The sequence below is a fragment of the Balaenoptera borealis genome (assembly GCF_965194805.1).
Source record: "Balaenoptera borealis genome assembly, contig: HAP1_SCAFFOLD_332, whole genome shotgun sequence".
Taxonomy (NCBI): domain Eukaryota; kingdom Metazoa; phylum Chordata; class Mammalia; order Artiodactyla; family Balaenopteridae; genus Balaenoptera; species Balaenoptera borealis.
In genome coordinates, this window is record NW_028123860.1 from 71,328 (window position 1) to 215,506 (window position 144,179).

The following is a 144,179-nucleotide window of genomic DNA, read 5'->3' on the forward strand; positions in this document are numbered from 1 at the left end:
GCCAGTTGCAGCAACTCAGGGGGACTTATGTATGGTCATTGAGAGTGAAATAAGTTAGACAGCAAGAGAAACTTATCATAAGATATCACTTATAAAGGGAATCTAAAAATCGCCAACCGTGAACTGAATTACAAACAGAACACCATCACACATTTACAAAACACACTTACGGCTGCTTAAGGGGAAAAGTGCGGTGCGGTGATGCATAAACCAGGAGGTTGAAATTGGCACAGATACCGTTCCATACGCCAATAATGTAATCGCCAAGACATACTCATGGTTCAAGGAACTGGACTCAGCACACTCTATTCACAGAAAAAACATATATCTGACTACTAGAAACTAGAAAAGAATTTACTGATGTCTCTCTGTAAGTGACTTAGGTGGATGTACAGCACCAAGAAACACAACATTGCAAATCAGCTACACCCCATTATAAAAATTAATTATCAAAAAAGAAAGACAGTGAGAGAGAGAGGAATTCTTACAAAATTCAATCAGGGGCTGTGATGCAACTGGACTGACCACATCTACACTCACAGCTGAATGGGACATAAGGCTGGACACCCTAACCCTAAACCCTAACCCTAACCCTAACCCTAACCCAACCCTAGCCCAACCTTAACCCTACCATAACCCTAACCCTAACCCAAAACTAACCCTAACCCTAACCTTAAACCCTAACCCTAACCCCTATCCCTAACCCAACCCTAAGCCTAACCCTAACCCCTAGCCCTAGCCCTAGCCCTAACCCTGACCCTAACCCCTAACCCTTAACCCCTAACCCCTAACCCTAACCAAGTTCACAAGTAAACTTCTCGCCCACCTGGAGAGAGCAATTTAATTTGAAAGAGTAAAGACACAATCAGCTCAGTAATTGGCCACGGGGGCTGGAGGGGCCAAGGCTAACCTGAGCTGGAGGAACGTGGGTGCCTGCCTGGATGCTCAGAGGCCAAGGGCTGTCCTGAGACCTGCTTGGACACCCGTGCAGATGGAACAAAGGATCCGTCCAGTCCCAAGAGGGCCCCACCAGCCCTCACGAACGCAACACCAGACTTCCCTGGTGGCGCAGTGGTTAAGAATCCACCTGCCAATGCAGGGGACACGGGTTTGAGCCCTGGTCCGGGAAGATCCCACATGCTGTGGAGCAACTAAGCCCGTGCACCACAACTACTGAGCCTGCGCTCTAGAACCCGCGAGCCCCAACTGTTGAAGCCCACGCGCTTAGAGCCTGTGCTCTGCAACAAGAGAAGCCACCGCAATGAGAAGCCCCCACTCGCCGCAACTAGAGAAAGCCTCCGGGCAGCAATGCAGACCCAACACAGCCCAAAATTAATTAATTAATTAATTGAGAAAAAAAAAAAAAGGCAGCACCTGGGGGCTGGCAGACTGATGCACCAAGTCTTACATCACGTCTACTTAGTATCCTGCATGTCAGGGCCATGCTGGACCTGGGGCTGCCCAGACAGAGTGGGGCCTGCATCACCCTTCCCAGGAGGGAGGGTGGAGGGAAACCCTGCATGACCTCTGAGGCCCTAAGAACCCTTGACTAAGGCTGAGCTCAATTTGAAACAGTGGGTGACCAGAGCAGACATTTCATTCGTCTATCAATGAGAATCCAGCACTGGAGGAGCAGAAAACAATGGCCTCGCTCAACCTTGACGCTAATCCTGACATGGGCCCTAACCCTAAACTCTGATCCTGACCCTAAGCCCTGACCTAACCTTAGCCTAACCCGTACCCTAAACCTGTACCTTACCCTAACCCATGCTCTACCCGTATCCTACCTGTACCCCAATTCTAACCCATACACTAACATCCACTCTAACACAGAACCCTAACACCCTGAGACCAAAACCATAAACCTTAACCAATAAGCAAAACCATAACCATAACCATACCAGAAAATATATTCATTAACCATACCCATAAATAACTCATTAACCATAAAACTTAAACCATAACAGCAACCATAAACCGTACACAGCCCCAACCCTCACACCAGCCCCAGCCCTAATGCTAACCCTCCAAACCACTTACACCAAGCCAAGTCTAATCAGATTATACAAATACATCTTGAAAAAGAAAACTGGGGAATACTCTGGTGGCCCAGTGGTTAGGACTCTGTGCTTTCACTGCCAAGGGCTCGGGTTCCATCCCTGACTGGGGAACTAAGATCCCACAAGCCATGGGATATGGCCAAAATAAATAAATAATTAAAATGAAATAAAACCACTATTTTAAAAAAGATTTTAAAAATAAAGGAAAAAAACAAGAAAACTACCCCAGTACAACTTATAAATAGGAATGTAAAAATCTATCACACAATAATAGCAACATGAAACCAACAGAACTTTAAATGGATAATGCCATAAGCAAGTATCTCTACACCAGAAATTTCAGGTTGCTCAACATATTAAAAGTAAGCAATGTATTCAACCACAATAATGGTGTGAAGTAAAAACACATAATCATATCAATTAATGCAAAAAATCTACAATGAAAATCCAGGGTTATTTCATGAAAAACACTCAAGAAAGCAGGAATAAAAGGAAATTTGCTCAATATGGAAAAGAGTAGTACAAAAAGCCACAGCAAACATCATGCTCAACGTTAAAGACTGAAAGATTTACTCCTGAAATCAGGAACAGGGCCAGGAAGCTGGCCTTCATCACCGTTACTCAGTAGTGTACTGGAAGTTCTACCCAGAATCTTGAGGAAAGAAAGAAAAGGCATCCATGGGTGAATGGAAAAATTAAAACCGGGTCTCTTCACAGAACATAGGTCACATCATCTTATATATAAAACTACCTATAATCAACAAAGAAATTATTTGAGCTAATCGACTCATTAATAAGCAAAGTTATAGAACAAAATATCAATTCATGAAAATCTATCTTATATGCATACGCTGGCAAAAAATAATCTGAAAAAGAATTTATGAGAACAATTCCATTTTTAAGAATGTCAACATCAATAGTTAGGAGTATATTTAATCAAGGTACAAGACTTGTTTTTATGTATGTAAAGTTGTATGTTTGAAATTACTGGAAAGTCAATTACTTTTCAAAACATCATGTATGTCAACAGCATGCCAGAAAAGCAGAGAAAACATCAAACTTCCATATAGAAGCCAAGCCTTACCCAGATCCAGTTCACCCAAAGTCCACATGTCATTTAGAGGCACTGTGGGAAGGTTATATTAGGAGCCGCTGTCCTCCGTGTTGTGGATGACCTGGATATGGTAGAAACAGTGGGATTTTTGAATTCCAATTTTCCACTTCATTCTACAAAAAAACTATTAGAACTAATAAATCAATTCAGTAAAGTTGCAAAATCAATACACAGAAATCAGTTGCCTTTCTAAACACTAATAATGAACCATCAGAAAGAGAAAGAAAGCAACCCTATTTACAACTGCATTCAAAAAGAACAAAATACCTGGGAATAAAGTCAACCAAGGAGGTGAAAGACCTGCACACTGAAAACTTGAAGACATTGATGAAGACATTGCAAAACACACCAAGAAATGGAAAGATATCCTGTTCTCATGGAATGGAACAATTAATATTGTTAAAATATCCATGCTACCCAAAGCAGTGGACACAGTGAATGCAATCCCTCCCAAAATTCCATGGTATTTTCCCCCAAAATAGAGCAAATCCTCCTAATATCTGTGGGGAACCACAAAGGACCCCAAATAGCCAAAGAAACCCTGAAAAAAGAGAACGGGCTGGAGGCATCTCCCTCCCTGACGTCACACTCTGCTGAGAAGCTACAGGCACCAAAACAGTGTGGAACTGGCTCAAAACGGGCACAGGGACCAGAGGAACAGGACAGAGAGACCAGAATTCAACCCACACGGACGGGGTCGGTGAATTTATGACACAGGGACCAAGGACACACCAAGGAGCACGACACTCCCCACGATAAATGGTGCTGGGAAAACTGGACGCCCCGTAACTCACGCTGGCTACCCTGCACACAAACCTGACCAAACACCCAGCTTTCCACGCCAAGCCCTCCCTCGCTCACACAAAGACGGACCCCCTCAACGGTCAGTCGCCCACAGGAAGCTTCTCCCCACTTTTCCTCATCGTCTCTTCACCTTTTCCTCAGGCATCACCTGGGTCCTCAGGAAACCTAGTTCCCTAGTCAGCGTGGAGGCAGCCCCACTTTGTCCTGAAGCCGAAACCCCACCGAGTCCTGAGGAGATGGAGACCGAGCTCCTCTCAGCCGAGACGCTGAGCCGGGCGTCCTACCCGAAGGCCCCCGCCCCCGCCCCCGCCCCCGCGCCTGAGGAGGCTCAACTCCTCTCAGCTGCCCTCACAATCGAGTTCGCAGGGAACGAGCATGCGCTGTGGGTCAGAGAGGTGAACTCGGCGCCACCCTGTGGTCAGTGCAGGAAGTGCAGGCCTCGCCTCCCTCACACGTCACTGGAGGCAGCGTGCCCTACTGACAGGACTGCTGAATCCATTAAACTGGAAATTCAAACGAAAATGGAGTCTCTATCCCAAAAGTCTTCTAAAATTAGTTAAGGAACAATTAATCGGAAACCATTTGGAATGAAGTGAATGTAGATGCAAACTTTACAACTTATACCAAATTCACTCAAAGTTATTCAGAGGCAAATTTTATTTTAGTTTATAATTTATGTTTGGCTGCGTTGGGTCTTCGTTGCTGCATGTGGGCTTTCTCTAGTTGTGCCGAGCGGGGCTACTCTTCGTTGCGGTGCACGGGCTTCTCATTGCGGTGGCTTCTCTTGTGGGCGAGCACGGGCTCTAGGCGCGCAGGCTTCAGTAGTTGTGCCGCGCAGGCTTGGTTGCTCTGCGGCATGTGGGAGCTTCCCGGACCAGGGCTCGAGCCCGTGTCCCCTGCATTGGCAGGCGGACTCTTAACCACTGCGTCACCAGGGAAGTCCCCACAGACAAACTTTAAATACAAAACTATTCAAGGGGCTTCCCTGGTGGCGCAGTGGTTGAGAATCTGCCTGCTAATGCAGGGGACACGGGTTCGAGCCCTGGTCTGGGAAGATCCCACATGCCGCGGAGCAACTAGGCCCGTGAGCCACAACTCCTGAGCCTGCGCGTCTGGAGCCTGTGCTCCGCAACAAGAGAGGCCGCGATAGTGAGAGGCCCGCGCACCGCGATGAAGAGTGGCCCCCGCTTGCCCCAACTAGAGAAAGCCTTCGCACAGAAACGAAGACCCAACACAGCCAAAAATAAATTAATTAATTCATCAATTAAAAAAACAAAAAGCTGTCTCTCAAATTTAACTTCCAGAATATATGCAGGAAAAACGCATACGCCCTTTTTGGCCAACCAAAGAAGCTGGCAATGCAAATCAACACTACAAAGAGGTATCACTTCGAATCAGAAAAAAGGACCATCCTGACAAAGGGTAAAAACCAGATATGCAGGACAAGGAGAGGAGAAAAGGGAGCCTTGTTACTCTGAAGGGGGGAATGTAAATAGCCAACGGCCACTCTGGAGAAGTGTGCTGTGCTTCCTAAAACATCTAAAAAACAGAGCTGCAAAGCATAGGGCGCTTCCACTCATGGGCCTATATGTTGGCAAAACCAAAAATCCACAGGACGCAGGCACCCCGTTTACTGCTGCTATGTTTACAACAGCCTCGACTTGGGTACAACTTCATAGTCCTTGGAAGGAAAAAACGGTGAAAGAAAATTTGGTACTTAAGCACAACGGAATATTACTCAGCCCTGAAATCAATGAAATGAGGCCAGTTGCAGCAACTCAGGGGGACTTATGTATGGTCATTGAGAGTGAAATAAGTTAGACAGCAAGAGAAACTTATCATAAGATATCACTTATAAAGGGAATCTAAAAATCGCCAACCGTGAACTGAATTACAAACAGAACACCATCACACATTTACAAAACACACTTACGGCTGCTTAAGGGGAAAAGTGCGGTGCGGTGATGCATAAACCAGGAGGTTGAAATTGGCACAGATACCGTTCCATACGCCAATAATGTAATCGCCAAGACATACTCATGGTTCAAGGAACTGGACTCAGCACACTCTATTCACAGAAAAAACATATATCTGACTACTAGAAACTAGAAAAGAATTTACTGATGTCTCTCTGTAAGTGACTTAGGTGGATGTACAGCACCAAGAAACACAACATTGCAAATCAGCTACACCCCATTATAAAAATTAATTATCAAAAAAGAAAGACAGTGAGAGAGAGAGGAATTCTTACAAAATTCAATCAGGGGCTGTGATGCAACTGGACTGACCACATCTACACTCACAGCTGAATGGGACATAAGGCTGGACACCCTAACCCTAAACCCTAACCCTAACCCTAACCCTAACCCAACCCTAGCCCAACCTTAACCCTACCATAACCCTAACCCTAACCCAAAACTAACCCTAACCCTAACCTTAAACCCTAACCCTAACCCCTATCCCTAACCCAACCCTAAGCCTAACCCTAACCCCTAGCCCTAGCCCTAGCCCTAACCCTGACCCTAACCCCTAACCCTTAACCCCTAACCCCTAACCCTAACCAAGTTCACAAGTAAACTTCTCGCCCACCTGGAGAGAGCAATTTAATTTGAAAGAGTAAAGACACAATCAGCTCAGTAATTGGCCACGGGGGCTGGAGGGGCCAAGGCTAACCTGAGCTGGAGGAACGTGGGTGCCTGCCTGGATGCTCAGAGGCCAAGGGCTGTCCTGAGACCTGCTTGGACACCCGTGCAGATGGAACAAAGGATCCGTCCAGTCCCAAGAGGGCCCCACCAGCCCTCACGAACGCAACACCAGACTTCCCTGGTGGCGCAGTGGTTAAGAATCCACCTGCCAATGCAGGGGACACGGGTTTGAGCCCTGGTCCGGGAAGATCCCACATGCTGTGGAGCAACTAAGCCCGTGCACCACAACTACTGAGCCTGCGCTCTAGAACCCGCGAGCCCCAACTGTTGAAGCCCACGCGCTTAGAGCCTGTGCTCTGCAACAAGAGAAGCCACCGCAATGAGAAGCCCCCACTCGCCGCAACTAGAGAAAGCCTCCGGGCAGCAATGCAGACCCAACACAGCCCAAAATTAATTAATTAATTAATTGAGAAAAAAAAAAAAAGGCAGCACCTGGGGGCTGGCAGACTGATGCACCAAGTCTTACATCACGTCTACTTAGTATCCTGCATGTCAGGGCCATGCTGGACCTGGGGCTGCCCAGACAGAGTGGGGCCTGCATCACCCTTCCCAGGAGGGAGGGTGGAGGGAAACCCTGCATGACCTCTGAGGCCCTAAGAACCCTTGACTAAGGCTGAGCTCAATTTGAAACAGTGGGTGACCAGAGCAGACATTTCATTCGTCTATCAATGAGAATCCAGCACTGGAGGAGCAGAAAACAATGGCCTCGCTCAACCTTGACGCTAATCCTGACATGGGCCCTAACCCTAAACTCTGATCCTGACCCTAAGCCCTGACCTAACCTTAGCCTAACCCGTACCCTAAACCTGTACCTTACCCTAACCCATGCTCTACCCGTATCCTACCTGTACCCCAATTCTAACCCATACACTAACATCCACTCTAACACAGAACCCTAACACCCTGAGACCAAAACCATAAACCTTAACCAATAAGCAAAACCATAACCATAACCATACCAGAAAATATATTCATTAACCATACCCATAAATAACTCATTAACCATAAAACTTAAACCATAACAGCAACCGTAAACCGTACACAGCCCCAACCCTCACACCAGCCCCAGCCCTAATGCTAACCCTCCAAACCACTTACACCAAGCCAAGTCTAATCAGATTATACAAATACATCTTGAAAAAGAAAACTGGGGAATACTCTGGTGGCCCAGTGGTTAGGACTCTGTGCTTTCACTGCCAAGGGCTCGGGTTCCATCCCTGACTGGGGAACTAAGATCCCACAAGCCATGGGACGTGGCCAAAATAAATAAATAAGTAAAATGAAATAAAACCACTATTTTAAAAAAGATTTTAAAAATAAAGGAAAAAAACAAGAAAACTACCCCAGTACAACTTATAAATAGGAATGTAAAAATCTATCACACAATAATAGCAACATGAAACCAACAGAACTTTAAATGGATAATGCCATAAGCAAGTATCTCTACACCAGAAATTTCAGGTTGCTCAACATATTAAAAGTAAGCAATGTATTCAACCACAATAATGGTGTGAAGTAAAAACACATAATCATATCAATTAATGCAAAAAATCTACAATGAAAATCCAGGGTTATTTCATGAAAAACACTCAAGAAAGCAGGAATAAAAGGAAATTTGCTCAATATGGAAAAGAGTAGTACAAAAAGCCACAGCAAACATCATGCTCAACGTTAAAGACTGAAAGATTTACTCCTGAAATCAGGAACAGGGCCAGGAAGCTGGCCTTCATCACCGTTACTCAGTAGTGTACTGGAAGTTCTACCCAGAATCTTGAGGAAAGAAAGAAAAGGCATCCATGGGTGAATGGAAAAATTAAAACCAGGTCTCTTCACAGAACATAGGTCACATCATCTTATATATAAAACTACCTATAATCAACAAAGAAATTATTTGAGCTAATCGACTCATTAATAAGCAAAGTTATAGAACAAAATATCAATTCATGAAAATCTATCTTATATGCATACGCTGGCAAAAAATAATCTGAAAAAGAATTTATGAGAACAATTCCATTTTTAAGAATGTCAACATCAATAGTTAGGAGTATATTTAATCAAGGTACAAGACTTGTTTTTATGTATGTAAAGTTGTATGTTTGAAATTACTGGAAAGTCAATTACTTTTCAAAACATCATGTATGTCAACAGCATGCCAGAAAAGCAGAGAAAACATCAAACTTCCATATAGAAGCCAAGCCTTACCCAGATCCAGTTCACCCAAAGTCCACATGTCATTTAGAGGCACTGTGGGAAGGTTATATTAGGAGCCGCTGTCCTCCGTGTTGTGGATGACCTGGATATGGTAGAAACAGTGGGATTTTTGAATTCCAATTTTCCACTTCATTCTACAAAAAAACTATTAGAACTAATAAATCAATTCAGTAAAGTTGCAAAATCAATACACAGAAATCAGTTGCCTTTCTAAACACTAATAATGAACCATCAGAAAGAGAAAGAAAGCAACCCTATTTACAACTGCATTCAAAAAGAACAAAATACCTGGGAATAAAGTCAACCAAGGAGGTGAAAGACCTGCACACTGAAAACTTGAAGACATTGATGAAGACATTGCAAAACACACCAAGAAATGGAAAGATATCCTGTTCTCATGGAATGGAACAATTAATATTGTTAAAATATCCATGCTACCCAAAGCAGTGGACACAGTGAATGCAATCCCTCCCAAAATTCCATGGTATTTTCCCCCAAAATAGAGCAAATCCTCCTAATATCTGTGGGGAACCACAAAGGACCCCAAATAGCCAAAGAAACCCTGAAAAAAGAGAACGGGCTGGAGGCATCTCCCTCCCTGACGTCACACTCTGCTGAGAAGCTACAGGCACCAAAACAGTGTGGAACTGGCTCAAAACGGGCACAGGGACCAGAGGAACAGGACAGAGAGACCAGAATTCAACCCACACGGACGGGGTCGGTGAATTTATGACACAGGGACCAAGGACACACCAAGGAGCACGACACTCCCCACGATAAATGGTGCTGGGAAAACTGGACGCCCCGTAACTCACGCTGGCTACCCTGCACACAAACCTGACCAAACACCCAGCTTTCCACGCCAAGCCCTCCCTCGCTCACACGAAGACGGACCCCCTCAACGGTCAGTCGCCCACAGGAAGCTTCTCCCCACTTTTCCTCATCGTCTCTTCACCTTTTCCTCAGGCATCACCTGGGTCCTCAGGAAACCTAGTTCCCTAGTCAGCGTGGAGGCAGCCCCACTTTGTCCTGAAGCCGAAACCCCACCGAGTCCTGAGGAGATGGAGACCGAGCTCCTCTCAGCCGAGACGCTGAGCCGGGCGTCCTACCCGAAGGCCCCCGCCCCCGCCCCCGCCCCCGCGCCTGAGGAGGCTCAACTCCTCTCAGCTGCCCTCACAATCGAGTTCGCAGGGAACGAGCATGCGCTGTGGGTCAGAGAGGTGAACTCGGCGCCACCCTGTGGTCAGTGCAGGAAGTGCAGGCCTCGCCTCCCTCACACGTCACTGGAGGCAGCGTGCCCTACTGACAGGACTGCTGAATCCATTAAACTGGAAATTCAAACGAAAATGGAGTCTCTATCCCAAAAGTCTTCTAAAATTAGTTAAGGAACAATTAATTGGAAACCATTTGGAATGAAGTGAATGTAGATGCAAACTTTACAACTTATACCAAATTCACTCAAAGTTATTCAGAGGCAAATTTTATTTTAGTTTATAATTTATGTTTGGCTGCGTTGGGTCTTCGTTGCTGCATGTGGGCTTTCTCTAGTTGTGCCGAGCGGGGCTACTCTTCGTTGCGGTGCACGGGCTTCTCATTGCGGTGGCTTCTCTTGTGGGCGAGCACGGGCTCTAGGCGCGCAGGCTTCAGTAGTTGTGCCGCGCAGGCTTGGTTGCTCTGCGGCATGTGGGAGCTTCCCGGACCAGGGCTCGAGCCCGTGTCCCCTGCATTGGCAGGCGGACTCTTAACCACTGCGTCACCAGGGAAGTCCCCACAGACAAACTTTAAATACAAAACTATTCAAGGGGCTTCCCTGGTGGCGCAGTGGTTGAGAATCTGCCTGCTAATGCAGGGGACACGGGTTCGAGCCCTGGTCTGGGAAGATCCCACATGCCGCGGAGCAACTAGGCCCGTGAGCCACAACTCCTGAGCCTGCGCGTCTGGAGCCTGTGCTCCGCAACAAGAGAGGCCGCGATAGTGAGAGGCCCGCGCACCGCGATGAAGAGTGGCCCCCGCTTGCCCCAACTAGAGAAAGCCTTCGCACAGAAACGAAGACCCAACACAGCCAAAAATAAATTAATTCATCAATTAAAAAAACAAAAAGCTGTCTCTCAAATTTAACTTCCAGAATATATGCAGGAAAAACGCATACGCCCTTTTTGGCCAACCAAAGAAGCTGGCAATGCAAATCAACACTACAAAGAGGTATCACTTCGAATCAGAAAAAAGGACCATCCTGACAAAGGGTAAAAACCAGATATGCAGGACAAGGAGAGGAGAAAAGGGAGCCTTGTTACTCTGAAGGGGGGAATGTAAATAGCCAACGGCCACTCTGGAGAAGTGTGCTGTGCTTCCTAAAACATCTAAAAAACAGAGCTACAAAGCATAGGGCGCTTCCACTCATGGGCCTATATGTCGGCAAAACCAAAAATCCACAGGACGCAGGCACCCCGTTTACTGCTGCTATGTTTACAACAGCCTCGACTTGGGTACAACTTAATAGTCCTTGGAAGGAAAAAATGGTGAAAGAAAATTTGGTACTTAAGCACAACGGAATATTACTCAGCCCTGAAATCAATGAAATGAGGCCAGTTGCAGCAACTCAGGGGGACTTATGTATGGTCATTGAGAGTGAAATAAGTTAGACAGCAAGAGAAACTTATCATAAGATATCACTTATAAAGGGAATCTAAAAATCGCCAACCGTGAACTGAATTACAAACAGAACACCATCACACATTTACAAAACACACTTACGGCTGCTTAAGGGGAAAAGTGTGGTGCGTTGATGCATAAACCAGGAGGTTGAAATTGGCACAGATACCGTTCCATACGCCAATAATGTAATCGCCAAGACATACTCATTGTTCAAGGAACTGGACTCAGCACACTCTATTCACAGAAAAAACATATATCTGACTACTAGAAACTAGAAAAGAATTTACTGATGTCTCTCTGTAAGTGACTCAAGTGGATGTACAGCACCAAGAAACACAACATTGCAAATCAGCTACACCCCATTATAAAAATTAATTATTAAAAAAAATGACAGTGAGAGAGACAGGAATATTTACAAAATTCAATCAGGGGCTATGATGCAACTGGACTGACCACATCTACACTCACAGCTGAATGGGACGTAAGGGTGGACACCCTAACCCTACACCCTAAACCCTAACCCTAACCCTAACCCCAGCTCTCTCGCTATTACAGGTATGTGACAGCCAGTAGGTGTGTCCGCATTCCAGGTATGTGACAGGCGCCAGTTCTCTCCCAATCACAGGTGTTTGACAGTCCCCATCTCTCTCCCCATCACAGGTGTGTGAAAGCCCCCAAGTCTCTCTCCATCACAAGTAAGTGACAGCCCCCAGCTGTCTCCCCATCACAGGTATGTGACAGCCCCCAGCTCTCTCCCCATCTCAGGTATGTGACAGCCCCCAGGTGTCTCCGCATCACAGGTGCCTGACAGCCCCCAACTCTCTCCCCATCACAGGTGAGTGACAGCCCCAAGCTCTCTCCACATCACATTTGTGTGAGAGCCCTCAGCACTCTCCCCATCACAGGTGTGTGACAGCCCCCAGCTCTCTCCCCATCACAGGTGAGTGACAGCCCCCAGCTCTCTCCCCATCTCAGGTATGTGACAGCCCCCAGCTGTCTCCGCATCACAGGTGCCTGACAGACCCCAACTCTCTCCCCATCACAGGTACGTGACAGCCCCCAGCTGTCTCGCTGTCACAGGTATGTGACAGCCACTAGCTGTCTGCGCATCCCAGGTATGTGACAGCCCACAGCTCTCTCCCCATCACAGGTGTTTGAAAGTCCCCATCTCTCTTCCAAACACAGGTGTGTGACAGCTCCCAGCTCTCACCCCATCACAGGTGTGTGACAGCCCCCAGCTCTCTCCCCATCACAAGTAAGTGACAGCCCCCAGCTCTCTACCCATCACAGGTGTGTGAAGCCCCCAGCTCTCTCCCCATCACAGGTGAGTGACAGCCCCCAACTCTCTCCCCATCTCAGGTATGTGACAGCCCCCAGCTCTATCCCCATCACAGGTGTGTGAGAGCCCCTAGCTGTCTCAGCATTAGAGGTATGTGACAGTCCCCATCTCTCTCCCCTTCACAGTTGTGTGACAGCCCCCAGCTTTCTCCCCATCACAGGTATGTGACAGCCCACACCTGTCTCTGCATCACAGGTGCCTGACAGCCCCCAACTCTATCCCCATCACAGGTGCCTGACAGCCCCCAACTCTATCCCCATCACAGGTATGTGACAGCCCCCAACTCTCTCCCCATCACAGGTATGTGACAGCCCCCAACTCTCTCCACATCACAGGTATGCAACAGCCACCAGTAGTGTCTGCATCACAGGTATGTGTGAGCCCCCAGCTCTCTCCCCATCACAGGTGTTTGAGAGTCCGCATCTCTCTCCCCATCACAGGTGTGTGACAGCCCCCATCTCTCTCCCCATCACAGGTATGTGACAGACCCCATCTCTCTTCCCATCACAGTTGAGTAACTAATAAATTGTTGATGAAAATAAACAATAAACAATCTACAATAGGACCAGAGAAGCATCTTATTTGAGCCAAACTGTGGACTATAGCCTGGAAGACAACCCCTCAGATAGCTCTGAGGAACTGTCCCATGGAAGCATGGTTTTCACTACAGTTTTATATATTGTCAGAGCAAAGAACATTAAACAAGTCAGGGATACATTCCTTTAAGGCTTCAGGGGAGAAAACAAAAGCAAAAAGAAAACAAACAAACAAAACACAGATCAGCGCATACACAGCAAGTCAGCATGGCTTTGGCACCTGGGAAGTGAGGCTTATTATTGAAGGAGCTTCAGCATTGGCGTCCCAGGAAGGGAGGCATTTCATCTTTATTTTTAACATGCACATTCTTTACTTCTGGTCAATGCACTCTTTTCTTTAATAATTAAAGCAGAAGCACAATGTATGTTTGATAGGCCACACACAGGTTGTTCTAGTATGCGTAACATTCAAGTTAACTCATGTATAAGCCAGACGACTTCCCCATATCTCAATATGTGAAAATATCTTTTATCAAAATCCTGGGTCTGGGTGGGGGGTTCAGCTTTTTCTGCTTTCTTTCTACCCGGAAGCTCCTCTGCTGGCTTCGATGGTGACTAGCAATTACTACCCTCTCACCTGTGAGAGTTTGCACACCTGGACCATCAGCTATTTCAGACACTATGGGTGCTCCACCTAGCCCGTGGAGGGGTCCTTGTTACTGCCTAAATGCGGAGCAGTCTAGCTCCCAAATACTTCTTGTCATTGCTTTCCCCCCGTCACAAGTCAGTTTCTCTGGAAGGGAATGTTAAGATCGATTTTGGCAAGCAGGGTGCAAGTTAGGTGTCAACCTCTGTGACAGGGCAAAGAGGGATCAGGTATGGGCAGATGACATAGTTTCAGGTGTCCAGCCCTGAGGAAGCCTTGGCTCAACCCATTCGGGCTCTGAAGCATATGTGGCCATCACAGGTGTTGTAAGTGCCCCTCTGCACTTGACCATTGGGCGTGGCAGCCCTGAGAGGGACCCATGCATGGGTGAGGCTGCCTGAGGGGATCTTGGCTGGAAGATACCTGTTGATGGCACTCCAGCAGTTGAGTAGTGAGTGTTTTCTGGGCCAGAGGTGTGGGTGGCACATCCGTGTGCACCCTGAGTGGTGCCCCATATTTTAGAGATGAGTAAGTGGGGAACATGTTAGAGATATTTGGCTTGTCATCTTCACCTTGCTGCACCACCTAACATGCTACACTACCTGATTCTGGTGGTAAACAGTCATGATGATTAAGTTTCTTTAACTGCATTTTGAATTATTCCTGTAAAATACGTTGTTTCCTAACATTTACTACATATTCTGGAGCAAAGTCTCACTATTATCAATAAAATTAGTTTAGGTTCATTGTGAGTTGTTACCTTGAGGGCTATTGAAATAATGAGGATTCTGTTTTCTCACATTGTATAATCTAAGTAGATACACGCTGTTGATGCAGGCACACAGAGGGGCAGATCTGGGGTAATATATTAAACAAACGTAGCATTAAACACACTTTAGGTAAAGGCATCTTGGGGCCTTGGGCCAAATACCACTAAGGAATGGAGGACTTCCAGTCCGATCTGCACAGAAGGATCCAAAAATAGCCTGAAGCTACTACACAATGAAAGCCTATTCTTTAGTTTGTCATAATTCCATCACTGGGCAAGTCTTGGTGAGTCATTTGTTGTTGTTGTTTTTGTAGCTGTTGTTTTGGTTCTCCTTGCAATCTACTGGTGCCACTTGAGAAAAAATTTTCAGCTGGGGCAATTTTTCCCCAATCCCCCATCCCCAGAGGACAAGTGGCTACATCCGGGGACACTTTGGGTTGTCACGCCTGAGGATATGCTAGTGGGTAGAGGCCAGGGGTGCTGCTCAACGTCCCAGAACTCACAGGACAGCTCCCACAGCAAAAAGTCATCCAGCTCAGAATGTCTGTAATCCCCAGGTTGAGAAATCTTGCCCTAGAGCAAGAACAAAGGGCTTAAACATCACACAATGTGCATTCTGCACTTTTTGAGCAGAGTATTGGACTAAAACCTTTATACAAAAAGTGAATAAGCTTGTTGAGGTTAGTGGCACTGTGACAACTCTTGTTGAAAGTCACCCCCACGTGATACTGTACCTCTCATGAGCTTTCAGTGTAGTTGAGCTTTAACAGCCTGACACAAGACTGGAACAACTTTGGTCCTTCCCACTCGGTCTGTGCAAACCTCTAGGAGGAGAAGCTAAAAGGATCATATTATCAGGGGGGAAAGAACACGCAGATGAAACAAGCTGTGAGAGCTTTAGCACCCATCACAGGCAGTGAGGTCTCTGGAGCTCAGCTGCAGTCACAAGCTGTGTGAATCAGCTTAGGAGTAGAAGCTTGTGTAGCTTAGCCTCCTTGTCCCCAATAAATGTTCATGCACTGCCTGCTACATGCTAGACACAGAAATGTCACAGCCCAGTCTCAAGCAGAGCCACTGTAAGCCTGGACACTCAGGACGTGGTATAGGTGCTGTGATAGACACCAGAAGAAACCTCAGTTGAGGAGAGCACAGAGCACAGACTAGTGACTGCAGAGGCTCTAATTTGTAAACCTTGCAGCTACAAGGGTCCTGCTCACGTGTGAAGCCAAAGAAGTGCCTGATGAATGGCTGATATCATGACACTGAGTTTACCAAGAAAAGCTGCCCGTCTAGGGGGCTCAGAGACCAGCCCCATGGAGAACGTGGTAGAGCTGCCGCCACAGCTGCCTGCATAAGGTCTCAACTTCCTGGTCTTACCACCCACACTGGGCCAGCTTCCTCACCTCACCTCTCACTGTCATCTTTTTGACTGAACGAAAACACATCTATATTTGACTTTTCTCTGGCATTTCTCATTTGTCTGGATGGTTAAACAATAACATTGTAAAAGTAGTCGGACAATTTTGACCATGTTAGGTATTTTGCAGGTGTTTCTACCTTTAGTCCCTGTTTACTCTGCCATCTGGAAAACAATGACAGCTAATAAATTTCCCAGTGACCAATCTTTACAAATCTGAGTAGAAGTTAGAAACCTCTAAAGCTGTAATAAATTGAGTGTATGAGAATAGGCTCAATGAAGTTCTGAATATATTTAGTCATGCCAATCTTATCAGGGGAGATTTTTTCTTATTGCATTTTTGGGTTATGTCTTAAACCAACGCACAGCCTGTGCTTAGGTGGCAAGCCTTAGCAACCTCCAGTCGGTGCTAGCATGCACACCCGGGGAAAGTCAGAGGGGTCTTTAGTTGTCCTGCACATCCGAGCACCTGGCGGGGGGAGACTAACAGCAGGGAAAGTCTCCAGTGACAGCAGGTACCCAGTTATCCCAGCTCTGAAAGGAGGAAGATGGGGCAAGGACAGCACGCTGGCTGCAATGAAGGGCCCCAGCCTGGCTAATAGCAGGCCTGAGAGGCTCAAGGAAGGGAAAGAAAACAGAGACGGGAGGGAGGAGAACAGTGGCGGAGGGGTAAATTCACCTCCATGTGGCAAAACACAAGTGTCACAGCAGAGACTGGGGAGGAGAGTGGGTCCGGTGGAAGGAGCCGGAGAAGAAATGCCTGGAGGACACTTCCTCCCCACCCCCACTCCAGACGGGGTGCACGGGGCAGGAAAAGGTGTTTGCATCCACTCCCCTCACTAAGAGTGTGCGCTTCAAGCTGGTCTTGAGAACACACCTCATTCTTCACTGTGACTGCAGGTTGGGTCTTCTCTGCCTGCCTCCCCCTCACATTTCACTTTGCCCTGAAGTCTTCATTTTTTCAGGCACACGGTGTGGCTCAGTGGGCAGAGTTGAGCACCCAGGTGGTAAATCCCGACTCGCAGGTGTAATATATATTCATATTAATAGTTTATTTATATTTATTAATTTAATTTATTATAATAAAAGAATACTACATAAATATATGTACATATAATGTAAATAAAATGTTAAATATTATATACTAATATTATTTTGATATAATAATATTGATTAATATATCAATAATATATGTTCATATTAATCATACATAGGCTGATTTAGTTAGTGACATCCTTGGCAAGAAGAAAAGCGAAGATTATACAAATCAGAAGAACTGAGAACTTAGAAGATCTTTGAGAGAACTCATGCCCACGATGTAAATGGAGAGAAGTACATGAAGGGATCCTGGCCAGGGCTGCTCACAGAGCTTTTCTAGGCCTCCTGTTTACTGGGTCAAGAGTGAATCAGGGCGCCCCAGATGTCTGGATAAAAGCAGGAGCCTAGGGGCCAGGGCCCAGCTCCCCTGGACAATGCCTGCCCTTCTTTCACCACATTACAGTGGCCCAGCCCGCCCGCACATCACCTCCTCACTTACACTCCTGTGAACAAACGTTACCACTTCTCCTACACAATGAAGTGTGCATGTTACAGAAGCATTGGCACGTACCAAATAGTGACAAACATCTTAAAACTATGGAGAGAGGGAGAAGGAGAGATAGATGGACAAATAGTTAAGCATGCCACAGTTTTAGACTATAATGTAAAAATTATGAAAATAGAAAGTAATGTTAAAACTGTTCAACTCTCAGCTTTTATTTTTACCAATGGTTTCATTAAACAATTTATCAGTCATCTAAGTACAGTAGATTCTAAATCATAAAATAGGATTTTAATTCTGAAGTACTTTAGTTTTCTACATTTCCAAAATGTACCTTCAAATCATCCAATGTCTTCTTAACCAAAGCACACATTTGTTGCATATTCAAAGACCCTGTCAGAATGTTTCCAGGAGGTTAGGGAGGAGTTTCCTGGAACATCGTCTGCCCTTCCCCTGTTGCCAGAAGTGTTTATAAATGGATGTTAGTTTTGAGAGAGCTTGGTGAACTGGTTCAGCTCCTACACATGCAGAAACTGTTTGTTGACCAACATTCTCCAGTAGGTTCATCCTCCGCTTGAATGTGCCCTAAATCCCGAGCCACCAAGCAGGCCAAGAGCCTCGCTGTCTCATTACACCCTCTGCTTCCACCCACCAGGGTCATGGGCCCACAGGATGCAGAATGGACTGGACTCTCTAGGCCACTCGTCCGCTCCTACCCTTCCCCACTCACAGGCCCAGAGAAACCAAGCTCCTTGCCCTGATATAAGGAGGAAGGAGATCCAGCAACAGTGCCAGAAGAGGTACATGGGAGGGGCCCCTGCACTCCCAGCAGACCGTGGACTCATCATGTAGCGTTGGGTGGAACATGGTGGCTGGAAGAGACTCAGGACCTGACATCTATGGGACCTCGCCTGCTGAACAGACTCAGAAACCGTCTGTGGGCTGTGCGAGCTGAGGAACAGGGGACGACTTGGATGGACTGGAGGTAGAGGGGAGGGGTTTCCCTGTTGCAAAGCACAGGCTGTGGTCTTTCTGGGCTGGAAATATTGACAGCTCAGCATCTAATGGAGGGTGTTGGTTGGAGGTGTCCTGGTAGTTGACTTTCTTAGGGAGGTGAGAGGAGATTCTGGGAGGATGCAAAACACCTCCGAGAGCCTTGGACCACACACCCAGCCTTCTGACCCCAGCGGTAGAAGGTAGCAGTTTCTTATATTTAAAGCTGTCCCAGGTCAGGACAGCCGATTTCCCAGGGCCTGAACAGTGAGGAATACAGGTGGGTGTTGCTAAAGATGAGCAGTGTCCCTGAGCAGAGGACAGACGAGGGATTCCCGAGCAGCCAGAACACAGGCTATTGAGTCAGCAAGACAGTCATGAAGAGGGTGAGGCAGACATCATGCTGGAACTCACAGCAATCTTTGCCCTTGCATAAGCCCCCACAGGGGAGTGAAGTGTTGGAAGAGAGAAGGGAAGATGGAGGACTGTGCGGGGCAGGCACACAGGTGAGCGCGCATGGAACACGTAGCACGTCTTAGTTCCTCAGAGGGTTTTTATGGAGAAAATAAGGACAGGTCCATGAGGCAGCCCTGAAATACGGATGGTCTAGAGAGTCATTTAGTTTTTTCTTGTCAAGCCTTACCTCTTCCGGGTGGAAAGAGAAAAAGAGAAAGAAAGGAAGGAAGGGAGAAAAGAATGACAAGAGATGTCCCCAAATGTTCACTGGTTCTCCTCCATAGGGGCCTGGCGGGGACCTCAGCATAATACGCCCTCAGGAGACCAGCACTGTACCTAATTGGGCCCCTGGGTGACTGCAGGTCCCAGGGCACTGCTTCCTTGTCCCAAGCACAACAACTTGCCTGGGGGCAGCTGCCCTCTTCACTAGAGTCTCTCCGTGTCTGGAGTTCTCTTTGCTACAATGAGGGACACTAATAGTGGGGTCATGGTCAGTTTGGATGACATTGGGAGTTCCAAGGAAGGGCAGCATGGCTGGGATTGTGTCCTCTGGGCCTACTGACAGCTCCAGGTGAGTGGGGTAAGTTGGGGTCAGGCAGGGAAGTGGTACTTAATGTTAGTCAACTGTAGGCTTTAAATGGTTAAAATCGAAAATATATTTTTTAGAAAAACAAATCCAGGTGGCATGTGAATGTACGTAAAATCTTATCACTTAAAAAGAAAAATTCTTAGGCCAAACGAAGGAGTACATTACTGATACATTCTAAAACATGAGCCTCAAAAGCATGATATTCAGTATAAGAAGCCAGACATAAAGGGCACATATTTTATGATTCGAGTCACATGAAATATTGAGAATAGGCATATCCGTAGAGACAGAAAGCAGATTTGTGGTAGCCACGGCCTGAGCATAGGTGGAATAGAATGGGCTAATGGGGATGGGGTTTCTTTTTGAGGTGATGAAATGTTCTGGTATTAGTGCCGATGGTTGCACAACTTTGTGAATAGATTATAAATCACTAAATGCTACACTTTTCAAAGGGTGAATTTTATGGTACGTGAATTGTGTCTCAACTTAAAAAATAGTGATTAATAAATGTGATTTTTAAAATAACATGGGGAACATTATCATGAGTTTTATTTGCTTCCTGCCCTACTAAGCTCTGGGATATGAAAAAAGAAACACACAGCGCCGCCCCCCCCCCCCAAAATGAGAACAATCACTATTTACTCAGAACTTGTCTATAGAGCACGGGAGTCAGCCAACACCCCTCACATCAGGCTGAGACTCAGGCACACATAAGAGTGGGGACACTTTCTGGTGGCAAAAAAAAGGAAGGCATGTCCTGCCCAGAGCTTGTGATGGGGGAGGCTGGAGACAAGCTGATAGGAAGAGGGGCGTCCTAAGTGATTACTTAGGGGAACATATTTGGCTTTCCCCGCATTTGGTTCTACATGGAAAAGACTGAAAATGACGAAGCTGTGAGTCACTGACCAAGTCTTAACCCTTGGGGCCTATTGTTGCAGAGGTTGAAGTCTGGTTTTCCAGATTGGTTGTTGCAGGGTGTGGGGCAGGGCCTTGTGGCTGGAGGGAGACGTTGCCAGACTTCCAGGTGGATTTAGAAAATTCTGCATCCCAAAACCCTCCTTCACCATCTTCAATCAATCAGATCCTCTGTGGATAGATAAACTTGAATCAATGTTTTTAAAATTAACTGCAAACAGAATTAGAAATGACTAATGTACAATATAATGACATATTAAAAGGCAAATATCAATAGAAGAATCTAACGGAATTTTATAAATTCCTTCCAAGCAATGAATATGCTCAATTAAAATCATATGCTCATGAACTGCAGTATTTGGTAGTATATATATGTGTGAAAAGAATTTTCAAATATGAAATATGTAAACCATGCAAAATCTCCTTATAAGTCAGGATTAACAACTTAAATTTTGATGATAGGAATCTCTAATAAGCTAAATGGCATCCCCCTTGCAAAAGAATTCCAGTTTTCTCATTAGCAGACTTGTATCACAAAAAATTGTACTAAATATATTTTAAATTTCATAAATCAACATTTTGTGAAAAAATTGCAAATGATAGTAGTTATTACAGTAATGTCGATTTACTGTAAACATCAGGATTTCTCATTTCACTAATGTTCACATTGTAGTGAATCTCACAACAAAAAAAATTTAATTCATTAAATTTTCCTCTTACCCCGATACCGAAATCCGGCCATCTGGTCGACCTTGCGCTGCAGACGCCAAGTTACGTGTAACTGGTGTGAACCTCAACAGGAAGGATCCAGATCGCACACCGGCGAAGGCGCACCGCCACGCCCCTGACACCCGTCCTCGACCCATGCCACCATCGGTCCCATTTCTCGCCCTGGGGGATCCTCCCGTCCGCCCGTGCATCTGTACGCCTTTCCCTGTCTGCAGAGCTTCTTCAGAGAAGCTACCGACAACCACGCCCACCCAGGACCGCGGCCAGGCTCGTGTCTGCTCACGACCATCACCGGATGCCCCGGGCGGTCCCTGTTTCCCAAAGAGAAACGACTACGACCTACGACCACCGAAGCCTAGGAGGGACTGCCGGCCCTCCACGAGCACCCTTCCCGCTTGCCCACGACAGTCCGCGGTGAGGAGACCTGCACAAACGCAAGCGCCATGCTGACGAGGTGACCAAGGAGTGGGGACGGGAGCTCCCCGCGTAGACGCCGGTTCAATCTGCCGGGTGGATCACGTCTCTTGACAAGCATCCCGTGCCCCTGCCTCGGGGCAAGATTCGCCCCCGTGACCGCCTCGCGTGCAACACGGAGAAACTGAAGTGGCCCACGGCGAGCAGCCCCACCGCCTCGACTGCACCGGGATGGGCCCGGGTCCCCAAGCCGGCGAGGACGCACCGACGGATCGTGACACACGGAGGACGACGTCGTGCACGGACATCCTCTCCTGGTCACGCATAGCAGGACGGGAAGTCTCAGCGGGCCAAGGGGCACCAGGGAGTGCTGGTCGACCGGCGCAGACCTCCCCACAACCGTCCGAGGGAGCTCAGCGCCGGCCCCACAGCACACTTCTCGCCACATTCAATCTCCGGTGAGAGCAGGACGCGCTCACCACTCCGCATCACCGGGATGGTCGCCGCCAACGTCAGCGGCCTCCCGGAACTCTGCCCCGCGCCTGGCGGGCGAGTCACATCCCTCGCGAAGGTCACCAAAGCTCAGGAGGGAAGGGACAATATAAAAGCGGCCGCCAGGTGGCTCCCGACAACGGGCTCGAACGTCAGCGGGATGCATTCTGATCGCTGGGCGGCGAGGGATCAGCTCCGACCGCCCAAACGCTCGAGTTCGTCTCGGGGCGTCCGCCTCGTAGCTACCTGCCGGTTCGGCTCGGCACGGCACGACGGGACCCCAGCAGCCGACAAGGCTGGGAAGATTTGGGCAGGAGGCTGCCGCGAAGGAGACGTGCTCCTCACGCTAATGTGGAGAATTCTGCAGTCGGAACCCTGACTCTGCAGACCTGGGTTCCCTTAGTGCCCAGCCTCTTACCTCCTTATCAGGAGACCTTAGCAATTCACTTGCTTGCTCCAATTATCTCTGCCCACCCTACACGTGTGCCGCTCTTCTCTCCATGAGCCTAGAGCTGCTTTCCCAAGGAAAAGACATCCCCATGCCATTGCAGGTAGGAGCCAAGGAGACAGCTGAACATTTGCATCTGGACCTATTAGAGAAATTTTATGTATCCAACGCAGGAAGATACAAGACTGAGAGGGTCTTATAACTTTAGCACCACATGGCCATGGCTTTCATGAAACACTGATGCACACTCGGCAAGTCCAGGGGTGCCAGGAGAAGAAAGACACACACACAGCACATACACACACATCCCCCGGGTCTAATAAGAACACTTATTAGTGCCAGGGCTGGCAATGGTGGGATCAGAAAGCCCATTATTGCCACTTCTGGGGTTCCCTGGGCTAGAACCCCAGCTCATTCAGGCAGATCCTGGTTGTTTTATTCATGTCACTCTGGCGGAGTGAGGTCTTGGAGCTTCCCAGACTGTCATTTGCTGTCCAGTGCTCTACATTTTGTTCTCTGTACTGTGCCCCTTCTCCTCCATACACAGTCCAAATTAAGAAAATAAGAATCTGCAGACATTGCATTCAACTTTCTAATTTGAATGAAGGTTAAGAACACAAAGGAAAAGGGTTATGTGAACAACTTTGTTAAGGAACTTACGTTTATCTTTTTGAAGCTATCAAAATGTTTATGAGTACTCTGTAGAAAGTTAATCTTTTTAAAATTAGGAAAAATAAATGATTCTTTATTGCTATCTCTCACCAAACCCCCACTCACACCAGCACCTATGACACAGGACTCACCTGATGAAACGCCTGCTCCCCACTGGCCTAGAGATTTCTGCTCTGAGTCATTCTCTAGCCCCTGTGTTCACCGCATTCCTAAGTCCACTGCAGCCAGTAACATGATGAAGGAGGTCGCTGTGCCCAAGGGATGACCTTTAAAAAAAGAGAAGGAAGAAACCTCTCCCGTCTTCTGTGAGGTCACAGCTTAATGGAGGCTGGAACAAGTGAAAGTAAATGTTGGGAAAGAGAGTATTTCTTCATTGGTCCCTGACCTGCCGTATCCCTAACAGGGTGGTGAACATAACTGGCGTTAATATTTCCTGGGTGCACTTAGAAAATCCGGACCCAAAGTAGAAACCTGACCATTTGGCAAAAGATGGATCAATTCAGGAATCAAAGTAAGTTTGTTTTCTCACCTGTTGTTTCATTATCAGGAACTCTGCCACCACCTGCCCTCCTCTGCACCCTTATGCAGGGACAATCCAAAAATCAAGCAGATAAATCTGAGGAAAAAGAAAGCAGCCTTCAGAACCCAGCCTTTCAAAGTATTGTTAGATACACCAGGCATGAATCCCCAACCATTCAGCTGGGAGTGACCCCTCCCACCTAACCCACAGGCATGCGCAGACAGTAGGAACGCTTTTTCCTCCCGTGGTCAAAAACAAGCCTGCATTGGCTACTCGGCACGTAAGGAGGATGTAATCTCCCCATTGTGCAGAAAACAATGCAAATCATGGGGAGTTATACTTCGACTTGACTTACTGTTCAGAGTTATTATTTTATTAATATTCAGTTCCTAGGATTAACACTAATTCCCAGGTAACCCTTACCATGGTCTCCTGGAGAGTCTTGTCTCCACAGCAAGGACACCTCTCGCAAAAGTCTCATTTAATAATACTTGGTGAAAGGCACCAACATTTGTTCTCCAACACCCATTCCAGGCCTTTAGCACCCCACCTTCCCTGTTGCACCCCCTGTCCCACCAGATGCCCTTGCCCTCAGTCACCTTGGTTCCTCCCCATGTGGGAATCAGCAACATCAGAGCCTCAACCCTAGCTCTGCCCTCCGTGGCTTTGGACATGTGGCCAGGAGATTTTCTATCAATGTAAAAGGAGGATGGAACAATCTGAGGACCCATGTCATTTGACATTACATGTCAAACTCTAACCTGGGCTTCAATGAAAAGGTAAGTGATTAAACATAGCTCATGGATATAGTGTTTGAAACATAAAGAAGACCTAAAACTTAATCAGAAAGCTATGACCAGTGAGGGTTTACCAGATAGAAAATCTGTGTGAACTCAGCAAAGTAACACTACCTGTGAATGTAAGTAACATGGGGAGATTTTCAATGAAGACCATCACTGAGGGAGCCACCTAGAATTCACATGTAGAGAAATGACTGAATAAATATTATGTGAGTAACTTTTAACAGCCTCCCTTTCCTTGTCAATAGCAGGGATTTCATGCTGGAGAAGAGCCCACTGAATGCAATGAATATGAGGACATTTCACATACAACAACCTTAAATCCACATGTGTTATACTTTCAGCCCAAATGGGAGAGACTTCAGCCGTTATTCATCACTGAATTGGCATAAGCTAATTATACTAGAGAGAAACCATACAGATCTCAGAATGTGGAAGGTTTTTAGTCACCCTCCAACCTTAGACAACATGAGAGAGTGCACCCTGGAGTCACTCTTGCAAATGTCCTGAACGTGGGAAATAATTCAGCTGAAGCCTCGTATTTATACACCAACAGCTCACACTGGAGAAGACGAACCTTATAAAGGTAATACAGCAGAGAGCTGACTTTTATTCACACCAATAAACTCACACGGGAGAGAAGCCCTATGTTTGGAATGACTGTGGAAGAGCTTTCAGTGACCATCCAACACTTCGATGTCATGAGCACATTCACACAGGAGAGAAACCACAATGAATATCATTTATGTGAGAAAGCATTTAGTCAAAGCCGTAACCTTAGTCATCGGGGAGAATTCACACTGCTGAGAAACCCTACAAATGCGATGAATGTGGAAGAGCCTTTAAACGCAGCTCTCACGTTTATACGCACTAGAAAACTGACAGGAGAGACACCCTATGTCTGGAATCCATGTGGTGCAGCCTTTACCCAGAGCTCCCACTTTTATAAACACCAGAGAATTTATACAGTGTAGAAACCCTGTGTCTGTAATCAATGATATGGAGCCTTCAGCCAGAAATGATCCCTTTTAAACCACCAGGAAAGTCATGTGGAGAGAAACCCTGACCCTGTAGTCGTGGTGGAAGAGCCTTCAGGTGGAGCTCCAGCCTCAGAATGCACAGAGAACTCAGAGTGGGCTTCATCCCTGACACAGTAGAGAAGACAGCCCAAGGTTTACTACGAGGAGAGCCCTCTAGGGGTACACCATCTAATCACTGCTGTAGAAGAAATCCGATGAAATGAATGCTAAAGTCACATTTGTCATTGGACATGAGAGGGTTCACACTGAAAAAATAGTCTCAGTGTAATGAAGGAAGGACATTCTTCAGGGATTCCTTATTCCTGAGTGAACAAGAAAGTGCTCACACTGAGGAGATGCCAATTCTAAAGACAATGTGGAAAATCTTTCACTTGCTATTCACATCAGAAAACTCATACTGGGGAAATAGTCTATAAAGAATGTGTTAGCATGCAATTGAGACAATAATTAAGTCCTTCAGCAATTGTCTTTTTATTAAATATACAATATAAAGATGTAGATGGTGAAGGGTTTTGAGAAGTGCTGAAAGCAATATTCAGTATCAAGTAAGAAGAAACGAAGCAAACCTGCTTCAGTAGATCAGTATTTGCAAATATGTAAGCACTACTGAGTGGGTATGTGTCATTCAAAATCATGAAATATTGGGATGAGTAAGAATGGGCCCATTTTCTGTTAATACTCTGTCACTGTTGATCAGTTAGACACTCTCTGTCTTTATAAAATTATAATCATAATTACAAAGACTGGGATCAATCAGGAAACAACGTTGAATGTTAACTGAAAATGTAAAACATAGTATGATGTGTGTTAACTCTTACATTAGCGTCCAAATATGTGTATACACGTTCAGGATGAATGGCTTCAAGGATAAATACACACATACTTTGTGATTAACCTCTGCTGTTTCAATTAATTCTATTACTTAACTTTCATTTACTATTTCCCACATGACTTTAAAAAAGAATTATATATTAATTATATTTAAACAAAGGTGAATAATTGTGGGTACACGGACAGGAAGAACTCAAGAATTCAGAGTCAGACGGTGGTTTAATCCCTACTTAGCATTTTGTAGCCAAGGGTTTCTTTGTTTGTTTTGTCCAAGAAGAACAGATAGATGTCTTCAGGACTGAGAAGGTGAATGATCTTTGCAGACATAAAAAGAGTTGTCCTTTAAGAATGTATTCGAACAATAAGGGGTGCGTATACTAAATCATTTAAACACAAAGGAGATCCCTCAGAGAGCCATTGGTAAGTCTACGTTTAAAGCTTTACTCTTTGATCTAGAAAAATGGTACTGAAAAATGTTACTAAAAAAAGTTCCGAGGCTTCCCTGGTGGCGCAGTGGTTGAGAATCTGCCTGCCAATGCAGGGGACACGGGTTCGAGCCCTGGTCTGGGAAGATGCCACATGCCACAGAGCAGCTAGGCCCGTAAGCCACAATTACTGAGCCTGCGCGTCTGGAGCCTGTGCTCCGCAACAAGAGAGGCCGCGATAGTGAGAGGCCCGTGCACCGTGATGAAGAGTGGCCCCCACTTGCCGCAACTAGAGAAAGCCCTCGCACAGAAACGAAGACCCAACACAGCCATAAATAAATAAAGAAAGAATCCTGGTCACAAAAGGTGATGATTAAAAAAAAAAAAAAAAATTCCGGGAGAAAGATCAGCATAGAGACAATGTCTATTTTGTCAATTAAACCTTCAAGAAGGCTAGCTAGGGAGAGCATACAGGCTGCATGATGAGTTCTGGCCCTTTTTCAGTTCAATTTCTCTTTCTTTGTTGGCCAAAACATTCGTTATAGCCCTGAGGTCCATTGAAGTCTAATGGGTTGAGAAATGGTATTCTAGGGCCTATAAAGCCCATCATGGGGACTTTCCTAGCATTCCAGAGGTTAAGACTTCACCTTCCAATGCAGGGAGTGCGGGTTCGATCCCTGGTCGGGGAGCTAAGATCTCACATGGCTCGCAGCTCAAAAACCAAAATATAAAACAGTAACAATATTGTAACAAATTCAATAAAATACTTTAGAAATGGTCCACATCAAAAACAAAAAAAACTTTAAAAAAAAATTTTGTTTAAAGCCCAAGATGATAGCTGCAACATTACTGTGTGTACGTGCATCTGAGTGCACACACACACACCCATGCAAGGGAGGGACACTGTAGCAACTATCTGATCATAAAGGGAAAATGCAACTCAGGAATTATTGGCATAAAGGATTCATGCAGGAGAGAAATAAGCTAAATCACCTTGTTCATTCATTTATCAACTTTTCCGTTATTAAATATTTAATGAGAACTTCCAACATTTCAGAACTTGGATTGTTATGATGATTAAACTATAAATAACACAACACATTTCTCTTCCTAGAACTCTGTATTCTAATGCAGGCAATAAGAATAAATTGCAAAATAAAATTTCTGACATTTAAAAAAAAGACATGTTCATACATTGTATAGTTACAAAATATCACTACCAGTCTACAATAAAAAGTTGGCACTTCATAAAATAAAATTGACATTTAAAACAGTCTCAATTCCGGAACTTTGAAAGGTTATATATTTTTAGAAAGACTGGTTAGTAAAAATATTTTACAAAATTCTCAATTTTGGAAAAGCTAGTCTGCATGAATTGGGGAGAGCAAAGCTAGATTCCCTGTCTTAAGATCCAGGTTTGCTGTTCTCTATATTCCAAAATAAGTACTTTTAAAATTGTTAGAATTCAAAACTATATGTTTGAAAATCAGTAACGATTCTTATAATGATAAAAATTCTGCTGCACGTGCCTCTTAAAATTCCTTCCATCATCCATTTTATTCAAAATTCAACCGGTTACCATTTTAAAGGATAACAGACAAGAGGATTGCTATCTTGCTCTTTATATTGGACTCTTAATTTCTTTCTATTTTTTTTTTTTGATAATCTAAAACAATCCAGAATAACACATTATTATCATAAAATCCAGAATTTCCCAGTGTGTTCTGTAGTGTATATAGTGTCAATGCGATTATATACACTATTGGTAAATTTGAACTTAAGTGTTTTCCTAAATACAAAATAAAAATCTAAAAATGCATTTACCTATGTGTTTCATTATGCAATAATGCCCTTTTAAGAAAGAAATGGCTTACCACATGCAAGAATACCTGGAAGATGCATAATATGTTTTTATATTTAATAACAGAAAATAAGGTAATAAGTGATTTTTTTGTTGTTATATATTTTTATATTCTTATGTAAATTACATATTCATTGCTTCATCAATGTGATTGTTTTCTAGTTTATTTTACTCTAGTGTGAATCATAGTGCATGAACTCTTGATAGTTTTCTACTAGAAAATGATTCTTGATGAAATTCTCCATGATCAATTAACTTTAGTAAACAACACTGCCACAGTCAAGAGATGTCACCAAAGCAAAATGTAAAGTAAATACTTTTATGGCTTACAATGTCCTATTTTGAGGCTCAGAAATATCTAGCAGTTTTTGCAGTTGATGCTAATTCAGATGGGTGCTAGGTTTTAGTTACACTAATTTGTGATTATTTCTTAGATGAAAAAGAAAAAATCTGCAGGTGGATTCCCTTCCTCAGTGCAGGAATAATTGTGAATTAGTGTTTGTTATAACTGAGATTACTGAGAGTAATGTAACATATTTACTTCTACCTAAGTTTGTTTCCAGGGACAAAATTCGCTAAAAGTTTAACTGTTTTAAAAGTATAAATCCCAGCATACATGTTTCAAAAAAAATTTTTTCCCCACTTTTCTAGAACAGGGGTTGGCAAACTTGTGTAAAGGACCAGAGAGTAAATATTTTAGATTCGCCATATGATGTCTGTCGTTTCTACTCAGCTCAGTCATTGTAGCCAAAAAGCAGCTACAGTAAAATGTAAATAAAGGAGTATAACTGTGATTCAATAAAACATTATTTATAGACAAGGAAATTTGAATGCTATATAATTTTCTTGTGTTGCAAATAGTCTTTTTATGAATTATTTTCAACCATTTAAAAATATAAAAACCATACTTAGCTTGCAGTTCCTACCAGCACAAGCTGGGTGTGGAATTTGGTCGATGGGATGTAGGAGGCAATGGCCTGTTCTCTCGAGTTACAGTGCAAACATCCCTCCTTAGAGACCAGCATTCCAAAACGAATTGATTGTACTAGCCCTGCGCCAGAAAATATGAAAACTAAAATCAAAACAAAAAACAAATTACCAAAATCTGCCCAAGATGTGAGGGGATAAATTCCTCCCCCAGGGTGCCCGCCTGTGCTCATGTATGGTCCCCTCGTGCTGGCGTCCCCAGCCACCAGCAGTGAGTGACACTGTCCTGTCCCTGTGCTCCCTGTCCGGCCGCGTGCAGGGGCCCAAAGAGTTCTGAGCAATAGTTACTCGCTGGGCACAGTTCCTCATCCATCAATTCACCACTAACTTCTGTGGCTCCCAGAAGGACAGAAAGCCGCCTTTCCAGCCCCACCCCTGGCTTGGAGTCCAGCCGCTAAGGGTCCAGCTTCTCTGAGGGCTAATGGCCAGCGGAGTCTGGCAGCTGTTGTGGGTTCTGTGCACCCAAAGGGGGTTGGGGCCGTGACCTGTTCTTCAGCCTCACGGCCAACACCAGCGGATGACTCTGACAGTTCAAGTCACCTAACATCTTATTTTGGCAGGGGACAGAACACCTTCTACAAAATATTTATAAAGAACATTTCTTTCGCCCAGGATAGGAAATCTGGGCCCTTTCACACCAGAGACAAAGATCAAAGAAGTAGCACGCGGGGTGCAGCGTGTAGTTGACCCCCGCGTTGTTGTTCCAGTGCCGGCCCTGCGCGCAGCGTGCAGACAGCGAAGCGGCCCAGCGCTGCGTCCTTCGGCTCATAGGCTACAGACCGGGAAGCCGCTGGAGCCAGAAATGGAAGCGGCCCGGTGTCCCCGGACCGGCCGGGAGACCCCCGACGGCGCCTCTGGCTTCCGTGTCTCCCCGGCTCCGCCTGCAGCTCGGCCGGCAGGTCCGGGAAGGAGCGACCGCGGGGTGGGCGGAGCACACGGCAGGGCTCCTGGGTGGGGCGGCGATCGCGGCTGGGCCCATCCCCGCACGAGCTCCTGGCCCCCTCGCTGACGTCGCAGGTGCTGGGTGCGTGGCGGGAGCCCTGGAGGCGGCGAGGAGAGGAGCGGGGCGGCCTACAGGCCCAGGAGACGGTCCCGCTCCTCCGCGCTCAGGGGAAGCGGCAGTCATGGGAGCACCACGGGCGGTACAGCGGCTCCTCGGCCCGGCAGCGGGCTTCCCGCCGGCCGGGCTCAGCCCAGCGGGGCCGGAACCGCACCCGCTTCCCTCCCTCGGCGCACACCCCGGCCCGGGGTCTCAGCCGCCGCCGCGGGAACTTGGGGTCGGAGGACGGAGAGAAGGGGCGCGATCCCAGCATCTCCTCTGGCCCCTGGAGGCTACCTCTTCCGCCGCAGACAGGGGCCTGTCCCTGAGCTTGGCGGCGGGGCCCAGGGCCTCAGAGGCGCCAGTGCCCTGGCCCCTCCCCATGCAGAGGACCCGGTGCTCCTTTTGAAATGTATAGAAATTCCAAATTACTCTGTTGTGTAACAAGAAATAACATAGTGTTGTAGATCAGTTATATTTCAACAGCCAACCAACAAGCAAACAATCTCATCCAATAACAGTCTGATCTGTGGTCGCCAGAGGCAGGGCGTGGGAAGAGGTGGGACTGGATAAAGGTGGCCCAAACTGCCAGCGTCCAGCCATAAGAGAGATGAAGTACTAGGGATGCAACATAGCACATGATAAAGATAATTAACACTGCTGTCTCCTATACATAAAAGTGGTTAAGAGAATAAATTCTAAGGGTTCCCATCACAAGAAAAACACATTTTTCTATTTCTCTAATTTTGTGTCTATATGAGATGTTGAATGTTCGCTAAATTTAGTGTGATAATCATTTCATAACATATGTAAGTCAAATCATTATACACTGTAAAGTTACACTGTGCTCTATGTCAGTTATAGCTCAGTAAAACTGGAAGAAGATAAATGAATAAATAAAATGTTGCCCCACTGAATCTCGAATAAAATGGATGCTAAATGTATTTTAATAGGCATGTGCAGCAGTTTTTGTATTCTAATAAAAACCATTATTGATTTTCAAAAGTGTATTTTGTAATTGAACAATTAATTTAAAAATACTCATTTCATAATATTTTGAACAATTATCTTGGCTGTTAGAAATGGAAATCGATCTTTATTCTTCCCAAATCTTGCAGAATAGCTTTTCAAAGGTTCAGAATTTTGTAAAATATTTTTTAATAACCCAGTCTTTTTGACAATTTTTGGCCTTCCAAAGTTCTATAATGACACTGTTATAAATCTCAATTTTATTTTATAAAGTGGCAACTTTTCTTTGTAAATTAGTAGCAAACATTTTGTACTTACACGATTTGTAAGCCCTTATGTATATTTGATTTTTAATATCAGAAATTTTATTTTGCAGTATATTTGAATTGACTGCGTTATTATGTAGAGTTCTATGAAGATAGGAACATTGTAATATTTACAACTTAGTCCTCATAACAAGCCAAGTTCTGAAATCCTGGAAGCTTTCAGTAAATATTTGTTAGTAATTGAAAATTTGATACATTAATCAATAAGGTAACTTAGATGCTCTTTCTCCTGATGACACATTTATGCCATTGATTCCAGACTCATATTTTCTCTTTAGGATCAGATGGATGCTATATGCTCTCTCCCTTGCTTGCATGTTTGTGTGTGTGCGTGTGCATGTACACAGACAGGAACACAGACACACAAAGGTTGCAGGCAACATCCCATGCTTTATTGACCCCTACAATAACATTCTTTCACCCATTAAACGTCAGTGGACTTTAGGGTTATAATGAATGTTTTTAGGCCAACAAAGTAAAAGCAATTTATCTGAAGAGGAGCCAGACCTTATCATGCAGCCCCTACCCTCTCCAAATCTGAAAATGGAACTCTCCATGTCTGCAATGATTTATTTTATTTTATCTTACCTTATTTTATTTATTGGGGTATAGTTGTTTTACATTTTTGTGTTTATGGAATGATCTTCCAACTTCTCGGTCCTGACATATCTGTTCTTGGTGGGGAAAAAAACATTTTGGCTAAAAAATACTGATGAAGGAATAAACCCCGGCCTGATTGAGTTCTTTGGATTTTCATGGCAGGGTCCACAAATTCTCCAGGACTAGGACTCTTGTGAAAAATTAAATTTATTTATAATTCAATTTTAAGTTATGAGGGGCACATTAAGTGAAAACATAAAAGGAATAAAATAATTGAAGCACCAGATTTTACAGTGTTTCGAGAGAGAGGGCTTCTCACCTTGTGAGTTCATCAGTGTGAATAAAAGTTAAGGCTCTGCTGAAGTGTGTCCCACATTTATCACATTAAGGTTTCTCTCCAGTGTGAGTTTCTGGTGTATTTAAATGTGAGGCTCCAGCTAAACTATCTTCCACATTTATAACCTATATAGGGGTTCACTTCAGGGTGAGTTTTCTCATGTCATCTAAGGTTACAGCATTGCCTGAATGCCTTCCCACATTGATGAGACCTGCATGGTTTCACTCCAGTATAAATTAGCTTATGTTAATTCAATGATGAATAAAGGCTGAAGGCTCTTCCAAATTGATTGCAAGCATAGGGTTTCTGTCCTGTGAGAGGCCACTCATGTAGCGTGAAAGTTCAGTTCTATGTGAATCGCCTCATATTTGTTACATTCAGTGGGCTCTTCTCCAGTGTGAAGTCTCTGCTATTGATAAGGAAAGGAAAGACTGTTAAAAGTTTGCTCACATAAAATTCATTTCTTTAGTTCTCTACACATGAATTCTAGGATGCTCCCTCAGTGATGGTCTCCACTAACTACCCCCCATGTTACTTACATTCACATAGAGTCTCACTTTGCTGAATTCACATAGATTTTTCTATTTCGTAGCCTCTCACTGCCATTGTTTTCTGATTAAGTTTTAGGTCTTCTTTGTTTTTCAAACACTATATACATGAGTTACATTTAAGCAACTGCCCTTTTGAAACTCAAGGTACAGTTTGTCTTTGGGACAATATGGTTCCAAATGCAAAGTATTCAAAAACCTCTGTGGGGCCAGCGATTAAGTCCACTTTCAGTCAGGTGGTTGTGCTGAATTCCTCTTACCCTAAGATCATGTCTCTAATGTGGACAGCGGGGTTCATCCCCATAAACTTACTGTGGACCTTCAGCTAAATGGGTTCTTCTTGAAGCTACCGTCTGTGAACATGTTTAAAATATTGATCTTTAACACAGAGAAAAGGTATGAAATGGAGGAATATACCAGTAATTGGAAACATATTATAGGATATTGACAATTAGAATATATCTTTAAGGGTAAAACAAACGAAAAATAAAATGGGTGGGATGTTGGCGAGATCAAGATGAGGAAAAGCGCCGAAAGGGAGGGACTGAAACAGTGGGTGCTGCGTTGAAGTTCAGCACCAGTAACAACAGAGCCATCGTTTCCTCTAAGGCCAAGGAATATGCAGAAGGTTAGATTAATAAGATTGATACGTTCACAGAATTGTGGCACTATTGGAGGGATTTTTCTACATTGACTTCAACAAGATTCCAGAGACATTTCACGCAAAGAAACCTGCAATTGACATTACCCCAATTCTGGATGAAGTTCACAGTCACCTGACTTGAAAGTCACTGATTCCTAAAAACATGCTGGACATTCTGGTTCAGGCTGCCCCATGTCCCCAAATGTCCAGAGGTGATGGTCGAGGGTGACAGTACTGAGAAAAGGCAGCTGTGTGTATCGAAAGCTCAAACCCTGTTTGATGTCAAGTCCAATGTTCCTCTGGGCTGACTTGGCGTATGTTTTTCAGATGCATCACAGAACTGGGCACACTCTGAATACAGAGTGACTTTCATGATAAAGGAGCATCACATGCAGGGTGGTGTGAAATAACCTGCACAGTCCACAACAGAATGTTAATTGTGAGCTGACTGGCAATTAAAAAATGTGTACTTGGGAATTCATAAGTATCCCTTCTCCCCAATGCTTTCAGTTAAATCTACAGACTTAGCACAAGGCAGGCAATATACATGTTCCTCCACTTATCAGCAGTGACTACAGGCAAAGTATTCCCCAATAAAAAACTCCCTGTTCTCATGTGGAAAATACTTTAATAACCTCTCAAGAGAGTTGAGTGATTAAATGAGTTGACATGACATGTCTGAACATAACAAAACCCAATAAATAAAAGCTACAGGTGAATTAGTCATTAAAAAGTCAGAGAGCCTTGATGCAATGCCCACCATTTTGTGTGAGTGAACAGAGTGTATATACAACTTGGGGTCCGCAGTTGCTGCCTCCCTAACCTCGACACATACCATGCATTCATGACCAGATATGAGGACAGACGGGCTCAACTTCACAAGCCAGTGGTCTTGGGGCTGCCAAACGGTAAGATGATCCCCGACTGACCTTTCCTGTGGATTGAGGTCCCTCTTTCCCTCCTCGTTTCCTGGGACCTCACCGCTTTGACTATCATTGTGTCTCCTGTAGCTTCCTCCTGTCTTCCCTGCTCACAGACTAACAGGAGACTCTCGATGGTTCAGGCCTCTCCAGAGCTTCAAATATGGCCATAGTATTCTAAGTTTTCCTCTACCTACTATATCCTCCTCAATGCACCAATTAAGGAAAAAATGCTTTCTGTAAAGTGCTTCCAGTTTCTGAACAAAGTTACCTATACAGGGGGAAAATGGCTGGTTTGGAACAAGAATGAAGGGGAGTATTTTGTTTTGACTTTTTAGAGTTTTCAAAATTGTCAATTGTATTCTGAGAAAACAGATTAAAAATTGGATAAAAAAAAAAAAAAGCAAAATTGGCTCCACTCTGCCCTCTGGGCCAGTCCTGCTGAAGGGTTTCTTCTCTCTCTCCTGCCCCCTCAGCCCTGCACAGCCCTCTAGCCAGCACCTCTGACCCTGGACGTATTGAACTTACCCGTCCACACACCTCCTCCCCTACCAGGCCTTGAACTTCTGCTCTTGCTCATCCCTCCACTTGTGTCCATCACATGACAGAGCTCATGCATCACAGACTCGCTTATGGAGTGAGTCACAGCCTCGTCAAGACCATGGCTGAGGGGAGAGAAATATAACCTCTCATGTGCCCTCTTTATCATCACTGCCTTCATGGAGTCTGGAGCACGTCGGTGTAAATGTTGGAAAGGAGAAGGTTGCTGTATTAGCGCTTGCCCTACTCCACGATCCTCACAGAGATGCCAGATGACAGGACTAGTGCTCAGAGCCTTGACTCCCTCCTGGATACACTTAGAGCACTCACTTCAAGTGGTGGAAACAGAGTTACCGTTTCAGGAGAAAAAGCAAGTCCCCACTCACTTGGGGACAAATTGCCAAGAACTCAGCTGCTAGTATTCTCTCTCAGAGACACTGTTTATTCTAAGTAGGCAAATCGAAGGAAAGAGAAGAAAACCATGACACTTGAATCCTACCTAGAGTTTTCAGACTTTTTGAGGTGATGAAATGTTCTGGTATTAGTGCCGATGGTTGCACAATTTTGTGAATAGACTATAAAGCACTAAATTCTACACTTTTCAAAGGGTGAATTTTATGGTATGTGAATTATGTCTCAACTTAAAAAATGGTGATTAATAAATGTGTTTTTTAAATAATATGGGAAACATTATCATGAGTTTTATTTGCTTCCTGTCATACTAAGCTCTGTAGATATGAAAAACGACACCCCCTCAAATGAGAACAGACACTATTTACTCAGAACTTGTCTATAGAGCACGGGAGTCAGCCACCACCACTCACATCAGGCTGAGACTCAGGCACACATAAGAGTGGGACACTTTCTGGTGGCAAAAAAAGGAAGGCATGTCCTTCCCAGAGCTTGTCATGTGGGAGGCTGGAGACAAGCTGATAGGAAGAGGGGCGTCCTAAATGATTACTTAGGGGAACATATTTGGCTTTCCCCGCATTTGGTTCTACACGGAAATGACTGAAAATGACGAAGCTGTGAGTCACTGGCCAAGTCCTGACCCTTGGGGCCTATTGTTGCAGAGGTTGGAATCTGGTTTTCCAGATTGGTTGTTGCAGGGTGTGGGGCAGGGCCTTGTGGCTGGAGGGAGACGTTGCCAGACTTCCAGGAGGATTTAGAAAATTCTGCATCCCCAAACCGTCCTTCATCATCTTCAATCAATCAGATCCTCTGTGGATAGATAAACTTGAATCAATGTTTTCAAAATTAACTGCAAACAGAATTGGAAATGACTAATGTACAATATAATGACATATTAAAAGGCAAATATCAATAGAAGAATCTAACACACACACACACATACAATAAAAAGAACTACCAGCTAAAAGAGAATCCTCTCCCCAAAGCCCAAATTTGTACATCTGGAAATTAAAAAAAAAAAAAAAAAACTTTAGATAGTTTGGGAGTTGGAATGGAAATAGAAGCTTTAAAATAATTATAATTGAAGGACAATCATACAAGGGTACTACATATCAACCCATGGGATTTAGCCAAAGTAGTAACCAAAGAAAAATTTATAACCATAAATAAACATGCAAGATCATAAGAAAGAATGAAAATAAATGAAGTTAGCTTTCAGTTCAAGATGCTAGATTAAAGACCAATATAATAAACCTAAGAAATAAAGGAATGAATAAGATTAAAAGCAGAAAATAATAAAATAGAAAAAACCTTATTTGGTAAATCTAAATTAAAAAGACCAACACAAAAGACAAAACTTTGGCAAATACGGTTTAAAATAAAAAGAACAAAATTAAAATATGTTAAAAAAATTAAAAGGAATAGATGCCTACACAGGAGTTTTTTTAACTATAAAAAGATAGGCACAAAAAAATCTAAAAACCCACATGAAATGGGCAATTTTCTAGGAAAATATAAATTCTCCAAATGGGCAAAAAAAAAAAAAAAAAAAAAAAAAAAGGTAGAAACTCTGAACAAACTAATCAATAGTCATGAAAAACCTTAAATTCGAGTGAAAGATTTCTCCTCCAAAGAGGCTACAGGCAGAAAGAGTTTCCTGAAGGAACTGTTCCAAGCCTTCATAGAACAGATTATTCACATCCTAAACACACTGTTGAAGAAAATAGAAACAAATGGGAGGCACTCATTTTACAAAACTAGCACGATCCTATATCAAAACCAGAAAAGGATAGCACAAGAAAAGACAACTATGGCCTAGTCCCACATGAACTCAGATGCAGAAATCCCACATTTTAAAAAAAAATGTGTAAACTTAAAGCAGCAGGAAATTAAACATTAAATCAATAGGTTTTATTTCATGAATTGCAGAACAGTAAAAGTGAGGAAATCTAACACAGTTTATTACATTAACAAGTGAGAGGAGAAAAAAATATAATTTCAATAGATACAGAAAAAACACTGGTAAAATCCAATGCATTTTTTTAGATATAATTCACATACTATAAAATTCACCATTTGAATGAACAATTCAGTGGTTTTAGTAGATTCACAAAGTTATGCAACCATAACCACTATCTAATTCCAGAACATTTTTATCACCTCAAAAAGAAACCCCATTAGCGGTCATTCCCCAATCTCTCCTCTGCAGACCATTGTCTGGCAACCACTAATCTACTTTTTGTCTCTGTGGATTTGCCTGTTCTTGTTATTCAAATATGAACACATTGCATCCAGCTTCGTTTACTTAGCATTAGTGTTTTCAAGGTTCATCCATGTTGTATCATGTATCAGTACTACATTCCTTTTCATGGCTGAATAATATACCACTGTATGGATATACCACATTTTATTTATCCATTTGTCTGTTGATGGACATGTGGGTTGTTTCCACTTAGCTATTATGGATAATGCTGTTATGAACATTTATGTGCAAGTCTTTGTATAAGCGTATGCTTTCAATCCTCTTGGCCTTATATCTACGAATGGAACAGTTTAATTCACATTTATGATTACAATGATTAGAAAACCAGATATAAAGTATACATCAAATATCATATTTGATGAGACATTAGATGCAGTCCAATTAATTTTAGTCTAATCTACAAGGCTTTAATTTTTCGTAGAAATAGAACGTAAGAGGTTACACAACAGCACATGTTTATCGAAACTCACAGAAATGAAGTTCTGCATCCTGTCTATGCCAGTGGTTACAAGAAAGAGTGCACATGCAAAAACTCATAGAACTATAAAACAAAAGAAGTGAATTTTATTGTAAATTAAAAATTTTTTTAAATAGCAGCAGAAAAACTTTCATATAACCGTCAGCTAAAAAGAGTCAATTTTGCTGTATATAAATTATACCTCAATATCCCTAGCCATTAAAAAAAGAAAAGATTCTAATTTTAAAAGAATGATCATAATATAATTTGTCTAAAGAATAAGGGTGTAGGGACTTCCCTGGTGGCGCAGGCATTAGCAGGCTTCCCTGGCTAATGCAGGGCACACAGGTTCGAGCCCTGGTCCGGGAAGATCCCACAAGCCACGGAGCAGCTAAGCCTGTGCACCACAGCTACAGAGCCTGCACTCTACAGCCCGCGAGCCACAGCTACTGAGCCCACATGCCACAGCTAGTGAGGCCCGCGCACCTAGAGCCCGTGCTCCGCAACGAAGAGTAGCCCGCACTCGCCGCAACTAGAGAAAGCCTGCGCACAGCAACGAAGACCCAACGCAGTCAAAATTAATTAATTAATTAATTAATTTAAAAGAGAAAGAATAAGGGTGTAAATTTCATTAGTGGTATGAAAATTACCTGTGATATAATTTTTAAAGTAGGTTGTAAGACATATAGGTACTTATATGTCTATATCTTATCTCTGCATATTGGGATTATAGACCTTTTTTCTCTTTGCTTATCTGTATTTTTTCCTACAATGAATACATATAATTTTGTAATAAATAATCATTTTTTTCAGCGTTGGGTGGATGGGCACTGACCCGACAGTAGAGACTCAGGATAGCACCTCCTCTCACCTTGGCCCTGCTGCCCGAGCCCAGACTCCAAGGGGCAGCCTTGGCAGCAGCCCAAGGATGTGGAGGAGGTGGGGGTTGCTGTGGTACCAAAGAAGGGAAAGTGGTTATAGGGCCCTGAAAGCAATGTGTCGCTGAGTATGTGATCACTGGGTCACCACAGGCATGTGCGAGAGAGTTTGCCAAAATGAATATAGCTCTTAGGAGGCCCCACCAGGCACTGTCAAAGATTACCTTCTCAGCACACTAGAAAGCATTCTCTGCCAGCAAACTGGTCGCTGTCAAATTATTTATAGGAGATTGGTTCACATACTCAAAGTGATATGAATACTTCTAATTATATCCAAATATGACAAACGTCAGTACAAGTTATTCTGAGGGTTCATGCTGCCGAATGTCTTGCTCTAACAAAGAGGAGGTAGCTGCAGCATCAGCACATCAGCCCCTGTATAAGCACGAAGGAGCCCTCCTGCTTCGTCTCCACCAAGAACCCAGAGGTAAGTGATGGGGTCCTTGGGACCTGAAGGACTCCGGGGGCAGAAACAGCTTACCCCGTGGCCCATCTCTGAGCATGAGACTGTTCCTCCCAACTTTGACTTTTATTTTCATACAGCCAAGTTTCAGACCAGGGAAATACTTTAATTCTGTAACTACCTTACTGGAATTTCAGAGCTTCACTAATAAGAAACTTGTTGTTTTACAGTGTTAGACGCTTCTGAACCTGCATCTTCATTTGGAAGCCAGAGGTAAGACTCTGCTTTATTCATTCATTGATGACAGAGGGGATTCATTTAGGCTAACGAAGCTGGGGGCAGCTCTTCACTGTACACCATTTCCATATTTTTGCAGTTATGTAAATAGATTGTGCTTCCAAACGTCTGCTTATAAATGCTGGGAAATCATTTTTTCAGAATGTCTTATTCTCAGAGACCACCCTCACCTGAATTCCAGGATTAAAGGACCATTTAGGAAAGAATGAATTTTGACAGTGAGTTCTCAGCTGCACTTAGAACTGTCCAGGGGCAATGGACTATTCCATGCCAACCTCCCCCTCCTGACAAGCATTGAACACTTATACATTTTACCAATAATTTTTAAATACCCAGAAAAATTCTTAATCTAAAAATGTAAACAAAAACAAACATCTTGTTAAAACCATAGTATTTTAGCTACCTTTTCATGATTCACTGTAGTTTTTAGAAAGGTTTGTTATTGTTCGTTTAAAAAATCACAAGTATTACACCCACAGAGGGCTAAATATCGTACCTAATTTAGAAGAGATCCTGGCCCTCCCCCCAAGTAATTCACTGCCTGAGAGCAAAGGAAAGATCCAACCGAAGTAACACACCAACACTGAGAGACATACCTATCGACGGAGGACAATGGCTCACATACATGCGATGAACTCTTAAATTTTTGTCTCTTTTCTTTTTCTGGACGGAAAGAAAAGAAGCCTGTGGAATTTATGTGGGATGAAGAAACTTCTTCGTGCTGAAGCTCTCATTTCTCTGTGGTTAGATCTGTTAACTGACAGTTGAAATCTCTCATGCCAAAAGGAGAATGTTAAAAGAGACTTTGGAATTAAGGCAATGCTAAGTCTCTTGGTAACAAGCCAAATGACAAAAAAAACAAAAAATCTAGAATGATAAGAATTTATTATGGGTTTTTTTAATGACCCACCAAGAGATATAACACCAAATATTAACATTAAGTAGACATTAAAAATAATTATTTGGCTTGTGAGAGAAAAATTGGCCATCTAAAAGGCAAAGATGTTTTCGATAGCTTGGAAGATATCAATCTCCATTTGCACAAAACAAACCTTCCCTCCTAACTCTATGACTGTCCTAGCAAATGGCAGATGCAAACATTATGCAGAAGGAAAAGTGGGGATTAAACAATGACAGTTGCTATAAAACAATCCATCAACAACAGTCTTAGCTATAGATATTGTTACAGTTTAGAGAATAAAACATGCAAGGATTCCGTTCTCACTCAGTTGTAGATGCCCTAGCCCTGGAGATCAAGATACGCCATCTGGGAAGGAAATTTTCAAAGCCCTAAAAATGAAGCCTCAAACTGCAGTCTCATGCCAAACCAGCCGTGTGCTAGGGTTACTGTATGAGAACGCTGGTCAGCAACAGCTTGGGAGAATAGTTACAGCCCAGGCAGGCGATGGAGCCTCAACATTTCTTTCATTTCAAATCCTAGCTCACATGTATAACTTCCGGTTTCTATTTCTCCTCTCCCTCATTTTTTCCCCAAGGCAAAATTCTCTCTAAATAAATCGCAGCCATGAGTGCGAGTTTGGACGGTGAGATGGCTGCTTTTGGCGAAGCTGCTCCCTACCTTCGAAAATCGGAAAAGGAGCGGATTGAAGCCCAAAACAGGCCCTTCAATGCTAAATCATCAGTCTTTGTGGCGGAGCCCAAGGAATCCTATGTGAAGAGCATCATACAAAGCAAAGAAGGAGGGAAAGTAACTGTAAAGACAGAACATGGAGCAGTAAGTAAAAACATAAGGAGAAAAAACTCCCCGCTTTATTCCTCCACCTCCTCGCTTCAAGTTGAAGCCTTCGTTGCTCAGAATCTCTAAGCCTACTGCCAATACAGACACCCTTCTGGTCCATTAACAGACATCAGATTTGGAAGGTAGAAGAAATTCTCAGCAGTAACCTCATTTCTCCCTTTCCCAACTACCCAAAGGACTTTAAAGCCACTAGGCTTGGCCTCCAGCATTTCCCTTCAATTTCTCACTTCCCAGTCTAAATCCCCAAACTTGGGAGAAACAAAAACGAGCTTCTCCTATCAAAACAATTACTATCTACTTAGATAAACAGTGTATTAATATCCCCATTACTTTCCCCCAAATTGAAGTTTCTTGTAATAAAAGGCCAGGAAAAATGAAAAATTAAACCCATTTAAGTAAAATGAAATAAACTGATAAATAAACCTGGGACAAGGAAATGTGGGAGGAAAAAAGTACTTTTTAAAGAGTAGTACGTATTATAGCTCATCAGAGGAAACAGATTTTCTTACCATCAAACGCTAAGATGAATGTATTTTCATGCCTTTATTTAAAAGACACCGAATAATATAATGGAAAGTGTCCACAACTGTAGTCTTATAATTAAAGCAGATAAACATAAATCCTACCTCCAACCATTAATACAAACTTGTCTCTTACTTTACTTGCCAGACTCTAACTGTCAGAGAAGACCAAGTCTTCCCCATGAACCCTCCCAAATATGACAAGGTTGAGGACATGGTCGTGATGACCCACCTGCACGAGCCAGCAGTGCTGTACAGCCTCAAAGAGCGTTAACGCAGCCTGGATGATCTGTGTGAGCGCCCTTCAACCTCTCTTTATTCCACCTATCTCTCCAAGTAAAAACAAATCCCACATGTTGAATATTCTGATTTTCTCAGACCTGCTCGGGCCTCTTCTGTGTCACCGTCAACCCCTACAAGTGGCTGCCGGTGTACGACCCCGAGGTGGGGGCTGCCTACCGAGGCAAAAAGCGCCAGGAGGCCCCGCCCCGCATCTTCTCCGTCTCTGACAACGCCTATCAGTTCATGATGACTGGTGAGTGAGTGATGCATCTGTTTACAGAAATGTGGAAATAGAATCTTTAACGCACAGACAGACTTTGGGCTCTGATCACAATAATACATTGCGGCCACCTGGGGCTTCACTGCTTTCAAGAAGCTCTCAGAGCTGTAATAGCACATATGCTTCCCTGCAGCCATTCTACAGGTGAGTAAAGTGAAGCTCACTGAATGCACCGACCTACCCAAGCTAACCCAGCTGGTAGCCAGAAGCCTAGTTGAAATAAGTAGTAGACCTCTGCAAACATATTTGTTGTTGCTTTCTCACATTTTTTACTTTCTGCTTTGGACAGAAAAAAAGTTCAAGTAGATTTTTAAAAAATATCCACATCCACAGCAATCAAGGAAAATAGTTACCAGCCATAGCGGGAAAGCTTTGTGAATTCTTTATCTTTAAAAGACACAGCTAATATCACTAGCCTTTGGGGTAGAACAGGAGTAAAGAAAGAGCTATGACTTTCCTCTCAAAGATTTTGAAGCATTTTCCTACAAGAATAGAAGAAAATAGAAATCCCTCTTTCTTTGAAAATACTTTTTTTTAAGATTTTTTTTTTTTTTGATGTGGACCATTTTTTTTTAAGTCTTTATTGAATTTGTCACAATATTGCTTCTGTTTTATGTTTTGGTGTTTTGGCTGCGAGGCACATGGGATCTTAGCTCCCTGACCAGGGATCAAATCTGCAACCCCTGCGTTGGAAGGCAAAGTCTTAACTACTGGACCACCAGGGAAGTCCCGAAAATATTTTTTAAAAATTATATCAAAGTCTGTTATTCCTGTCTTATCAAAGCATAAACAAATAGCTTTGATGCGAACTGTAGGCCTAAATACAGCATGAAAACCTTTTATAGGCACACACCAAATGTGTTGCCTTTGGAAATATTCTAAATTCCTGAGTTTCCTGTTCTTCCATGAGATATTAGAAACTGGAGAAGATTTTGTTCCTTGTTGTTTTTTTTATTTGATTGTTTGTTTTTTTGCACTGTTTTTAAATTGTCTTTTAAAGGAGAAGAGGGAAGAGAAAGGGATAAAATAGGAATCTTCCATTACAAATTGGCCAGCAGTTCTACAAGGATATCATGCCAGGAAACTGTTGTTTAGTTGTCAGCAGAAGCTAGCTACCTTCCAGAAATTATCCAAATGTGGGCTCATTCCAGAGGTTTTAACACTTAGCAGTTGCATTTACACTGCTCTGTACACCACCACCCCTACAGAGGTCCCCACTCCCCCAAGTTTTGGGGCTGCTCCAAATTCAAGATTACTTATCTCCAAACATGATTTTTGTATAAAAACCACCCCAAACTGTGGCATTTGACGAGGTTAGAGACTAGAACATTGTTTTCTTATCTATGCTCCCACTAGATGAGATATGATCTTTCTTGTATTTTCTTCTATTGGAAAAAGAAATCAATCTGAATATGTTCCAAAATCTGTCTCTACTTCCCTGAATAGAGCTTTGAAGTTCTCTAAAGTCTATATCCACATCTAAATAGCACCCAAATTAGCATCTATTTCTCTGAATAGATTTTTTTAGATTTGAGAATGCTCTAAAATCTCTATCAGTATAGAATTAAAGATTTAACAAATCAGAAAATTGGTATATATCCAACATATCAGTCATATAACTAGTGACAATTTTTATTTTTATTACTTAGAAACGTGTATAAAATAAAAAGGAAAATAAAAGTAAATGAACACCAACATTTACAGTTCCAGATCCCTTCTTTTTTTAGTATTACCAGCTGTCAAATTCATATGAAAAACCAGGAGGAGGCCCGGTAGCAGAAAAATATATAAACTGGAAGTCAAATAGACCTAAACATCTTGATAAGCTATGTAACTATTGGAAAAGTCACTTATTTCTCTCTGGGTTTGTTTCTTCATCTGTTAAATGAAACTTCAGAATTGTATGATTCTTACTGAAGTAGTTACAGATGAAATTATATGATGCCTGGAATTTTCTTTAAAACAACCAAGTGAGTTTAGGATGGGTGTACAGGTTATACAAAGTTGGCCAAATAATAACTGTTGAAACTGTATGATGGGTACATAGGAGCTCTTTATACATTATTGCCTCTACCTCTGTATACGTTTGAAACTTCCCATAGGTTTTAAAATTAATAATATTTTAAGAAGAAACAGATGATTCTTTGCCTCTCATTTTCATAAGTTTTACTCCAAGAGGCAAGTACTATCTGGGAGCTACACACAAAACCAAGATCATAGGCAACATCTTCAAAATGTTAAAAAGGATAAACTGATGAATCTTTACAGAGTCAATAATCTTTGTACTGAATGTGTACTATCTTTAAAAACTGATGGTCTTGATTTCTTTTTTACAGAACGTGAGAACCAGTCCATCCTGATCACGTATGTGATTTTTTTCTTCTTCTCTGGTTTGTGATGATTGTCTTAGATGTCGACAATGTGAGCTGTAGTTCTGATCTCTTCTCTGGTTTCTCTTTGACAGTGGAGAATCTGGGGCAGGAAAGACTGTGAACACGAAGCGTGTGATCCAGTACTTTGCAACAATTGCAGTTACTGGAGAGAAGAAGAAGGAGGAAACTGGCAAAATGCAGGTGGGTCTGACTGGCGTGTCAGAATCAAGACTGGCAGGGCATGCAGGAAGCCCCAGATGTGAGGACTGTTCTTGCCTTTGCAGGGGACTCTGGAAGATCAAATCATCAGTGCCAACCCCCTGCTGGAGGCTTTTGGCAACGCCAAGACTGTGAGGAATGACAACTCCTCTCGCTTTGTGAGTCTCTGGGTCACAGAAGGGTGTTCTCAGGTCTTAGATGCCCAAAAAGGCATGTCTGAGTTATTAACTCAACCTCTTGTTACTCGTGTGCTAACAGTTTTGTATATAACATCATCTTTTTCACTTGCAAGGGTAAATTCATCAGGATCCACTTTGGTACCACAGGGAAACTGGCTTCTGCTGATATTGAAACATGTGAGTAACAGGACCATTGAAAATCAAACAGAGAAACATGTGATGTCATTTGCAGGGATATTTCACAACACTTGTTGAGCACTGAGCCTGCTGGCGGTGTTGCCCGTGAGCTAATGCCAAACTTATCCATAATCGCTGCGTGCTCTATTTACCTCAGTCGCAGACTGATGGCTCTATAACACATTCTGCAATTCCTGCCTCAGAAGCAACTCTGACATTTTCTCCAGGAAAAACAGTAGGACTATCTATGGACTCCTATGAGTTATCTATAGGCTTACAATACATTTCTGTGATTTGCTCTTGATCTGAACTTTTTTTTAAATAAATTTATTTATTTATTTATTTATGGCTGTGTTGGGCCTTCGTTTCTGTGCAAGGGCTTTCTCTAGTTGCGGCGAGCGGGGGCCACTCTTCATCGTGGTGCACAGGCCTCTCACTATCGCGGCCTCTCTTGTTGCGGAGCACAGGCTCCAGACACGCAGGCTCAGTAGTTGTGGCTCACGGGCCCAGTTGCTCCGCGGCATGTGGGATCTTCCCAGACCAGGGCTCGAACCCGTGTCCCCTGCATTGGCAGGCGGATTCTCAACCACTGCACCACGAGGGAAGCCCAATCTGAGCTTTGGTAGGTGTTTCCAAGGTAAGTCCCTCACCAAAGAATCTAAGGTGATCTGAGAAAGGAGGGGATATTAAGGATCAACTATAATACAGAGGTCGCAGGCCATCCATATGCAAAGTTGATTTTTACTAGAGCATGCATACTTCACTCTCTGCTCTTAGATGGTGAGAACCTTGGGTAATTGCCATACGTATTTGGAATTCTTACATGTAGTACCAACAGGATCCATCATCACGTTGAAATCTCAATGGAGCCGAACGTCATGTCCCCAATTTTAGCCAAAGACACTGCAGTTCATTTAATATCTCAGCAGCATTGATATTTTTTTCTAATTCAATGTCTATTTCCCTCTCTTTCCAGATCTTCTAGAAAAGTCTAGAGTTACTTTCCAGTTAAAGGCAGAAAGAAGCTACCATATTTTTTATCAGATCACTTCCAATAAGAAGGCAGATCTGATTGGTAAGGATGAACTTAAGTTCACAGACAAAAGTTAATATTTTTGTTAACAACTTCTAATGTAAAACATACACCCTGAATTCTATGTATCCAGAAATGCTCCTGATCACCACCAACCCATATGACTATGCCTTCGTCAGTCAAGGGGAGATCACAGTCACTAGCATTGATGACCAAGAAGAGCTAATGGCCACTGATGTAAGACACACACTCACTTTTTAAAAATCTATTATGTATGGAAATGACAATAGCAACCACACTATAAGTGTGGTTACCTTATAGAGTAAATTCTCCAAAATATGTTAAGTCTCTTCTGCCCTAACTTTGTCCTGTCATTTCTCCTGGCAGAGTGCCATTGACATCCTGGGCTTTACTCCTGAGGAGAAAGTGTCCATCTACAAGCTCACAGGGGCTGTGATGCATTATGGAAACATGAAATTCAAGCAAAAGCAGCGTGAGGAGCAAGCGGAGCCAGATGGCACCGAAGGTACCAAATGAACCTCCATCTGGGTTTAAATTAGAGAATACAGCAAGAAAATAAAAAAGGTTATTCTAAACTCACATTTCCTTTGTAGCTGGACTTCTGAGGGGCAGGTACACATTTACACACACTGCATGCTTTCCTCACCCCCTTTCCCTCCTCACATCTCCATATCTCCATCTTTCTATGCAGCCCACATGAACCCTAATAGCCACTTGCAAGGATACATCTAAAAAGCACAACCTGGGGCCAGATCATTAGAGAGGGAATGAGACAGAACCGTGCGCTTGCTTTGCCTTAGCAATGGCGAGAAGGTATATAGGATAACTTGGAATATTGGTCTATTTCAGCACCAGCTGGGTAAACCTAGTGGAGGGATACAGGGTCTTGCCCAAACACAGAGCTGGGGTTGGAGGACATCTGTGCACATGTGTGTGTGTGTTGTCTACATTTAACCCTCAGACAATCTAGGTAACAAGTAAGATAAAAAAGAAACTGAGAAAGAAAAATCATATACTCTATGTGTGGAAAGAACATGGAACTTACAGGATCTACCACGGAAGCTAAAGTTATCTGCTCCTTTAAGCCTTTCCTGACCACCCTGGCTCGACATTCTCTCTCCCTCATTTACATCATAGTCGCTGACAAAATTTTTGAAGGGGACTCTGTAGGAATCATGCACTAAAATTTAATCCTCACATTTTCAGATAAAGAAACTAATTCATTGAGGTTAAATTGGGAGGAGCTAAATTGAGATAAGGTGTATTTATCTTACCTTCCACCCCCACCTACTGTGTCTTAAGAGCAGAGACTCTGGCTTTTGTGTTACATAAATTATTTCCATAAACACTGGACATATTTTTATTGTTGTTAAATTTCTCAGGAGTTGCTTGCAACAAATCACCAAAGACCAGTGTAACTGACTGACCATTTATTAGCAAGTACATGCTCTAATATACAGAGAGCCTCACCTGATCTTCTATAGAATTATTTAAAGCTTTTTATTTAAAAAATAAGGAAAATGGATGGAGGAAAATGGAAAGACTACCTTGAAGAGGTATCTGCTGTTAAACAACATTCCTTGAATTGTGTCTCTGCGGTTGCTGACAAAGCTGCCTATCTCTAGGGTCTGAACTCTGCTGATCTACTCAAAGCCCTTTGCTATCCCAGGGTCAAGGTCGACAATGAATACGTCACCAAAGGCCAGACTGTGCAGCAGGTAAGTGCACAACCTCAATGAATCACACACATCCCAGGCCTTTCATAGTGCCAACAAATATTACTCTGTCCATGAAGGTGTACAATGCAGTGGGCGCTCTGGCCAAAGCCGTCTACGAGAAGATGTTCCTGTGGATGGTCGCCCGCATCAACCAGCAGCTGGACACCAAGCAGCCCAGGCAGTTCTTCATCGGGGTCTTGGACATCGCTGGCTTTGAGATCTTTGATGTGAGTTTATCTTCATATTAATAAAAAGTGGGAGAAAGGCAATTTGGGTTTTGATATACTGAGTATTATTATTCATTTACACTTGTAGTGTCTACATTGCTCTCTCCAGCATGGCACCTAGAACGAAATAGCTAGGAGGTAACTGGATAATAACAGAAGTAATAATAATAGCTAACATTTATCACGAAGCCTGTATTTCTGGCTTCTCTACTAAGCACTTCAAAATGTTACCTCATTTAATCTTCACAACAACCCATGAAGGAGTAACTAATATTACTTCTAATTACATGTGGAGAAACAGATGCAAGAAAATCAAAACACTTGCTAAAGATCCTCCAGCCATATAAGGCAAAGCCACGACAGGAACCTGGCTATGTAACGTTTGGTCCATACACAAGGTACCTCCCATGGAGGAGAAACGGCCTAGAGGTAGAAGCGTAGTGACAGTTCATAGTCTTCCCTCTTCCAGATTCATATGACACACACCATTTCCCCTCTGGGGCATCAGCTTTATCATCTATAAAATGAGGGTGTCAATTATTATAAAGACTCCATCAGATCTTCAATTTCTATACCACATCAGTCCCCACTTTCACAGACCTGACAATGAGGATTTACCAAATGTTTGATATGAATAGAAGAGCAATTAGCCTATTAATTTCACTCTGCACATCAACTAAAGGTCTTAAGAAAAGCTTTCCTTAATAAGGTGATGCCAAAAGTGAAAATGTGACCTTTATCTTGAATTGGGGGGGGGGGGTAAAAGAAGTGAGGCTTTGTAATGAATTACTTTCACCCTTAAATCTGAACCATAACTCATAGGATCATGGTTATACTTTTAAGGCACATTTTTGCCCATGCAATCTTCAGAGGTGGAAAGAGGTAGATTCTACCAGAACTCTTGCTGTGTGATTGACAGCTGTGCCTTTAAATAATGCTCAGAAATCATGAAAAGGGTTCATGTCAAAAATGATTATTTTTTCCCTGGGATTTCTGAAGAGACAACAATCAGTTTAAACTTTATTTCGTTATTGTATTCCACATATTTTCAATAAAAGATTTTTCAGTAATGAATTCTACTGCTATAAAAATCCACTTAATGTTGGAAATTTGGTTTTGTGCAGTTCAACACCCTGGAGCAGCTGTGCATCAACTTCACCAACGAGAAACTGCAACAGTTTTTCAACCATCACATGTTCGTGCTGGAGCAGGAGGAGTACAAGAAGGAGGGCATCGAGTGGGAGTTCATCGACTTCGGGATGGACCTGGCCGCCTGCATTGAGCTCATCGAGAAGGTCTGTTTGACTTCTAAAGGAAACCCGAACTGAAAGGATAACTTTCCCAAGTGCCTTAAGCAACTCCAGAATGTATTACTGTAATCTTAAATAGACTGATATCAGAACAAGTTAGAAAATTACTTTAGAAATGACTTTCTCTTTTCAACTTTTACGTAAGAAGAATCAGAGAGTGTTTAGCTTCATTTTGTCGTAACAAGTTCTGTTCTAACACTGACTCAGATCCAAGTTTAAAGCAGCATCTCTATTGAGATGGTCTGCTTCACTAGAAGAACTACCTCATTTGTTCTAAATCTATCTCCACTATGATCCAAGATGTCAACAATAGAAATAACTATTTTCTAAATCAAAATTAATGCACAGGTCACAGAGCTAGGGCTTATATCAAAGGTAACCTGTTTGGAAGTCAAGAGTCAAATTGCTATGCTTCTTCATAATCTATCTTTATGGGATTAAATGCACAAAATGTCTTAAATAAGGTTTGCATTATTTATACCGTTAAGTTATTGCATATAAAGTAAACATCATTCTAAGTCAGTAAGTCCTTTTCATAGAAAAATAAAACTCTGACAATAGATTAATTCACCAAACAGGGGAAAATGTGGTAATCACATAATCACAGAACATTTTAATAAGTCGCCCCCACTTATGCAGTGCTGACATTTGGAGTTTATATCCAGCTATTCTTTTAATTGAAAATAATGCTATGGATTGAATGTGAGAAAGAATGGTGGAAAAGTCATTCTAGTGATAACAAAAGGACCTCTTTGAGCTATGACCCTGGTTTACTTTATAAATATATTTAATTAGGAGTGCTCATAATTCAATCAAACGACAGCCACTATGTCTATATCTTTTGAGACCAGATAGGTTGACACCAATGTCTACTTTTCTGAATTCAGCCACTGGGTATCTTTTCCATCCTGGAAGAGGAGTGCATGTTCCCCAAGGCCACAGACACCTCCTTCAAGAACAAGCTGTATGACCAGCACCTGGGCAAGTGTGCCAACTTCCAGAAGCCCAAAGTGGTCAAGGGCAGGGCCGAGGCCCACTTCTCGCTGGTTCACTACGCGGGCACCGTGGATTACAACATCGCCGGCTGGCTGGACAAGAACAAGGACCCCCTGAACGGCAGTGTGGTTGGGCTGTACCAGACGTCTGCAGTGAAGACTCTGGCCAGTCTCTTTTCCACATATGCTAGTGCTGAAGCTGGTACTTTCTGTGCCCCTGATCTAAATTAACCTCTCCCCACAGAACGTTCACATACCATTCCAGCCTCTGGGACTCTACTTTCGTTGATGGGTTTTCTTTTTATCTTAGACAGCAGCGCAAAGAAAGGTGCTAAGAAGAAGGGCTCTTCTTTCCAGACTGTGTTAGCCCTTTTCAGGGTGAAGTACAAATTTAATTCGAAAAATCTGTTCAGTTTCTATGACTTATCATAATTAGGATAAGAATAAAGGATTTAGAATAAATTAGGAGGGAATGGAATGTTAACAGGAATTACTTCAAATATTCCTTCTTGTCAGGGTACAGCCAAAGCAATACTCCTCCTGTAGGGCTGAATGTTTTACCTCTTATTCCTTATTATGCTCATCTAATGTATTCAGGAATTCCAAAATGCCCTTCGAAGCTTTCTCGCTATATAATAAGGCCGATTTTTAAGGAAGCACAGCTGAACTTCAAAGGTCTCCCTGTGGAAAGCCGTATCTTTATTCCACTAATGTTGCCCTTTGAGAATGTTCCTGAGTTCCCCTTTGAGAATTGAGCCTGAGACACACCCTTTAGGACATCCTTCCACCAAATCACATCTTTGTCCTCTGAGGTGGATTTAATTTTTTGTAATAGCTGAAAATTATCTAAAGCCAAACCTAGTGATTTAGATTGATGATTAAGATAGAAAAATCTCTCTTAAGAATAACAGTAATAATAACATTACTACAAATAATGTGATTCTCTTAGATGGCTTAAAAACTGGCTCTTCTAAAGGGGAACATATGGAGCATCTGGTCTAATGGTTGCTTTGTCAGGATTTCTATGGCTAAGTCTCGTTCTTTTTAAAACTAAAATGCAGATACTATGTATGACCTAAACAAGAAAACAGCCCTGTTCTTTTTTTCTCACTACCAATTTGCATTATTTCACCAAATATGCCCTTGTTTCATCAACTTATCCTTGTACATAATTGCAAGATTAGAAACTCACATTACTCACTTTATTTCCTAATAGTTAACTGAGATATGAAAAATAAAGCAACTCTGCCTTCTCAACGAATATACCTAAGAAATACTGAGAAATAGCTACTTGCTAGTTTTCTGTGGTGGAGTAAAACACCACTGTCTGTCATAATCAGTTACTCTATTTCTGGAATAACCCCCCCCCCCATATGCTTCAGACTGTGATCATTCTCAGGTACCCAAGATCCACTCACACAAGGTCATGTAGTCTTATGATTTTAGACTCTTCCAAAAACAAAAACCAAAAAACAAGAGGTTACAGGTCCCAGGGAATAATACACTCAAGGAAGGAATGGCAAACATTGGACAGTGGCTAACCTAGGTTACCACTGTAAACTACTACTGTGAAAAATATTAGCACTGAGAGAGATGAAAGAGGCCTTAGAGGTAATCTCAACTATTTTCAGATGAGGCCCAGAAAGAGAAAAGGGATTTTATAGAGTCAAGGAGCTCATTAGTGGCAAAGCGAGACTGTAGTCTTTTGTCTTCTGATTCCCGGTCAAGAATACTTGCTGTGTGTCAAGGCTACTGAATTTGCAGTTTGTTTACAGGATAGATCCTAGGTGTCATAAATGAATACCAGGGAGAGCTGCATTTCTTCCCAGCACTTTAGCCTTTCAGTTATTTGGCAGGCTAGAACTCTTGAGACCTTTAAAACACAGAGCAACTGAAGCCTCATAGACTTTTACCTAATATAGTTAAGAAAGTGCCTAGGTTCGTTCCATATAATTACCAAAAAAAGCAATCTGAAATAGAACTTTCTCATCAAGTCCCTTCTACCTGGTCTTCTAGGAAAATTTAAATAAACTGATGACCAATCTGAGGAGCACACACCCTCACTTCGTACGGTGTATCATTCCCAACGAAACCAAAACTCCTGGTAAGATCTAAGAGCATGAAATAATCAAACAGGCACAAGTTTGAAAATTCAGTGCCCAGTAGTAAGTACTCTGATTTATTTTTAGGCGCCATGGAGCATGATCTTGTCCTGCACCAGCTGAGGTGCAACGGTATGCTGGAGGCCATCCGCATCTGCAGGAAGGGGTTCCCAAGCCGAATCTTATATGGGGATTTTAAACAAAGGCCAGTCTCCCTCTGTCATATTTCACTGAATGCTGTGACTAATTAATCATTTTCACTGTTGTCCTCTGTTCATTGTTTTTATGTATCCTGCTTCATCAATACTACGAAATTAAGTCAAATAATATAGCCTTGTGGTGCAAGAACAGAATACAGGCTAGAGAAGGTGGCATTTCTTAAAAATAGGATGGAAGCATGCATTAGCTTGTGGAAAAATCATATTGTTTCACTACCTGAACCTAAAAGGACAGCTGGATTTTCTACTTTTGCTTTTTCTCTTTTTACTGACTTTTTTTTGGTGTCGTTTGGTTTTCATATATGATCACACCTTCCTAATCATTCTTTTTTTCTTCGACTGAACAGATACAGAGCTTTAAATGCAAGTGCTATTCCAGATGGACAGTTCATTGACAGCAAGAAGGCTTCTGAGAAACTTCTTGCCTCTATTGATATTGATCACACCCAGGACAAATTTGGACATACAAAGGTATGGCTATTACTTACACCTGATCCAAGTCCTCTGCCATGGCTGTATCTCCTGTAGTCTGGGGATGATTTGGAACTTTCCCTCTCTCCAGGTTTTCTTCAAAGCTGGCCTGCTGGGTCTTCTGGAAGAAATGAGAGATGAAAAGTTGGTCCAGATTATAACAAGAACTCAAGCCATCTGTAGGGGATTCCTAATGAGGGTAGAATATCAGAAGATGTTGCAAAGGAGGTAACCATGCAGAGGATAAGGACTGTAAGGTCTCTTAGAGACTTTACATCGGTCTTCCTTACTCAGTAACTCTTTCATTTTGTGGTTAACATGCACTTCTCACCCAGTTCGGAACTCACTCTTACAACACATCAGCCTCTGCTTAACCCCTCATACTGGGATTCCCTTCAAAACTTCTCTCCTCCCTCAGTTTCTCCCTTTCATTCATCTCACATACAGCAGCAGGAATCATTTGCAGTAAGCACTATTTTCATCATGCCGTATCTGTTTGCGGTTCCCCACGGTCTCCCACATCAAATCCAAGTTGCCTGTGAGTCTGTCAAGGCCACTCTCTATTCCCTACCTCATCTATCATCTCCCACCGCACAGCCTTTTCCAGCCAGGCTAAACAATTTGCTTATCTCCTTCTCTCCTGTTTGCACAAGCCCTCCCCTCTCAGCCTAATTTATCTCTTTACCAATTCAAGACTTCCATTTCCGCTTCCTCTAATTAACCTCATCCAACCCATCCACCCAGCACTACTGCATTCCCTGTCCTTACACACATGTTTTGCATTCATTTTGCTCATCTGTACTTATTTACTTCTGTGGTATAAGTGTTCCCAAGTCTTTTCCATGTGTCAACATTATGGTTTATGTCATGATATCTGCCTTCTCAGAGATATGGTTCTTATAAATTGGACCTACAGAAATAGAATCTCCATTTTAACAAGCTTGAAGAGGCACACACATTGTTATAAGGCAGGTAAACCTTGCCAGTCTATTGCTACAGTGTGCAGGAATATCTTTTATTACTATTTTAAAATGTTATTTAAATAAAACAAATTTTGTAGCTAAATGCTCTTCAGACATTAACAATCTAACTGAGCAGGTAAGAAGTAGGCATTTGAAAGGACTTGAGAAAAGCCAGTCTATTATGTGAAGAAACTAACAAAAGTTGTTTATGGAGTAGATAATTCGGCAGCGATTAAAATAAGAGGAGAGGTTTCAAGGAAAACAGGATAAACCATAAGCTCAATTTAGGTGGGCAATTAGGAAAGCAAGCCACGCCCTTTCACAGGTCACGTCAGTGTGCCGAAGGCCAAGCAGCACAATTAACTTACACCTGCCACACCCACTCCCAAGTCACTAATATTGTGATTTCTCAAATGTTCTTAAAATGGTACGTGTTGCTCATATATACAAAGTATTCTTCCTCTAAAGTCAGCTTCTTTGCTAATGTGACAGGGACTTGAGAACACACAATCGTTCAGTATGAGCAGTGCACATTAGCAAAGTGGTCATACTGAGGACCGCTCTGAGTGTGAGGGCGTGTGTGTGTGTGTGTGTCCTGCATATAAAATATACAGAATTTGACACATCATTTACATGTAGGGGGGGGTCATTAAAAGGGGAGTTTGTATGTAAAAAAAATAATACTAACGATAACATTGTCTCTAATGGATCAATCTACACTGATACTTTTCGGTCATTTCAGAGAAGTCCTTTTCTGCATCCAGTATAATGTACGTGCCTTCATGAACGTCAAGCACTGGCCCTGGATGAAACTCTTCTTCAAGATCAAGCCCCTGCTGAAGAGTGCGAAGACAGAGAAGGAGATGGCCACCATGAAGGAAGAGTTCCAGAAAACCAAAGATGAACTTGCCAAGTCAGAGGCAAAAAGAAAGGAACTGGAGGAAAAAATGGTGACTCTCTTGAAAGAGAAAAATGAGCTGCAGCTCCAGGTTCAATCTGTGAGTACTCTGTGTGCTGAATGCACCATGTCATGGAAGCTTTTCTGGAATTCACATACACTCTGGATTTACAAATGGCCTTTTCTTGAAAAAGAAAATTTCTAGTTGCTTTTTTCAGTATTTCACTTAACTTTCAATATTCCTGTGAAGAAGTAAGGTACCAACTACTTCCAAATTGCAAATGGAAAATGGGAGATTGAAGAATTTATTTAACAATATCACAAATTTAACAGGCATGAAGGAAGCAGTTTAAAGGCAAGCCCCCAAATCTCAGTCATTTTACTCATCTGCCTTGCCTGCTTCATCCCAGTCTTAAGAGCCCTATTTCCTGAATACAAGTGTATGAGATTGTATTTAAACTCATAAAAGACAGTTATTCTTATTTCTCTCTGTATCTCTTTTCCTCAACCCCCAGGATTTAGCTCAATAAATTCATCTGCAGTTACTTAAACTGAACTACCACGGTGGAAGACAGAGCTAGTGACCGCTGTGATTCTTCCTTTGATACTGATCCTGAGTTCTCAAGGCCTCTGTTTATTGGTTAAAGAAGAAGTTGTAATCAGAGTGGGGGTAGGCTTGGCATCAGCACTCTGGCCAAATACAACCTCCCATTTTCTTGGTCCAACAAGCCCAACAATGTCATGAAGAAATCTGTAAAAAAAAAAAAAGGATAGTTTTCTTAAAATGTTTAAGCTATTTTCAACTTTTCCTTCTGACAAGTTCACTTATATGAAGGTTACATTTTCCCAATCACAGCCTTTCATCTTAACCTCTTTTCATAGGTATTATCATTAGTCAGTGAGTAAATATATACTGAGTGTATGACTATTAAAAATAAAAGCGGGGCTTCCCTGGTGGCGCAGTGGTTGAGAATCTGCCTGCCAATGCAGGGGACACGGGTTCGAGCCCGGGGTCTGGGAAGATCCCACATGCCGCGGAGCAACTGGGCCCGTGAGCCACAATTACTGAGCCTGCGCGTCTGGAGCCTGTGCTCTGCAACAAGAGAGGCCACGATAGTGAGAGGCCCACGCACCGCGATGAAGAGTGGCCCCCGCTTGCCGCAACTAGAGAAAGCCCTCGCACAGAAACGAAGACCCAACACAGCCATAAAAATAAATAAAAATTAAAAAAATAAAAATAAAATAAAATAAAAAAATAAAAGCAAAGGAACCCTGGAAGGCCTCATTATCAAAAGTTTAAGCATTTTAAAAACTTAAGATATAAACAAACACTGAGAAGTTAAAGAAATTCCCCAGCCCAGAGTAATAAGGTCGTGGCTGAACTGATTTTTATGAGTCCTTTAATCATTTATAAAAACCTCATTGAGTTATGTAGTTTCTCAAAATTACAAGTTCTTATATAGTCTAATATTCATTTTGAGACTAATAGGTAATTCTTAAAATGGAAATGGAAACCTTGGACAATTATACAGCACTGTTATGGTCTATCAGGGAGGTTTTGAGTACATGAAAAATGCTTCATGGAAATGTATTTATAGGCATAATCTTACGTAGTTTTCCTTTTTAAAATTCAATGTAGCAACTAGTTCTTTGAGGCAAGTAGGGAATGATCAAAACCAAAACTAACCAATTTGACTAAGTCAAAAATCTTTGAATATTATAGTTGAAATGCTCTTAGCAATCATTTATTCCAATCCTCTTAATTACATGAGATAATTGAGGGTAAGAGGAGTAAATCAATTTGCACAAGGTCATACATATGGAGGCAAATTTGGGACAAGAACCCAGGCTTCCTTTGGTCCTTCCACTCTTCTACACAATACTTTTAAAAATAGTCAATTGCTTCAATCCAGTCATTTTTCAGGCTAATTTGCTTCTAAATCTATAGTGCCATATCTAATTAGCTACATTTCTCCAGACAATGGAATGATGTTCAATTAATTTATATTCATACTGAAAAATTCATTAGCATTCAGTAAACACTACTACTTTGTGCAAAGAACAAGTTCAAAATAAGTAACAATTCTCTAAACAGCTCAGCAAATCTCTCCACAGGAAGCTGATGCCTTGGTTGATGCAGAGGAGAGGTGTGAGCAACTGATTAAAAACAAAATCCAGCTGGTGGCAAAGATCAAGGAAGTGACTGAGAGAGCTGAGGATGAGGAAGAGATAGATCAATGCTGAGCTGACGGCCAAGAAGAGGAAATTGGAGGACGAATGTTCAGAACTGAAGAAAGACATAGATGACCTTGAGCTGACACTGGCCAAGGTTGAGAAGGAGAAACATGCCACAGAGAACAAGGTATGAAATATATTTGTATACAGCATATAGAGACCCTGCCATCTAACTAAGCTGCTTTAGAGCAGAGATAATCTCTTCCTTAACCTTTCTAGGTGAAAAACCTCACAGAAGAGATGGCAGGCCTGGACGAGGTCATAGCTAAGCTGACCAAGGAGAAGAAGGCCCTCCAGGAGGCCCATCAGCGGACCCTGGATGACCTGCAGGCAGAAGAGGACAAAGTGAACACCCTGAACAAAGCTAAAGCCAAGCTAGAGCAGCAAGTGGATGATGTGTGTTTTTAATACCCATTTGAAAGTTTTTTTTAATATACTTTCAATTTTTAACAAAGTTTATTTTCTCATTAGCTTGAAGGGTCTCTAGAACAAGAAAAGAAACTTCGAACGGATCTAGAAAGAGCCAAGAGGAAAGTGGAGGGTGACCTAAAATTGGCCCAAGAATCCATAGTAGATATAGAAAATGACGAACAGCAACTTGATGAGAAACTTAAAAAGTAGGAACTCCAGAAAAAAAGATTCTATGCAACATCATCTTTCAATTTGTATGGGTACTAATACGCCTTGTTCTTCTGTCTAAAGGAAAGAATTTGAAATCAGCAATCTGCTAAGCAAAATTGAAGATGAGCAGGCAGTAGAAATTCAACTACAGAAGAAAATCAAAGAGTTGCAGGTGAGTCATCTCACCTCCATTTGTTTCTGCACCCAAAAAACTGAAATTGAGATGAGTTCATGTTAATGTGCTGTGTCACTGCCAGGCCCGCATCGAGGAGCTGGAGGAGGAGATCGAGGCGGAGCGGGCCTCCCGCGCCAAAGCAGAGAAGCAGCGCTCGGACCTCTCCCGGGAGCTGGAGGAGATCAGCGAGCAGCTGGAAGAGGCCGGCGGGGCCACTTCGGCCCAGACTGAGATGAACAAGAAGCGGGAGGCCGAGCTCCAGAAAATGCTCAGGGACCTGGAGGAGGCCACCCTGCAGCGTGAGGCCACGGCGGCCACGCTGAGGAAGAAGCATGCGGACAGTGTGGCCGAGCTGGGGGAGCAGATTGACAACCTGCAGAGGGTCAAGCAGAAGCTGGAGAAGGAGAAGAGTGAGCTGAAGATGGAGATTGACGACCTTAGCAGTAATTCAGAGACCATTTCCAAAGCCAAGGTACCCAATACTGTCTTTAAATGAGCATAGTTAATAACCTGTAAGAACCCTCATTGTTCTCTGGCATTAAACACTGTTTGTAGGCAGTTTATAGCACTGATCTAAAATTTTGTATTCTAATCTATTCCATTTTATTTCATTTTTTTAAAATACTGGATATAATTTGTTAAGATTATTTCCAAATCTACTTTAAGTATCAGTGTCAAGTATCACTGGGATAAATGAATGAGTTCCAACAATGAGCACTTTAGGGAGATTATGCACCCGTCATACTTGAATCCTAGCATGTTCCATAGAGTTGGTGCCATAAGTTTCTACTCACACTTGACATAAATTTATTCACTCTAAAAATATTTTAAGAATCCAGTGGTAACTTTTTTTTTTTTTTCCACTGTATTCAATGTCTCATCTTTCACGGGTACATGTGCTGTAGGGAAACCTTGAAAAGATGTGCCACGCTCTAGAAGATCAAGTGAGTGAACTTAAGACAAAGGAGGAAGATCAGCAGCGGCTGATCAATGACCTGACGGCTCAGAGAGCACGCCTGCAGACGGAAGCGGGTAGAGATTTCCCTCAGTCCCGCAATTATGTACTAGACAAAAGCAATCCCGGGGGTTCTGAATTAACAGCAATACTCCCATATTAGAGGGGAGTAATCAACTATAGGAATTTGCTGAGTAGGTTAGAAGAAATAAAAAAAAGCAAGAAAGAATCAGCAGACTAGTTTATTTGTTACACTACAATAGCAATGCTGCTTTTTAATCTAGCCAATTCTGTAACAATATTTATAATTAGATAAAGTATATATTTGTCATATACATATAATTATATATACAAACTTTAGGCTTGTTTGTTTATGCCGTGAACAAATTCCTTTACTTCGGTAATTCTTAGGTGAATATTCCCGACAATTGGATGAGAAAGATGCTTTGGTCTCTCAGCTTTCAAGGACCAAACAAGCATCTACGCAGCAGATTGAGGAGCTGAAATGTCAGCTAGAGGAAGAAACTAAAGTAAGTTTTACCAAAAGTATTCTCGACTGATCAAATCTAAACATATTCAGTTAGGTTCTCCTTTAAGTGTATAAATTAAATATCACTGAAGAAATGAATTTAAGTCACTGAACTCATACTTCCACAGGCCAAGAACGCCCTGGCCCACGCCCTGCAGTCCTCCCGCCACGACTGTGACCTGCTGCGGGGACAGTATGAGGATGAGCAGGAAGCCAAGGCCGAGCTGCAGAGGGTGCTGTCCAAGGCCAACAGCGAGGTGGCCCAGTGGAGAACCAAATACGAGACGGACGCCATCCAGCGCACAGAGGAGCTGGAGGAGGCCAAGTTTGTACTGTGAACTCTAGAGGAGGGACATGACATGGTTTCCCAGCTGCCCAACTCAGCAACTCCCAGAAACAGCTGTGATGATGATGATAACATAACAAAAGCAGAAGCTACCCTAAGTGCATACTGTGTCAAATACTATCCTATTATTAACTCATTTAGTTTTCGTAGCAACATTACATTGCATTATTATTCATATCCCTGTTTTACAGATGAGGAAATTGAGACTGTGAGAGGTTAACCAACTAACACAAGAGCATATGATTAATAAATAGTACAGCTGGGATTAGAACCAGACATTCTGATTCCAGAGACCACCTTCTTAAGTATTGTAGTACAAAGACAGATCTCTTAAAACTCATGTTGGAGGCCATCTGAACTGTGCATAATGTTCAGGGTTAGTCTGAATAAAGTAAAGCCTTAGTCTGGGTACAGACCAAAGGAGACCTTCAGGTAGATCTTCTAGAGCATTACGGCTAAAGGTTTTTGTGTACCTTAGGCATGTATAGTTGGCACACAATTGGGAGTAAAGCAAGAATGTAGACAATTCAGAAGGAATAAAAAGAAAAACCCTACCTTTGCTTAGACTACATGAATTATCCTGATTTATTTATTCATTCCTCTCTCAGGTGAGAATGACCAAATATATATTATTAGAAGAAACTGGCTATTTTTCTCTAGGAAGAAAAGTATATAAAATAAAATGTAAAGTCTGAGAAAGCAAAAGAATATGTCCAGTATATCTGTGACCAATAAAATACCTAGTTAGTCTCAAATCCTTTTTGAAATGAGATGAGATATAAATCAATCAATAGAACTGCCCTGGCTAATCATTCTCCATACCATACTCAATCAGAAGCCCTGAAAATCCTGAAATCATATGCTGTAAGATACATACAATGTCAGCTTCAACAATGGCCTCTAACAATTCAAAAACAAAAAGGACTTGAGTCCAGTTGTTCACCACTTTGGACCTTTTCACAGTTTAATCCATCTGGAAAGCAGTTCTGGCTACCACAGTTTTGAAAACCATGCTACTTGACATTGTAGAAAAAGGACTATGAAAGGGGGCTGAGGAGTTTAGCACTTGCCCCTGTTCCTGACCTCTCTCCTTAACTGCCTGGCTAACTTTTCAGGAAGAAGCTGGCCCAGTGTCTGCAGGAAGCCGAGGAACACGTAGAAGCCGTGAACGCCAAATGCGCTTCCCTTGAGAAGACCAAGCAGCGGCTCCAGAATGAAGTGGAGGACTTCATGCTTAATGTGGAGCGGTCTAATGCTGCCTGCGCGGCTCTCGGTAAGAAGCAAAGGAACTTTGACAAGGTGGCCCAGCCTGCTCAAACTCCACCGATGTTTTACTTAGTCTCCCTTTCTCCTTCCATTAGCTGACAGTATACCGCTTTTCACGTCCTATCAGAATGGAAACAGAAGTATGAGGAAACCCAGGCTGAACTTGAGGCCTCCCAGAAGGAGGGAGTCCCGTTCTCTCAGTACTTAGCTGTTCAAGGTCAAGAATGCCTACGAGGAATCCCTGGAACAACTTGAAATGCTAAAGAGAGAAAATAAGAACTTGCAGCATGAGTGCTCTTGAACTTCCCTACCCTATATGGCCCTGGAAAGACCTTTCCATGTTATATCAGTCTGACCACTTCTCCCTTCTGTTCACCCACAGAGGAGATTTCGGACCTCACTGGGCAGATTGCTGAGGGAGGGAAGCAAATCCATGAACTGGAGAAAATAAAGAAGCAAGTGGAACAAGAGAAATGTGAAATTCAGGCTGCCTTAGAGGAAGCAGAGGTATGTATATTGATGTTGTGGGGGGAAAATCAACGATAAACATTGGTGGAAACACCACTGTTTTCATTGGGCAATGGTACTATGAGATGGATCCATTATTACAGAGCAGGTGAGAATCTGAACTCATATAACCTTTATGAAGGGCAATTTGGCAATAGTTATCAAAAGTCTTAAAAATGTAATAATATGACCTATCAGTTCTATTTCTAAGAATCTATCCCAAGAAAATTATCCTAAATGTAGGCAAAGCTTACACACAAGATGTCCAATCCAAAAACAAGGCAAAGCAAACTATAGAACATCCATATGATGCAATTTTCTACAGCCATTAAATGTAGTTAATATGGGGAAATATTTATGGTAGAGGATAATTTTTAAAGCAAGACACACATTTGCATATACAATAGAACTTTATCATGTATAAATATATATAAATAGGAAAAAAACTAGAAAAAAAATGTACCACATTAAAATTGTGCCTCTAAGTGGAGGCAAAATAGGAAGGTTTTGTTTTTATAAATTACCCCACATTCCACAATGGACACATATTTTGTAATCAAAAATATATATATGTTTTAAAACTGAGAATTTCTACAACAGGAATCACATGAACATTTTAATTTATAGAATGGGAGAGAATTCCTGTTTACTACACATAAGTTTAATCATATAATTTTTGTTACTACTCATATGAATAATATTTGTATAGCACTTTATACTTTACAAAGCACCCTTATTACAGAGTTGCCCAATAAAGTCTATGACTGAATAAATTAAAGGATGATTTACCTAGTAGGGTCCTAGAGCTGTTTTATTATACTTTGTAATATTAGACAAACTGATATTAGTAAGAGCTTGGCTCACAAGGGAATACCCTCCAAATATTCATTTTCCATTATTAATTATTAACTAATTGATCACTGTTTTGTTAAGGCATCTCTTGAACATGAAGAGGGAACGATCCTGCGTATCCAGCTGGAGTTGAACCAAGTCAAGTCTGAAGTTGATAAGAAAATCGCTGAAAAGGATGAGGAAATTGACCAGCTGAAGAGGAACCACATTAGAGTCGTGGAGACCATGCAGAGCACACTGGGTGCTGAGATGAGGAGCAGGAATGATGCCCTGAGAGTCAAGAAGAAGATGGAAGGAGACCTGAATGAAATGGAAATCCAGCTGAACCACGCCAACTGCTTGGCAGCAGAGAGCTTGAGGAACTACAGGAACACCCAAGGGATCCTGAAGGTAGATGGGTCCACATTAACAGCCCAGACCAGTCAGGGAAGTGACCCGCCTCCCATTCATCACAACACCTTCTTGTTACACCATCCATTTTTTTTTCTTTTAACAAATTATACAGTTCATAGTATGGAGGTAGCTAAAAATAAATACACATAGAATATATATTTATTTATTTTTGTCTGCATTGGGTCTTTGTTGCTGCACGCAGGCTTTCTCTAGTTGCATCGAGCAGGGTCTACTCTTCGTTGCGGTGCGTGGGCTTCTCATTGCGGTGGCTTCTCTTGTCGCGGAGCACGGGCTCTAGAGCGCAGGCTCAGTAGTTGTGGCACACGGGCTTAGTTGCTCCGTGGCATGTGGGATCTTCCCGGACCAGGGCTCGAACCCATGTGACCTGCATTGGTAGGCAGATTCTTAACCACCGCGCCACCAGGGAAGTCTGAATATATTATTTTTAAAGAAATGTTATATAAAAGAACAAACAGAAGCCCAGAGATAAGCTATGATATGAGAGAAATTAAAAGACTTTGGCACCAATAGGCCTGAGGTCAAGTCTTAGTTTTGTCACTTACTAGCTGCCTGATTTTAGGCAAGTTATTATAACCTCTCAGAACCTCTGTTTCTTCTACTAATTAAGAATGAAACTACCCACCTCATAGGGTTACTTGTGAGGATGAAGTGAGAAGACAGATGTCAAGTGCTGGGTACAGCATATGGAAAATGCTCCATAAATTATAGATACTGGTGACTCGCACATGAAAAATAAAAAGTTGATGGCATAAAACACAACAAGAATCAGTCTCCTGATAATCCTCTCTCATCTAAGCAGGTGACATCCCCATTTTCATGCTCCTTCAAATGACAGGCCTGTCATTTCCCGTTCCTGGCACCAACCCATTCTTACAGTTCATCTCCTGGGATGTTCACATCCTCTTCAGAGTGTCTAAGCCTTTTTATTAACTTAACAGGATACCCAGCTCCACGTGGATGATGCTCTCCGGGGCCAAGAGGACCTGAAGGAGCAGCTGGCGATCGTGGAGCGCAGAGCCAACCTGCTGCAGGCCGAGATCGAGGAGCTGCGGGCCACCCTGGAGCAGACGGAGTGGAGCAGGAAGATGGCAGAGCAGGAGCTCCTGGACGCCAGCGAGCGCGTCCAGCTCCTGCACACCCAGGTGGGACCCTCACATCAGACAAATGCTGGTGTACTGTAAAGTGACGAATCAGAATTATAATATGGAAGTACTCTATTTTTATAAATATGTGTATATTTAAAAGGATGGGGGAGATGCTTTAAAATATTAATTGCAATTACCTTGAAGTGATGCGATTATAGATGATTTTTTGCTGTGTGTTCTTTTTAAGATTTTCTACGAAAACGGGGCAGGGTTATTACTTTTTTTATTTAAAAAGAAGATTTAACTCTAGATTATTTTGAAAACCATGGTGTGGAATAAACTTGAATAAAGATATCTGTTGACTCCAAACTCTGAAAATGTTCCACGTAGCGTTTCCCACCAGGAGCGCTTTAGCGTTCAGCACTGCTATGTTCACAGTCCCTGTGCCTTGCAGGACACTCAGCATCGCTGACCAGCCTGGGTGTTAAATGCAGTAGCATGCCTTAGTTATTCTGACAACCACAAATATCCACCCCCATACATTTCCAAATACCCACTGAGGTGATATTGCTTCCCTTAGAGAACCACTGGGTTGAAATTTTAAGAAAATGTTTCGTAAGAGTAATTCAGTATTCCCCAAGGGAGCAAACCATTCAAGCTAACAGAGAATAGATTCCTTCTAACTGAGAAACTCTCAGTGCCAGGCTCTCACAAAAAGAATCGACTCTTTTCTAATATTTCCAACCTTTTAAGGACAGAACACTAGCGATGTCTGGTTGACATATAATTGAAAGAGCAATTAACTAATATAGACATTCTTGAACCTCCATGTCCGTATGCAAAAATCAGATGGACATTGGGGCAGTGGCGGGGCGGGGTAACCAACCTTGCAAATGATTAACATTATGCACTGAACAAATATTTAAAGTTCAGTGAAATGTTGCCATTAGTCCCCTGCATAAGCCAACCAGTAAGACACTTGTAAAATCCCAAGTGTGCAAACTGCAGGTCTTGTAAATTTCCACTACTTTTAACAGAACACCAGCCTGATCAACACCAAGAAAAAATTGGAAAATGATGTTTCACAACTCCAGAGTGAAGTGGAAGAAGTAATTCAAGAATCACACAATGCAGAAGAGAAGGCCAAGAAGGCCATCACTAACGTGAGCAAATGAGCATTTGTTTAACGACACTGTGTGTTACCTGCCATTACCAGGTTTATTATACTGGTTTATTTACTAATTAGGCGGCCATGATGGCCGAGGAGCTGAAGAAGGAGCAGGACACCAGCGCCCACCTGGAGTGGATGAAGAAGAACCTGGAGCAGACGGTGAAGGACCTGCAGCACCGCCTGGACGAGGCTGAGCAGCTGGCCCTGAAAGGCAGCAAGAAGCACATCCAGAAGCTGGAGGCCAGGGTGGGTCTCTCAATCTCTCTGAATCCGGGAAGTGAAAACGGCACTCCCCGATCCTTCTCTCTTCTTGTATATTGACTCCCATCCTTATCCTGTGGCTGGGGACAGCCACCCAATATCGTCAGTAGGTCCTGAGGTAATTAACATCCCCCAAGACTGACTATATAAGTATCTTTCTTGATTGTAGGTACGTGAGCTTGAAGGAGAGGTTGAAAGTGAGCAGAAACATAATGCTGAGGCTGTTAAAGGTTTGCGGAAACACGAGAGAAGAGTAAAGGAACTCACCTCCCAGGTAAGGGGAAGAGCTTTCTAGAATATCCAGACTTCCTGCACAAAGGGAAATTGAAAACCTGGTGACTATGTGGTACTCACAAATAGCTACATGTTAACTCGATATACATAAGGGGCAAATGACACAATCACCTATCACAGACCCTTTCCTAAGCTAGGAAAATCAGGAAGGCCTTTAGAAAATTGTGTAAGTGAGGAAAGAATACAGGTTTCAAAGACAGATAAACTGGTGTTAGTCCTAGTTTGGCCTCTTACTTTTTAAACTCGGATACGTTACCTAACACTCTCAACCTTAATTCATCACCTGTAAAATAGAATAAAAACATCTACTCACCAGAGTAGGGAGGTAAGGATTAGAGATGTGTATAACTCTCCAATATAGTGCCTGCGCACAGTGGACATTTAACAAGAGTGGCTACTGTTAATACTATGAAGGAAGCCTCAGAGTTGACCACATTTACCCCAGGCCCACCTGCCATCATATCAAAGTAATTCACTACACCACCTGCAGTGGGTTTATTTTGTTGGATTCAATGCAGACCATTTTTTTCAAACTTCCAGACTGAGGAAGACCGCAAGAATGTTCTCAGGCTGCAAGACCTGGTAGATAAATTACAGGCAAAGGTGAAATCATACAAGAGACAAGCTGAGGAGGCTGTAAGTATCTTTAAGCCCTTGAGGGAAGAAGGAAACTTCGTTGGGGGTAGAAAGTATATTAAGAGAATGTGTTAATGAGAAAGAAAGAGACCAAGTAAGAATATGTCATTCTTCTTTTAAGAGAGAGGATATAAATATGAATTTACCCCCAAATCCTAATTATAGAATAAGACCTCAAGACGAGATATTTTTATTATTAAGCAATTTGTAGGGGTTGGGGGAAAAAAGAAAATTCCAAATAACCCACCTTACTTGATAGCTGCAAAGAATATCCAGCAGAAAATCTAACACCATGATAAATATTCCTCTCCCTCTAGAAATGCACAAAATCAATTGTTCCCAAAAGCCAAACAGAAATCTTTTACCCCAGCTGACTCCTTCCCTCACTACCACTGTCATCAGCAGGGACTTATCCCTGCACATTCGCTGTAGCAAATTAGGATGTGTTGGAAGATTCTCCAGCTTCACTTTTCCTGGTTGTTCCCCACTCTTCCAGACACAATGTAGTGGGTAAGAGGTAAGAAAAGGGAACACGAAAGGGAGAGGCACGAATGGTAGTAAGTGCAACCAACAAAGGGCATACTTTCTTCCTATCCCCATCCCCCCACCCGCAGCGTCTCTGTATACCAGAGTCAAAATATATGGCAAAAACATTTCAACTGGGATTTTCCCGAAGTTAGAATTTGACCTTACATTTACTGTCTAACCTCTGTGAGCAAGCGCACGTGGGTCTCTTCCTCCTTTCCACTCAGTCCATACATCGTAATTAGACTTCACGTATACATGGGTTTGACATAATGAGCTCGTCTCTTCCATTTCAAAACTATTTCTTCTTTCATTCTTTAGAGTAAAAAATATAATTGAAGTTACAAGTTCTGTCTGGATTTGAAATCAGATATGACAAACAAACCGTAAGAAGGAAATATCTGAGTTGAGGAAATAATCCTCTTTGTGACAAGTGCAATGAGAACCACAAAGTCTAACTCTCACAACTTTATTCTTAGGAGGAACAATCCAATGCTAATCTTGCCAAATTCCGCAAGCTCCAGCATGAGCTGGAGGAGGCCGAGGAACGGGCTGACATTGCCGAGTCCCAGGTCAACAAGCTGCGGGTGAAGAGCCGGGAGATTCACACGCAAGTCAGTGCAGAGTGAACACATCTGCCTGATGCTGCCAAGGGGCTGAAGAAATGCACAACATGTGCTATTTTGGGTCACTTGCTTTGTGATGTTTTTCTCCTCATGTTGAATAAATAAAAACTACAGTGAACTGATAAACTGAACCAGACTCATTTACTTCCAAAATTACTTATTCTCAAACACAGTTCTCACCTAGCTATTATTATTCTAACATTATATATGGCTTTGTGGAACATTCAATATCTGTACCTCCCTCACCACCCCGCATCCCCTTTCCCATCTCCAGCTCCACCACACACACACACACAATTATCTTTTACTGGACTTAATTTTATTAAGTCTCTCTAGACTGTTACAAATGACTAAGGAAACCACTCACTGAGGTTATGCCTTCAGACAGGACACACTCATGCACCCACTCCACGGGTGGTTACTGAGCATCTACTATGCGCCGGGCCCTGCTCTCAGTACTATGGGAATAGCAGTGAACAAAGCATAGTTCCCTCCCTCTGGGAACTTATATTCTGCAAGGAAAGAAAGGCAGTCAACAAATAAGAAGCTGTGTCTACTATATTTAAAATAGATAATCAACAAGAACCTAGTGTATAGCACAGGGAACTCGGCTCAGTATTCTGTAATAACCTAAACGGGAAAAGAATTTGAAAAAGAATGGATACTTGTATGGGTATAAATGAATCACTCTGCTGTACACCTGTAACTAACACATCATTGTTAATCAACTACACTCCAACATAAAATTTTTGTAAAAAGATCTACAAAAAAAATAAGAAGCTGCGTAATGTGTCAGGTAAGTGCTCATGAGAAATAAAAAAAGTAAGAGGGAGGCAGTTAGTACTATGTAGAGAGGAGTCAAGCAAGGCCTCTCTAAGAAAAACACATTTGAGCTGAGACCTGAAGGAAGCAAGAGTATTCCAGGCAGAGGGAACAAAAGAAAATGCAAAGGCCCTGAGGCAGGGGCAGTTTGGCATGTCCCAGGGACAGGAAGGAGGCCAGCAGGGCTAGAGGAGAATGAGCAAGATAGTTACGGCATAAGAGAGGAACCTGGGACCCCAGGGATCATGTAGGGCTTCAGGGCCACCTGAGGACTTTTTTCTTCACTCAGAGTGAGATGGGAAATCTTTGGAGTGTTTTGAGCAGAGGAGTGATATTAACACACATTTTAAAAGAATCACTCTGGGGACTTCCCTGGTGGCGCAGTGGTTGAGAATCTGCCTGCCAATGCAGGGGACACGGGTTCGAGCCCTGGTCCTGGAAGATCCCACATGCCGCGGAGCAACTAAGCCCATGCACCACAATTACTAAGCCTGTGCACTAGAGCCTGCAAGCCACAACTACTGAGCCCGCATGCTGCAACTACTGAAGCCCTCACACCTAGGGCCCGTGCTCCACAACAAGAGAAGCCACCGCAATGAGAAGCCTCTGCACCGCAAGGGAGAGTAGCCCCCTCTCGCCTCAACTACAGAAAGCCCGTGTGCAGCAAAGAAGACCCAACACAGCCAAAATGAATAAATAAATAAGTCTTAAAAAAAAAAAAAAGAATCACTCTGCTGCATTGAGAATACACTGAAGGGGGCAGAGGTCGAAACTGTGAGACCAGTTAGGAGCCTACTGCAAAATAAAAGATAAAAAATGACAGTGGCTTAGACCAGAGAGATAGGCACTGGGAGATGACGAGAAGCAGATGGATTCTAGATGTACTGTGAAGGTAGCGCACATAGGGTTTTCTGACAGATTGGATGGATGAGTGGGTGAGAGAGAGAGAGAGAGAGAAAGGACTTATGAAAAGAGGAAGGATAAAACAAGATAGATTTAGTGCAGTATAAACATGAGGAGTTTGGTATCTAGAAAGAGAGGAAGCAGTAGAACAAAAATGCAATCTAGACAAAAATTGTACTTTATGCACTCCTGTCCCTCTTCCACCTTCTACCATCCACACTCCCTTGCCTCTCAACCCCTATCAGCCTCACTCCTTTACAGTATAAACTGCACAGGCCTCAATCGCAAAAATGTCTAAAATTAATAACAGTTTAAAACAAAAAAATTCAAAATACTCTCCTAAATTAAATTTTGGATCAAAGAGGAAACCACAAGTAGAATCACAAAAACTTCTAGAAGTAAACGTAAGAGTAAATCTTTGTGACCTTGGTTTACACAAAGATTTCTTAGATGCCAACACCAAAAGCACAAGCCATGAGAGAAAAAATTGATAAACTGCATTTCATCAAAATTCAGTTTCTGCACTTTGAAAAACACTGTTAAACAGAATGAAAGGACAAGCCACCGACTGAGAAAAAGTATTTGCAAATTATACCCCTGATAAAGGACTTGTGTCTAGAATACATACAGAAATCTATATCTTCACTAAAAAGAAAACAAATCACCCAATTTTTAAAGAGCCAAAAGATTTAAACAAACATTTCACCAAAGAAGATATACACAGAGCACATGAAAAATGCTCATCATGAATCATTAGGGGACTAATAATTAAAACATAATGAGATATCACAACACACCTATTACAATGACTAAAAGTCCAAGTGTTGGCCAAGAGGTGGAGGTACTGGACCTCTCACACCAGCTAGTGGTCATGTAAAACAGCATAACCATTTTGGAAAATAGTTTGGCAGCCTCTTAAAAAGTTAAGAAATTACCCATTTGTTCCAGTCGTTCCACTTCTAGGTATTTACTCAAGAGAAATGAAAACGTATGTCCACACAAATATTCACAGCATATTTATCTGTAATAGCCCCAAACTGAAAACCACCCAAATGGCCATTAACAGGTGAATGGATAAACACATTGTGGTAAATCCATATAATGTAATACTACAAAGTGATAAAAATAAACTATTGGGCTTCCCTGGTGGCGCAGTGGTTAAGAATCCACCTGCCAATGTAGGGGACACGGGTTCGAGCCCTGGTCCAGGAAGATCCCACATGCCGTGGAGCAACTAAGTCCATGCACCACAACTACTGAGTGCGCTCTAGAGCCCGAGAGCCACAACTACTGAAGCCCACGCACCTAGAGCCCGTGCTCCACAACAAGAGAAGCCACCGCAATGAGAAGCCCGCACACCGCAACGAAGAGTAGCCTCAGCTCGCCGCAACCAGAGAAAAGCCCACCCACGGCAACGAAGACCAAACGCAGCCAGAAACAATAAATAAATAAAATAATAAAATAAATTTTTTTTAAAAAATGATAAAAATAAACTATTAACACACACAAAAACATGGATGGATCTCAAAATAATAATGCTGATGGAAAGTAGCCAGACCAAAAAAGTGTAGACTCTATTATTCCATTTATATAAAATTCTAGGGGAAAAAAATGAATCTATAGTGACTGAAAGCTGACTAGTGGTTGCCTAGGGATAGAGAGGCAGGATTTATGGGAGGCACAGAAGGACAGTAGGATGTATTACAAAGGACCAGGAGGAAACTTTGCGGGTGATGGACATGTTCATTATCTTGATTCAGATGATGGTGTCACAGTGTATACATATGTCGAGACTCTTTAAATATTTACAGTTCGTTATACATCAATTATATCCCCATAAAGCTGTTAAAATTTTTCATTGGGGGAAATACTACAATTATAGTGCTTTGGGAAAATAATAATTAGGATACTGTATGTCCAACTTTAAAGCCAGAGTTATAATTTTTGATAGGAATTACATTAAATCTATTTACCAGTTTGGGGAAAATTAGCTTACTTACTATGTTGATTCTTCCAATTCGTGAATAAAGTATGTTTTTCCATTTATTCAGATCCTCTTCAATTTCTGTTTTCCTTGTTTTACAGTTTCCAGCATACAAGTCCTGTACATGTTTTGTTAGATTTACACCTAAATTCTTTTTCTTTCTTTTTGTTTTTAAGTAATTGTAAATTGTATTGTACTTCTTGTTTTTGTTTTTGTTTTTTTTTTTTTTTGGCTGCATTGGGCCTTTGTTGCTGCACGCAGGCTTTCTCTAGTTGCAGCGAGCGTGGGCTGCTCTTCATTGCGATGCGCAGGCTTCTCACTGCGGTGGCTTCTCTTGTTGTGGAGCACGGGCTCTAGGCACACGGGCTTCAGTAGTTGTGGCTCTCGGGCTCTAGAGCATAGGCTCAGTTGTTGTGGTGCACGACCTGAGTTGCTCCATGGCGTGTGGGATCTTCCCAGACCAGGGATCAAACCTGTGTCCCCTGCATTGGCCGGCAGATTTTTAACCACTGCGCCACCAGGGAAGTCCCTGTATTTCTAATTTTGGTGTCCACATGTTCACTGCTAGCATACAGCCTAAAGAAATACAACTGATTTTTGTATGTTTATGTTATACCCTGAAACCCTACTGAACTCACTTCATAGTTCTGAGTTTGGGGGGAAATTCTTTGGGATTTTCTACATCAACAATCATGTACCTCAGAAAACAACCACTTAAGGTGAATCGAAATTAATTAAAATGAAGTCCAAAATTACACAGTAAATTGTGGGGGAAAAGTCTGATTGGGATTTTATCATAAAAATCAAGCCAGAACTACTGAAATAAATTTATTTTCTCTTATACTTCACAAGATTTACGTTACAACTGCATCTCTGTTAATTCTTAGAACAAAGAATGAATCAATGTTGGAGTTGGGAGGAAAGGAACATCCTTCTCACAATCTTGTATGATGTGGCACCCTTTATGTTTAACTTTTGCAATGCAATCATAAAGAATGTCCTTTTTTGCAAAAACTGTATGATGTCTTCATTGATATTTTAAGGGTCTTCCTAATCCTTTGATCCTAAACTCACTCCCTTGAAGCACTTATTGGATCATCATTGTCCATGTTCAGAGTTTTATAATTATTAACTAGTTCAGTGTTGCTGCATCACCCTGGCCAGTGGCTTTGCAAAATTCAAGCAGGTTTCTAATACCACTTTCATCAACTTCATTAAATTCTGAAAATTTTGCAGTATTTGCCATTTTATTTTGCAGTCATGTTGCACTGACTATTGCATATTTACAACACCTGATAATCAGTATGCTCATGTACTAGGGAATAACAAAACTGACTCCATATCAGATCTGTTTCTTTTACTTTAACCTTTGTACTTTGTTTTTGCTACAACTTAATGTTGCCTATAGCCTGAAATATACAGGATAGCCAATTCTCAAGGCTCTGGCCTTTACAGGTGTAACACTTTTCCATTCATAGAGAGATAAAAAGTTGCAAAACAGAGAATAACGTTTGTCTTGTTGGAGGTTTACAGGAACACCATGACCTGACCTAAGTGGACAGCTACAAGAACAAAGGATTCCGACACCAAGTTTGCAACAGCTAACAACACACCCTCCCCTTTTAGTATAAAAAAAGCCTGAATTCTACCTCGGGGAAGATGGTTCTAGCCCATCTTACCTGAGGACCCTAGCCCACCATCTTCTCGGTCTGCTGGCTTTCCGAATAAAGTCACTATTCCTTGCCCCAACCACTCGTCTCTCGATTTGTTGACCTGTTGTGCGGCAAGCAATATGAGCTTGGGCTCTGTAACGATCATTAGAGAATACTTATTGTTTTCTTACGCCACATCACTACTGTGGAGACTCTAATAACAGGCATTGTACTACTGCAAACCTTAAAACAGTCATACCCTTTGCCCAGAAAGTCTATTCTATAAATATCGTCAAGATATGCATAAACATATGCACACATATGTTTACAGGAATATTTAAAAGAAAAAAACAAAAATTAGCGCACCCTAAGTGCCCCAAAATAGAAAACTGAGTACAGTCATATGATGGAACGATATGTAACTATTAAAAATCATGATGTAGAAGAAGAGTTAATATCATGGTAAAATTTCCCATAATCTGTTAAGTTGCAAAGGCAGAATACAAAACCATGCTTACAGGCTGATACCCTAATTGTGTATTTGTTTAAAGCACGTGTTTAAAAAAAAAAAAAACAAACCTGTGTGTGTATTTACAAACATAAAAAAAAGTGTAAAAGGACTTAACCCAAATTCCGGTAGAGATTACTTCTATGCTAAAATCTTAGGAGTGATTTAAATTTTCCCTTCAGTATGTTTGATTATGTTTTTCAATCTTTCTACAATGTGTACCTCACTTTGGGAATTTTTTTAAAGGCTCGTATTTTTTAAATACAATAAATAAAAGGAACGTGCTTCTTAAGAGGACTTCATACCCAATTCTCATCAAAGACATGGGTATAACTGACAAGAGAAAGGTGAAGAGGAGAGGGTCATTTGATGGACGAGACCATTAGCACAACTACTAAAAGCTGTTGCCTTTCAGCCAAGTTTTCCATAAGCATTACCATTCCAGGGCTAACACAGCAGCTGTCGGTGAGCAAACTTAAATTCTGCCTCCTGGCTGTGACAGAGGTTTGGGCACATGTTACATTGACACCAGTGTCCCCAGGCACCTTCACTGCGGACTTAGTCGGTCCCATTTTCCTAAGTGGGAAGCTGAAGAATCAGCTGTGGGCAGATGCAAAGAACCTTACTTCCTTAAGGATGGAATTTACCAGCCTGATTCCTCCATCCTGGCTCCAAGCACCACCAAGATGCTGCTTCCGGAGCCCACGAGAGAAAAAGAAAGCCTCTTCGCTGATGAAGGAGAAAAACATTCCCCTTGGGGAACACACCCAAAACAGGGCTTTTCTTATATTATAGTAGCCTGACCTTCCCAAGAGGGCGGGCTATTTTCTCAGCTCCTCACAGAAACAACGGCTTATGGCTCTCTCTCGGGGAAACTGAGGTACAACACAGGGGGAGCCCTCAAATTATGAAAAATGTTGTTAAGAGGATGGATGGGAAAGGTGGTATCTTTGGAGCAACAGAATCATATTTTTTTCCGGTATATTCTGAAAAATAATTCTATTGATACCCACAGTTTTTAGTACCCAAAAATGGATTTGGCCCTATATATTACATAAGTACATGTATATGCAATGTAATAAAACGCCTACAAACGTACTGAAAAACTTCAAATGGAATCTGGCGACTTGAGACTTTTCAGAAATTTCCTTGCGGCCCAGTCACGTCAAGAGCCAGGAGTTCGAATTCCCTCACCACTTCCGGCTTCACACACTCCCACCACACGCACAGTTAAGCTCTGGAATCGCGGAGCTGACGAGAAACGCCTGCCTCTCTCACAAACTCCAAACGTACACTCACCGGCCAGGGCCCCTCACAGTCTCCAGGCTGGTCCCAACCCTGGTGGAATCACTTCCAGCCTTTCTTTCCCCGGTGGCGCACTCCTCCCATGATGCCCCGGGGCGCACCGGAAGCAACTCCTCACCTCTCTGGGAAATTGAAACCGCCTTTCTTCTCGGTAGTTACCGGCTGTTTCCTTGGAAGTCCACGGCTGCTGATTTTTTCACGTGTTTTCAATACTGTGATCCACCCACCCTCCCCGAACTAGATGGTAAGCTGTTGGAGAGAACCAACTTCTAATCCCCAATGCCTGGAACGGTGTCTTTATAAGCCATTTGCTAAATGAAGAGCAGCTAAACGTTTTATTTGACAGAGTGAAGCAAAGCTGAGTAGAAAAACAGCAGATAACAGAGCCAACGCTCAGCAGAGAGTATGGAAGAATAGCGTTACCTTTATAATAACAGCTGGCATTTAAAACCCTAAATCCTTACCTTAGTTTGCAAGGCTCTAAGCATCTGGCCCCTAGCCGCTTCTGCCACTTCATTCCTTGCTACTGTATCCCTGGCTCCTTTCATCCCTGCCCTACTGGCCTTTATTCTGTTCCTGTGCAGGCAAGTTCCCCTCCCAGAGCCTTTGCATTTGTTTCCTCTGCCTGGAATACTGTGCCCCGTTGATATTCTCCTGGCTTGCTCTTCCTCTAAGTGCTCAAATATCATCTCTTTAGAGAAACTTATCCTGATTGATCCATTTCAAACCCACACAGCCACTGTTTCCTTATCCTAATTTTCCTTTCCTTCAGAGAATTTATCACTAATTGACATTTGATATCTGTTTGTTTGTTGTCTGTCCCCACATACACACACACTAGAATAGAGTTTCCATGAGGGCAGAGACTTTGCCTGTTCTGTTCCCTAGTGCTTAAAATCTTCCCAGCATGTAGTAAGCCCTCAATGAATGTTTGATGAATAAACAATTGAATACGTGCATGCTCCCTGTTACCGGCTCTGTGCATTACAGCTTCAAAATTAGCAATTCCATATGTGAATTTCATCACCATCCTGGTTTTGTGAGAGATCTCAAGCTGGTTCCATCTAGCCCCATCTTGGTCAAGTTTGAGGATTTTGCCATCATACCCCCAACCACCTTTTGGGTAGGGTGATAAATTTATCTGGGTTTGCCCAGGATTGTCCTGATTTTAAAACTGAAGTCTCAGGAATCTCTTCAATTCCAAGCAAATTAGGAAGGTTGGTCACCCTGCTTTGAGGTATCTAGGCTCCATTTTCCTCGTCTTGTTTTATTGTTGTGAGTGTGTGGAATGAGGGGGTGGGGGGTGGGGGGTGGCGGTGACTTAAGAGTGTTCTGGGCCATCTGGAGAGGAAATTGGCTATATGTAGTGGGTAGAATGGGAGGGCTGGATGGCCAGTAGTGAGGCTGTGGTCAGCTGATGGGCCTTACCAAACAGCAACAAAAAAGAGATGAAAGAACAACATAGAAGATGCTGTCCTGGCTTCCAGAACCCTCTGGCACAGGCAATGGTTGGTACATTCTCTAGAGAAAGTTCCTGGCTTCTAAGTCTCAGGCTCTGCTGTTGACATGGCCTCACCCACTCCATGTCACTTTCAAAAAGTAGCCTATCATGCATTTATTAACTCAGTTGTCACAAGAACCCCATGAGTTAGGTATTGTTATTATCCCCATTTTACAGATGAAGAAACTGAGGCTCAGAAAAGTAGAATAAGTTGCGCAAATTCAAATAGTTTAAATAGTGAAGTCAGGATTTGAACCTCAGTATTCTGACTCTCAAAGTCCACTCTTAGTCACTACATTATCATGCAGCTCTTAACAATGTAAATATGCATTTGGGCTATGCCTAGCCAAGGGCATAAAATCTTTTTTTTTTTTTAGGCTATGTTGTTTCATACCCCAACAGTTGAAATTAAAAGTAACTGATCACGCGTTTCTTAGTTCTAATGAGGCTTTAAGCACTGAAGAAACCAACAAAAAAAATACAACTACTAGACAAAAAAGGGCAAATGACATGGACCCTAAGTCTCACAGGCATCAGTCAAGATTATGAGGCCAGATAAGAAAGTCTCCAGTTTACTGGACAGACCTAACTGGTAGAATTTCTTCTCTGAACACAATGTTCCCAGGCCATGCACACACTCTCTCCATGATATTTTCAGAGAAGGATGCCTCGTTTGCGTGTAATTCTGAGAAGTATGTATAATTCTGAGAGCGTTAGTGTCTTAACAGGATCTTGCAAAGCCAGAAACAGCTGTCTTGTAGTGAAAACACAAACTGGACTTGGATTCAAACCAGACTTGTTCTAGCTCCCATTCTGCCACTTACTAGCTGTATGACTAGTCACTTAATCTTGCCAAGCCTCAGTTTTCCAACCTGTAAAACTGATAAATCTATGTCCTCACTGATTGAAGGAAAATCAGTTTAAATATTTCTCTGGATAATCGCCCATCAACTTTTTGCTTTGCAAAATTGTAGTGTAGAAATGCCAGCAGTATGGAAGTTTATGTATTGCACTTGAAAGAGTTCTGAACTAGCGCTCTTGGATCTGAGAGTAGAATGGGAAGGGGGTCTGTCTAATTAATTAGCATTAATTAGGTAACCTGTCCAGAACCTCAGTTTCTGATTCTGTAACATCAGGGTTAGATTAGGTAATATTCAAGGTTGCCCTCTAGTTCTGGATCTAATATTCTCACTCAATATTTTTAATTAGGCGATTCAATATAAATTTGTATCATTCACTAATATACCTGTCCTGTGACTTTTGCCCAGAAATTTCTGTTTCTGGCTGGGGAACTTCTTGCTGCTTTTGGAAATTTCATCTGTTACATAGCTCTTAGATAGTTGTAACGGGTAAGGGATGATCCTCCTATCAGCACAATTAACTGCCCTTTCTTCTCAAGTAGCCCTCTGCGGAATGAACTTGATTACACTTGTTTCCTGGGCCTATTTGGCCCTGCTGCTGCTTTCTCCATCCAAATCTGCATTTCCTCTGAATGCGCCTTATATAATGATTGGTGGAGAGATTTGCTCCCAGGGAAATCAGGAAAACGTTTTCCTCCTTAACACCTGCTCACTCCTTAATCCTTGCCTTCAAAGCTTCCACCCCCACCATCCTGCTGACATTAATGTCAGGATCACCTCTCTGACTGACCCAATGCCCTTTTCATGGTTCTCCTTTTCTCCATCTTCCCTGTAGAGCTTTTTACTATATCCTCTCTCTTGAAAATACCACCCTCTCGAAAATATCACCTCCCTTGACTTCTTCTGACACTAATAATGAAGTTCCCATCACTTTAGAGTTGACAAAATGATTTTGTAACAAGACTGGAGAAAACCCTCATTGACAGAACTCCTCTCAGGGTTGGGAGAGATGGAATGATGGTGTGGGGTGTGAGCTGGGGACTACAGGGCATAGTGGTGGGATAAAGCTGAAGCTCCCAAGGGGAATATATGAGTAAAAATAGGTGATCACCAAACTTGCTAAGGATAAAAGTGGTGTTCTTTACTTGAGGACTTTTATTTTGTTGAGTAACCAGATGAGTAGGCATGCAGGTCAATGGCAGAGCTAAAGGGCCCCATGTAACAGAGGAACAACTGAGTACCCGCAGGGGTCGGGCAGACACCTCAGGGGAAGAAAGGAAATCAACCACCTGCATCAGTGTGACGGAAAATGGACTTCGTGGAAGTCATTGCTGATGGAAACTGAATACTTTAGGGGATGTAATATAATCCTCTTCTAGTCTGCTCTACAAAATCTTCAGTAAAGCCTGCATTGCTCACTTATGTTTTTTGTGCTAGTGGATTATTTGCCAAGGTCTGTGTCAAGGTTGATACAGATTGAAGCATACTGTTTGGCACTGGCTGGAAAGAGACTGCCTGCGGAGACAGCCACATCTTGACAGTATCTCATTTGATCCCCACACTATCCTCATGACTTGGGCAGAAACAGAATTATGTTTCTGATTTTGCAGCAGAAGGAGAAAACATCACAGCTGCGAAGAGAGGTGATGGGACTTGCCATTTATGGCAGTAAATGACAGAAGTAAAATATGGATCCACGTGGCTCTTTTGACTCCAGCAAGATCTCACTCAGGTATTTGTTTACCTGAAGAATAACCTTTTCTTTTTCCCACTCTTTTTGTCTTCATTTCGGCCTCTCACCTCCTCAACATGCAGCCTTTCTCTGAGAACCCAGCTTCCTTAATAAGTTCAACTATCAACTGCATACAGGTGACACCCTCATACTCACAGACCTACATCTTCAGTCTTAATGTCTCCTGTATGTAAACTTTGAATCCTTATCTCTACCTACTTAGCTGGATATCACCATCATCTCAATCTCAATCTGTCCAAAATCGAAATTCCTATTTCCCCCCCTTCACTATTTCTCCTGGGCAGGTATCATGCCCCTAGATTTCTAGGCTGCAATGAGGGCTGGATGAAAGGTAGGATCCTCTGATTCCTTTTTCCTCCTCAAACTCGGCATCATCAAAGTCTTGTGGATCCTGCCTTCAGGGTATCCCTTGGGTTTTCTCTTTCCTTTTACATCTCATTTCTGTACTGCTTAATCAAGGCCCTCTTCATTTTACACCATGATTATTTTTATATTCAATGCAAATAGATATTACTTGCATGTTTAATATTATGTTGAGAGGATTGTAATATACTAATGTGGGATAGGGCCTCGAAAAATAAGTCTAGAGGACTTCCCAGTGGTCCAGTGGGTAAGACTCCGCGCTCCCAATGCAGGGGGCCCGGGTTCGATCCCTGGTCGGGGAGCTAGATCCCACGTGCCTGCCACAACTAAAGATCCCGCATGCCACAAAGAGGATCTCACATGCCGCAACTAAGACCTGGAGCAGCCTAAATAAATAAATAAATGTTAAAAATAATAATAATAAGTCTAGAGCTCAGAGAGGTCTTAAATGAGAGAAACATATTCCTTTCACCTCCTGGGGTTCTCTTTTTGCCAGGCCTAAACGGGACAGTGAGGCAGACAACTTCAAGCCCACACAATACTCTTCTTGAACCTACGGGATGGACCCGGAGATACCAGGGGACAATCACTGGGAAAGCCAGCCCTCTGGTGCTATGGAGAATTTTAACACACATCTGAATTTATAGGGTCATCCAGGGGTTAATTCTAACTGCCCACCTACTCCCATAAATCAGAGCCTGTATAATCATCTTGGCAAGTTGTACACCAAGATTTTCTAAATAGTTGCTAAGTGGTTCTAGGACCTCAGGTTCTCCCTCTCCATTATATCCTACCATCAGTTCTATACTAATGTTCAGATATATGTGTGTGTCTACACACACACACACACACACACACACACGTTCACTTTTCTGCTTAAAACCTTGAAAGGTTCCCCAATGATCTCAGAATAATGTCCTGACTCCTTCCATGGGCATTGGGAGCCCATCACAGACAAGCCCAGCCCACTTCTCCAGCCTCACCTCCGTGTTACCCCCAACCCTTCCATCCAGGCTTGCCCATTCCACCTTCCTGAAACACACCCTGGGAAGTCTTGTTTCTAACCACAATCCCTACGTTCCCTAAGCCTGGAACCTCCTCCCTGTACTCTTAAAATCTGCCTCCTTTAAGAGAGAGTAGAGGATAGAGGAAAAGGCGAGGCTTTGGAATCAGCAACCTGGGATTCCAATTCTGGCTCCATTGCCTACTAGCTGTGGGGCCTTTTGGTCAATCACTTAACTCCCTTAGGCCTCAGTTCCCCATATGGACAATGGGAATAATAAGAATATAAACAGTATAACCCCCTAAGGCTTGCAGAGAAAAATAAGCATAATAAAATATACAAAAGTGCTATGTAAACTGGAAAGAACTACAAAAAGCATTATTATTAGTTTTTATTATTATTATTATTATCTCCACAGTCACCATCCCCTTCAGATCTCTCCTCCAAAGCAGTATCATTATCATTAATAACAATTCGAGAATATTTTACATACACAACATACCTTATGGGTTTTAAATACCTTGTCCATACATCTAGTCCACTGTGCCTCTCACTCATCTTGGCACTTAACCTTGGAAAAGTAATTTCTCTTTTCGTGTCTATGTACTCTCTTCCTATGTCCATTATCACCTCCTTTGGAGCAATGTCCCTATTTCATATCTCCTTTCCCCATTGCCAGCACTCAAAAGTGATGGGCTTGCAAAAGTGAAAGGTTATAGGCATTGGCTCTAGAGCCAGAGAGGATTTGAATCCCATTTCTGCCACTTACTAGTTGTGTGGCCTTAGGCAGTTTATTTAAACTCTCACTGGCCCAAATTTCTTCAGCCATAAAATGGGAATGATGTTAGCACCTACCCCACAAAGTTATTATGATGCTTAAGTGAGCCAATATGGATAAAGCCTGGCACGTAGTGAGTTCTTAATAAATATAAACTATTACTATTAAGTGAGACTGAGTCTGATTCCATTCTTTTCTGCCTTATCACTTCAGCCCTCTTTCAACACAGATTCCCCATGAATCGTCCTTATTCATTTATACACAGGAACAAAATCTACTGAGCATCTGTTACATACAAAAGACTGTCCCTTGGATAAAAGCAGCTGTGTTTATGCCTGATCATTCTCTGTTGCTTTCTCCTGGGCCAAATGGTACTAAGAATGAGACGAGTTCTCTGTGGATTGCAGCCTTCAGCCTTCTCCTCTTGTTTTCTCAAGCAGGGAGTAAGATGGTGTTCCAACATCAGATCACCAGGTACAAAAAAGTTCTTCATATTTTTTTACTGAAAGGCTTCTCAGGCCCCTTAGCATGCTAGTATTTATGGTGCATCTCCAGCAACAGGGAATAGAGTTGGCCACATTTCCTGAACTCATTTAGCCACGGGAACTTTTATTTCACAGTTTCTCTCAGAATCAGCATTCTGTCAAATCTACTTTGGAAAATGCTACGTGGAAGTCCTATTCCTATCTGTTTCTCCTTTGTCCACAATTTCATTTTGACTAATGCAAACTGTCCTTGGAAATGCCTCACCTATATGAGACTACCCACTGGAAGACTAGAGAATCTTTTTTTCTTTTTAATTGAAGTATAGTTGATTTACAGTATTGTGTTAGTTTCAGGTGTACGGAAAAGTGACTCAGTTTTATTGTTTTCAGATTATATTCCATTATAGGTTATTACAAAATATTGAGTATAATTCAGTACACATTGATCATATACAACATAAACAAGTCAGGCTGTATTGCTGTAAATGGCTCTAACTTCTAAAATGTATGGTAATTCCTACATAGTCAAACATTACTTATGTTTCAGCCAAAAAACAACCCCGAGCAACCATAAGAGTTGTCACAAAGACCATGTATTTCCATTAGAACTTCTAGAACTTCCCATGGAACTTATGACTCCTTTTTTTTGTTTGTTTTTTCCTTTAGCTTGCTCATCTGTTTCCCATTCTATAGCAGATTAGAAAAAGGAAGATTGGGCTCACAGAGGCAAACACACTAACCACAGACAGAATACAGCTGAGTACCTTGCCGTGAAGGTGTAGATATAAAAACTAGAAAGGTGACACAAAAATTCATTGCAACCTAGGAACAATTAGTGCAGGGTAAAATCCGCGAAGAAACTATAATATCCCTGACGACTTTATTACATCACCTCCCAGGCCCCTGAGTGATCAAGGAAAAGTTGAAGTCTATTCAAGATACTAAATTAAATAAATCAAGATAATATATAATACATTTTAGAAAGTTTTCCATCTACAATGGATTTTTTAACAAAATAAATTAATGGCTAAGAATAGATGGGTTAGATGGACCTAGAGATTATCACACTAAGTGAAGTAAGCTAGACAAAGACAAATATACGATATCCCTTATATGTGGAATCTAAAAAAAAAAAATGATACAAATGAACTTATTTACAAAACAGAAGTAGACCTACACACATAGAAAACAAATTTATCGTTACCTAAGGGGAAAGGGAGGTGGGGGATAAATTAGGAGTTTGGGATTAACACATACACACTACTATATATAAAATAGAAAAGCAACAAGGACCTACTGTATAGCACAGGGAACTATACTCAGTATTTTGTAGTAAGCTATAAGGGATATGAATCTGAAAAAGAATATATAGATATATATGTGTGTGTGTGTGTGTGTGCGTGTGTGTGTGTGTATATATATATATATATATATATATATACACATACATGAATCTCTTTGCTGTATACCTGAAACTAACACAACATTGTAAATCAAATATACTTCAATTAAAAAATAACGTTTTAAAAAAAAGAATGGATGTGTTAAATGGCCAATCTTATGTTTTCCGGAGATTTCTGAGGAGAGGCGCACACCACCTCATGTTTACGATGCTGGGTAAAGGAGACGTACTTAGTATCCATGCTATTGATCATCCATCGCTTGACAATTCACCCTGTGGCTCTGCCCTTCACTGACCTTCTTAGCACACTCTGCCCCAGTTCTGCTCGGCCTCTAGAACTCTCTAAGTCTCCAAGATCTGTGTCCAACGTCAAAATCCCTACGCAGCTGACTTGGCATTATACAGCCTCCGCTGGTCATTTATCCAAGTAACTTAACAAGAGTGAAAGATCAGGGCTACGATGCATTTACATCTAAGGAGTAAATGGTGATCCCCCAATACAGCCACGTTAGAGTGCTGGGCTTGCGCATTTGGGAGTATAAAGGGAGCTGGGGGGCCACACTTTCGAAACTGCTTTGACCACAGCATCGCAAGGTAAGTGCTCACAAGTGCCCGCTTTTTTGCTCCATGTAGCTGTGATTATACCTGATCAGGTTACCTGGAGAGGAGAGAAGGCAACACAGCAGCCTTTGCTGAGGGCCTACTAAGCGTAAGGAACTGTGTTAAGGGCAATATGGGAGACAAGATGGCGAGGCCTTTCAAGAAGCTTCTACAAAGAGTAAAAAGACAAGAATATAAGCAATTATGACACCAAAAAAAAAAAAACTAACCTGCAGGATATAAAGCTGAATATAATACGTGCTTACCCCTCTAATTGTTTAGGTCAGTATTATAATTGCAGTTAGCAAATAAACATGCTAATTTGTGATATCTCTTCTGTGATTGCCTTGAAGTATTATTTGAAATTTTTGTGGTTGGTTATGTAAATTTTTTTCTTATGTCAGGATTTCTGGGAGATGATTGCGGGAAGAAATTCTCCCATGCATTTGATCCACCTCAGAATGCATCCTCGTTTGCTTATTAATGACCAGTGTCCAGACTGCTCATTCATGGCATGCCTTGTGGACTTTGGGCTGGGTCATGTCTGACACTGCAGGAGCATCCCTCAGAGGGGTTCTGTAGCTCTAGGAGCTTGCGATGCTTCGATTTCTGGCCACCATCTTCACCAGAATACCTTCTGTCATACATTCACAGGGTTAAGAGAAACCTTGGGGATTTTCTGGTCCATCTGTCTCATTTACAGAAGGAAACCAAAGCTCAAGGAAATTACAACAGCTACTTTACAGAGCTGGCATTAGAAAACCGAGGTTCTGCCTCCAAGTGTGATTTCGTTTGAACCAAGGATTCAGAATATGATACTTAATCATTTAATCCTTTCCTGAGAAAGTTGTGAGAATTTTAGGATATAGCTGGAGATTATTAGAGACTCATAAAAGGAAGAGACCAAGAGTACACGACCAAAGTAGGAAAGCAAGTGTTGAAATGTCTCTTCCTGCCTAAATGGTATTTCACGACATGTTCCCCAGGTTCCATAAAAGTACTGTGTGGTAAATGGGAAGTTTAAGTTAAATTTGATATTGAAAATTATTCAGACTCTTATGGTATCCTGAGATCTTCATGTAGGTTATAAACTTCTGGACTGAGATTCCTTAGTCCCAAGTAAGTTATCAGCTACCCTACCTTCATCTTCTCCAAGAGAATATAGGATATTTAAGAGAGTGCCCTTCCTAGACCTCTTAAAGAAGTCTTGCCCATAATTCACAACTTTTCTCTCATTGCCAAAGAATTCAACTTCTGGTCTAAAAGCATCCAAGTTACAATCCGGATCATTCCCCTCCCTCCCTCCTTTCTTTTTTGACCCCTCACGGCCCCCTACCCTCAGCCGGAAGCATCATCTCTCTAAGTCCCCATAACACTTCATTTAGACGCTTACAGAATTTGTATTATTCTTCCTTGTTCAAAGATTTATTTGAGCATTTCTCTTAACTGTTCCTAAATTTTGCATTCCTTTAGGGTAGAGACTGTCTTTATCCTTTTTTATACCCCCTTAAGGAGCTGACATGGTACTTTGCACACACAGAAGATACTCAAAAAAATGTTAATCACTGCTGTAATTACCCAATTATTTAAAGAATGATGACTTAACCGAAGGGAAAAATGGAAAATGTATTTCCATCCCACACCATCCACTGTGTACTATTTAAATGTAGCTAAACTTAGAAAAGTACAATTTCTAGATTTATTTAAACTCTTCATAGTTCATTTGTTCTTTGTTTTGTTTAGTTTTGATTTCTGGAATCACTCTCTCAGAAGCCACTTCATTCCTGAAGGACACTAACCATTGCTTTGGAAACCAAGAAGGTAAGAGTCACTTTCATCTTGATTGGGAATACAATAATTGAAATTAGCAAACAGTGTTCTACACATTCTCATTCTTGCCACACTCAGAGGAATCTGAAACTGATGAAATTAAAATCCATTACTTAAGTATTACTAAAGGCAGATTACAAAATATGCAGCTAAGGAAGCAGGGCTTCCCAAATTTGCTCATCACACTAACAGGAATAAAACACACTGCAGAACTTTGACACACAAGCTCCAGGTCAATATACTTAGGTTGGCCCCAAACATGATGCTCGTAGGCTCAAGATTCAGTCTTCACACAAGTCTAACTTTGCTGTGTTTTGAGCAGAGGCCGCACCCGTGAATCCCCTCAGCTGTGTCTTTACTCACAAATGATGCTGAGAGAATAAGGAGAAATGGATTCAAACCTATGTCCACTGTAGTAATAAAAAAAACTTACTCCCCCACCTCAAGATTTGTGTTTATTGGAAGTAATTCTAGATGAATTAGGACCAAGGAAACCAAAGTATAATTAAGTCATGACCACACCGTTGCTGACAAGATGCAGTAGCTGAGAAGTTCCCAGGAGAGGGCTGAAAGTTGAGAGCAGTGTCATAGCGCACTGACAGCAGTAAGAGGGGTTGGGGAGCACTCAGAAGGTGGTGCTGGAGGTCAGGGAGACTGGGATGGCCATCCCCATTGGAAGACCCCTAAAGACAGGAACAGAGGGGATGGTTGGAGGGACACAGCTGTGTAGGGCTGGAAGCAGGTCAAGCTCTCAAAACCAAGAAGCAGATAATTAGGGGACTTTCTGGGGGTAGAGTTTCCAGGGACACCATGAGTCATGCCAAGAGAGTTGGATGAGACCTAACAAGGGAAAGTTTTATCAGCCAAGAATACATGGTTTTAGCACTGGGTCCCAGAGTACAGTTGTATAAATATGGGGACAAGATCTGACTTAGCAACCGGACGCACACTGCGTGCGTTGAGGGGCTTTGCTTGATAGTGAGTGGTGAGCCATCGGTGTGAGGAGGCTGCCAGAGGGCATGACACCTAGGTCAGGAGAGGTGAGGGCACATGCTGATGGAGGACAACATGTGGTCTGGATGTCACACTTAAGAGATTAACAGGAGTGAACTCACTGTGATGGTAAAGGAGATGCAGAAGCACATCACGGAAGAAACAGATGAAGACAGCACTGGGGCTACTTAGCCTGGAAAAGAAAAAGCTAAGGAGGGACTTCCCTGGAGGTCCAGTGGTTAAGACTTCGCCTTCCAGGCTCAATCCCTGGTCTGGGAGCTAAGATCCTACATGCCTTGCAGCCAAAAAACCAAAACATAAAACAGAAGCAATACTGTAACAAATTCAATAAAGACTTGAAAAATGGTCCACATTAAAAAAAAAAAAAAAAAAGCTAAGGAGAATCCAGAGCAGCCACCAAATGGGTGAAGAGTTTTCTTGTGGGGAGAAGGTTTGAACTCTTTCTGTTGTTACCAAGAGCCGAAAGGAGGATCAAACATCCTGAAGTCACAGAGAGCCAGATTTCAGATTAAAGCAAGAAGTATCTTTGGCCTGCAGAAACTACCCCAAATGATTTTCCAAAATTTTCAAAAGGGAAAAAAGTCATCTTGAAGGCATTTGAGTAGGCTGGACAACACATTTGCAAGAATATCGCTGAGACAACTCATGCATCATCTAGGCAGTAAAAGTAGGAGATACTGGATTCTGAGTCATGGTTAGAGCTGTGGGTGGAAGAAGAAAAATCTTCACCTCAACACACGCAGTGACTTGAATCCCAGATGGAAAGTCTTGTTTTTCTAAGAGACCTAAAGGTATAGTTTGACCATGAGTCATTGTAGTCTTTCCCCAACTTCAGACTTCATTCTTATACTACTATCACAAATTTTGCAATACCCATTTAAGACCAGTACTGCTAATTCACTTAATATTTTGATTTACCTTGATTCCTTTTTCTTCTTAGATGTGTTTTTCAAAGTTACCCTATATGCTTGCTATGAAAGTCCGGACAGTCTATCTCAGCATCAGCTGAGACATTTAGATATTCAGAATCTCAAACTCTACTCCAGCTCTGCTGAATCAGAATATCTATTTCAACAAGATTCCCAGTTGGATTCCTATGCCCACCAAAGTTTGAGAAACACTGCTTTATATCACTACTATAAACAGATATTTCACTGTCTCTAAGTCGTTAGCACATATTATTCTATTTTATTCTAACTTTCTTCACATTTTCACAAAATATTATCTCTAAACTTGGGATGCATCTTATAATCAATGAAAGGAGTACTGTAATTAGCAGGGTGTTTTCCTTTATTAGTGGGACACAAAATAGGTTATCTTACAATCGATGGCATCTTACATTTTGCTGAAATAAGGTAATAGACTTTAATATAACTATTAAAATTAAGAAATAGTTGCCTAAAATCATTTTGTATTGGACCATTGGGACTATGCCATGGTTTTGGAAAGAGTGGCTTTATAAAAGCAAAATAATGCTCCCAAACATCACTGTGTTTGAGGCCCTTGAGAACAATTCAGTTTCCTCAGTCCCAACCACAGAGATTCTGTTGCAGATGATTTTGATGTGGATCAACTTTCGACACTTTGGGTAGCAGGCTGAACACTAAGTCAAGCTAAATGACATCAGATCATACACTTGCAGCCTGATGAGATTCCCTCACACTATAGTGCAACCATTCTCAAACTGTGGCCCATGGATCCTTGGAGATTCCTAAGAACTTTTCAAGAGGTACATGAGGTCAAAACAATTTTCATAATACCCAGATGCCATGTGCTTTCTTCACTGTGTTGACTTAATGATGCAAAAGCAAGGATGGATAGACGATCTGACACTTTATTACAAATCAACACATGGCACCAAGCTGTACTAATAGTCATAGTATTCTTCACAGCCATACACTGACAGTGAAAAATAATTTTTTTTAATTTAAAAAGCCAGCTTCAGGACTTCCCTGGTGGCACAGTGGCTAAGAATCCGCCTGCCAATGCAGGGGACACGGGTTCGAGCCCTGGTCTGGGAAGATCCCACATGCTGCGGAGCAACTAAGCCCGTGAGCCACAACCACTGAGCCCGTGTGCCACAACTACCGAAGTCCGCATGCCTAGAGCCCATGCTCCGCAACAAGAGAAGCCACTGCAATTAGAAGCCCGCGCACCGCAACGAAGAGTAGCACTCGCCGCAACTAGACAAAGCCTGCACGCGCAACAAAGACCCAACGCAGCCAAAAATAAATATAAATAAATAAATATTTTTTTAAAAAGCCAGCTTCATTGAAAAATGACCTAAAATTTGCAGCAGTGGAAAGTATTAATTTGACTACATCTCAAATTTATCCACATCTTTATAATATTCTACATGATCAAACAGGAAGTCCATGAAAAGCACTCCTTTTGCACACTGGACTTTGACATTTGTCTCAAGGAAAAACACATGTGCAGTTGTCTGAGTTGCAAGATGAACCAGCCACTTGATTCATGAAGCACCATTTTTACTTGAAAGAATGACTAGCGGACAAACTATTGTTTCTCAGACTTGTATATCTGGCACACAGTTTCTCAAAAAGCAGTCAAGTGTGTTTATCCTTTCAAGGAAAACTACTGACAGTATTTTTTACTAATGATATAGTTGAGTTTTCAAGCAAAACTTAAAATTTTGTAAGACTTGTATCTACTATCATTAGCTTGACAACGTCCTAATATTTGAATTTTCTAATGAGATCAGTACTGATATTAATGATTGTGATTTTTTATACTGTATAATGAAACGTGCCAATATTTGGAAGTTCTGTATAATTCAGTGAACAATATTTTCCAAATGATCAATGTATGATGTTTACACATGGGTAAAATTTCATTCAAAGTTCAACACAGACCAACAGATCATAATGTTTGTTGATATGGTTTCAGATTCTACATTGCAACTAGCCTTTAAGGAACTACCACAGAAACTACCACGTGTCAAGTTTTGGTATAGTATCTAAAAAGAATTTCCACAATTATGTGAAAGGGCAATTAAAATACTCTTTCCTTTTCCAAATTATATATCTGTGAAAGATTTTCTATATCTACTTTAACCAAAAAACAAAAAACCATACAGCAACAGACAGAATACAGAAGCAGGCATGAAAATCCATCCATCTTCTACTCAGCAGACATTAAAGTGAGTTGCAAAAATGAAAAACAACGGTACTCTTGCCACTAATTTTTTTGTTTTGGAAAATATAGTCCTTTTCATAAAAATATGTCATTAATGTTAACATGCAATGAATTTGATAGGAACTTTAAATGAATTAGATTTTCTCAATTTTGACCTCTAATACCATAAATATTGGTAGATATGACCTGCATAAACCAAACTCACTGGGTTCTCAATGGTTTTTAAGAGTGTGAAGGGGTTCTGAGAAAACAAAGCTTGAGAACTGCTGCTGTCGTAAAACTCACTTAAGCCACAAAAGTAGGGACTATCTTCACAGATGAGGAAACAATATGGATGAATTCTTCCTCTCCACCAGGCAGTAACTGAGAAAATTTAAACCGCATGAAGCCTGCAAGCCAGAGGTCCTCTTTGCGGTGCTATATTGAGCTCCAATCTCTTAACTATGAAAACTTAACCACGAGCACACAGATGGTTCAGCAGAGCCGCTGGCCAAAGTAAAATCGAAATGCAACTTATCCTGAATAAGATCCAGAGGGAAGCAGTTGCTCCTCTTTCTGTAGGACTAGATCCCCCCAGAATCTCAAGGAGGGATATTGAAACAACAGTCAGTTACCAATGAAGAGTAATTTCATAAAGTGTAAGATTGAGGGCGGGGGAAGTTCCAAGAGACAACCATAAAATGTTCAATTTTCCCACTTTTAATAGGAAACATAAAAGGCTTTATTCAAAACATATGACCTATTTCTTAAGAGAGATATGGGGATACATGTGTGTAATTGAACTCCATTTTATGGTCACTTACAGAAGAATGTATGGAAAGGAAAAAGCAGAGAAAGAAAGGGAGAAGGGGAAGAGTTGTGGGGAAAAGAAGTAGAGGGTCAGGAAGGATACGGGAAGAGGTCCAGAGGGAACAGGAAAAGCAAATGCAGATGAGGAAAAGGAACCAGAAAAGTCACACAACCTGCAGGGGCCTTAGAAATGAGCTAGGCTTGCTTCTTCATTTTAAGTGAAATTAGTGGCCCAAAGAAGTTAAGTGGTTTGACCAAGTTCAGTGCCGGGACTTTAAGCCAAATTTTTCTAGCTTCTAAGCAAGGAAAACACATACAGAGAAGGTCTATGAAAGGGGATGGTTTGGAAAGAAGTGACAGGGGGGGATGAGCGGGAGGGTGGACAGAGAGAGAGAGGCAGAAAGATACATAAACACACCATACACGTACATGCACACACACACACAGGCTAAGCAGTGAGTTCTAAAGCAGGTATTTAATTAAACACTGTTTGTCACACCCCGACACTGCTACACATAACTAAAGTTTGGAGACCCCTGCCTTAAGCCCAGTACTTCTCAACTCTACTATGCCTAGAAATCACCTGGAGATCTTGTTAAAGTGCAGATTCTGGTTTTGTAATGCGGGGTGGTTCTGAGATTCTGAATGTCTAACAACTCCTCGGTGATGCTGATGCAACGTGTTCAAGGACCACTCTTGGAGTCAGAAGGCCCTACACCAGCAGTTCTCAGAGTGTGGTCCCTGGACCACAATGATGAATTCACCATCAGCTGATGAATTCACCACAAGCATTGCCTAAGAACTTGCTAGAAATGCATATTCTCAGGCCCCATCCCATACCTACTGAATCAGAAGCTCTGGGGGTGAGGCCCAGAAATCTGTGTTTTAACAAGCTCTCCAGGTAATTCTGGTGCATATTAAAGTTTGGAACCATTGCACTAGGCCATAATGTCTCCTATCACCTTGTTGCCTGTAATTGGCTAAACAAGTGTGGCAGTACTTTATGTTCAAGTCATTACTTTTCACTGGGCTATCTGAACTTTCTACTAGGAATTATCAACATTCCAGTAATTCTTTTCAGACACCCTTAAGATTTGGGAATGACACCGAGATCATGAGGCTCAAATGTGATGTGTAATTAAGGAAGTATTTTCTGAGGCCTCCTTTATTAGGCTCAGCTTGTCTTCCTCTAATTGGTTTAGACTTCCACACCTGGAGCTGGACTAAGAGATGTCCCCTCAAACTTTTTTCTTGGAGTAAAATATCTCCTTTAGCTCACCCCCACTTGCCCACTCTAGGCCCCTATACCAGGTCCTGGATTCCTCAGAACGTAGGTTAATCCCAGGAACTTTTGAATCTGGCCCCCTGTCTGAATGGAAATAACAGGATGGAGCTCCCCAAAGCTCCAGATTCAGCAGCCCTGGTCTTCCCAGCCCCTGCAGTCATGAGCTCTGATGCAGAGATGGCCATTTTTGGAGAAGCAGCTCCCTACCTGTGGAAATCAGAGAAGGAGAGAATCGAGGCTCCAAATCTCCCATTTGATTCTAAGAAAGCTTGCTTTGCAGTGGATGATAAGGAATTTTATGTGAAAGGTATGATCCAGAGCAAGGAAAATGACAAAGTCACAGTCGAGACCCTCGACAACCGGGTAAGTGTTGATCTCAGATGTCCTTGCTAACATGGGCATCCCCCTTTGCCTTTGGAGTAGAATAGTAGAAATTGCATGCTGGCCCATAGGAATCTGAAGATAGAACAAGACTCACATTGATCTACTCTGAGTGAAGTCGCAGGTAAAAACTGCCATGGCACATACCTTTCCTCTGGCTCTTTCCTTCGAGGACTTGGGCTTTGAGAGTTTTTATGATGTTTGCTTTGGAGAAAGGGGAAGGTGGTGGTGGAAGAGTTTGGACTGTTTAAGGGAGAGATTGATACAGATTGCTGCTGGATGGGCGAATATACCAAAGAGAACTCTCTAGGCTGCAGAGTGACTTACAGAGGGAGCTCCAGAGGCAATGCCTAATTTAATGCAGAGAATTACAGAGCACCATTCAATTCAATCCTTACTGGACACGCACCATGTCTAGGTCACAGTGTCTATCACTCTGCAAATATGAGCAAATCTCAGTCCCGCTTCCCCAAAGTTTATCATCTAGTGTAGGAATCAAGAGTACACGGCGGGTATGGGGACTTCCCTGGTGGCACAGAGGTTAAGAATCCGCCTGCCGATGCAGGGGACACGGGGTCAATCCCCGGTCCCAGAAGATCCCACATGCCGCGGAGCAACTAAGCCCGTGCGCCACAACTACTGAGCCTGCACTCTAGAGCCCGCGAGCCACAACTACTCAGCCCGTGCGCCACAACTACTGAAGCCCGTGTGCCTAGAGCCTGTGCTCTGCAACAAGAGAAGCCATGACAATGAGAAGACCGTGCACCGCAACGAAGAGTAGCCCCCACTCGCCACAACTAGAGAAAAGCCCGTGTGCAGTAAGGAAGACCCAACGCAGCCAAAAATAAATAAATAAAATAATTTTTTTAAAAAAGAGTACATGGTAGGTATGAATCGCAGTTCACAAATTCAAGCATACAAGACAGATGATGATGACGATGATGATGATGATGATTGTTATTATTAAACTTAACCTCTGGTGTCAGCCTCTTTTCACAGGGCCGGAAATAAATTTTCTGGAGTTACTATTGGGGTCCCCTCCCCAGAGCCATGCCACATTTTCAGTAATACCACATGGGGTGTCACTGCCCCCCCTGAAGGATTGCTAAGAAACAAGCCCCAGTTTCTTTTTTTTTTGGAAAAGATTTTTTTATCCAGTGTTTAAGTAAGATTAAAAACTACAAGATTTTGCTTGCAGCTGATGAGCAAGAAGAGAAAAGTTAAACCCAAATTATCATCTGATTGGCTAGTTAAAACGCTCTGACTCAAGATCAAATTATTCAGTGACACACCAGTTACTTTGTGTGGGCTGAGGAGTTCTGGAGCAAAACAGCCCTAAACAAAACATATCATCTGAGAGCACAGGGCTAATGGGCATATGAAATACTAAACAAGAAAGCTGATAAAGGGAGGCTGTCGCAGACCTTTTGCTATTTTAGGCTTCTAGCAGTTGCTTACCATATACAAGGACCTAGCAGCCAGTTATTTTATCTCTTGACTTATCTGAGGTTAAACAACTTTAACCCACTAAGCAGGAATAAAGAGACACTTTGTAGATGAGTTGGAAAACATAAAGCAGTCCCACTTCTCCAGTAGAGTTTTAGTTGACTTAAATCATAAGAGAAACAATGATTACTGCACATATTGTCCTTGTCACACTGCATCTGTTGAGTAGAATTTCCATTCCAAGTGTTGTTTTCATCTTCACCATCGTCTTGAGTCCTCAATCTATATATCTTGCCCTCCTTTTTAAAGTCTTCCCCCCGTTTCTCCAGCACTCTTTTTCTGACTGGTTCCCTTTTTTCTGAGTTGCTAGAGGATGCAAGGTTTGAGGATTCCAATGATGCTGCTCTCACCGAGGTCTGTGCAGGAGGAGGATTACTAAATAAGAAGTTGCTAATCAATCTCCAGATGGCAAGGAATGGGTAAAGTACTGTCCCCAAGAATGTCCAAAAGTCGCCACTGGAAGAATGTACCATGGATGTAGTTGGTCTTCCTGCTGGCAACAGTACCACTGAAGCACTTGTGGCAAGTTCCAAATCCAGTAATTTCTTTTTATAATCTTCTTTGGTAAATTCCCTCCTGGGAAACATTGTCGCTAATGAAAAATTACCGTAAGTGTTGCCAACAGTCTGTGCAGCAAACTGCCTTGCTGCTTCTAGAGGAGCATCAGAAGGGAACTGATTTGTGAAGGAAGAACCATCAGGAAGACGGAATTGAATTCTCGCAACACTGCTTCCTTCTGTTGTGGAAGAGTCTCTCTTGACTTCCATTTCTGCCTGTTTGGCCAGCAGGGCAGCAGCTTTAGCAGCTTCTACTTCTTCCTTTGTCTTTGCAAAACGAGCAGCTCTCTCTGCACGGTCCAGTGCAATCTTCTGTTTTATACGCTCTCGAGCTGCCCTATCTTCTGCCTTTTCTCTGTTCCTTTCCTCTAACACTCTTTTTGTTAATTCTTCTTCTTGCTTTCTTTTATAATCCAACATTTCTTTTCCAGTTTTCCTCCTCTCAATTTCCTCCTTAATCTCTCTCTGTTCTTCCTCTTTCCTTTTCTCTTCTCTCTTTTCTTCAAGTTTTTTGGTTAGTCTTTCCACTCTGACGGTGAGCTCCTCTGTAGGTCTCTGATTTGAACATCCACCAGGCTCTGGAGACACAGTGGCCTGGCCTGAAATTTCTCCTCCTGTTGCAGAATCTGACTTTGTATCAGAAGTGGGTGGTGTCTCACAGAGCTCTACATTTCTGGACTGACAGTTTTCAGAAGTGTTGTTCTGATCAAATGAGGTGGATGGAGTAGAGACTGAACTTTCTCACTGGCCACTATTTGCCACTGATATTTCACCTTTTAACGAGTGCATCTGCCGGACTTTGTGGATTCTGGTAACAAGTTCATCTGCAGGAACACTTCCTGCTATTACTTCCAAGGGAATTCCACTGTCTCCAATAAAGAAACTGGATGGAACACACACTACAGGATAGATCTGTGAAAACTGTAGGCAGGCTTGACTTTTGGTATCGATTTTCACAGCAACAAAACTGTTGGAAGATGCTTCTGTCACTTTCTCATCTTCCCAACTTGCAGCCATCTGTGTAGCCTGTTCATCATCACCTGCCACGAACACCACGACGACCGCGCCACTCCTCTTGGCCGACGCGATGGCGGCCGGAATGGCGCCCTGGAACCACAGCATCGCTGCCCTCGGGCACAGGCGCTCGCTCGGCGTGTTGCCGCCTCGGTCCCGGAGCCGGCCCCGCCCTCTCCGTCTTTGGGCCCCCGCGGCCCGCCTCCGGCTCCGCACCGGCGCGCAGGCCCGTCAGCGGCTCCCAGGACGCGTGCAAGCGCGCAGGCCGAGGCGCGCCCCGCGACGCATGACGCCACGCGTCGCCGTTGGCAGCGCGCCCCCGTCCTTTGTCTCGTTGGCAAGTCGGTGCGTGCGGGAGCCCGGGAGACCGCAGGCCCTGCAGTCCCGGAAGTGGAAGGAGCGCCCCAGTTTCTGAACCTTCAGGACACACAGATTTTTCCATCTTCCTTATGCTATTTTGGATGTCCCTCTCTCTCTAGTTTAGGGCGGTGGGGCAGAAGGGCTTCCTTTCCTCAAGAGATTTGGTCTATATCAACAAATCTCCTCCCTTTTATCTTTTCGGTAAAACCCTCAAAGCTCTTCTGAGGATTCGGGCTTTTGGAAAACAAACGCTAGAAAGGCTTACAGGCTCTCTCGCTTTTATGCCCTATTTTCTACCTTTCCTGAGTAATGGAGTGCCAGTTGTATGCTTAAAGGGGAGGGAAAACAGAGAGGGGAAAATTAGGTAATAGTCTCAAAATACTGTTCAGGCATGGACCATGCTTCAAGTCCAAATGTTTTAACTATTAGGGCAGCGGTGCAAGGAATTCTGGAAGCCTTGAAAAGACAGGGGAGAGAAGAAACAGGTCATGGAAGAGGTGGCACTTCAGAAGAGCTTTGAAGGTTGCTAGATGTAATTTCAATGTAGATATATTCCAGACAAAGGGACCCACATGAGCAGAGGTATTGAGGTGGAGATTTACAGAATACACTGGAAGAGTTTTTTCCAATCTTCCAAGCTTGATCTCTTTGCAGCACTCATAGCAAATGGGGTAAACAGAGGCAAGCTGCTGTGGCCTTGGCCATCCTGAGTTCCACCTGGCCACCCTGAGGCTGAAGGGCTCTATAACTTTGCACACCTGTAACCCTCTTCTGGCACACAGAATGGCATGCTGACTTGGGGGCATCAGACCAGAATTCGTTATACAGTTTGACCAGTCTTAGATTTATCAAGAACAGTTATTTACGGATCATCTCTGGGCACAGAAATGATCCATAACGTTAACCACGGTAATGGGGTAATCTCACCACAATATCTCACCATTTTCACCCCACTGGTAGGTCACCACATCGGCTCTCCCACTCATCATGTGATTTTCCTCTCAATATCCAGACACTCACTCCGAACAGTGACCAAGTCTTCCCCATGAACCCTCCCAAATTTGACAAGATCGAGGACATGGCCATGATGACCCACCTACACGAGCCAGGAGTGTTGTACAACCTCAAAGAGCATTACGCAGCCTGGATGATCTACGTGAGTACCCTTCAACCTCTCTTTATTCCATTTCCTTCTCTTAGTAAAGTCAAGATCCATAGGTTGAATTTTCTGATTTTCTCAGACCTACTCAGGCCTCTTCTGTGTCACCGTCAACACCTACCAGTGGCTGCCGGTGTACAACCCTGAGGTGGTGACGGCCTACAGAGGGAAAAAGCACCAGGAGGCCCCGCCGCACATCTTCTCCATCTCTGACAACGCCTATCAGTTCATGTTGACTGGTGAGTAATTTCTTTAATCCATATTTTAAAAAATAGTTTTAGTGAAGTATTCAAGTCCTTTAACTGCACTGGTTCTTAGTTAATTACTCGAGCCCTTCACAGGCTTTGGTCATCCAAACGGTGCAATGACCAAAGTGACCTCAGTAGATTCAGAGGATGTCAGGATGGAAAGCCAGGGGCGCAGTATCTTCCATTACCAGTCACGGTTCTTAAGCCAGAGCTTGGGACTGAAGCCACACTAAGTACATGCTTCTCTGGGGGTGGATGTGAAGCACAAGGAGATGCGCTGCCCCCAACTCCAAAGAAACCCCCAACAGGAGCACACTTGGAAGAGAGACTATATTAGTAGCCACTTAGGAATGCAAAGTTGGAGAAATGGGCACAGCAACTTCCCTTCACCTGTTTTCTCAGGCTCCCTCTTTCTCCTCCTTAAATTTCCAGAATAGCAGATGAAATAGCAGAGATGTGGTAATACTGTCACCCTTGTCATGCCTAACATCACTTCGGTCTGTTCCACTTTCACCTGATTTGACTTGGTGCAGAGAGAAGAAGTAGAAGCAAGCATCTGAGATCTGAAGATGCTTAAAAGTCATCCAGGACAATGTTGCCCAAACTTCAGCCATTCCAATGTCACATTCGCAATCCTGGCCATTTCTGCATATTTAAAATCTTTCCTTATAGTGACTGAAGTTCCGTCCATTTCAAAAAGGAAGAATAGGGAATTCCCTGGTGGTCCAATGGTTAAGACTCTGTGCTTCCACTGCAGGGGACACGGATTCGATACCTGGTCAGGGAACTAAGATCCCACATGCCACGTGGCGTGGCCAAAAATATAAACAAAATAGGAACCGAACAAATCTGCCCTTTGATCTGGAGGAAAACTATTTTTTAAAAAAAGGAAGAATAATATCACTATTAGTATTAGTTTCTTAGGACTGCCGTAACCAAGTACTACACACTGGGTGGCCTAAGCAACAGAAATGCATTGTGTCACAGCTCTGGAGCCTGGAAGTCTGAGATCAAGGTGTCAGCAGGGTTGGTTCCCTCTGAGGGCCGAGAGGGAGAATGTGGTCCAGGCCACTCTCCCAGCTTCCGGTGGTTTGCTGGCCATCCTTGCCATCCCTTGGCTTATAGAATCATCACCTTGATCTGCACTTTCATCTTCACATTGTGTTCTCATCTGTCTCCAAATTTCTCTTTTTATAAGGACACCAGTCATATTGGATTAGGGGCCCACCTCCTCCAGTATGACCTCATCTTCACTAATTACATCTGCAATGACCCTATTTCCAAATAAGGTCACATTTTGAGGTACTGGGGGTTAGTTAGGGCCTCAACATATTAGTTTGTTGGGGGGAACACAATTCAACCTATAACACTCTTGTAAATGGAAAACCACGGTCACTGTCCACAAGTAGAAAGTAAAGGTGAAAGAAAAAGGCAATGACAACAAATCAGTGTCCATAAATTCTAATTAGAAGCTGTGGCTTCTTGCAAGTTCTAAGTCTGAGACTTGCTTTCTTTGTTGAAAAGGGAGATAAGAAAGCGCTATTGAGGAGGTAAAGATCTGTGAACACGAATAACTTCCACACTGTGGGACTCACCGTTCACTTCCCATGCTGCCCACGTTACACATCCAGCATTTGGGAAATCTGCACAAATTGCCTCCAAGAAGATTCGACATGCCCAAATCATCACACCACTAGTTAATGGCAAAGCCAGAACTAGAACTCATGGGCTCTGTCTACCCTCAATGTTACCTGATTTGCATATCCTGCCTGTATGTTGTTTATTTATTCTGTCCTGCTTCCTTCTGCATTTCTAGATCGAGACAACCAGTCCGTCCTCATCGCGTCAGTAACCTGTGTTGTTGCCATGATGACTTGGAAGGGGCTGTCCATTCCTTCTGCTCTCCTTTAGCTCACTTACTTTTTTAAAAAAATTTATTTTATTGAAGTATACTTGATTTACAATGTTGTATTAATGTCTGCTGTACAGCAAAGTGATTCAGTTATACATATATATTCCTTTTCATATTCCTTTCCATTTTGTTTTATCACAAGGTATTGAATATAGTTCCCTGTGCAATGCAGTAGGACCTTGTTGGTTATGCATTCTATATCTAATAGTTTGCATCTACTCATCCCAAACTCTCAATCCATTTGTCCTCCATTCCCCCTTTCCTTGGTCCCCTTGGCAATTACAAGTCTGTTCTCTATGTCTGTGTATCTCACTTTATTTTATTTTATTTTACTTTATTATATTTTATTTATTTTTGGGTGTGTCGGGTCTTAGTTGCAGCACTCGGGATCTTTTGTTGGGGCACGTGGGCTCTTCGCTGTGGTGTACAGGCTTCTCTCTAGTTGTGGCGGGCGGGTTTTCTCTTCTCTAGTTGTGGCACGCAGGCTCCAGAGCACGTGGGCTCTGTAGTTTGTGGCACGTGGGCTCAGATTGAGGCGCGCAAGCTCAGTAGTTATGGCGTGCGGGCTCGGTTGCCCCGCGGCATGTGGGATCTTAGTTCCCTGACCAGGGATTGAACCCGCGTCCCTTGCATTGCAAGGCGGGTTCTTTACCACTGGACCACCAGGGAAGTCCCTCTCACTTACTTTTAAATCAACAGCGGAGAATCCGGGGCTGGGAAGACAGTGAACACCAAGCGTGTGATCCAGCACTTTGCAGCAATTGCGGTCACTGGAGAGAAGAGGAAGGCGCAGCGGCCGGGCAAGATGCAGGTGAGCAGCTTCCTGCACCTGGAAGGCTTGCTGGAATGAGTATAACTGAAACCCCAGGTGAGCCCCAAGGGTCTGCAGGGCTTTGTGCACAGCACGAGGTCCTGCCCCAGGGGGTGTTTACGGGGCAAGGCAGGAAATGGCTCCACCTTGTGGACTCGGGCTCTAGCACCAGCTCCATCAGCAACAGCCGAGTGACCTTGAACAACTCCACATCCTCCTTTGGCGAAGGAATGGTTTAGGCCAGTGGTTCTCAAACTGGAGTGCACGTCAGAATCACCAGGAGGGTTCGTTAACAACGGATTGCTGGTCCCCAGGCCCAGAATTTCTGACTGAAATTCCTGTCTCACATTCAAAATCCTGGCATGTTGCATTTCTGTCATGTTCCCATTGTTCATGCCCTGTCCAGGGATCACACTTTGAGAACCACTGGGCTGGACAGTAGTTTCCAAAAAGCTCTGAAGTCAGAAAGGCAAGCAATCATGTGGGGAAGGGGAAAAGGTAAAAACTCTGCTTTCTATAAGTGGATTTCTACGTAATAATTCTCACAAAATATTTTATGCAACTTAAACATTTTTTTGAGAACCACTGTTTCTATCATATGGGTCACTTTCATTGCTCACAGTCTGTTTCTACTTCTGAACCCGAATATCTGTATAAATGGGTCCTGGTGCATGCAGGAACAGAGGTCTATATTTTACAAATCCATAATTTATAATAAAATGTTATCAGAGAAGAAAGGCCATCTGGGAGATTGAGAGGTAGCGGGTAGGGCTCCAACCTGGAATCTGGTGTGGCCAGAAGCCACTTTGATGCTGTGCTAAGACTCCTTCTACGATGGGACCTTGAAGCCTCCTTGGGTGGGGTGGGGATGAGCCTGTGGGTACCCAGCACAACTGTACCTGCCACCAGCCTGAGCTGGGCGGCATCTCTCCCTGGGACCTTTCCAGAGCATCCACACTTTTGAGTCACTGGGAAGTTACTTCGGAAGACGTCCAAAGTCCTCTCTTTTCCTCTTCTCACATATTATTAGGGAACCCTGGAAGACCAGATCATCCAGGCCAACCCCCTCCTGGAGGCCTCTGGAAATGCCAAGACCGTGAGGAATGACAACTCTTTGGGATTCGTTAAGACTCAGCCCAATTGTCAATGACCCCCAGAAAGAAAACCCTCTCCTCCAATGCTGAATATGAAAAATGGCCACATAAACTAGGATATACCTGGCCTTAGTCTACCCCCAAGCGCTTCAGATCAAGCTGCCCAACCGGGATATTCTGATAACCCTTCAAAGAACATTTTGTCTTATTCCCAGCCGAAGGAAGATTTAGCTGTCCTTCCCTAACTAATCAGCATCACCTCAGAGCCTCCTGAAGTCACAAGGATTCAAGATTCAAATTCCACAAGTACAAAATGACTTCTCTATGCTAAAATTGGTCTCTTCAGGTGGAAGCATTTTAAAATACATAAGTCCATTGAACAGTATCCACTGACTTATTAGCCATGAAAACCTTAGTGTGAAGTTAGTTAGCAGATCTGACCTTCTCCAAGTCAGGAGGTGCTGGGAGGAGGGAAAACCTGGTGGAAGCAGCAGAGCTCAAAAGTTGGGAAGAAGTTGAAACTGAAGATACTGAAGGATATGTCCCATCCTTCAATGTTTCACTTAGGATTAGCTCAACCAAAGAGGCATTTACTTCCGACACTGGCAAATAAACAAGTATCCAGTCTCCTATCTAATTTCACTGGCCAGTAGAGCAAGCACCCAGAGGCACTTGCATTCAGCAGCTAGAACTCCTGAAGAGCGAACACATAATTCACATAAACCTACACTGGTCCTTCATTAACTCTCCTTAGGCTTCATTCAGAGAATACTGAGAATACTACTGAGGATGTACTACATTCCAGGGTCTGTGGGTGAACAAGCAAGGCAATATTTTTGCCCTCCAATTGGCTCACAGAGTGGTAGCGACCAATTAAGCAGATGATGTAAGAAGGGAGTATACACACACACATATATACTATATATAATTTCACCCCTCACTCTCCAAGATTGGGGGAACCCAAGTGCTGAGTGGGTCTCTGGGGAGCCAGGAGGCCTGGCCTGGGAGCTAGGTTTGCATGTAGTAAGTAGTAAGGAAAACTGAGGCAAGAAATGTCAGAAGTAACATCCAGAGGCAAAAAAGAAGTCAGATAGTCCAAGCAGGTTATCAGTTCAAAGGTGTTACAAAGAGTTTGAGCAGGATAAAGACCAAGGAGACAGTCAGGTGTGAGGTGGTCCCAAACAGAGACTTGAGAGGGAGCCTGCAGGCATCCCCAGAGCTGTGGGAACAGGGCCAGGTGCTTTGGGCAGAGCTACCTGAGTCTTGGCTGAGCCAGCGTGGGGACCAGATGCCAAGCAAACAGAGAGGAGGAAGGTCCTCATGCTTCTGGCATCACCTCCTCCGTGAGCCTACACAGCCCACCCATCCTCAGTAGTACCTAACAGAAGCTGGCTACAGTACCATAGAAAGAAAATAACTGTGTTTTTCAATCTGTCTTTGGACATGGGACGTTCATTCGCATTCACTTTGGAGCCACAGGAAAGCTGGTGTCAGCGGACATTGAAACCTGTGAGTCCAAACACTCTATCTGGCACCTTGGATTTAGCCACAGAGGCATCTCCTGGGGACCCTAAAATCACATCGTTTTTTGTTATCTTAGATCTCTTAGAAAAATCCAGGGTGGCATTTCAGTTATCCCGTGAGAGAGGCTATCATATTTTTTACCAAATCATGTCAAACAAGAAGCCGGAACTTATGGGTAAGTTCCTTGGTTATCATTCTCATCTTCCAAATCAATCACATTGGAAAAAAACTCAGAGTCAGTTGTCCATAAGATGCTAAAGGGATCCTTCTGCTTCACAGACCTGCTTCTCATTTCAACCAACCCCTTTGACTTCCCCTTTGTGAGCCAAGGAGAGGTCACCGTGGCCAGTATTGATGACAGTGAGGAATTGTTGGCCACTGATGTAAGTATTTTGTGTGTTTATTTACTTACGTAAGGAATTGTTGAATTTATGAACTGAGAGGTACCCATGATCTCAGGAGGAAGCTGGGATGCAGGGATGCTCAGTGATTAGACCCAAGAGCTCAGAGAATTAGTACAGATCACACCCCTCCCCCACTTGTTTCCATTTCAGAAGATTCCAGGAAATGGGAATACAGAAAGTTCTCCAAAATAGGTCTTCAGTTCCATTCTCCAGCTTTTTAGAGTAAATGTTTGCATGGATAAGGTCTTTAAGGTTTTTGTTGGAAGTTTTCAGGGTACAAAACCATCTACATGGTTCTTTTAAGAAAATCTAGAAAATACAGAAAAGTCTAAAGCAGGAGAAAACAGTCCCGCTCTGCATCAGCCGTTCCATTCCTCTGGCTATCTGCCACCTCGGGCTCACAGTAGGCACCCACCTCCTCAACACACCTGTCAGGCCTCTGGCCTTTAGCTTTGGGGAGTATCTCCAGGGTCAATAACCATAATATTAACTGAGTGCATTGAGCACTCACGCATGCTAGGAACTGAGAAAAGAGTTTTGCCTCAACAAAACCTCTGGGATCAGCACCACTGCTACCCCCGTTTCATAAAGGTAGAAGCTGAGTCTTAGGAAAAAAACACACGATTTGCACAAAGACAGTTTGTAAACGACGGTCTGAACCCAGATCTGCCCAACCCCAGAACTTGCATTTTAACCCTAACCCTAAGACCCTGACCCTGACCCTGACCCTGGCCCTGGCCCTAAGCCTAACCCTAACCCTAACCTCATAGTGTTGCTGACCCTTCCATTGATATAATTGTATGTAATTGAACTTATTCAATAAATCTATTAAACATCTGCCCTCTGCCCAACACCCTCCCAGGTGTTGGAAATGCAATGAAAATACTCCATAAGATGCGCACCTGGTGGGCACATTGTTAACAGAAGGCTTTTACATTTTCACCAGTAGTTTCTCCGTAAGGTCATCACTTGCCAATTAATGACCATGCTGTTTAGGAAGCTCATTAAAAACCCAGGAGTCACGGTTCCCGGCAGGCTCTCCCGTTCTCCCACGGGCACTCTTCCACCCTCTCCAGGTTTCAGTTTCCAGGAACTCGAGCCTGTTGAGAGAGTGCGGAAATAGCTAATCTGGTTTTTGGATGATAGACCATAAACCAGATTTAAAGAAAAATATGTCGTTGCTGGTTTTCATTCAAACAGACAGGTATAATGAAGGAAGGAACCCCTCTGGCCCTCCAGGAGTTGCCTGGGAACCTAGTCTGCGAAATACTTATACATCAAGAGATGGCTCTGAGCTGGAATTCTACAAAAGAAGAGTAGAGCAACCCAGTACAGCTTTATACCCCCTCAGCCGCAGGAGGAGAATGGCTGCAGGCTACTGAAAGCCAACAGCATTGACAAATTAACTCCCCCCAGCCTTTGCCAAACTACAGTGGTACCTCTGAGTTCTCTGTTTCCTTCTCTATTCTGACTCTTTTCTCAATAAATCCACATTTCTTAATATAGTGTCACAGTGGAAGCAAAACAGACCTTCAATTTTCAGACCTCAATTTATAAAGCAAAGGTTCTAGGGGTTTTGTTTTTAAATTAAAGGACCACATAATTTGAAAATTGTACAGGTTCTAATTCTTCAGTTCCAAGACACCAAACACACTGCATGCGGTCCCCATGGAAAGGCCCCTCTCAGCAGAAGCGCCACCGATTCCACAATGAAAGGGCAGCAAGGTGCCCTTCTCCCTTTTCTGCTGCCTGGATGGCCCCCATGTTTTTCAATCCATGCCCCCTGGCAAGTTTCTAAGGTGCAATTCTGAGACCCTTCCCTTTCCCATCCCAGCAGGTGGCCAAGGGCCGGCCCGGGCTGGAGACGTGCAGGAAGCAGAGCTGGGCCAGCTGGCCAGAGTGGGGTTTGGGGGTTCTCAGCAGGAGAAATCACCATGCAGGATAAATCCCTTGGCCTTGCCATAAGCCAAGGGCAAGTCTCTCAGGGCTACGGGCCCTCTCAGGTTCTCCTTGCAGATACCTCACGTGGGGCACTTGGCTACTTGGGAAAACCGCGCGGGAGCGAGCTTTACACCAGCAGATGTTTTGTAAAATTGGACGGGGTAGGCTCGGGCCTGTCCTCAAAGCCTCTACTCAAAGGCGAGCCCTTCCTGCGGCCGCCAGGTTAGGGGGCTCCGCGACTGTGCCGAACAGCTCTGGTGTGAGTTGTGGTTCCCTCCTCCACCCACCCCCACGAGCCCCCGAGGACGCCCCGCGCCAGGTGCGCTCTGGCCGGGACGCCCACTTCCGGGAAAGGCGCGCGGACCGCCGGTGCGCTCAGGTGAGCCGCAGCCAATGCCGAGCAAGACCCGCCCCGCCGGCGCCGCGTCCGCGTGGCACAGCACGGTCTCGGCACTCCGGGCACGGGCGCCTGGGGCCGGGCGTCCCCTCTCCTGCGAGCGCGAGGCAGGAAGCGGCGCCCCTGCGAGGCCGCTAACGATGCCCCGGCGCGCGGGCCCCTGCGGCGCGGAGACCGCTCCAGGCTGGACTCAGCGAGGCCAAGGCCGCCAGGACGAGCGCTTGCCGGGACCCGGCTCGGGCGGCGGAGCTGCAGGCCCCCGCAAACAACCCAGTTTTTTAAATGGAAAAAGGACTTGAAAAGACCCTTCTCCAGATAAGACATACAAATGGTCAACAAACACCTGAAGAGATGTTAAACATCGTTAGTCACGATGGAAATGCACATTAATACCACAACGCCATACCCCTCCACAAACACTAGAAGGCCTATAATCAAGAGAATTAAAAATAACAAATTTTGGCAAAAATGTAGAGACATTGATACAGAGTTTCCCATGGGGAAAATGAATCGGTCCAGGAGATGGATGGTGAGAATATTTGTACAACAGTGTGAATGTAGTTAATGCCACAGAACTGTATACTCAAAATGGTTTAAATGGTAAATGTTACTTTTAATCACAATGAAAAGAATGAATGAAGCACTGATGATACATGTTAGAACATGGATGAACACTGAAAACATTCTAAGTCAAAGAGGTCATGCAGAAAAGGTCACCCAGATCATACTTAGCTCATGTGTTTTAAACCCATAAAGGTTTTGAAAATGAGGGAAAGTCTCAATAATGGTTTCAGAAAAAGAAAACTGGATCAGAATGGGAAAAGACATTTCCATAGAGTTGCGGAGATGGTGAATGTTGAAGTGGGCCCGTGGATAGGATTATAAGGTGGAACCATAAAATTTCGTCTTTGGGTCTTTATGTTCTGGTTCCCTGGGAGAGGACCCCAGTATTGCATAAAACACACTTGAGTAGTTTACGTGAGGTGGTGTATTTTGTACTGCTACTTATAGTTTTTTTATACACTTGAAATTACTGGGGAGTACATTACTTTTCAAAAGAACCAGGTCAAAACCATGCCCAAAAAAAGCAGAGAAGACATCAAACTTCATAATAGAGGCCAAACCTTAACCAGATGCGGTTCACCTAAAGTGGTGACGCTCATCATTCTTGTAGGGTCCACGCGTTATTAACAGGCACCATGGGAAGGTTATATTAGGAGCCACTGTGTCTTGGGTGCTGTGGATGACCTGGTTGTAGTAGAAACAGTGGGATTTCTGAATTCTAGTTTCCCACATCAAACCACCAAAACCCTGTTAGAACTAATAAACGAATTCAGTAAAGCTGCAGCGTAAAAAATCAGTACACAAAAATCACTTCTCTTTCTTTTTTTTTATAAATTTTTAAAAAAATATTTATTTCTTTATTTATCTTTGGCTGCATTGGGTCTTCGTTGCTGTGCACGGACTTTCTCTAGCTGCGGCAAGCAGGGGCTACTCTTCGTTGTGGTGCACAGGCTTCTCATTGCGGTGGCTTCTCTTGTTGTGGAGCAAGGGCTGTAAGACAGCAGGCTTCAGTAGTTGTGGCACACGACCTCAGCAGTTGTCGCTCGCGGGCTCCAGAGCACAGGCTCAGTAGTTGTGGCGCACGGGCTTAGTTGTTCCAAAGCATGTGGGATCTTCCCAGACCAGGGCTCGAACCCGTGTTCCCTGTATTGGCAGGCAGATTCTTAACCACTGAGCCACAAAGGAAGCCCTAAAAACCACTTGTCTTTCTATACACTAATAATGTGCCATCAGAAAGAGAAATGAAGAAAACAATCCCATTTACAATTGCATCTAAAAAATAACGGAATAAATTGAACCAAGGATGTGAAAGCACACTGAAAACTGTAAAACACTGATAAAAGAAACTGAACAGACACAAATGAATGGAAAGCTATCCCATGCTCATGGATGCAAAGAACACTGTTAAAATGTCCATTCTACCAAAAGCAATGTTCAAATGCAAAGCAAGCCTGGTCAGAACTCCAATGGCATTCTTCACAGAAATATAGCAAACGTTCCTAACATTTGTGTGGAAACACAAAGGCCCCTGAATAGCCAAAGGGAGTCTGAGAAAGGAGAACAGGTTGCAGGCATCTCCCTCCCTGACTTCACACTACATTACGAAGCTACAGTCACCAAAAAGTGTGCAATTGGCACAAAAACAGGCACACAGACCAGAGGAACAGGACAGAGACCCAAGAAATAAACCTACGGTTATGCGGTAAGTTAATTCACAAGAAAAGAGCCAAGAACATACACTGGGGAAACAACAGTCCCCTCAATAAATGGTGCTGGCAAAACTGGACACCACACACCAAAGAACACTGCACTCTGTCTACACCACACAAAAACTGGCTAAAAACCCAGTGTTCCACATGAAGCCCTTCCTCTCCTGGGTCCTCTGAGGACAGACACCCTCAGCACTCAACTAGACACAAGAACCTTCTCCCCCACATTTCCTCACCTTTTCCTTTAGCAGCGTCACCTCCCAGCAGGTCCAGAGGAGACCTGCCTCCTGTCAGCGTGAACTGGACCCCACAGTGTCCCAAAGCCCCAGTGGGTCCTGAAGAGACCCGGCTTCTGCTACATCCATTCTGCTGTGGAAATTCAAATTGAAATAGAGCCAAATGACCCATGAATTCTCCAAAATAGTTAAGGAGCAGTTAACTAGAAACCGTAAGAAATGAAATGATTATAGACACAGACTTATTTTTTTTTTTTTAATATTTATTTATTTAGCTTCGCTGGGTCTTAGCTGTGTCACACGGGACCTTTTTCTTTTTTAAGTTGCAGCATGCGAACTCTTAGTTGAGGCACGTGGGGTCTAGTTCCCTGACCAGGGATGGAACCCAGGCCCCCTGCACTGGGAGCACGGAGCCTTAGCCACAGGACCACCAGGGAAGTCCCTAGACACAAACTTTAGAACTTATGCCAAATTCACACAAATTTATTCACAGACATTTCAAATGCAAGGCTATGAAAATTACAGAGAAACATAGAAGAAAATCTACATGACCTTGGGTTTCGTCTATAGATCACGAGCTTTGAGTTTTAACATACAAGGCCAATCACAAAAGAAAAAACTATGGTGGACTTTATAAAATTAAAGATTTCTACTCTCAAAGACCTTTCACAAAGTCAAAATGAGGCAGGAGATAAATGGTCTCCAGCCTATGCATTTACAACTGGCCTCCGGTTCACACTTCCTGGGATGAGAAAAAAATGGGCTCCTGGCTGGACATTCATTACCAACCCCCTGTTTACTTTTCCTGAAGCAAGAGACAAACGGGCTCTAGGACTACATATTTATGACCGGACTCCTGTCTATATTTCGAGGTCTGCACCTCGATATGAAAACCAGCAACAGAAATAGGGTAAATAACCAGACATTGGACATTTTTATGGGAGGGACAGAGTGGGACTAAACCCTGTTAAAAGATCAAGAGGTCATACATTTCTCATCCTTGGGGCAAGGGAAACATTGCACATGTGCAGAAAGGTTCCTTGGGGGTCAAAAAGGAAGGGGCACCACCCCAAAATAGGTGATGCTAAGGTCGTCCCACAGGCCTCTGGGTGGTAATCCATGTTGGAAAAAAGTTGCGCACGCATGTTGGGGAGGGTCCTAGGGCAGGGCAGGTGTGGAAAAAGAAACCAGATAATTGGCCAGAGGTGAACAGAGACCCGGAAGAACTGCCCTATATAAGTGACTTAACCGCCTCTCTACTGCACTCCTCCTCATTAGGGAGGGTGTCCACACCCTTTCTCTCCGGGTGTGCATCTCTGCCTTGCTTCTGTCTGAACTAAACAAACGGTTTCTCTGTGTGCTCTCCCACTTGTTGCTGTGCTATGTCTCTAATAATAAACTTTGTACCTGTTTTTACAGTTTTTACCTCTATGAGAAATGCATTTTTCACTGGGGGCAAGAGCTAGCGGGGGTGGTGGCTAGGATTCCTGGTTTTCATCCAGGCTACCCAGGTTCAATTCCTGCGCAGGCAATGAAGATCTCGCTTCATGCCACCACTCACTGCTGCCTCTCCAAGATAAAAAAGACAAGCCACAAACTGGGAGAAAAATACTTGTAAACCACATATCCAGTAAACGACTTGGACTCAAAATGGACAAAGACCTCTAGAACAACCCCATTTTAAAAATGGGTAAGGATTTGAACACACACCTGGCCAAAAAAGATATACAGCTAATAAAAATCATACAAAAATTATACAAAAAATCATATACTATTAGGGATTTCCAAATTAAAATCGTGAGCCATCACAGCACACCTACTAGGATGGCTAAACTCCAACAAAACTATGGCAACACCGACTGCTGGAGGGTGAAGAGCAACCCCTCCTCATGGCTGGGGTGCAGGCACAGCCACCTGGCAAGACAGTTCCGCAGCTTTTTCCACAACTAATCAAGCCTCCCCTCGGGGTCCAACAATTATGCGTCCAGTATATAGGCACTGCTTTGAAAATCTATGTCTAAAAGCAGAAAAGGATGCAGTTATGCACAGCAGCACTATTCGTAATGGCTAAAAACCTGAAGAAATCGGGATATCCTTCACTAGATGACTGCATAAGCAAAGTGGAGGACAGCCAGGTCAAGGCGAGCAGAATACACCACGCCAATATATGTCTCTCTGGCACAAGGATTATTTCAGTCTCATTCAAAAAAAGAAAGATAGAAAAAACTGAGTAGAGACTGACCTTTTATGAAGGACATTTATAAGGAAATCTCCATTTGTAACGGAGTGTCCCTCTTTGCACCAGAAATAGGATGATTAAATCTCAAGCCACTCTTATCAACGGAGAAGTCCCGACTTAAATCTGCATACAATACCTTTGTTTACTGTGCTTTGCATGATAACCTGCCACTATTGGCTTCCCCCCTTCCCCAAGGTCTTTTGTTTTTATCTGAAGATGGTATTTGGTATTTAAGGTGATGGCTTTGGCCATTTCAGGGACTGACTCAATTTTTCTGGGTAGCTCCCCTGTATACAGGAGGTATACATGCTGTTAAACTTCTGTTTTTCTACTGTTAATCTGGCTTTTATTAGACGGCGGGGGTGGGGCTCAACCAAGAACCTAGAAGGACAGAGTGAAAATTGTCTTTCCGCCCATACACGTGCAGTGGACTACTACTCAGCAGGAAGGAATGCACCATCAGCCCATGGAAGGACATGGATAAATCCTCAGTATGTACTGCTACGTGAAAGCATCCAGGCTGAGGAGGCTGCACACAGTATGACCCCACTGGTGACACTCTGGGAAAGGCAAAGCTACACAGATGATAAGCAGATCATGGGGTGGGGGTGTGAAGCGTTCCATGTGACACTCTAGGATGGATACCTGTCACTGTGCATTTGTCTAAGCCCACAGATGTGTGTAGCCCAAGGGGTCAATCATAATCTATTCAAATTTAGTTATTTGGGATGTAGGAGTGTGGCAGGATGGAATACATAATGTGACAGAGTCTAAATGTATTAGAAATATATGGAAACACCTCACTGTAGGGGATGGGGTAAAAGGTGCTGACCTAAGTTACCTTTGGAAATGAACGCAATCTCTAAACTAAATGCAAAATGTACACAAACAGTGGACTTTATTTTATGGAGTTCTTTCCAGGGTGTAGCAGCTAACAATTCTGAAACCTCTGCACATGTAATCTGGAAAGGAGCAATGCATAGGTAAACGGCAGATAGTGGGCACCAAGCTCCTCATTGTGGGAGTGGGAAGTTACAGATAAGCAAGGGGAGAGCCTCTGCCCTCATAATACTTGGCTGAGCTTCCTGGGAGGATGGTGTGGGGAGTTCACTGGCCATAGGACATGCACAGATCTTTACACTGGGAAGGCTGTGAAGACATTGGAAACTCACACCCCATCTTTCCAACCATACCTGCTGCAAACACTCAGCCCTCTGTAATCAGTCAGTTGCACCTTTTTAGACATTCTTGCCCCCAGGCACATAAAGGAGAGTGAGGGTCTTGCATTACCTCTAAGCTGTCCCAGAATCCAGGCCCTGGGGGATGGAGCCAGGATGGGGGTGCCTGGGCTCCTGACCAGCAGGTGAGAGGAAGGAGGAAGACCAGTCCGGAGGACAGAGGTTCCCACAAGTCTGTGAGCCGTGGAGCCCTGATCGGATTCACCCCCAGTGGGGACATGGGTGGGGCCTGCAGTGGTTCTGTTTTCCACCCGGGCCCCTTTGATGAAACCATGGCAGCAATGGGCCCAGAAGTCTCCTGGTGGTGTTTCAAACTGGCACAGCAGTTTTACAAAGGAACAGGGGAATGAAGCTGAGCTCCTGACGGCCACTTCTTCTGGCTCTGAGTTGCTTCTGTCAGGCCCACAGACACATCCGTGGAGTCTGCTGTAACCCACCTTCCCCAGCCTGGTCTTTCCTCTCCCTCCCTGCGATGAGTCCCGTGACATTTCCAGCCCGGACCCCTCTCCCAGGCCAGACGCCTCTGTCCAGTCACTGCACCCCCATCTCACCTTGGGGGCTAACAGGGCCCTCAGGGGACCGGGATCCTGCAGCTCCCCACACCCAGGAGTAGCCCCACCTTCCCTGGTTGCTGAGCCCAGACACCGGGTGTAACCGAGCAGGACCCTACGGGGCCTTCCCAGGACAGACCCACCCCCCCATATCCTCTGCTGTAGCTCCTCTCTGAAGTACCTGGATAACAGCATCTGATGCATGCTTCCTGAGTTGTTTTACAGACTTCTACCAGATGGAAGACATTAACTACTGTACTTGATGATCAAGAGCCCCCAGACCTACTGGCACCTAAGGATTGATACTGTTCACCACCCTGTTACCTCACCATCAACCAACCAGAGAATTGTGCACCAGCTGATCTCATACCCTGCGACCCCCTCCTCCAAATTCACACTAATTCCCCTCTACACCCACAGCCCTGGCCCAAGCCCGATCTAGTGCCTGGTTCCTCCATCAGGCCCTGACAAATCTCCCTGCCCCCACAGTGCGTCTCACATCCCACCCCAACGTGGTCTTTCTGAAGCATAAACGAGACTGTGACTCTCTCCCACATGTAATCCCCAAATGTTTCCCCACTTTCGCTAGGGTATCTGCTGGGAGAGACATCTGCCAAGGCCCTGAGAGTCCCCGGCATCCCTACTAGGCTGGTGGCTCTTGGTTCCCTGATACTGAGCACCTCAGCCGGCCAGGAGACACGGCAGGAAACCCCAGAACTGCTCACCTCAGGATGGGGCTGGCACTGCCGCTGCCTGATCAAAGAGAGCAGAGAAGGGTTCCCCAACTGGGACACAAACACTGCACGAGTGGCCTCTCCCTTAGCTATCGCATGATCCCCATGGGACCTGAGGGAAGGAAGGACCGAGGCACACTTGGTTCCTAAGGAGGATGGGATAGGCTCAGTCACATCCCCCCAAATTCACATGCTGAATCCCTAACCCCCGGGACCCCAGGATGTGGCTGTATTTGGAGATGGGGTTTTTAAAGAGGTGATCAAGGTAAAATGAGGTCACTAGGGTGGATCCTAATCCAATAAGACTGATGTCCTACCAGAAGAGATTAGGACACAGAAGATCATGTGAGAAGATGGCTGTCTACACACCAAGAAGAGAAGCCTCAAGGAAAAACCAGCCTGCAGACACCTTGATCTCAGACGGCATCCAGGACTAGGAGGTAGGTCTGTTGTTCAAGCTACCCGGTCTGTGGTGTTTGTTATGGCAGCCCCGAGCAGACTCACACACAGGGTAAAGAAGGTCTCACACTAGATAGCCCACTCTCCATTCCCCTGTATGTGAGTGACAGTAGCCTCAGGAACTGAGGAAGGTGTGCCCGAGGAAAGGCACAAGATATGAGATTTTAGGCATAACACGACTGCACTGATATCTTTTTTTTCCTTTTTTAAAGATTTTTAAAATCTTTATTTATTTAATTTATTTTTGGCAGCGTCAGGTCTTCATTGCTGCACACGGGATTTCTCTAGTTGCGGCGAGGGGGGCTTCTCTTCACTGCGGTGCGCGGGCTTCTCATTGCGGTGGCTTCTCTTGTTGCGGAGCACGGGCTCTAGGCGTGGGGGCTCAGTAGTTGTGGCACACGGGCATAGCTGCTCTGCAGCATGTGGGATTTTCCCAGACCAGGTCTCGAACCCGTGTGCCCTGCATCCGCAGGCAGATTATCAACCACTACACCATCAGGGAAACCCCATGACTGCACTGATCTTAAACGAGCCTGATCTACATTCACACGAGATGGTTTTGTCCTGTATATACACCCACATTAGCACCTTCAGTCTCAAGGGCAGACCTTTGTCTTCACCACCTCCACTGAGAGCATTACCTTAATCTGCTCTGAACCACCTCCTATAGGATTTCCAGAACCACAAAGCATCAGAGACTGCATGCTGCTGTGTAATCATGTTTCACAGGACCAGAGGCTGTGCGCCAGCTTCCGGGTGACCCTGCCACAGCAGAGCCGCCCAGCTGTCCACCAGAACCCACGTCCCTTTCTCCTGTTCACAGCCAGCCTGCACCTCCCAGCCTTCCCACCCATTGCAGCTCCAAATGGAAGTGCTGGAGGTGGTGAGGACCTTGGCCAGCCTGTGTCCTAGGATGGAGGGCATGGTGCCATGTGGTCACCCCATCCCCTGCTGGTTGGAGCCCTCCACCTGAAAGCAGGGAAGAGAAACAAGGAGGACAGAGCCTGGGCCCCGACCCCCACCTGCCCTGAACTATCACATGAAGGGAACACAGACATCTTGAGCATCAGACTATTTTGGGGGGGCACTTTGTTCCAGTAACAAACCTTTGCTTTAAAAACCAAGGTGCTTTACAGATCCCTCCCCAACTGTAACAGAAAGTGAGGCTTAATTTCATCATAGAATAAAGTTATGAGGAATTTACAGGCCAAAGAAACTTAGGTTTGGGATACTCAATTAGTGAAGAATCTAAACAGAGTTTGGGCTTGGAGCAGTAAATTAAAGAAGTACCAAGTGTTGTTCATATAGGCTTCTGCACCTTTCACATGAGAGACTTATTTCCTGCTTTCAAGGAGATAGAGAGTCAGAGTGTCCCTCTTGTATCAGCCATTTATTAAGGAACTGTAATTCAAAATAATTGATATGCCATTGTGGAGCACCCCTCCCTGAGACCCAACAATACACAGAGGTGGGAATACATGCATATATTTCCTTGCATTATCAGCTGAGCACTTTCAGCTCCTATATGTAACTTTTTCATAACATTCTCTAGTAAAAGGAACCAGAGCTCTTTGAAATTATGGCTGACACTAGGACTGACACAGTAAATATATGAGCCAGGACAATCTTGAATCTTATATCAGAAAATAAGGAAGTATCAAGAAAAAAAAATCCACAGAGTGGAATGGTGTCAAAGGAAAACAGGAGCCAATGGAAAGAGCTCTCAATAGCCAAAGTAGGAATGAACTTAGCAACAAAATCTGGACTGCTGGATTATAACAAAAAGTTAAAAAAAACAAAGAAAACAAACAAAAAAACCTGTCCACAGGTGTCCATGCTGGTAAAAAGTAACTGCATAGGGTTTTGTTTGTTTGTTTGTTTTAATCAATAAGGTTGAATAGAAATCTCCTATGTGGAAGTCCCAATAATTGATGTGGACACTCAGCCATCCATGGATTGTGGAGGTGGAGATAACTCCTGTCTCCATAAGTGCTGCTTCCCAAAGTAGCTTCCTCCTGAAGAAGACACACAGTACGGAAGTGGGAAAAACTTAACTTCATTGTGGGGAAATCTGACAAACTACCTCAGCCAGGTGACCAAAGTTAATAGTAACAGTGATAAGTTGCCCTGAGAGCCTGTTCCCTTGATATAAAGTGATGAGAAAGCACTTTACCTCTGTGATCTGCTTACTCAAAACGCATAACTCAAGCCTAATCCTGAGAAAAACACCAAGTAAATTCCAATGCGGGACAGTCAACAAAGTATCTGACCAGTACTCCTCACCAATGTCAAAGTCATAGAAACAAGGACAGTCTGAGAAACTGTGAAAGCCCAGAAGAGCCTAAACAGACATGATGACTAAATGTCACATGATACACTGGATGGCATCCTGGAAGAGAAAAACTTAGAATGAAGGAAACCCAAATGAAATATGGATGTCAGTTAATAAGTGACAATTCAGATGAAAACTAGAATGAGAAACCTATTGCATCACACTAGAAATCTAGAGGAAATGGGTAACTTCCCAGTAAAAACACACATTAACAAAACGGAACATAACAAAGGAAAATACAAACACAACAGTTAAGCCACCAAAAGACCTCTTCCCCCTTTTGCTTGTCCTTCCATTGTTCCGGGATTTCGCTCTCCTGGGACAGGGAAGGAACAGAGACACAGCAGTCTGGCAGTTCCCCTAAGTTCGGACCCTGCTCAGTGTCTTCATCTCTCCCAGCCATGCCCCATCCAGTACGGCACCCAAGGGAGTCTCAGGGATTATTCGTTCTGATGTATCAGCTATGACTTTTTTGATTCCAATGGACTGGACACACTTACTAAAGTAAAATAAAACATTATTTTTAAACGATAGAAATAAATTAATAACTGCAAGAGACAGGTTTAAGAGTGGATTTGGACCTGGCAGTTCTGGTGGCTCACTCTCTTGCAGTGTGATCTGGTCTCCCTCCAATCCTTTGTGCTGCTAAATGCCTTTGGGTGGCCCCATGCACAGGAACACTCTCTCTCACTGCATCCAGGGCTTCCAGAAACTGCAGGCGACACCCACTCAATGTCCATTTTAACAGAAAAGAAGAGGTTCAGTTAAGGTCAGGGGCTGTGGTCACCCATCCAGGGCTCTTGCTGTTCTCCCTTGATGGCAGGAAGCTCTTCCACTAGCTAAAATAGCAACTTTGCTGTTGGTGGTAAACTCAAGACTCTTGCTTTGGGCATCGGGGCCTCACATCAGAGGCTGGCCCTGATTGCCAGTGTACCTCAAAAGGCACACAGACTTCATTCGTGTCCCTGGGAGGTGGGAGCCCAGGAGTCACACCTGCCCTCTGACTATATTAATCACCCACCTCCACAGAACACATTTGCTCATTTCCCAGTCTCTGCTCTCTCCTTTACAGAGAACAGAAACCAAACGGTAGGTGGTAAGGAAACTGTTACTCAGCGGAGCAGTGTCTCAAGGATGATTCTATACCGTGGAATCCACAGTTGGCTAGCTTTCCGGAGGCCGCAGGGACTGGGCCCGGGATGCACGTGGCTCCTGGAGACCACGTGGCCTCAGAGTGAAAACACCAGCTGGGAAGCCACTTGCTCCCATACCTTTGATTTTTAATGAGTATGAATGTCAAAGGTTTGCAACAACCCGAAGGCCAGAGGATTGCAGGGCCACGGTCTGCTGTATGCTGCTTGTGGCCAGGGCCACACTCAATGTCTGGAGGGTTACGTCCTCTCGGAAGGCTGAGAGGCTATGAGGGAGGAGGCCCTTTTCTCAATCACATGGATGTAGGGAACTGAAACATCCCAAGGGGCCGTCTACGCTGCCCAGGTAGCTGTTCAATTGCCCAGCAGCAAGGTCAGCACAGTGATTGGCCACAGGGGCTTGACAGGGCCCAGGCAGGCCTAAGCTGGAGGACCACAGATGCCTGCCTGGATGGTCAGGGGTCAAGGGATATTCTGAGATTTTATTATCTACTACTGCCCACTCAAATGGGACGAAGGATGCAGCCAGTCCTGAAGGGCACCGCCAGCCCTCAAGAAGGCAGCATATGGGGGCTGGCAGCACTACAGCCTTGCATGCGTGCCAACATGTCCCACTGAGCGCACTGCGTGTCAGGGCTGGGCTGGAACCTGGGTCCGGCCCCACCCTCCCCAGGTTGGCGGCGGGGGACCTTCCTGACTTCTGAGGCCCTCCACAACCACAGACTGAGGTTAAGTTGGAGATGAAACAGCCAGCAACCAGAGCAGACATTTCATTCATCTTCTTTAGAGTCCAGGATGCGGAGAGGAAGCAGAGGCGGAGCAGAAAACCAACAGTCCAGCTCGACCCCGCGTCACTTGTACCAGGTGAGTCCCGTCCATCGTGCAGGCTCAGATAGAAGAGAGAGGGGAAGGCGAAGCAGGCCCATTAGGCCGTGAACACTAGGTGTGTAAAGTATGAGTACTTTCTGGTTTTCTTTATATTTACAGGAATTTCTATTTTTCAATCATTAAGATACACTATTAGTAAAATAAAAAGATTAAAATTGTGTACACCTTTTCACACGCCCCTCACTAAATGTGAATTCTCTAGAAGGTACACATCTTCTGAAATCTCTTCTTACAAGAGTCACGGATTTACTTACTAAAAGCCGGCTGGAATCAACACAGGTGACTTTGCAGTTTTAGGATTGCCTGGGTCCGTGGCTTGCCGGGCTGCAGTTCCTACTTTCCAGCTCTGTAAGATGCAGGTGGAGAAGCAAGGGTGAGACCTGTCTCTCTATGAGCTGTTCAGCTAGGACTCTGAGGTACCTACCTTGTGCAGCACGTGGTAGCAGAAGCACGGGTCACAGCAGGAACAGAGTACTTGGTCTCGGCCCTTAGATGACCCAGAGCGGACATTACATACTCAGCCAACAACCAGAAAAGAGAGTCCCTTTATTAAAAAAAAGAAGAAAAAAGACATTCAGCCAGCACCTGGGGTTCACCCAGGCCTGCTCTGACCTTCTGTTCCCCCTCTAACACAGGCCAACGAGATAGCTCTGGGCAAAGCTGTGTCCCCACTCACCTCCCACCCACCTCAGTCAGGTCTTGCTGAACCCAGAGCACCAGGAATGCTGACCATCCTTGCAGTTTGGGGCCCCAAGGCTATAAGCTCACCCCAGTGGGCCAGCTCTCTGGGGTCCTTCCGGCACACTCCCGAGGGGAGTGATGGGGACGCAGCTGGAATCTGAGTCGCACAGTCTGCTCATTTCACCTTCACTCGTTACAAAAAAGGTCTTTACCCATGAAACATTCACCCCACTTTTGGTCCTTTAAAAAAACAAATTTTCTTAGGAACTATTACACCAAAGTATCTTCCGGAAAGCAAACGTTCAGCAATAAGATTTACTTCAGTACAATTTCATTTTATGTACATACAAGTGTACTTAAAGAGGACCATGTATAAAATGAGATGCCTAGTTTGCCATTTCTTTGAAGTCTGAGGCACCTGAGGTTTATGATTGTTCCTTTCATAGAGTACTGTATTCCTGCCTTTATCTCCAGACCCAAGGATGGGGAACAAAGGTGAAACAGGTCTGCACACTGCAAAATGTCTTCAGAAATCTGCAAACCCAGCTTCTTACAGGAGTTAAAGGTTAAGGACCAGGACAATGAAAGGGTGTGTGGGGGAAGGAATAGCAAGTAACCAAAACAAGGTGTCTGCGACCAGCCCACCTTCTCTGTCAGGAGCTGCACCTGGAGCTGGTCTCTGCGTTTGGGCAGCCCTTGTGCTTCACAGAAGCAGTGCTGAGCCAGGGCGGAGCAGCTGGCCACAGGCACCACCTGCCAAGTACCCACTCTCAGTCCTGAGCTAAGCTTAAACCATAATTACATTTATTTGCTTATTTACTGTGACAGGCAACGTGCTCAGTACTTGGAGTGACTATATTCCCCCCCATTTTATTCTTTTAAACCACTTTATGAAGGTATCATTGACATACAGAAAGCTGTACATGATTAATACATGCAACTTTGTGAGTATGGAGACAGATTACACCCATGAAACCATCACCACAATCTACACCGTAAACATATGTGTCATTCCAAAGGTGTCTTCCCGACCTATTCATTCCTTTATTTATTATTATTCCTATTATCATCATTCTTTGTGTGTATGGTAAGAACACTTAAGATAGGAGCCATCCTCAGTAAATTTTAAGCACACAATACAGTATTGTTAACTACAGGCACCATATTTGAGGTATACAGCAGAACTCCAGAACTTGTTCATCTGGCATAACTGAAACTTTGTGCCCTTGGACTAGCACCTCCCAATTTCTCAGGGACTCAGAAGGGGTGACCTGTTGCCTCGGGCCTTGACAGCTGGGAGGAGGCAGAACCTTGGCGTCTTCCTGCTCTGTCCAGACCTGCGCGCGGTCTGCAAATGCTCTGCCCCTGGCCGCAGCCCCTTGCTCACACGCCCTGGTGTAAAACCCCAAGTTTGGACCCCAGGCCACCTATGCATGAGTGGCAGAAACCCTTCCCCAGGGACCTCCCTCTGCCTCCTTTTTCTAGTCTTCTCCCTCCCATGCCTCTCCTTGCTCCCCCGTGAAGAAGGAGCTGGTGGAGAAAAGCGAAGCCCAGCGGCTACAATGACACACACACACACACACACACACACACACACACACACACACACACACACACACACACACACACACACACACACACACACACACACACACACACACACACACACACACACACACACACTGCTCCCTGCGGTGACGGCTGCTCTGAGTGGTCGGTGCGTTCACACATTAAGCCTCATGACGACCTCGGGAGGGCAGTCCTCACTGTTCCCCCATTTCACAGATGAGGGCCCGAGGCAGAGGACAGCAGTAGCGCATCCACCCTCACACAGGATGAGGCCCAGACGCCCCTAACCTGTGGCTCACCTGGCTCCAGCCACAGCCGCCTCGGGTTCTCGCAGACTCTGCTGGGTCTTTTCCACAAATCCCTTCGACACCTACAGGCTCTTAACTAATCTACGAGGGCAAGTTACTCAAGTTCGTCTGAAAAACACCCCCCCGCAGGTTTCTAACCAGCTATGAGCACGGGAAAAACTGCAGACAGATGGGAGAGCCCAGGTTACAGAAGAGGTTGAAGCAGCTGCTTCGTTGGCACAGTAGGAGAAGGGAGAGCTTGGCAAGGAAAAGAAGGTGCGTGGCTGGGAAGGAGGGGCGTGTGGACCCTCTCAAAGCCCCGTCCTCCACTCAAGCACAGACTTGGACCAAGCCCAAAGCAATGTGAGGACTCTGCAGTCAACAGGTTGAAGAAGGCGTACACCCTAGACCAAGGCCAAGTGCCAGCCAATGTCTTCAGAAGGGAAGAAAAATATAAAGTAGGCGGCTCTGCTTGGAGTCTTTGAGATTGAGCTGCGAGGGGCAGACCCCAGCATCATGCCACTCCAGCACATGTTCATGCCGAGAGGTACCTTCTCCACGGGGAACTGTGGACATTTGTAGAACATATCTGCCCTTTTTCTCCACAGAAGAAGAACCTGAGAGTCAGAGAACTGAGGTAACCCATGGAGGAGCACACACCGTTTACAGGTTGTAAATAGCTTCAGGAGGTCACCACTGCTGACCAAGCCCCAGCTGCATGCGCATTTAGGCACACAGGTGGGTCAAGAGTCAGGCAGGGTCCTTTTGCAAAGCTGCCTCGCTAAGCTTCCACTCTAATAAGGTTTTGGTTACAGAAATGCATACGCATGGCAGAAGTTTTTAAAATGCAGAAGATAACTGAGAAGTAAAAATTCCCTGTGATTCCCTCCCAAGAGATATTACCGCCACTAACCTACTGATCCATCCATCTCCTTTCAGCCTCAGGCTGAGCCCCTCTGACCTGGATGTCAGTCTGGCGTGGACACCACACCCCGCACGACTTCTCGATGTCCAGTGCGGAGTGGCCAGCGTGCTGGGGCTTGGGGATGGGGTGGTCTGCGCCTGGGAGAGCCCTCTGAAGAGGGCAGCTCCGAAAGGCCCAGGCCGCGGGGCACGGTGTGAGGCTGTGTCTTGGTCACACCTCTGCTGCTGACCAGCGGGTCCCGGAGCCTCGCGACTCAGGAGTGCTCCGCACAGCAGCCGCCACCTCGCTACTAATCGGCCTGATTCATCTCTTTCTACCCCAAATACCACCCTGTGCATTACCAGTGCCGCCAAGACCATGCCTGCTAGCGCCAAATCCAGCAATCCCCCCTCCTGGCTTTGCAGACCCTGCTCTACAACAGCGGGGAGCGTGGGGGCGAAGCGCACTGAGTGCACAGAATTCGGGGAGCTAACGAGGCCCTCAGGCCCCGACCCCTAAAGACAGGGCACCAGGTCACTCACCAGCAGCGGACAGCAAAAGGCCCTTAAATCGGAGCAAGCTACAGGAGAGGACCATTGCCCCCTTGTGGGCAGGAAGGGGGTTGGGCTGTCTCCTGAGCTTCTCCTGGAGGCCAGCATTGCCACGTGCATAGGTTTCTCACCCTCAGCACTGCTGACATTCTGGGCTGAATCGCTCCCTGTGGTGGGCTTTGTCCTGGGCATTGCAGTGTGTTTAGCAGCGTCCCTGGCTACCTGCCACGAGCCCACCCTCCAGACATTGCCAGGTGTCTCTGGGGAGGGAGGGTAAACTGTTCTGTTCAGGGACCCCTGCACTCATCCTGCCGCTCTGGCCAGCCCAGGGGCCACCGCGCCTGCAGGACTCACCTCCTAACCAGGCATACCGGGGAGGGGGGGCGGGGAGGGTACAGGCTGGAGTCTCTTCTCCACCAGAGTTGGCATCCAAAAATCCTAACTGCTGATTCTGCAACTCCCATGAGGTTGACATTTCTCCCCTCTCTTATCAGGGGCTTGAAAACAATTTCTCTCTCTGTGGTTTCATTATTAAATCCCTTTTCTTTCTGATGAAAATGCCTTTGGTCCCTAAATACATAGAAGTTTACGATTTTAAGTGTACTGCTACTTCTATTTTAGATACTGATGACTATGAGGGCAAACCTAGGCCTTTTGGGAAACACATTTTTCTGGGTCTATAACATGTTTCCTTTTTGATACTGGGGGGCTCGGGTAGCAGTTTGGGATGGATTATTTGAAGCCAAAGATTTGAGGATTGCATCCTTACACCTGCCTATTTTCCCTCTCAGTCTCCATCTGAAACTAGCCTGGATACATGGACAGTGTGGACCTCGGCAGCCAGGATCTCAGTGAAGGGACGCCGCTGGCTGAGCTCTGTCCGTTCATGTGAAGGGCAAATTGCTCACCCCTGAACCTCTCCACCTTGGACCAGGTGTCGCATTGCAGGGAAGGTACAACCTCCAGACACTTTTATTGGCAGACCTCTTTAAAGATTTCAAAGTGGGGCCACATGGTGTACGTTTGTTGCCAGGATTTCGCCATGCATACGGGAGGGTAGCGCTGTGGTGCCCACCTTACAAATAAAGAAAGCTGAGGCTCACTTAAGTGGCTTGCCCAAGTTGACCTAGATTCTGGTCTTTCATGGGATGCCTGCAGGACACACAACAGGAATATAAGGCCTCTACACACTCCCAACACCTCTGATGAGATGGCTTCTGCCGTCAGGCCCCCATTTCCCAGCGGACACATAGCACACTTACACGTGCTTCCTAACAAGTGAAAAGAGACACGAGCTACACACTGGGCACTTCCCTGAATCAGCATCTCTACACGGGGTGTTCTGTGTGTAGCGAACTGCCTCAACTAAGGAATGCCTGAGTTAGACTTCTGGGCCTGTGCTTGCTCCAAAAGCCTGCACTGTAACACGAAGAAATGTGCTTTACTCACAGCTGGAACACCAGCCGACGTTCCCTTGGAGGCAGGGTGACTTCAGGTAGTAAGTCCTAGAAGGAATGCTTAGCAGAGTGCTTTTTCAGTAGAGCTCACAATAGGGCAATGAGGCACAATTCCATGGCATGTTAGATGGGGTAGAAACGTTTTCCTAAAGCTGCTGGAGTGCTGAAGAAATCTAGTTCTCTCAAGTAAGAGTGTAGCATGTTGCCCTTTACTCGGCATACACAGAAGGCATCTGAAGGTCCAACTGACCTGGCTGTTGCTCAGCAAACACAGAGGGGTCTGGGGGTACTCAGGGATCTGTAGGGAAAAGGTTGCCAAACAGGGGGCTTAGGACTCCTGAAAAGGGTACTTCCTATAAAATAAAGCAGAAGAGTGACTAAGACATCATGGAAGCAGCTGCAAGACTCCCTTTCTGCACGGCTACTCACAGCATTACCTCGAGGCCAGTACTCACGTTGAGTTTCCCTTTAGCTCTAGAGCGTGGCAGGATGAGCTCCACCCCGGCCATCGAAGAACCTGGCTTACCTGGGGAAAACTCATTTTCTTCCAAGAGCCATGCCTACAGTGGCTAGTGGCCTGTCAACAGCAGTCAATTTCAAGTAGCTTCAAGGCAGCATGAATGGAGCTTTCCAAATGGGAAAGCAAGGCTAGTTCCATCAGGCCCCCATTTCCACGGGCACACACAGCATACATCCCTGTGCTTTCTAACAAGTCCAAAGAGACACTGGTTACCCAGTGGTTCCTTCCCTGAATCAACTCCTCAAAGCAGTGTGTTCTGCAAACAGCAAACTGCCTAAACCAAGGAAATTCCCAGCTAGGCCTCCAGGCCCGTGGCTCTTCAAAAGCCTGCAGTGTTACACGAAGAACTGGGCTTTAGTTGCAGTCGGAACGCAAGCCGACATTTTCCTGGAGGCAGGGTGACTTCAGGCAGGGGGTCCCAGATCGAATGCGAAGCCGAGGGTTATTCTCAGTGCAGCTCAGACTAGGGCAATGAGTCACACTTGCACGGTATGTTGGACCTGCTAGAAAGGTGTTCGTCAACCTGTGGGAATGTTGAGGAAATCACGCTCTCCCAAGAAAGAGTGCAGTCTGTTGCCCTACACTCGGCATACACAGAGTGGCTGCGAAGGGCTACGGGCCTGGATGTGGCTTAGCAGGCCCATGGGGGCCTGAGGGTACTCAGTGTTCTTGCAGGGAATAGGGTGCCCACGCGGGGTTCCTAGATGTCCTGCAAAGCGTACTGACGTTAAAACAATGCAGAGCACCGGATACGGCCTCCTGGAAACTGCTGCACGCCTCCGCTTCTGCATGGCCATTCAGGGCCTTACCTCGAGACAACTGCTCACGCTGAGTGTCCCGTTAGCGACACAGCATGGTAGGATGTTGACTTTCTCCTCGAGCAGAGTGACTTGAGGTACGAGGTCCTCGAAGAATCCTAAGCAGAGTGTTTTTTCATGGCAGCTCAGATGGGGGCCATGACGATCAATTCCATGGCACGTCGCACTGGCTAGAAATGTGGCTGAGGCTATTCGAGTGTTCTGGAAATGTAGCTCTCCTTAAGGAACGAGCAGTGTGTTGCCCATCACTCGGCATACACAGAGGGCCTCCCAGGTACCGACCTTTGGGCCTCGATGTTGCTCAGCAGGCCCACAGGGGTCTGGAGGTACTCACTGATCTTGGAGGGAAAATGATGCAAACCCGAGGGGCCTAGGAGTCCTGAAAAGGGTAGTTCATTTAAAATAAAGCAGAACAGGGGCTTCCCTGGTAGCGCGGTGATTGAAAATCTGCCTGCCAATGCAGGGTACACGGGTTCGAACACCGGTCTGGGAGGATCTCACAGGCCGCGGAGGAACTGGGCCCGTGAGCCACAACTACTGAGCCTGCAAGTCTGGAGCCTGTGCTCCGCAACAAGAGAGGCCGCGATAGGGAGAGGCCTACGCACCGTGATGAAGAGTGGCCGCCACTAACCGCAACTGTAGAGGGCCCTAGCTCAGAAACGAAGACCAAACATAACAATCAATCAATCAATCAATCTAAAAAAAACAATAAAAAATGAAAAAAATAAAATAAAATAAAGCAGAACAGCGACTAAGACTTCATGGAAAGAGCTGCATGCCTCCCTTTCTGCGCGGCTACACAGGGACTTACCTCGAGGCCAGTACTCACGTTGACTTTCCCTTTAGTTCTAGAGCGTGGCAGGATGAGCTCCACGCCAGCCATCGAAGCACCCGGCTTACCTAGAGAAAACTCATTTGCTTCCTAGAGCCATGCCTACAGTGGCTAGTGGCCTGTCAACAGCAGTCAATTTCAAGTAGCTTCAAGGCAGCATGAATGGAGCTTTCAAAATGGGAAAGCAAGGCTACTTCCATCAGGCGGCCATTTCCACGGGCACACACAGTATACATCCCTGTGCTTTCTAACAAGTCCAAAGAGACACAGGTTACCCAGTGGTTCTTTCCTTGAATCAACTCCTCGAATCAGGGTGTTCTGCAAACAGCAAACTGCCTCAACCAAGGAACACCCTAGCTAAGCCTCCGGGCCCGTGGCTCTTCAAAAGCCTGCAGTGTTACACGAGGAACTGGGCTTTCGTTGCAGTTGGAACGCAAGCCGACATTCTCCTGGAGGCAGGGTGACTTCAGGCAGGGGGTCCAAGATCGAATGCGAAGCCGAGGGTTATTCTCAGTGCAGCTCAGACTAGGGCAATGAGTCACACTTGCACGGTATGTTGGACCTGCTAGAAAGGTGTTCGTCGACCTGTGGGAGTGTTGAGGAAATCACGCTCTCCCAAGAAAGAGTGCAGTCTGTTGCCCTACACTCGGTATACCCAGAGTGGCTCCGAAGGGCTACGGGCCTGGATGTGGCTTAGCAGGCCCATGGGGGCATGACGGTACTCAGTGTTCTTGCAGGGAATAGGGTGCCCACGCGGGGTTCCTAGATGTCCTGCAAAGCGTACTGACGTTAAAACAATGCAGAGCAGCGGCTACGGCCTCATGGAAAATGCTGCACGCCTCCGCTTCTGCATGGCAATTCAGGGCCTTACCTCGAGACAACTGCTCACGCTGAGTGTCCCGTTAGCGACACATCATGGTAGGATGCTGACTTTCTCCTCGAGCAGAGTGACTTCAGGTATGAGGTCCTCAAAGAATCCTAAGCAGAGTGTTTTCTCATGGCAGCTCAGACGGGGGCCATGACGAACACTTCCATGGCATGTCGCACTGGCTAGAAATGTGGTCCTGAGGCTGTTCCAGTGCTCTGGAAATGTAGCTCTCCTTAAGGAACGAGCAGTGTGTTACCCATCACTCGGCATACACAGAGGGCCTCCGAGGGACCGACCCTTGGGCCTCGATGTTGCTCAGCAGGCCCACAGGGGTCTGGAGGTACTCACTGATCTTGGAGGGAAAATGATGCACACCCGAGGGGCCTAGGAGTCCTGAAAAGGGTCCTTCCTTTAAAATAAAGTAGAACAGGGGCTTCCCTGGTGGTGCAGTGGTTCAGAATCTGCCTGCCAACGCAGGGTACATGGGTTCAAGCCCTGGTCTGGGAGGATCCCACAGGCCGCGGATCAACAGGGCGCGTGAGCCACAACTACTGAGCCTGCGCCGCTGGAGCCTGTGCTCCGCAACAAGAGAGGCCGCGATAGTGAGAGGCCTACGCACCGCGATGAAGAATGGCCCCCACTTACCGCAACTGTAGAGGGCCCTAGCACAGAAACGAAGACCCAACATAACAATCAATCAATCAATAAATAAAATTTAAAAAAACAATAAAAAATGATAAAAATAAAATAAAGCAGAACAGCGACTAACACTTCATGGAAAGAGCTGCATGCCTCCCTTTCTGCGTGGCTACTCAGGGACTTACCTCGAGGCCAGTACTCACGTTGAGTTTCCCTTTAGCTCTAGAGCGTGGCAGGATGAGCTCCACCCCGGCCATCGAAGCACCCGGCTTACCTAGAGAAAACTAATTTTCTTCTTAGAGACATGCCTACAGTGGCTAGTGGCCTGTCAACAGCAGTCAATTTCAAGTAGCTTCAAGGCAGCATGAATGGTGCTTTCAAAATGGGAAAGCATGTCTTCCCTGGTGGTGCAGTGGTTGAGAATCTGCCTGCCAATGCAGGGCACACGGGTTCGAGCCCTGGTCTGGGAAGATCCCACATGCCGCGGAGCAACTAGGCCCGTGAGCCACAAGTACTGAGCCTGCGCGTCCAGAACCTGTGCTCCGAAACAAGAGAGACCGCCATAGTGAGAGTCCCGCGCACTGCGATGAAGAGTGGCCCCCGCTTGCCGCAACTAGAGAAAGCCCCCGCACAGAAAGGAAGACCCAACACAGCCATAAATAAATAAAAAAATAACTTAGGAATTCTTTAAAAAAAAAAAATGGGAAAGGAAGGCTAGTTCCATCAGGCCCCCATTTCACGGGCACACGCAGCATACATCCCTGTGCTTTCTATCAAGTCCAAAGAGACACTGGTTACCCAGTGGTTCCTTCCCTGAATCAACTCCTCAAAGCAGGGTGTTCTGCAAACAGCAAACTGCCTAAACCAAGGAAATCCCCAGCTAGGCTTCCAGGACCATGGCTCTTCGAAGCCTGCAGTGTTACACGAGGAACTGGACTTTAGTTGCAGTCGGAACGCAAGCCGACATTTTCCTGGAGGCAGGGTGACTTCAGGCAGGGGGTCCCAGATCGAATGCGAAGCCGAGGGTTGTTCTCAGTGCAGCTCAGACTAGGGCAATGAGTCACACTTGCACGGTATGTTGGACCTGCTAGAAAGGTGTTCGTCGACCAGTGGGAGTGTTGAGATATTCAAGCTGTCCCAAGAAAGAATGCAGAGTGTTGCCCTACACTCGGCATACACAGAGTGGTTCCAAAGGGCTACGGGCCTGGATGTGGCTTAGCAGGCACATGGGGTCCTGAGGGTACTCAGTGTTCTTGCAGGGAATAGGGTGCCCACGCGGGGTTCCTAGATGTCCTGCAGAGCGTACTGAGGTTAAAACAATGCAGAGCAGCGGCTTCGGCCTCATGGAAAATGCTGCACGCCTCCGCTTCTGCATGGCAATTCAGGGCCTTACCTCGAGACAACTGCTCACGCTGAGTGTCCCGTTAGCGACACAGCATGGTAGGATGCTGACTTTCTCCTCGAGCAGAGAGACTTCAGGTACGAGGTCCTCGAAGAATCCTAAGCAGAGTGATTTCTCATGGCAGCTCAGACGGGGGCCACGACGAACACTTCCATGGCACGTCGCACTGGTTAGAAATGTGGTCCTGAGGCTGTTCCAGTGCTCTGGAAATGTAGCTCTCTTTAAGAAACTAGTAGTGTGTTGCCCATCACTCGGCATACACAGAGGGCCTCCAAAGGCCCGACCTTTGGGCCTCGATTTTGCTCAGCAGGCCCACAGGGGTCTGGAGGTACTCACTGAACTTGGAGGGAAAATGATGCACACCCGAAGGGCCTAGGAGTCCTGAAAAGGGTACTTCCTTTAAAATAAAGCAGAACAGGGGCTTCCCTGGTGGCGCAGTGGTTGAGAATCTGTCTGCCAACGCAGGGTACACGGATTCGAGCCCTGGTCTGGGAGGATCCCACAGGCCGTGGAGCAACTGGGCCCGTGAGCCACAACTACTGAGCCTGCGCCGCTGGAGCCTGTGCTCCGCAACAAGAGAGGCCGCGATAATGAGAGGCCTATGCAGCGTGATGAAGAGTGGCCCCTACTTACCGCAATTGGAGAGAGCCCTAGCACAGAAACGAAGACCCAACATAGCAATCAATCAATCAATCAATCAATAAATCTTAAAAAAACAATAAAAAATAAAAAAATAATAATAATAAAGCAGAACAGCGAATAAGACCTCATGGAATGAGCTGCATGCCTCCCTTTCTGCGCGGCTACTCAGGGACTTACCTCGAGGCCAGTACTCACGTTGACTTTCCCTTTAGCTCTAGAGCGTGGCAGGATGAGCTCCACCCCAGCCATCGAAGCACCCAGCTAACCTGGAGAAAACTCATTTTCTTCCCAGAGCCATGCCTACAGTGGCTAGTGGCCTGTCAACAGCAGTCAATTTCAAGAAGCTTCAAGGCAGAATGAATGGAGCTTTCAAAATGGGAAAGCAAGGCTAGTTCCATCAGGTCCTCATTTCCATGGGCACACGCGGCATACATCCCTGTGCTTTCTAACAAGTCCAAACAGACACAGGTTACCCAGTGGTTCCTTCCCTGAATCAACTCCTTGAAGCAGGGTGTTCTGCAAACAGCGAACTGCCTCAACCAAGGAACGCCCCAGCTTAGCTTCCGGGCCCATGTCTCTTCAAAAGCCTGCAGTGTTACACGAGGAACTGGGCTTTAGTTGCAGTCGGAACGCAAGCTGACATTCTCCTGGAGGCAGGGTGACTTCAGGCAGGGGGTCCCAGATCGAATGCGAAGCCGAGGGTTGTTCTCAGTGCAGCTCAGACTAGGGCAATGAGTCACACTTGCACGGTATGTTGGACCTGCTAGAAAGGTGTTCGTCGACCTGTGGGAGTGTTGAGGAAATCAAGCTGTCCCAAGAAAGAGTGCAGTCTGTTGCCTTACACTCAGCATACACAGAGTGGCTCTGAAGGGCTACAGGCCTGGATGTGGCTTAGCAGGCCCATGGGAGCCTGAGGTTACTCAGTGTTCTTGCAGGGGATAGGGTGCCTACGCGGGGTTGCTAGATGTCCTGCAAAGCGTACTGACGTTAAAACAATGCAGAGCAGCGGCTACGACCTCATGGAAAATGCTGCACGCCTCCGCTTCTGTATGGCAATTCAGGGCCTTACCTTGAGGCACGTACTCTCGCTGCATGTCCCTTTAGTGACACAGCATGGTAGGATGCTGACTTTCTCCTCGAGCAGAGTGACTTGAGGTACGAGGTCCTCGAAGAATCCTAAGCAGAGTGTTTTCTCATGGCAGCTCAGACGGGGGCCATGACGAACACTTCCATGGCACGTCGCACTGGCTAGAAATGTGGTCCTGAGGCTGTTCCAGTGCTCTGGAAATGTAGCTCTCTTTAAGAAACGTGCAGGGTGTTGCCCATTACTCGGCATACACAGAGGGCCTCCGAGGGACCGACCTTTAGGCCTCGATGTTGCTTAGCAGGCCACAGGGGTCTGGAGGTACTCACTGATCTTGGAGGGAAAATGATGCACACCCGAGGGGCCTAGGAGTCCTGAAAAGGGTACTTCCTTTAAAATAAAGCAGAACAGGGGCTTCCCTGGTGGCGCAGTGGTTGAGAATCTGCCTGCCAATGCAGGGTACACGGGTTCGAGCCCTGGTCTGGGAGGATCCCACAGGCCGTGGAGCAACTGGGACCGTCAGCCACAACTACTGAGCCTGCGCCTCTGGAGCCTGTGCTCCGCAACAAGAGAGGCCGCGATAGTGAGAAGCCTACACACCGCGATGAAGAGTGGCCCCCACTTACCGCAACTGTAGAGGGCCCTAGCACAGAAACGAAGACCCAACATAACAATCAATCAATAAATCTTAAAAAAACAATAAAAAATTTAAAAAATAAAATAAAATAAAGCAGAACAGCGACTAAGACCTCATGGAAAGAGCTGCATGCCTCCCTTTCTGCGCGGCTACTCAGGGACTTACCTTGAGGCCAGTACTCAAGTTGAGTTTCCCTTTAGCTCTAGAGCGTGGCAGGATGAGCTCCACCCCGGCCATCGAAGCACCCGGCTTACCTAGAGAAAACTCATTTTCTTCCCAGAGCCATGCCTACAGTGGCTAGTGGCCTGTCAACAGCAGTCAATTTCAAGTAGCTTCAAGGCAGCATGAATGGAGCTTTCAAAATGGGAAAGCAAGGCTAGTTCCATCATGCCCCCATTTCCACGGGCACACGCAGCATATATCCCTGTGCTTTCTAACAAGTCCAAAGAGACACAGGTTACCCAGTGGTTCCTTCTCTGAATCAACTCCTCGAAGCAGGGTGTTCTGCATCTAGCGAAATGCCTCAACCAAGGAAATTCCCAGCTAGGCCTCCGGGTCCGTGGCTCTTCAAAAGCCTGCAGTGTTAACCGAGGAACTGTGCTTTAGTTGCAGTCGGAACGCAAGCCCACATTCTCCTGGAGGCAGGGTGACTTCAGGCAGGGGGTCCCACATCAAATGTGAAGCCGAGGGTTATTTTCAGTGCAGCTCAGACTAGGGCAATGAGTCAGAGTTGCACGGCATGTTGCTCCTGCTACAACAGTGTTCGTGGACCTGTGGGAGTGTTGAGGAAATCAAGCTGTCCCAAGAAAGAGTGCAGTCTTTTGCCCTACACTCGGCATACACAGAGTGACTCCGAAGGGCTACAGGCCTGGATGTGGCTTAGCAGGCCCATGGGGGCTTGAGGGTACTCAGTGTTCTTGCAGGGAATAGGGTGCCCACGCGAGGCTCCTAGATGTCCTGCAAAGCGTACTGACGTTAAAATAATGCAGAGAAGGGGCTTCGCTTGTGGTGCAGTGGTTGGGAATCCACCTGCCAATGTAGGGGACATGGGTTCGAGCCCTGGTCCACCAATATCTCACATGCTGCAGAGGAACTAAGCCCGTGCTCCACAACGACTGAGCCTGCGCTCTAGAGTCCGGGAGCCACAACTACTGAGCCCGCATGCCACAACTACTGAAGTCCATGTGCCTAGAGCCTCTGCTCCACAACAAGAGGAGCCATGATGCTAGTTCTAACTATGGCCCTGACATTGGCCCTAACTAAGGCCCTGACATTACTCCTAACTCAGGCCCTGACAGTGGCCCTAACTAAGGCCCTGAATACTACTCCTATCCCAGGCACTGACAGGATACCTAACGAAGGCTCTGATGCTAGGCGTAACTAAGGCCCTGACACTGTCCCGAACTAAGTTCTTGACATTACTCCTAACTCAGGCTCTGACATGATACCTAACAAAGGCTCTGATGCTAGCCCTAACTAAGGCCGTGAACCTGTCCCTAACTAAGGCCGTGACACTCCACCTAGCTCAGGTCCTGACACTGTCCCTAACAAAGGCCCTGCTGCCGTCAATATCTAAAGTCCTGACACTATCCTGTGCTTATCTCCTGACCCATCTCGTACTAAGGTCCTGAAACTGTCCCTAAGTGAGCCTTGACACTGTCCCTAAGTGAGGCCCTGAGGCTGTCCATAACAGAGACCCTAATAATGTCTTTACCGAAGACCCAAATGCTGATCCTACAGAGGCCTTTATGCTGCTCCTAAGTCATGCCCTGACACTGTCCCTAACTCAGGCCCTAAAGATAGACCTCACTTAGGCCCTGTTGCTGTACCTTAGTTAGGCTCTGACGCTGTCCGTACGTGAAGCCCTGACACTGGTCCTGATGAAGGCCCTGACGCTGGTCCTAACTATGTCCCTGATGCTCTCAATAACTAAGGTCTTCACGCTATCCCTAGCTCATTTCCTGACACTATCCCTGGCCTGGAATGTCCTGCCCCTTATCCTCCCTGAATCCCTAATGCTCTCCCTAACTAAGGCCCTGACAAGTCCTAACTAAGGCCCTGACACTGTCACTAACTAACGCCCTGACACTACTCCTAACTCAGTCCCTCACACTGTACCTAGCAAAGGCTCTGATGCTAGTCCTAACTAAGCTCCTGACACTGTCCCTAACTAAGGCCCTGCTGCTGTCAATATCTAAAGTCCTGAGACTATCCTGAGCTAATTTCTGCACCCATCTCTTACTAAGTTCCTGAAATTGTCCCTAAATAAGCCGTGACGCTCTCCCTAAGTGAAGCCCTGAGGTTGTCTCTAACAGAAGCCCTAATAATGTCTTTAACAAAGACCCTGATGCTGATCCTAACGAGGCCGTTATGCTCCTCCTAAGTCCTGCCCTGACACAGTCCCTAACTCAGGTGCTAACTGAGAGAGTCCTCAGGTATTCCCTGTCGCTGTACCTTAGTCAGTCTCTGAAGCTGTCCCTACATCAAGCCCTGACACTGGTCCTGAATAAGGCCATGACGCTGCTCCTATATAAGGCCCTGATGCTCTCAATAACTAAGGTCTTCACACTATCCCTAGCCCGTAACTTGGCTCTGTCCCTAGCTAGTGTCCTGCCTCTTATCCTAACTAAGAACCTAATGTGGATCCTACGAAGGCCCTGATGCTACTCGTAAGTCATGCCGATACTGTCCCTAGCTAAGTCCCTGACGCTCGGCCTCACTCAGGCCCTGTCGCTCTCCCTAAGTCAGGCTCTGACATTGTCCCTACCCGAAGCCCTGACGTTGGTCCTAAATAAGGCCCTGATACTGTCAGTAAGGTCTTGACACTATCCCTAGGTCATTTCCTGACACTATCCCTAGACCTTAACCTCATCCTGTCCCTAGCTAATATCCTGCCTCCCATCCTAACTGAAGCCCTATTGCTCTGCCTAACTAAGGCCCTGACTAGTCCTCACTAAGGCCGTGACACTCTCTCTAGCTAAGGCCCGGAAGCTGTCCCAAATACAGACCCTGCGGCCGGCAATAACTAAAGGCCTGACAGTATCCTGAGCTAATATCCTGACCCATCTCTTACCAAGGTCCTGACACTGTCCCTATGTAAGCCCTGATACTGTCCCTAAGTGAAGCCCTGAGTCTGTCCCTAACTCAGGCCCAGATGCAGTACCTAACTCAGACCCTCAAAATGTCTTTGAGACCCTGATGCTCTTCCTAAGTCATGCCCTGACACTGTCCCTAGCTAAGGCCCTGACGCTAGGTCTTACTCAGGTTCCGTCGCTCTCCCTAAGTCAGGCTCTGACGCTGTCCCTACCTGAAGCCCTGACACTAGCCCTAAGTAAGGCCCTGATACTCTCTGTAAGTAAGGTCTTGACACTCTCCCTAGCTCATTTCCTGACACTATTCCTAGACCTTAACCTAACCCTGTCCCTAGCTAATGTCTTGCCTCTTATGCTAACTAAAGTCCTGATGCTCTCCCTAACTAAGGCCCTGAAATTAGTCCCAAGGCCCTGACACTGTCCCTAACTACGGCCTGGATGCTTGTCCTAACTCAGTCCCTCACACTGTACCTAGCAAAGGCTCTGATGCTAGTCCTAACTAAGCTCCTGACACTGTCCCTAACTAAGGCCCTGCTGCTGTCGATAACTAAAGTCCAGACTCTATCCTGAGCTAATATCCTGACCTATCTCTTACCAATGTACTGACACTGTCCCTAAGTAAGCCCTGACACTGTCCCTAAGTGAGGCCCTGAGGCTGTCCCTAACTAAGGCCCTGACGCCCAGCCTAACTCAGGCCCTCATGCTAGGCCTAACCCTGGCCCTGACATTGTCCCTAACAAAGGCCCTGACCCTAGTCTTACCTTAGGCCCTGATGTTTGGTCTAACTCAGGTTCTGACGCTGTCCCTAACTAAGGCCCTGAAGCTGTCCCTAACGTCAGCCTTGCTGCCGTCAATAACCAATGTGCTGACACTATCCTAAGCTAGTATCTTGATCCATCTCTTACCATGGTCCTGACACTGTCCTGACAAAAGTCCTGATGCCGTCCCAAAGTGTGGCCCTGAGGCTGTCCCTTTGAAGCCCTGTTGCTGTACCTAACTCAGGCCCTGATAATGTCTTTAACTAAGGCCCTGATGCTGATCCTAGCTAAGACCCTGACGCTAGGCCTCACTCAGTCCCTGACACTGTCCCTAACTCAGGTCCTGACTCTGTCCCTAACTCAGGCCCTGACACTTTGCCTAACTCAGGTCCTGACACTTTGCCTAACTCAGGCCCTGACACTTTGCCTAACTCAGGTCCTGGCAATAACTTTAACTAAGACCGTGATGCTGATCCTAACTACAGTCCTGATGCTGGTCCTACGTCATGCCCTGACACTCTCCCCAGCTCAGGATCTGATGCTGTCTGTTATATCTTGGTCTCTCCCTCCCTAATTCCCTGAGGCTTTCCATAACTATAGACCTGACACTGTTTCTAACTAACTGCCTGACTCTGGACCTAACTGATACTGAATAATCAGCCTCTCTGCACCGGTTCCGAATCAAATCTTGAGAACAGTGTTTTGGAAAAATAGAAAAGATTAGTTTTATCACTCTGCCAGCCAATGGAGGACACAGCAGGCTCGTGCCCTCAACAGCTGTGTGTCCCACTGCGGGAGGATTTGGTGTTTTAGAGCGATGGTTCAAGGGTGTGGTTGCTCATAAGGATCAGTGTGTATGCAGGGCCTGCACTCCTTTAATCTGGTCTCAGATAGTTTCTTGATGAGCTCCTCTGGAATGAAGAATGCTAACATCTTCCACTTGTTGGGGGTTTTAGTTCTTTAAGGAGCTCAAAGATATTGTTATGTGTATCCCTTGAGGCAGAACCAGGATCCTGCCACAAGGCTGCACTATTGTTTCTTGACTCTTCCTCCCTGTCTCTGCATCCCCTCACTTCCCTGATTAGCAACTGTTCGAATTTGCCCTTTGGAACTCAGGGAAGGTCCTGGAGTCTCTAGTCTATTCCCTACAAACAAGTTAGGAGGCACACAGAAAGGCTTCTGTGCCCAGGAGACCACAGAGTCCCTCTCAGTTTCACTCCTCCTCTTCTGGATACTCCTCAATCTTGAGGAGAACAGATTTTTGACAAGAAAAGGAATAATCATTTCAGATTGAGACATTAATCATAAACTTGGCACAGGAACTCGGTTTTCAGGGGACTCGGTTTTAATCCCCACTTCACTTTTATCTTTCCCCACATCCTTCAGGGAACAGGGTGATGACCGCTCTGGCTACTTCTCGCTGAAATGGGGCACAGTCCTGCCTAAATCTAGGGGAATGGATACCAAGTTAGAAATATTTGAGTTCCAAGTCCTGTACCTGAGACTCGTATGATTAAGATCTCAGTCCCTTGGTCCCCCATTTTGGCGCAACCAATCCAGTTAAAATAGGAGGGGTAACAACTGAAATTTTAACAGTAAAAATAGATCTCATTCCCTTAGGAATTCAGGAGAATAAGTCTGAAACCTGGTCTGGAACTGGCACTTCACAGAGGCTTCGCAGCCAGTTGTCTAATTCTACCTAAGTAGGTTTTAACTTCTGATGTAGTATTGATGTATCCATAACAGGAGCTATTGACCACTACACATATGTCTCATCTTTCTATTAGTATCTGATCTAACATCATTGTTTGAAATTTAATCGTTAAGAGAGGAGTCCTTGAAAACGTACGGTTGCAGCTACCAGCAGACATTGTTTTGAGAATGGCTAGTGGCATCCTGAGTCTGATATAGCTCAGAAATTCAATTTCAACAATACAGGAACGCGGGGACTTACCTGGTGGTTCAGTGGTTAAGACTTCGCCTTCCAACGCAGGGGGTGCCGGTTTGATCCCTGGGCAGGAAGCTAAGATACCACATGCCTCGTGGCCTAAAAACCAAAACATGAAACAGAAACAATATTGTAACAAATTCAATAGACTTAAAAACTGGTCCACATCCAAAAAAAAAAACTTAAAAACAAACAAAAAAAATACAGGAATGCATCTAAATCACATCTACAATGGTCACTTAGTTTTATCTTGGATGTCTGAACCATAGTTACTTTTTGACTGTCAAATGCATTCCCCTCCTCAATGCCAAAGCAGATGTACAATTCATATCCAAAAGGCCAAAAAACAGGCCACTTTGGTCAGTAAAATTTAAGTTAAACCATGTAGAAGCCAGAGTGACTTCCTCACACCTCAATACGTGAAGAGTTTTTTTCCCTTTTGATTACAAGTCTTTCAATAGAAAGCATTGATGATCAAAATGTCAATCAGTCAGTGCCAGAATGATTCAGCTGTTTGGCCCAGGTGTAGATCATGGCCCTCAGCGCTAGGCCTCCTTTATATATGCCTAGTTAATCCACATTGGGGGAATACTGATCAGGTATCATGAACATGCTCAGAGGTATGTTAATGAGAAAATGCTTTATATAGGCCATACATTTTATTATTCATACCCAATTGTCACACAAGCATTGTACATGTGCTTTTAGCAGTAGACCTAAAGCAAACAGTGATACATCATGAGTAATTACATTCTGATAACTTCATTAGGTAATTTTCCTTTCCTCTTAAACATCAGGGCAAAATGAAGCCAACACAGTAACTTTCATAAATACACACTTCAGTACAGAGGTGTCATTTACCCAATTGCTCCAAGTCCTAAGTAGCTTCAGGTGAAGGACTTCCCTGTGTCTGGGAAACACAGATCAAAGCCAGTAACAAAAAAACAAAAACACTATAACCATATTCACCAGTTCACTCAGTAACCAATCCTTTTGTTAACTTTTTATGAAGCCATCCGATTCTCCACTAAGATTTTTCATTTCTTACCCAGTTTGGCATTATCATATGAAATTTATCAGAGACCTGTGCTTGCCAAAAGGTCCTTCACATAGATCTTCTTGAAGATGGAGCAGTTTTGCAAAGTGTTAGAGCACAACAGTAACTATCTATAAATCACATAAAGACTTAAAACGTCATGCTTAAACATTTGATCACAATGTAAATGACAAAAGAAACCATTATTGCTGTGACGTACATTTAAAAATGACTAGAATTATGACTGATCAAATTTTACCAGGACATACTAGATTTTTAGGAATTCCATGTAATTTAACATACTAATCAAACATTTCTCTCTGAGATGGCTCAAGGGCCTTCTAAAGCATCTCCAAGTTAGCTGGAGATCAAAAGAACTGTTAGAATTGGCCAAACAACACTCATTCACTGAACCAAAGTAAAGAGATTTCAAACAAAAATACAGATCACAGACACAGGCAAAAAAACTCACAAGCTGTCCACAATCAAAAACAGCATTCCAAGAAAACTTTGGAGGGAGAAACCAAATCCAGGCTTGCCCTAACCCACTTCCAACAAAATCCATCTTAGAAAATCCCGGTCATGCACAACTCTTTCCTCAGTGTTCCCTTTTCACAAATGTTCATCACTTCTGTATCCATCTTATGTTGCCCCTTATTTTTTTCCACATTCAGACACAACCAGCTCTAGTGCAAAGTGACTTTCCTTTCTCTTTGTACCATCAGCCTGTTACCTAGCTGCTCACTTTCTTTATTACGTAGCTTCATAAATGCTTGAACATACAGAACTTCTGTCTTTCTCTTCCTGTGACAAAATAACTAGCTGAAGGATAGTATAGTCATTTAGGCTACCATTCAAAGACCACCTTTCCGCATTTTTCAAGAATGTATCCATACACTGGCCAGACACAATTACAATAGAATTTCATTCTTTTCTTAGTCTTAGGTTTACAACTATAGGTTGACCAGTCTGCCAGGATTTTGCCCACTGGCTATCAGATGGAACTGAAGAAGAAGCACTTCTTATGTCTGAACCATAGAACACTCAAATGTGGGCTAAGAACAAAACAAAATCCTAACCACCAATGGAAGCCTCAAACCAAAGGAACCAGAAACCAAACAGAAACCAAAAACCAAACAGCACAAGACTCAAATCAGCTTCCAAGTCTCAACTTAGCCTGTGACCTCTGTCCAAGTGGTGCACCTTCCAAATGAGATTTCCTGGAATGAAAAGTCACCCAAATGGGAACCAAGGTTCCCCCAAATGTACAGGGCTAAAAGGACCTCAGACTGCATGCCAGGGGAGTTACCACATGCTGGCTGAGGTGCTGCAACATCCCAAATGCTATTTTTCTGGTTCCCCCAAATAATCCCTTGGAGTAGGACATTCGGGGCAGTCCAGGCAGGAGGAAGAGAGGAATGTCCTCAGGCAAAGACAGCCTCGGCAGCTGCTAGGGTGGTCCCTCTTCCACCATCGACTCCTGCCCCACAGTTCTAACTGCTGGGATGACTGGGGCTCGGCCTTTCCAGGCAATGGTCCCACGTGGTCTGGCCTCTAAAGGAATTCTCCAACCCTACACTCTCTCGAAAGAGGCTGGCGTGGAGAAAATCTCAGTGTCCAATCAAGTCAGGGGACCCACAGGGGCCATCCCCAAGTCAGTCCCACACTGGGTACTAAATTTGATGTCGAAACTCAGCCTCTGTGCACCAGTGCCAAATCGAATCTCAGAGAGAGAGGTTTGGAGGAAGTAGAAAAGAATAACTTTACTGCTTTGGCAGCCAAAGGGGGACACAGAAAACTCATGCCCTCAAAAACCGTGCGTCCCAATGCAGGAGGATCTGGTGAGGAATTTAACAGAAATGATTTAAGGACACAGTTGATCCTAAGGAGTAGTGTGTGCTTGGAACTCAGGGAAGGTCCTGGAGTCTCAAGCCTAACTAAGGCCCTTACATTACTCCTAACTCAGTCCCTGACACTGTACCTAACAAAGGCTCTGATGCAAATCCTAACTCAGGCCCTGACACTGTCTCTAACTAAGGCCCTGCTGCCATCAATATTTAAGTCCTGACATTATCCTGAGCTAATACCCTGACCCTGATCTTACCAAGGTACTGAAACTGTCCCAAACTAAGCCCCTGGTGCTGTCCCTAAGTGAGACCCTGAGGCTGTCCCTAACAGAGGCCCTGATAATGTCTTTAACTAAGACCCTAAGGCTGATCCTACAGAGGCCCTTATGCTGCTCCTAGGTCATGCCCTGACACTGTCACTCACTCAGGCCCTAAAGATAGGCCTCACTTAGGCCCTGTTGCCGTACCTCAGTTAGGCTCTGACGCTGTCCGTACGTGAAGCCTTGACACTGGTCCTGATGAAGGCCCTGACGCTGGTCCTAACTAAGGCCCTGATGCTCTCAATAACTAAGGTCTTCACCCTATCCCTAGCTCACATCCTGACACTACCACTGGCCTGGAACCTGACTCTCTCCCGAGCTAACGTCCTGCCCCGTATCCTCACCGAAGCCGTAATGCTCTCCCTATCTAAGGCCCAGACTAGTCCTAATTAAGGCCCCGACACTGTCCCTAACTAAGACCCGGAATCTATCTCTAATATAGGCCCTGCTGCCGGCAATAACTAAAATCCGGACACTATCCTGAGCTAATATCCTGACCCATTTCTAACCAAGGTCCTGACACCGTCCCTAAGAAAGCCCTGTTGCTGTCCCTAAGTGAAGACCTGAGGCTGTCCGTAACTCAGACCCTAAAGCTATGCCTAACTGAGGCCTTGAAGCTGTGACTAACTCAGGCCCTGATCATGTCTGTAACTAAGACACTAAAGCTGATGCAACAAAGGCCGTGATGCTGCTCCTACATCATGCCCTGACAGTGTTCCCAGCTATGGGCCTGACGCTAGGCCTCACTCAGGCCCTGTCGCTCTCCCAGAGTCAGGCACTGACGCAGTCCCTACCTGAAGCCCTGACACTGGTCCTAAATAAGGCCCTGATACTGTAACTAAGCTCTTGACACTATCCCTAGGTCATTTCCTAACACGATACCTGGACTTTACCCTAACCCTGTCCCTAGCAAATGTCCTGCCTCTTATGCTAACTGAAGCCCTTATGCTGTGCCTAACTCAGGCCCTGAATTTAGTCCCAAGGCCGTGACACTGTCCCTAACTAAGGCCTAGATGCTCGTCCTAAATCTGGCCCAGAACTGTCCCTAACTAATGCCTTAACACTATTCCTAACTCAGGCCCTGACACGGTACCTAACAGAGGCTCTGATGCTAGTCCTAACGCAGGCCCTGACACTGTCTCTAACTAAGGCCCTGCTGCCGTCAATATCTAAAGTCCTGACATTATCCTGAGCTAATATCATCACCCATGTCTTGCTAATGTCCTGAAACTGTCCCAAAGTAAACCCTGACGCTGTCCCTAAGGGAGGCCCTAAGGCTGCCCCTAACAGAGGCCCTGATAATGTCTTTAACGAAGACCCGAATGCTGATCCTACAGAGGCCCTTATGCTGCTCCTAAGTCATGCCCTGACACTGTCCCTAGGTAAGGTCCTGATGCTAGGCCTCACTCAGGCCCTGTCGCTCTCCCTACGTCAGGCTCTGACGCTATCCCTACCTGAAGCCCTGACACTGGTCCTAAATTAGGCCCTGATGCCCTAAGTAACTAAGGTCTTGACACTATCCCTAGGTCATGTCCTGACACTATCCCTAGACCTTAACCTAATCTTGTCTTTAGGTAATGTCGAGCCTCCTATGCTAACTAAATCCCTGACGCTGTCCCTAACTAAGGCCCTGACACTACACCTAACTCAGTCCCTGACACTGTCCCTAAGGTCCTGACACTACTCCTCACTCAGTCTCTGACACTGTACCTAAGAAAGGCTCTGACGTTAGTACTAACTCAGGCCCTGGCGCTGTCTCTAACTAAGGCCTTGCTGCCGTCAATATCTAAAGTCCTGACATTATCCTGAGCTAATATCCTGACCCATGTCTTACCAAGGTCCTGAAACTGTCCCAAAGTAAGCCCTGATGCTGTCCCTAAGTGAGGCCCTGAGGCTGTCCCTAACAGAGGCCCTGATGTCTTTAACGAATACCCTAATGCTGATCCTACAGAGGCCCTTATACTGCTCCTAAGTCATGCCCTGACACTGTCCCTAACTCAGGCCCTAAAGATAGGCCTCACTTAGGCCCTTTTGCCGTACCTTAGTTAGGCTCTGACAGTGTCCGTTCGTGAAGCCCCGACACTGGTTCTGATTAAGGCCCTGACGCTGTTCCTAACTAAGGCCCTGATGTTCTCAATAACTAAGGCCTTCACGCTATCCCTCGCTCATTTCCTGACACTTTCCCTGGCCTTGAACCTGACTGTGTCTGGAGCTAATGTCCTGCTTCTTATCCTAACTGAAACCCTAATGCTCTCGATAACTAAGACCCTGACTAGTCCTAACTAAGGCCCTGACACTGTCCCTAACTAAGGCCCGGAATCTATCTCTAATATAGGCCCTGCTGCCGGCAATAACTAAAACCCTGACACTATCCTGAGCTAATATCCTGACCCATCTCTAACCAAGGTCCTGACACCGTCCCTAAGAAAGCCCTGTCGCTGTCCCTAACTCAGGCCCTCAAACTATCCCTAACTGAGGCCTTGACACTGTGACTAACTCAGGCCCTGATCATGTCTAAAGATACCCTAATGCTTATTCAGCCAAGGCCCTGATGCTGCTACTAAGTCATGACCTGACAGGGTCCCCAGCTAAGGCCCTGATGCTAGGCCTCACTCAGTACTTGTCACTCTCCCTAAGTCAGCCTCTGATGCTGGCCCTACCTGAAGCCCTGACACTGGTTCTAAATAAGGCCCTGATACTCTCAGTAACTAAGGTCTTGACACTATCCCTAGCTCATTTCCTGACACTATCCCTAGACCTTAACTTCACCTTGTCCCTAGCTAATGTCTTGCCTCTTATGCTAACTAAATCCCTGATGCTGTCCCTAACTAAGGCCCTGAAATTAGTCCCGAGGCCATGACCCTGTCCCTAACTGAGGCCTGGAGGCTGTCCTTAACAAAGGCCCTCAACTTATCTTTAACTGAGGCCCTGACACTCTCCCTCACTAAGGATTGAGGCTGTCTCTGTCTAAGGCTCTGAGTCTGTCTTTAACTAATGGCCTCATTCTTTCCCTAACAAAGGCCCTGACACAGTCCCTAACTAAGGCCCTGACACGGTCCTTAATAACATGAGCTGTCCCTCATTAATGCCCTGATGCGGCCCATAAATGATGTACTGAAGACGGCACTAAGGTCCAGACGATGTCACTAATGACCCAAAATGTCTCTTACTAAGGCCCTCAAATTACCTCTGAGGCCCTAAAGATGTCCATAACTAAGTCCCTGACACTATCTCTAACTAAGACCCTCAAGTTATCTTTAACTGAGGCCATGACAGTGTCCCTAACAAAGAACTTGACACTGTCTCTAACTAAGGCCCTGAGTCTGTCTTTACCTAATGGCCTCACTCTTTCCCCAACTACTCCCTGACGCTGCCCCTAACCAAGGCCCTGACGGTATGCCTAATTGCCTGAGCTGTCTTTCACTAATACCCTGACCCTGTCCATAACTAACGCACTGATGATGTCCCTAATGAACAGCCTGAAGTGTCTCTTACTAAAGTCCTCAAGTTTTCTCTGAGGCCCTGACACTCTCCCTAATTAAGGCCTTGACACTGTCTTTAAGTAATGGCCTGATGCAGTTCCTACCTGAGATGTTGATGCTCTCACTAAGACCCTGAAGTCTCTACCTGAGAAGCTGACACTGTCTGTAACTGATTTCCTGACTTTTTCCTTAACTAACATCCTAATTTTGCCCCTAAATAACACCCTGACACTGGTCCTAACTACGGCCCTGATGCTGAACCTATCTAAGGCCCTGACGATGTCCCTAATAGACTTAGATGTCCCTCACTGTGGTCCTGATCCTGTCCATTACTAAGGCCCTGAAGATGTGCCTAAGTACGTCTCTGACCCTGTCCTAAGGCCCTGACCCTCTTCCTAACTAAGGGCCTTGACGCTGTCTCTACAGAAGGCCCTGACACTGCCCCTAAATAACGGCCTGACACTGGTCCCAAGTATGGACCTGATCCTGTCCATAACTAAGC

The 144,179-nt window shown here is 44.5% G+C and overlaps 1 protein-coding gene, 4 long non-coding RNA genes and 1 pseudogene across 8 annotated transcripts; 4 read left to right on the top strand and 2 right to left on the bottom strand.

The window, feature by feature from the left end:
- Nucleotides 1-23,180: 23,180 nt before the first annotated feature.
- LOC309621346 lies at nucleotides 23,181-32,684 on the bottom strand. 2 transcript variants are annotated; one of them, XR_014239951.1, is made up of 4 exons: nucleotides 29,890-32,684; nucleotides 24,034-24,120; nucleotides 23,636-23,770; nucleotides 23,181-23,424 (listed from the first exon to the last, which is right to left on the bottom strand). It is a non-coding gene; the product is annotated as an uncharacterized lncRNA (long non-coding RNA). The 2 variants fall into 2 exon arrangements; XR_014239952.1 differs by lacking the exon at nucleotides 23,181-23,424 and having other exon boundaries at nucleotides 23,443-23,770.
- A 10,469-nt stretch (nucleotides 32,685-43,153) lies between these two features.
- LOC309621348 (myosin-8-like) lies at nucleotides 43,154-67,573 on the top strand (the record flags this gene model as incomplete). The annotated part of the gene is given in 39 exon segments (XM_082408875.1): nucleotides 43,154-43,186; nucleotides 43,318-43,474; nucleotides 45,838-45,865; nucleotides 45,966-46,074; nucleotides 46,158-46,250; nucleotides 46,385-46,448; nucleotides 47,425-47,523; nucleotides 47,615-47,718; nucleotides 47,869-48,007; nucleotides 49,102-49,124; nucleotides 49,128-49,220; nucleotides 49,298-49,447; nucleotides 50,572-50,742; nucleotides 51,645-51,954; nucleotides 52,063-52,130; nucleotides 53,769-53,856; nucleotides 53,942-54,059; nucleotides 54,420-54,543; nucleotides 54,635-54,771; nucleotides 56,248-56,503; nucleotides 58,519-58,632; nucleotides 58,637-58,765; nucleotides 58,858-59,034; nucleotides 59,110-59,255; nucleotides 59,341-59,431; nucleotides 59,517-59,906; nucleotides 60,340-60,466; nucleotides 60,801-60,919; nucleotides 61,047-61,243; nucleotides 62,380-62,563; nucleotides 62,648-62,710; nucleotides 62,712-62,735; nucleotides 62,739-62,817; nucleotides 62,913-63,037; nucleotides 63,971-64,279; nucleotides 65,242-65,445; nucleotides 66,426-66,551; nucleotides 66,635-66,805; nucleotides 66,990-67,573. Coding segments are annotated over 39 exon segments (5,265 nt in total). The 3' UTR covers nucleotides 67,116-67,573.
- Nucleotides 67,574-67,605: 32 nt separating this feature from the next.
- On the top strand, nucleotides 67,606-69,080 carry LOC309621347. The gene is made up of 2 exons (XR_014239953.1): nucleotides 67,606-67,750; nucleotides 68,755-69,080. It is a non-coding gene; the product is annotated as an uncharacterized lncRNA (long non-coding RNA).
- Nucleotides 69,081-86,402: 17,322 nt separating this feature from the next.
- Nucleotides 86,403-100,894, top strand: LOC309621352. The gene is made up of 4 exons (XR_014239957.1): nucleotides 86,403-86,641; nucleotides 97,725-98,110; nucleotides 99,936-99,963; nucleotides 100,731-100,894. It is a non-coding gene; the product is annotated as an uncharacterized lncRNA (long non-coding RNA).
- On the bottom strand, nucleotides 93,812-97,345 carry LOC309621349 (UBX domain-containing protein 4 pseudogene; annotated as a pseudogene). The gene has a single exon. The product of its transcript is annotated as a UBX domain-containing protein 4 pseudogene (transcript).
- A 2,486-nt stretch (nucleotides 100,895-103,380) lies between the features above and the next one.
- Nucleotides 103,381-105,246, top strand: LOC309621344. Of its 2 annotated transcripts, XR_014239948.1 has the most exons (4): nucleotides 103,381-103,445; nucleotides 103,537-103,635; nucleotides 103,740-103,843; nucleotides 105,065-105,246. It is a non-coding gene; the product is annotated as an uncharacterized lncRNA (long non-coding RNA). The 2 variants fall into 2 exon arrangements; XR_014239949.1 differs by lacking the exon at nucleotides 103,381-103,445 and having other exon boundaries at nucleotides 103,498-103,635.
- The last annotated feature ends 38,933 nt before the right edge of the window (nucleotides 105,247-144,179 follow it).